A 144,179-nucleotide genomic window follows, 5' to 3' on the forward strand; every position below is an offset into this window, starting at 1 on the left:
TGATTTTTTTATGATTAGATTTTTAATTTATATTAAAAGAAAACAAAAAACTCAAAAGGTATATAGAATGCAACTGGTATTTTTGGTTAATAAAGTCTTAAGGGGAGTTTAGTCATCCTTCACTGAGGTTCTCAGCTTTCCTTTTGTGTCATTTCTAACCCAAAAGTAAATGCATTGACAACAGATAACATTTTATACTGACCTCATTAACATATGTGCAAAGCTATACTCAATTCTAAAATGAGTGTGAGATTGAAGGAGGTGGCAGTTATAACTGCATGACTTACAGTCTTAAAATTTTTACACAAACTTTTTTTGGAGCCACAGTGTGAACATTTTAAACAAAGAAACTAAAAAAAAAAAAATAAAACAAGTAATTGATAACAATCAATTTTCAGTTATCATTTCAAAAGTTAAAGTTTAAGCTTGGGGAAAGAAAAAAAAAAAAAAAACTAGTTAAAGAAAAAACACTACAATGATGTTTTGAAACAGAACAAGAGTTTTTTAGTGTAAAGTGGTTTTGTATTTACCCCTTTTAAACTGGCTGGGCAGAGAGGTTGCCTAATGACTTATGAATCATGTTTACTACAGCTACTTAGGGTCAACATTATGCAGACATGTGAATCAACAGCAATCACTATTTAGTTTGTCCTTTTCTAAGTTTGTTTTTTATTCCACATTTTGTCTGTTTTAACCTCTGTCTACTATGACCTCAGTATCAAAAATGATGTATTCTCCTCTGAGGGACTCTGTGATGAAAGCTCAGGCAGTGCTCTCCAACAAGGTGCATGCATCTTCATTATGGTCCTCGACAAGGTCTGTGCACTTCTGTTCACATTGGGCATATACCCTGCATATTGGAGAATACCATACAGCCTACCTTATAAGGTTTTAACAAGCACTGATTAACTGATCTTTAATTATCTGTGAATCTGTGTCAGTTATCTGCAATATTCATCCTTTAAATAAGTTGGATATGTAACTGATTATTGATCCACCTCTGCATGGCCACTAATATTGATAGCTATACTGAATAAATTCTCATCAGACTCAACCATGTCAGTTCCCTAGTGTAGTGCAAAACACCACCAAAATATAACCTAGAACATATGCCACGCTTTCCATTGGTTTTGAGAAGATATTCCAAACTAAAAACCTATCATGACAAGTTATGTACCAAGTTGGCTATCACAAAGTTAGCTACTCAGTAAAACCATAGTTTTGCTGAAAATTTTACTTACTGGTTTTGTGAAGCTGAGTCTTACCCGGCTTCAGCTGTTTTAAACGATTGTTTAAATGAGTAAATGTAAGGTATTATTATGCGCTGGTACTATCATGTTGGACTAAGAAACACACAGTGATTGCGCTCCTGCTGATGAGTAATTACGTGGCTATCAGGCTGTGAGCATGCGCACTGTCTTCAGCACCACGGCGAGCGTGGACATTGAGCTTCACACTTCAGTTCGCGCGCGTGTATGTGTGTGTGTGAAGATTCAACCGGTGGCTTTTGTTTTCTGACTCCACTGGCGTCGCGACTGGGCTTCACATCACGCAAGAATTCGTGTCGAGTGAATTCTGAAAGGGAATAATACCACTAATACTACTAATAAAAAGACAGAAACATTTCCACGTTAAAAGAGCTCGGTTTGTCCGCGAGAGTGGGATGCCGTCAGTGAGATGATGTTTCTCTGCGAGGGGATTGCGCTTTAGAAGCTCCACAATTCAGAAGGATGCTGGTGGGAAATGCCTGTCGACAGAGAGGACGAGATTTGTCAAAAAGCGCTAGAACTCGTATCGGATCTTTGTTCTACGGGGGAGGTTCAGAACGAAAACTGTTTGGATTTCATTTATTATTTCCGAGACCTTGCCAGGCCGAGGTATTCGGACTCAGGTAGGCGACACTTCTGTTCTAAACGGCTGCATGCGTTTTTTTTCTCCTCAGCATCACGAACACGGTTAACACTAAAGTACCATTTTAATTTCATATCCTATGTTTATTTTTACGTAGTAGGTTCTTTTTCATTTGATTCAGCATTGACTTGTTGCTTAACAATTTATTCCATTTTCAACCTCCAGGTGTGATTAGGCTGGAGGAATGTCGACCACATTCACTGATATCTTACTGTGTTGGTGTGAGTGTCGTTATGTTTGTCGGTTGCGGTTGAGTTTGGTGTAGACAATTACTTTTGCAGCATGGCTTATTTCATTTTACTTTAATTTTATACGAATTCAGTGGTTTAGCAATTATTTATTTATTTTTTTTACCAGAATGCTATATGTCATAATTTCTCTGGTAAAAGGCTGTTCCTTATGACATGAAATGATCACTGGGGTGCCAAGAGGTTCTAGGCTTGATCAATAAACTATCACAAATGAGTCCTTAATCGAGACACTTGCCTCAGCTTTCTCCAGGATCCTCCAGGGTTGTCCCTTTCATAGCATTAGCTAAATAACTAAATAATAATAATATTAGTAATGAGGTGGTGACATGATGAACCCCTCACAGCTTCACCCCAATCCTCCTGTATTAAACCTATTCTCTTAATGCCATGCCCCCGGGGATAGCCTGACACACCACACATTTACGTTTCATCATCATCCTCTTTTTTTTCTTTTTTTTTTTTTAATTATTATTATTCTTTAGATACTGTTATATAGCTGAAGCCACTCTGTCCAGTGAAAATTGAAAATTGTTGCATTTGATTTAAATATGGCATTTGTTACTTCACATTTATACTGTGTAGATGAACAGATTGAGACAACGCACAACCTATTCCAACAGCACAGGCCAACTTTAAAAAGTGGAGTACTGGAATCAGACTGCTTGGATTCTTAAGCTACAGCACCTGCTGAGCAAGAGGCAGGAGTATTTTGTGCTACACTCACGTGTGCCAAAGGGATCTGGTAACCAGTATTAAATTTACCACAATAGCTTTTACAATGATTCATCTTGATGTTTGATGCAGACATAGTTCCTAGATTTATTATATTTATAACACAAAGCTTCAAAAGTTTATTGGCTTATTTATTTGCCAGATATGCGTAGATATGTACTATATTATAACACTCCGTATTAGGGCAAAGCTTTTGTTATAGGTCATGAAATTTTGGAAATACATTTTAAATAAATGACTACACATAAAATTTGCTCAGATCTACCCCTCACAGCTTCACCCCAATCCTCCTGTATTAAACCCATTCTCTTAATGCCATGCCCCCTGGGATAGCCTGACACACCACACATTTACGTTTCATCATCATCATCATCTTTTTTTTTATTTTTTTTTTATTATTATTTTTCTTTAGATACTGTTATATAGCTGAAGCCACTCTGTCCAGTGAAAATTGTTGCATTTGATTTAAATATGGCATTTGTTACTTCAACACTGGTTACCAGATCCCCTTGGCACACGTGAGTGTAGCACAAAAGCTGAAAGCCAAAATTTAACCCTAATCCACTCCCCCAACACACATGCATACCAGCTCAAGATTCTTAGAAGCTATATCCGCATCTCACTCACACTCTCTGACGCACTGAGCTCCTGTGACTGCATTGGCATGGTTGGTTTTGTCAGTTCATTGAGAGCCAATAGCCTGCACCATAACCCATGTCCCACAGTAGTGGTGCAATAAAAGAGTACAGCTGAGGCATGTAATTTCATTTTGGGTGATTGGCATCATGCAAAAAAGTGAGTTTAGCACACAAAAGTGTGTCAATGTCACTGAACTACTTTGTGTTTTTGAATTTTCTTTTTTTTTTTTTTTTCTCTCTCTCTCTCTGAAGGAAACTTGTGAAAGAGGTTTATTGAACAATCCAGGTGGGAATGCAAAATCATTTGTCACAAAAAGAACCAATGTAGACACACTGGAAAACCATTCCTCTACCTACATTTTTTTCAAAACTCTATATATACCTATATACAGTATACATAAATACAGGCAGTGTCGTCTATATAAAATACCTACATACATTCAATTTACTGCTCTTTCCAGCTTAAATCAACACTATGGACAGTAAAACACCAACAACTTTTATTATTTTTTTCCCATAAATCATGATTACAGGGCAGATTATTGATTAATAAAGACTCATTGCATTGTTCCTTGCACAAACTATGTTATGACCTCAAAAAACAACAACAAAAAAAACAAACAAACAAAAAAATATAGTGATTGATTTGTAAACTATGGAAGAGGATTAGGGCCAAGCAATAATAAAAAAATAAAACCATCTTGAGATTAAAGTTTAAAAATGTTTAAAAATGTTGAGAATAAATTCATTAAATTACGAGAAAAAAACTTGTTACATTTCAAGAAAATAGTCGAGATAAAATGTTGAAAATAAACTCGTTAAATTTTGAGAAAAAAGTCGAGATAAAATGTTGAGAATAAAGTCATTAAATTACGAGAAAAAAGTTGTTAGATTATGAGAACAAACCCGTCAAATTACGAGAAAAAAAGTCGTTCAATTTTGAGAAAAAAGGGAATTTTTACGACTTTTTTTCTCATAATTTAATGAGTTTATTCACAACATTTTATCTTGACTTTTTTCTCGAAATTTAACGACATTTTTCTCATAATTTAACAAATTTGTTCTCGTAATTTAACGACTTTTTTCTCGTAATTTAATGACTTTATTCTCAACATTTTATCTCGACTTTTTTCTAAATTTAACAAGTTTTTTCTCGTAATTTAACAAGTTTATTCTCAACATTTTATCTAGAATTTTTTCTTGAAATTTAACAAGTTTTTTTCTCGAAATTTAACAACTTTAATCTCGAGATGGTTTTATTTTTTTATTATTGCTTGGCCCTAATCCTCTTCCATAGTAAACTTTGTTTTGACATTTGAATCACATAATTAGTTCCATATGTATGACTTGTCTGGTGTGGTAAACTAGTAAACTAAACTCACCTGGTACAGTGAGGTACTCAACACTTTTGTACATGGGTACAAAAACTTGTAGCAGCAAACTAAAATGGCATGATTGCTTCAACACATACATTGCAATCTCACAATGTACATGCTGAAGTCTTTTCTTAACAGGTTTAGGGTAGGGTTTAGTGTAGGTGGCATGTTATTTTCAACATAGTACAGCATTAACCATTAACCATTAACCATTTTCAAACTGCCACGATACAAACAACAACCAGCATAATAAAACACAATTCTTGTTTATCTGCTTAGTATAAAACTGAATGAATAAAGCTTTTAGGTTTGCCCCAGGCATGTTTTTCATTGAGCCTGATTTGAAAAGTAGAAGAAGAAGAAGAAAAAAAAGCAATAGTGTAATGCACTTAGTTAGTTATATACAGTATGCAATTAGTGATGTTTACTACATTAAAACCTTACTCTAAGTATAAAAGAGAATAAACCGCTTAGCCGGTTTATTATCAGATACATTGACACAATAACAATCAATGCCATATGTGTGTGCTGTAAGTAATCAGACAAATTGTATTCAGGTTTTTTTTTTTTTTTTTTAGATCAGAATAGTGCAGAGATGAAAGTTGGAGTGAGAGAGGAGGAGTGGGATTACGAACCTGGCCAGACAACAGCTTTTATATACTCAATGTTATTTGACCTAAGACTGTTTTACAGAGTTTCCTCATATTTTCAGCAGAAATCAAGCATTAATGAAGACTATGCTTCTCCAATAGCTTAGATATTATTAAATAAGCAAATAAACACATTTGACCAGTCTTACAGCAAGAGTGGTTTTGCTCCATGGGAAATCAGGAAATTCAGACCAAGTGGCTGTGTAAACTATAATTAAATAATCAGCAGCCTGAAGCCAGAGTGAAAAGAAAGAGGCAAAACAATCATTATCTAGCATCTTACTGTGCCGGAATGATCGCCTTTCTGTGAATGCTATAGTAACATTGTTATTTCTTTTGGAGGACAGATAATCTTTTTTTGAGAATAGACTTGATTACACAAGGGGCAATATTGAACACCGAGTGCAATGCTTCTGTGATTTTGCAATGATTCAGAATATTTAGAGCTCATTTTTTAGCCTTCTTAGGAAAGTCTGTTATGGCATAACCAACATTTGATATTGTTCTATGTGGTTTTTGGTTCAGAGAAAGGGCTGCAGCATGAAAAAACACAGGCTGGAGTTCCATTGCTTTATTAGCCTCTTATTGGAAATCCTATTTCATCGTCTCAGTCCCACTTTGCAGAAAGATGTGGAATGGGGTCAGAGGGTCCAGCATAACCACTCAGAGCTTTGGCATGTAACAAGATACCAAGGGTGAATGACTGCCTAGTACTTTTAGATGTTGTTATTACACCTTTTAGGGGTCTAGGAACATGCAATATTCCTGTTTGTGAAAGTGAATACAAAGAAAACCTGCATTCTTCCATATTTATGATGTTGCATGTGTTACATAACTGCAAGCAGTTTTAAAATGTATAGAAATATTTGCTACATTATTACTATTTAAAACATCACTTCAAAATGATTTTTTTTTTAGCAAATTTGATAAGGAAAAAAAAAAAAAAAAAATCTTGTTATTTACACACTGGTTAGCCAAACTAGTCAAATACTAAACTAGTACAGTTTAAAATTATCAGTATTTTCTGTGTTTCTCGAGAAAAAAAAAAAAAAAAGAACATGAACATGGACATGAATGCATTTGTGCAAGCAGCTGCAGCGCAGTGGGAATCTCAGCTACAAAGCACTTTGAAGCTCTTTGTATGTTGGAATGTTTCTATGGGTTACTAGATATGAGCCATTGTGGAGCTTTCACTTTGAAGTGTAACTGACACACTCAGTAGACTGAAATGAGTTGGGCTGCTTTAGAGGACTCTGCTCAACAGGGACAGCTCAAATCAAATAGAGTTTGGCAGCTGCTGTCTCTGCTGAATGCTGGGGATATGTAAAAGGAGAGGAAGAGGGGAAAAAAACTCTTCCCATTAAAAAGTCCAGGTATAGTTCTATCTAGTTTATATAAAAATGCCAAGGTTTCATAATGCAGCATTTTAATTGAGCTGAAATCATTGATGAATATTTACTGGTTCTTTTTTTATCATTATTTTTTTTTTTGTTGTTATTCCACAGGATCTCTGTGGAATATTATGATGTAATGATGGAATGAAACACAACATACAACTATTACATTATTAATATTAAATGTTTGTTACATGTTTATAAAATTTGCACTATTTGTATGCCATATTAAAATAATTGTCCATCATTAATAGGTAACTATGCAGGAAGTAATGCAGGAAAAATGAGTACTACAACATTTACACTTCAGCTACTACTATTAACTAATCGGTAAGTAATAGCGAATTTAGGACTGAGACAGTTCTGTATTAGGTAATAATACTATTTGAGAAAATTATTCAATGAGACCATATTCATTAACCACAAGTATATTAATAACTATGACCAATTATAAAGAATTACCAGTTGATTACTATTCATAACATTAACATGTCTGCGTCATTATTACTCTGAACATGGTCATTGCTCACATCACAGATACGTTAATGTTGTAATTAATAATTAATTGGTCATTTTTTTATAATTCTTGTTTTCATGTTAATTAATAGTAATAGACAAAGGGTTACTGAAGTACTACTCATTTGTCCCGCATTACTCCCTAGTTATCTATTAATGACTGACTGTTATTCTAAAGTGTGAACTGTTTTTACAAGTTTCCTTCATTTAATATGTAATTTGGTGATTTAAATAGCACAGATGACAAGACCAATGCTACTGGATTGCTAACACACGTTACTAATACAAAATTATTTCATGTTATTTTGGTAAACTATTTTATTCAAGATTATTTTTTGGGCACAACATTTATCACATTGCACATATAGTATATAATACTATGACACTAAGACAAAAATTACTGGTAATTAATGTTCTCTTCTTTCAATATTTTCAACATTGCTTTTTAAAGGTGCCCTAGAATCAAAAATTGAATTTATATTGGCATAGTTAAATAACAAGAGTTCAGTACATGGAAAAGACATACATTGAGTTTCAAACCCCATTGATTCCCCCTTCTTATATAAATCTCATTTGTTTAAAATACTTCCGGAAAACACGCGGATAACACCGACTGTTATGTAACTGTCGGGATCATTAATATGTATGACCCCAATATTTGCATATATGCCAGCCCATGTTTGAGCATTAGACAAGGAAAGGCAGTATTAACGTCTGGATCTGTGCACAGACAAGGTAAGCCAGCAAGAACAACAGCGAAAAATGGCAGATGGAGCAACAATAACTGAAATGATCCATGGTAGCATGATATTTTTAGTGATATTTTTAAATTGACTTTCTAAATGTTTCATTAGCATGTTGCTAATGTACTGATAAATGTGGTTAAAGTTACCATCATTTCTTACTGTATTCACGGAGACAAGAGAGCCGTCGCTATTTTCATTTTTTAAACACTTGCAGTCTGTATAATGAATAAACACAACTTCATTCTCTATAAATCTCTCCAACAGTGTAGAATTAGCCATTAGCCACAGAGCATAGCCTCAAACTCATTCAGAATCAAATGTAAACATCAAAATAAATACTTTACTCACATAATTCAAAGCATGCATACAGCATGCATGACGAACATCTTGTAAAGATCCATTTGAGGGTTATATTAGCTGTGTGAACTTTGTAAATGCGCTGTAATATAGTCGAGAGCTCGTGTGGCAGGGAGCACGCAATTTAAAGGGGCGGCGCTGCCAAAATCAGTGTATAGTTAATGATGCCCCAAAATAGGGTCGGTAAAAAAATCGGTAACACTTTACTTGAAGGGGTGTGCATAAGACTGACATGACACCTTCATAATCATGACATGACACATGCCATGAATATGACGGTGGGTTTATGCATGTTTATGACAACTGTCATTAAGTGTCATTCGGTCAGTTATGTAATTTTTAATGCAAAGATGGCATTGTTTGAGATGTCTTTGTTACAACAACTTGACATAAACCAATGCATCATAACCTGTCAGTGTCTTTGTCATGACAACTTGACATTAGCAAAACATCATAACCTGTCATAAACATGACATAGCAGATTAATTATCAAACTTAAAAAACTACTTAGCTTTATGGGTTAACATTACATTACATTATTTTGGTAACACTTCAATATAGGGAACACATATAAAAATGATTAACTATGACTTTTCCCTCAATAAACTCTTAATTTACTGCTTATTATAGTTAATTGTTAGGTTTAGGTATTGGGTAGGATTAAGAATGTAGAATATGGTCATGCAGAATAAGGCATTAATATGTGCTTTATAAGTACTAATAAATAGACAATATTTTAGCCATATGAATGCTAATAGTAATGAGCAACTAGTTAAAAGACTCTAAAATAAAGTGTTACCATTATTTTATAACAGTGTCATCTTTTTTAAGAAATTTGAAATTGTCTATTATCTGAACTTCTGTTGGTGGAAACTTAAAAAAAAAACAAAAAAAAAAAACATGAAATGAAAAATAGTCATGACGCTGTTATAAAATTATTTGTCAAAGTATTGTCACTTAATGACAAGTTCAATTTGTACCACTTTACTTGAGCTCATGATACATATTCATGACACTATTATAATGGCCTCATGACAGCCAATGTCAAAACCAACCACATGACAGTTTAATGTAATGTTAACACATAAAGCTAAATTATGTCAAGTTGTCATGACAAAGACACTGACAGGTTATGATGCATTGGTTTATGTCAAGTTGTCATAACTCGGACATCACAAACAATGTCATCTTTGCATTAAAAATGACATAACTGAGCGAATGACACTTAATGACAGTTGTCATAAACATTCATAAAACCACCTTCCTATTCATGACATGTGTCATGTCATGATTATGAAGGAGTCATGTCAGTCTTATGCACACTCCTTCAAGTAAAGTGTTACCAAAAAATCTATGGGGTATTTTGAGCTGAAACTTAACAGACACATTCAGGAGACACCTTAGACATATTACATCTTGTGAAAAAGCATTCTTTGGCACCTTTAACTGATCTGTTTCTCTATGATTAAGACAGCCTTGGCTGTGCATTGTGAACTGTAGTAAATATAGCTTGCGGTTTTAAATTAGATTTTATTTTCTATATATACCCATGGTACAATGTCATAAAAGCATTTTAATAAAACTGTATTTTGTTCATGATTTTTAATTTCAGTAGATAATGTATTTTGCTCCACAATCATGAATCTGAAAGAAAGTAACATCCAGGTATTTTGATCACTTGTTCATCACAGATAATGGCTGTCTCAGAATACCAAGGGTTTTTAAATGATTATCTTAAATACTATTTGATGTAAGATATTAATGGTAGGAAATAACCAGGCAGCTTTTTAATGGGAATCAGACAGACTGCATGGTCTATGACCCGTTTCTTCAACAATTGGAACCTAAGATTTCCCAGGTTTCACATGCACCTGACGCTCCAACCTATTAATAAATGTGGAACAATAAGCAAGAGACCTGTTAAAGACTATTATTTTATGCCAACTCTAAAAAAGTAACATTATGTGGAGTACCTGTCTCCCCAGCAGAGCAGTATTTCAGAGAAGGAGACTCACAACAGCAATGGTATAGTTCAGGTATAGTTCTATCTAGTTCACATAAAAATGCCAAGGTTACATAATGCAACATTTTAATTGAGCCGAAATTGTTGATATTTACTGGTTCTTTTTTTATCATTATTCATTTTTTATTACACAGGGTTTACGTGGAATATTATGATGGAATGATGGAATGAAACACAACGTACAACTATTACATGTAAATGTTTGTTACATGTTTATTACCTGCTACTACAAAATAGCACTATTTGTATGTCATATTAAAATAATTGTCCATCATTAATAGGTAACTATGCAGGAAGTAATGCAGGATAAATGAGTACAACATTTACACTTCAGCTACTACTATTAACTGTCGGTAAGTAATAGCGAATTTAGGACTGAGACAGTTCTGTATTAGGTAATAATACTATTTGAGATAATTATTGAATGTGACCATATTCATTAACCACTAGTATATTAATAACTATGACCAATTATAAAGAATTACCTATTAATTAGTATTCATAGTAATTAAAGGTTTTGCCACGAACAATGAAAAATGAAGTGTCATTACCAGATGTTTAAATGAGGCAAATAAATAAATAAAAATAAAGTTTCTAAAAGGACACAAAACGTTTACTTCAAGTAACTTGAACACACAGTGTATGTCAATGCAAAGAAAGTGCATTACAGATTAGATATTTGTTTCTTTAGCAGAAAAGTCTGGAATATTTAATTGCTCCTATTACAGTGAATGAAGCTGTTAACACGGCAAGCATTTAATTTGTGTAGCTTCATTCACTAAAGTTACAGTGATCTAAAGGTTACTTTTAAAGCCTGTAAAGAATTATTTCTACATGTCCTAGAATTCTATAAAATAAGAATGAATAAACAAATTACAAGCAGTAGCACAAATAATTACAAGAGGACAAATATTCAAATTAAATAAACAGTATTTTACAATGCTTGTGCAAACTCTATTACTCTATGAATTAAATATACACAGATTCCTATTAAAGCTACGTGAGTTAGTTAAGAGTGATTCTTTCTCTTTTTTTGTTGTTTGATTAACATTATTAACTTAGGAAACAAGGTATATGAGGCTGCTGTCACTTTAAGACCTAATGCATGAATCCGTTATATTGACGCACATTCAATATTTTCTTAAATGCGTTCAATTAAAGGTGCGGTAAATAGATTTTGAACAACGGCTGTTGGACATTGTTGATATTTGAAAGAAACCCAAACAAACCCACTCCTCTCTTCATTGCTTCATTATCTAGCGGTCGTCAGTGTGCAGTGGTTTAATAGCAAAAAACTGGCCACTGTTACACATGCAATGCGAGTGGATGTCTGTTTATCACAGCTGATGCGCAACAAAATGCTTCACAAAAAATAAAGTGCAGTTGATGAACAAACGACAAGGAAGCACAAAAATGAACGTACAGTACACAAGAGTAAATACAAAGTGTTCATTGTTAGTTGCAAACAGCACAACAGCTCCAGACAATCAAAACCATATTATTCACCTGAGAAGCGGGATCAAAGCAGCCTCTGCGTCTGTTTTCAGGCCTTCCAACTTAGGTCTCTCCAGCGCTGAAAAGCTTTTCTATTATAAACATGGGTCCTTAAAGTGCTTGCCCAGTCATAAGCCCTCATTCCAGTAATATATTCTGAGCTTTTTTTTATTGTGTCCCATCTCTCGTTCTGCAATTTTTTTTTTTTTACTTATTTTCAAATCTCCATCTTGCTCATTCTCTCTCCTCGACCGTTATACGCCCCCTAAAGCTGACTGGTTAGACATTTGTTGTTGGTATCAGCCTGACTAACTTCCAAACAGTGTAGTTGAAAAAAAAAAAAATACACACCCCACCTTTAAGACTGTTTACGTGGTTGATCATCGGACATTTTGATATAATTTTGTGTGTATTTTCTCAAGAAGGCATGAAAGAGAACTCAATTCTGTACTTGCATAATGTCTGATCAGCAGCTTTCTGTATGCAAGCACAGAAACTATCACAGAGCGTTAATACTGCATTGAGTTTTCTTTTCTCAGCATCTTACGCTTGAATGGCTTAAAATCACTAGAATGTTTAAACTGACAAGACTTAAAAAGTGTGAAAAATGGTAAACTTTCTTTAGGAAACAGTATTGGCCTGATTGTTCGAATAGGTGATTATAGTTTTAGGGGGCTAAAAATGGTCTAAAATAGCCCTTGTGTCCTACAATTGTTACTGCTCATACCCTGCCATCATCCCTGCTGCAGTCTATGCATCAATTTCTGGTTTAATTTTCAGAAATCTAAAGAGCTTTTGTTTGTTCCATGCATCCAGACAGCCATGAACAACATGGTGCAATTTTTTTGAGAATCTTTTTTGATGTTACTGTCACACCAGCTGGTGTGCCCAGGTTGATCACTAGAGGGCACTCCTTTCCTGACCTTTGCCACTCAGCCATACACTTCAATCCCCATAATCCTTTGCCCAGACTCATCAAGAAATATTGCATTCAGCGGTTGGACATTACATTGAGAGAAACATGGTTGACTAACAGTCATTGTCATCGAAGTTTTGCAAGTGTTACGTTGCACATCTGTGCCCTCGCTTTTGTTCATGGCTCTTGGTTTTGTGGATTTTCTGTGGATTTACCCTTTTGTGTGAGTTTTCTGTCTGACGACCCGTTTGGATTTTTTGTATGTGTTTTTGACCCTTTGCCTGCAAATTTGACTATGATTCTGGATTCACCAATAAAGCTGCACTTGGATCTTACCCAAGTCTCAGAGCATTCCGTGACAGAAAACCTTGATCACCTCAGATCCAGCAGCATGGGAATTCGGATTCTTCCTCCAGCCACTAAAATGTAGCGGAGAGCACAATGTCTGGCATTGACTGCCCTGCATCAGCAGGGGTGTGCGGTAGGTGGATTTGCTCAGTTATTTTGGTCCATGGCTGTGGTGCTGGAATATAATGATTCTTAGTTATCTTTAATGAATGCCTGGACTACCCTCTGCTTCTGTGGGAGATGGAGGAACTTAAGACTTCATTTACCATCTCTGATATCAAAGTCAAATAGTTACTCCTGGTCAGGCGGAGCCTATTTACAACATGGCCACCACACCTGAGACTTCAGTCAAGATGGATGCTAAACCAAAGTCATCAGTCAAGATGTCCGCCAAGCCAGAGTCATCAACCGAGATGGCCGTGAAGCCAAAGAAATCAGCCTAGATGGCCACCATGTCAGAACCTCCAGCCATCACGGATGCTACGCCAGAGTCTCCAGCCGTCATGGACACCTCGCTAGAGTTCCCGGTTGTCATGAACATCGCACATGAAGTCATTAGGATGGTTCCTACGCAAGTGATACTGGCATCCATCTTGGAGGACACACAGCTGTTGTCAGTGCCAGCAGCCGGCATCTGTAGACCAGCGCCATCTAGCCCACCGGCCTCAGCGCTTTCAAGCCTGCCTTTGCTGTCCGTCCCAGAGGTCGCTCCTTTGTCCTCTGTTCTCCCTAATTCTCCCTTTCCAGAGCTTGCTTCAGCCCATGTGTCCCCTCCAGAGCCTGCTCCAGCCCATGAGTCTGCTCCTGAGCACACAGCCCAGTGATGGCTCCAGCCCCTGACCCGAATCCCGGTCCTGTGCCCATTCCACCTTGTGATCTGCCTATTTGCATTGATACAACCACGGAGGTTGCCCCTGAACTTCCTGTTTGCCTCAACGTGACCGCAGAGGTCGACCCTGAACTTCCTATCTGTTTTGATGCGAACACCGAGGTCATCTTGAAACTTCCTGTCTGCCTCTACGCAACCGCAGAGGTCATACTAAAATATACACTACCGTTCAAAAGTTTGGGGTCACTTAGAAATTTCCTTATTTTTGAAAGAAAAGCACTGTTTTTTCAATGAAGATAACATTAAACTAATCAGAAATACACTCTATACATTGTTAATGTGGTAAATGACTATTCTAGCTGCAAATGTCTGGTTTGTAATGCAATATTTACATAGGTGTATAGAGGCTCTGTATGATTTCCAGCAACCATCACTCCAATGTTCTAACAGTACATTGTGTTTGCTAACTGTGTTAGAAGGCTAATGGATGATTTGAAAACCCTTGTGCAATTATGTTAACACAGCTGAAAACAGTTTAGCTGGTTAGAGAAGCTGACTAAAACTGACCTTCCTTTGAGCTAGTTGAGTATCTGGAGCATCACATTTGTGGGTTCAATTAAACTCTCAAAATGGCCAGAAAAAGAGAACTTTCATGTGAAACCCGACAGTCTATTCTTGTCTTAGAAATGAAGGCTATTCCATGCGAGAAATTGCCAAGAAACTGAAGATTTCCTACAACGGTGTGTACTACTCCCTTCAGAGAATAGCACAAACAGGCTCTAACCAGAGAAGAAAGTGGGAAGATGCTTAGAAGTGGGAGGCCCCGCTGACCAACTGAGCAAGAAGACAAGTACATTAGAGTCTCTAGTTTGAGAAATAGACGCCTCAGAGGTCCTCAACTGGAAGCTTCATTAAATAGTACCCGCAAAACACCAGTGTCAACGTCTACAGTGAAGAGGTGACTCCGGGATGCTGGCCTTCAGGGCAGAGTGGCAAATAAAAAGCCATATCTGACACTGGCCAATAAAAGGAAAAGATTAATATGGGCAAAAGAACATAGACATTGGACAGAGGAAGATTAGAAAAAAGTGTTATGCACAGACGAATCGAAGTTTGAGGTGTTTGGATCACACAGAAGACGCATTTGTGAGACGCAGAACAACTGAAAAGATGCTGGAAGAGTGCCTGACGCCATCTGTCAAGCATGGTGCAGGAAATGTGATAGTCTGGGGTTGCTTTGGTGCTGGTAAAGTGGGATATTTGTACAAGGTGAAAGGGATTTTGAATAAAGAAGGCTATCACTCCATTTTGCAACGCCATGCCATACCCTGTGGACAGTGCTTGATTGGAGCCAATTTCATCCTACAACAGGACAATGACCCAAAGCACACCTCCAGATTATGCAAGAACTATTTAGCGAAGAAGCAGGCAGCTGGTATTCTATCTGTAATGGAGTGACCAGCGCAGTCACCAGATCTCAACCCCATTGAGCTGTTGTGGGAGCAGCTTGACCCCCTATATAATATAAAGCTGGGAAGATTAATAGGGGCCAACTGCACTGGGAGGCCTGCAGCTGAAAACAGTATATTGATAATTATTAATCAGAAATACTTGATTCTGATTGGTCAATCATGACACTGATCAGTCATCTATTTCTGGATAATGACTGTCATGTCTAGTTTTGGTTTTGTTCATGTTTCATGTTTTCACTAGTATTTTTGTGTTTTTTTTTGCCATGTGCTCCCATGTCATATTCTGATTGGCTTCATCACTCTGTCTCGACTCCACCAATAAGCTGGTGTGTGGTGGGTGTTCTGGTGCAATATTGCTGCCGTCGCATCATCCAGGTGGATGCTGCACATTGGTGGTGGTGGAGGAGATTCCTCATTCAATGTGTAAAGTACTTTGAGTACCTAGAAAAGCGCTATATAAATGTAACAAACTATTAATTATGTGATTCTTGTCCACATGTGATCCTGCCATGTGCTCCTTTGTCATGTGCCTCTTTGTTTCATGTCTTGTTTTTCAGTGGTTCATTGGGTTTATTGTGGACAGGTATTCCTTGTTTGTGATTAGTCCTTGAGTATTTAAGCCCTCATGTTTGCCATGTATCCTTGTCAAGTATTGTCCATTTACCACTGCTGATAAGCTCATGATTATTGTTTTTGCACCAAGCCATGTTTGCCATGCAAGTCTCTTTGTTATTTTGTTGGATTTATGTTGGAATTCAGTGGATTCTGTTACAATGACCAAGAGCCCTCTGCTTTACATTAGGGTCCTTATCTCCATGTCAGGTTGTGTGTGTGTGTGTGTGTGTGTGTGTGTGTGTGTGTGTGTGTGCTTTTGTTTATATTACATTGTGGGGACCAAATGTCCCCATGATGTAATATAAACATGTGTTAACCTACATCGTGTGGACCATTCAGCATGTCCCCACTTTTCAAAAGGCTTATAAATCACACAGAATGAGTTTTTGTGAAAAAGTAAAAGTTTGCACAGTTTCCTGTGAGGGTTAGGTTTAGGGGTAGGGGCAGGGTAGGGGGATAGAATGTACAGTTTGTTCAGTGTAAAATGCATTGAAGTCTATGGAAAGTCCCCACAATTCACAAAAACAAACATGTGTGTGTGTGTGTGTGTGTGTGTGTGTGTGTGTGTGTGTGTTTTTTTACCCTTGCTCTATTCTCTGACATGCATTTTGACTTATGACAATTACAATTAGTTCCCCTTGGAATTATAAGGTTCTATCTGCATTCTGAGCAGTTTTGAGATACTGAGTGTCAAAGTTTTTTGCATTCCATTCAACTTTGTAGAAACGTTTTGTTTTCTAAATTAAAAACCCCAAAATGTACAAAACCTTGTCACAAAATAAGAATATGTGAATAACTAAATTTTGACAAATGTCAGATAAAACCTTATAATTCTAAGAGGATAATATATTTTTATTGTTTCTTGCTGTGTAATCCCACTATTGTCTACTTTGAGTAAAATGACAATCTTTTTCTTAGATTGTGTCAGTGTGTCGAGGGCTAGAGAGAAATATTTGGGGCTTTTTACAACCCTGGGCTGCATTTCCCAAAAGCATCGTAAGCCTAAGTTAATCATAGAGACCATTGGTGGAAATTGTTCTATGATCAATGTAGGCTTATGATGCTTTTGGGAAATGCAGCCCTGACTGTTTTCCCTCAAAATAATAATTAAGGATGCTTGAATGTCCACTTTGTGGTCCTGTCCAACCGTGTTCAACCCTTGGCTGCACCCCTGTGGCGTTCAATTGAACCAGTTTTGTCCATCCTAATTAAACATGTCACATGCTTTGAGTGAACTTTGTGAGGGTTCCATTTTTAACTTCTGCTAATTAACTTAAGTTCCGGATTTTAATTAAAGTTCATGGATTTCATTAGAGTTAAGGTTAAGGCCAATCATCACAGTGACAATATCCAATGTTTCAAATGGCAGTGGCTTAGAATTGACGTTCAGATAGATGTCTAGGGAATACAGTGTGCTCATAGGGCTAATTTAATGTAGAAGCTATCGAAGCTTTTTTGTTTTGTTTTGAAAACCGGAGAAAAGGAAACTTTACAAATTAAAAGGCATTATATATCAAATTAAAGCAGGTGCCACCCGTTTAAAAAGATACTACTGTAGCGCCTATATTAGAGGTTTGAGAAAAAAGGTAGTTAATGGCATCTGTTGCCTCTAACTTAAGGTCCATTAAATGATTCTTTGAATTTTGAGTGGCTGCTCAAAGATCTTCAGACTAAATGGCTGTGAACGAATGGAGCCTAATTGCTGTTTTAGTGATGACATATTTCATACAATATTTGCAATTTCTATAAGCATTTGCAAAACATATGATCCTAAGATTGAGTTTTTGAGAATGCAATATTACCTATGTGTTTCAAGCCCCTTTCCCAGTAATCTTTGATCTATTAAAATCATTGTTGATTGTATCATAGACTCCCATTGAAGCCTGCTGACTCTATGCGTTGTTCAAGGAATTCACAGAGATTCATATAGATTAGAAATTTAACACTAATAGTGTGAAAATGCTGTGTGTAATTTTACTTATTAAATATGGAAATGCACCAGACGTGATATGTATTCTATATAGATTATTATTAAATGTCATTGTTGCATTTTTGATGGAATTCCACTTGCCACTTACAGACTGCAGCAAAATATGTCCATTCCAATGTGTACACAGACTTTCTTATGACAGTGACAACTACATTCTACAACCAAATTAATTCTAGAAAAATGTTTGTAGTGAGAACTAAATTTTAAATAAATCTGAACTGTGTGTACAGAGCTGAAATACTAGTTATTAAAACAGTCGACCACAACTGCTTGTGCTCTCACAAGCCTGAAATCTAAGTGTCCCATACATCATGTTCCAGAGAGCATTCGTATAAAATGAACATACATATGTGGCCTATATTTCTGTCTCACCCTCTTTTTGTATGCATTCAATTTTTTTCTTCTTAGACATATCCATTAGCCTGCTGTCATTGGTGGTGACCGCTTGTGGCTTGGCCCTGTTTGGCGTCTCTCTCTTTGTTTCATGGAAATTGTGCTGGATTCCATGGCGCGAGCGAGGCCTCTCTCCAAACACCAAGGAGGGACATCCAGACCCACCTCATCCTCCTCCTCCACCCCTTCAACCCCAGTCCATCTATACCGAGGTGGACGCCACCCTAGACCGCCGGAATAATGCCCGATGTTCAGTGGTAAAAGAGACAACAGTGCCGCCCACTCCAGTCTCTCCAGCAGTTCCAGGATCTCCTCCTGCAGTGCCAGTGCCTGAGGCAGCCCTCAAAATAAGCCACACTTCACCTGATATTCCACTGGAGGTGGAGTCTAAGCCTCAAGAAAATGGTGTCCATGGCAACACACGCATGCAGAGGCAAATAACTGATCCCTCCTCAACCTGTGTCAGGTAAGTCAACCAATTAAATTACTTTAATGGATTCTGGTAAAAACATCAGTTTCTCAACAATAGAACTGGCTGAGAGGTCAATTTGGTCTCTAATCAGAGTTTATTACTAAGTGTCTCTAGAGCACACTGACCTCATAAAGATGTAGTTTTCACTTTAAAGTTGGATAATTTTAAGGCAGGCATATAGGCTTGCAGAGTTTTATTGCACATTTTAAAATGACAGCATAAAATAACAAGAACATTCCTGAATAAGGAAAATATCAAATGTCTTGAAGCAATCATATTGCTTTTGTTATGATTTTGTAAAAAACACACTATGTTTACATGCACCCACATAATTAGTTAGTAATCAGATTGATACCTCAATCAGACTGACAGTCCTTCATGTAAACACATCAATCAATCTGATTAAACTTAATCTGAATGAAATTTAGATTTAAAGGGGTGGTGTAGATCTGAAATAATCCAATCAATGTAAATGCTTGAACATGATCTTGGATTAAAAAAAAAAAACCTTGCTCCCATGCAGTGTCATGATACATATGTTTATTAGAGGCCTTTTATAATAAGATCTCATCTCCGTTTGCATATGTTTTACATCTTACGAATGTGCATACGTTTATTTACGTCTTATGAACTGTTCAGGTGGAGGAGACTGCATATTTAATATTTGATAAAAAAGCTCTTTTGACATATTTGTCGACTGTACTTTCAGGTATGTCATCAAGGCAAAAATTACAATTATACTCAGAGTAGCTCCAGTGACATTACATATAAGTTTAGGGTTCAAACAGAAATTTCAGAATCTGAAATGGGATTGACGAAAATGAATGCATGTAAACACCCCTAATAAAGGGAATATGGCCACAAGTAAGGGTGTTCCTAGGCACAATTTGAAGCTGAGTTAATCCCTTTTACCATGGTAAAGCAACACTTATCGTAAAACACTTATCGGATCCAATTCTGGCTTCTGATCTGTCAATAGGTTATTTTGTTTCTGTCTCACTAACTTGGCATTTTTTAAAAACTTTTGGTAACACTTTACTTGAAGGGGTGTGCATAAGACTGACATGACACCTTCATAATCATGACATGACACAAGTCATGAAAATGAAGGAGGTTTTATGCATGTTCATGACAACTGTCATTAAGTGTCATTCGCTCAATTATGTCATTTTAAATGCAAAGATGACATTGTTTGAGATGTCTGTGTTATGACGACTTGACATAAACCAAGACAACATAACCTGTCATAAACATGACATAGCAGAGTAATTATCAAACTTAAACTACTTTGGTTTTTAACATTAACATTACATTACATTATTTTGGTAGCACTTCAGTATAGGAAACACATATATAAACTGTTAACTATGACTTTTCTGTCAATAAACTCCTAATTTACTGCTTCTAAATATAGTTAAAGGTGATAAATCTGAGAATCCAAAGACTGTTACTGAGTTTTTGAAATTAGCGCATACGTAAGAACAACCCCCCCCCTCCTTTCGAGGCTACGCCTCCCAAAACTCATGCAACGAGTATTGGAACACGAGTGTTTACCACCGAAATTCATTGTATCGTGTTAGTGGATTCCTTATGTCGGACTCACCGCAGGTAACTCATAATCTGCAGTTGTTACTCCTGTCTCCTGACAAAAACATCGCATGCGGCGCCTGTAGAGTGTGGAAAGTTACTGGAGCGCACAGCCGCGCTCGTCTCTCACAAGGAACGTCATGGCAGTGATTGACAAGCCAGAGGGCCAATCCGCGCATGTCTCTCACAAGGAATGTCATGGCAGTGATTGAACAGCCAGAGGGCCAATTGTTTACGCGATGATCGCGTAAACGATTGCCTGATGTTTTTAAGGCCCTACCTCGTGCACAGATGATGTATATTAATATTATTCCTTTCAGTGCATCTAATAAATAGTCTTTTATCAGTTAGTAAAGACAGTTTCAAGTAATATTGCAAAAATGTATAAAACAAAACATCCTCTTTAGCACCTTTAATTGTTAAGTTTAGGTATTGGGTAGGATTAAGAATCTAGAATAAGGTCATGCATAATAAGCCATTAATATGTATTTAATAATTATTAATAAATAGTCAATATTCTAGTAATATGCATGCTAATAGTAATAAGCAACTAGTTAAAAGACCCTACAATAAAGTGTTACCATTATTTTATAACAGTGTCATTTTTTTAAGAAGTTTGAAATGGTCTGTTATCTGACCTTCTGTTGGAGGAAACTTAAAAAAAAATAAAAAATAATGAAAAATATTCATGACGCTGTTATAAAATTATTTGTCAGAGTATTGTCACTTAATGATATTTTAATGACAAGTTCAATTTGTACCACTGTACTTGAGGTCAAGATACATATTTATGACACTATTATAATGGCCTCATGACAGCCAATGTCAACACCAACCACATGACAGTTTAATGTAATGTTAACCCATAAAGCTAAATAATGTCAAGTTGTCATGACAAAGACACTGACAGGTTATGATGTATTGGTTTATGTCAAGTTGTCATAACTCGGACATCACAAACAATGTCATCTTTGCATTAAAAATTACATAATTGAGCAAATGACACTTAATGACAGTTGTCATAAACATGCATAAAACCTCCTTCATATTCATGACATGTGTCATGTCATAATTATGAAGGTGTCATGTCAGTCTTATGCACACCCCTTCAAGTAAAGTGTTACCAAACTTTTTTGACAAACTAAGAAATAATACTTAAAAGATCTAAGTTTTTATTTAGTATGAGAAATTTCATTTATTTATTTGGCTCACCAAGTAAGCCTCATATCCAGTAATTTGTCTTTAACTCCAACTATCTGTCAACAGGCAAAGTTCAATTCGGCGTCAGATGAACCAATCTAACCCTGACTTCACAGTAACCCAGTTCCAGAGGCAAGACTCTCTGACTGGCATGAGTCTGGGCCAGCTAAAACCAGAACTCTACAAACAAAGATCCCTAGATGGAGAGGACAGCCGAAGCAGTCGTGTGGACAGCTGTGGACGCCTCCACTTTATTCTTAAATATGACTGTGACCTGGAGCAGCTCATTGTCAAGATCCACAGAGCCCAAGACCTCCCAGCCAAGGACTTTTCTGGAACCTCTGACCCATATGTAAAAATCTACCTTCTCCCAGACCGCAAAACCAAACACCAGACCAAGGTGCATCGTAAGACATTAAACCCTGTGTTTGATGAGGTCTTCCTCTTCCCTGTGGCATATGCAGACCTGCCCACAAGGAAGCTGCACTTCAGTGTCTACGATTTTGATCGTTTTTCACGCCACGATATTATTGGGCAGGTGGTGGTTGACAACTTTCTGGATCTAGTGGATTTTCCCAGGGAGACCAAACTCTGCAGGGACATCCAGTATGTGTCTTCGGTGAGTAGATTTTTATGATTCTGTTGAAAGGTATATTTTAAGAGATGAGGATACATCTGAACAAAAATAGACACTAAAACACTTGAGTCAATTGAGATATTCAGAGACTATAAACATATAAGTGATTTACATGCTATTTTCATGGCTCTTGTATCACCCTCTTTTGACAAGAGCCATGAAAATAGCATGTAAATCACTTTCAGAGGAATAATAAGGCTTACAATAATAGGACTAAATAATGGTTTTCAATTCTGAGTCCTCATAGCACTGCAACATTTAGTATGTTTTAGCTGGCACTGCAGTTCAGTCAGTTGGTATAACAATATAAGAGACAGACCACTGGTTTTACAATAAATGAGAGAAATTTTAACACCCAATATGGTGGCTCTAGTAAAGTAAGTCCAGCCTAAAAGAACCAGTCAGCAAAGCCACTGCCTGGTCTTTATGGCAGTTCTTGCTGTGTGATGACAGCATAGGCCTACTGTGTGATGATAGCTGCAGCTGCTGTTGAAAGCTCCAGAAACAGCCATAAAGTGGTTAGTGTTGTTCAATTTTGTGAAGCCAGCGCAAATGTCTGCAGCATTACAGTACACATGCACATTGGTTGGACCAACCAGAAATATACAGTTGTTGTTGTTGTTGGTATGTGTGTGTGTGTGTGTGTGTGTGTGTGTGTGTGTGTGTGTGTGTGTGTGTGTGTGTGTGTGTGTGTGTGTGTGTGTGTGTGTTTGAAGATAAGAAACAACATTTATGATAACGTTAATGTGCAATTTTATTACTGATTTGAAATATGTTATTGAAATTCAACTTTTCAAGGCAACTTTTTCCATTAAAGTCGGCATGAAACAGAAGTTACGATAGTAAATGGCTTCTCAAACAAGAAAAAAAGTTTTTTGTCCATCATCAATTGACTGGATATTTGGATTGTTGCTATTTGCTATTTGCTGTAACTGTAATTGCAAGAGGTTGTCCTATTGCTTTTGAAATGGCAAAAATGGCTTTTGAATTGGCAAATATGATTGCTTCTGTCTGCTTCTCTGACCTATTTGTGCGATCAGTGGTTTGCATTCTCTAATTAGAAAGGAAAGTCTGTACTGGGTCAGACCATCAAGATGACTCCTCCATGTAGTTGTTATTTTAAACACACTGTTACACATCACTGAGAATCTTGTAAATCGGAGCTGTGTCACATTAACCTTTCTGAGCACTCACCAGTGTAAAAATATATTCCAAAAAGTTTTTAAACCGGTTTTGATTCACATCTGATCCATTCACATGTTGCATTATATACTGTTAAGGCATTTTATAATTTAACTGTTTGATTAAAAACAGTACAGCTTGATTTAAAAATACCTAAAGCAACAGTTCACACAAAAGTAAAATTCTGTTTTCATTTACTCACTCTCTTGTTGTTCCAAACATGGACGGTTTTCTTTCTTCCAAGGAAAAAATAAGAAGAGATTCTAAAGCATGTTCACACTGGTCTTTTCTTGTGTGTTATATTCTGAAGCTGTACAATAACTTTGTGTAAGGTAAAGACACAAATTTAAATATTCACTGAAAATCTTCTCCTCCACTGTTGTTCTCAAATCTCACTTGCATTTGAGCATGTTCATAATGTAAATGTCACATGAAGACAACTATTGAAAAATTGCTCTTTTTGATCTGTTGAAATTTAGCTCAAAGCTATTTTATAAATTCAAAAGGCTATAGGACAGTGGTTCCCAATTCTGGTCTTGGCATTACATGGTACGAAAGCAGTCTCTAGAGCAGGGGGGGAGAGTTTTGCTCCAACCCTAATCAAACACACCTGAACCAGCTAATCAAGGTATTCAGGATTACATGCAGAGAGCTAAACTCTTTAGGACAGTGGCTCTCCAGGACCGAGTTTGCCCACCTCTGCTCTAGAGGCTAAAAAAAAAAAAAAAAAACTATCACTGATGCCACTTACATGTGACTCTACACTATGCACAGAGCAGAATGCATCAAATGCAGGTTTAAAACAAAGAAAAAGTATGTATATTATACAGTACACTACAGAACACGTTTTCATATTTTATATTAGAACGGTGTGACAAAAATGCACGGAAATCTGAAATAAATGTTTAAATTAAATTGTTACGGGCTATTTGCTTTAGTTTATATCCAGCTACGCACGTTCATGCATTTGTTAGCCAGCTAAGTTGTATATTTAAAACTATTGATGCAAGTACGCCAATTAATATATTCATGCAGCTGAGAGAAATGTATGAGGCCTGGGACACACTAGATGATTTTCAAATCTTAACCGATTTTAAAACTGTGGGAGATCAGTCAGGAAAGAGTTTAAAAAAAAAAAAAAAAAAAAAAAAAGTTGAAATAAAATGTTGAGAATAAACTCATTAAATTTTGAGAAGTAGTTGTGTTTAAGAAAAAACTCGAAAAAGTAAAAAAAAAAAAATCAAAAGAATAAACATTCGATCAGTGTCATGTTCTTTGCATAATGATGACATGACAGAGTTGGATCACTTAGTCAAGCTATATTTTAGCCTTTCTTTTAATAACAAAGAAATACTATCAGCTTTAGCTAATTATAACCAAATAATATATGAACTTTAAAGAGAATTTGCAAGTGGCTGGGTCTTTTTAGAAGAAAACAGTCCAATTTGCATTGAGTCTAACCAAACAGTCCAACCAAACAACCTTCTCACAAGAAAATGGGACGTGAAAAAGGCTTAACGTGCAGAATATTATGTGTTGGATTTACTTAAAATATATATGCACCATTTTTGCATCACACTTAAGTAAATCCAACTTGAAGCAAATTTATGTAAAAATAGAAAACCTTGTTAGTAATAGGTACTTAAATATATTTGTTTACTCAACATTCTTTACTTAAAAACACAAGTTGAATTTACCAAGTAATAGCAAGTTATGTTAACTTAGAAAAAAAAAAAATACAACTGTATATGCTTTATAAACACAAATGATCAACTTGCACATGCTATTCCGTATTCTTCAAAAAGCTTATGCTGTATGTCCTACGCCTTCCCTATTCCCTATGCGGTGCCAATTCCATTTTTTTCCCCGTAAGTAGAATAGGAAAGCTGTAGGACATACAGCGTAAGCTTTTTGAAGAATTCCTCGTCTGGTATCGTTTAAAGCCCTTTGAAGCTGCCCTGAATCTGTAATTTTGATCTTCAACCATTTGGAGGCCATTGAAGTCCACTGTAAGAATAATCCTGGAATGTTTTCATCAAAAACCTTAATATCTTTTCGACTGAAGAAAGAAAGATATGAACATCTTGGATGACATGGGGGTGAGTAAATTATCAGGAAACTTTTATTTGAAAGTGAACTAATCCTTTAATGTGTGCGATTTCTGTTCCCTTTCAGTCGGTCACGTTCGACGTACGTCAGTAGTGACCGACGAATTGGGATATCGCTTAGAGAGCCCTATCATCTTCGTGTAAACTAAAACAAGCCAATGGAATTGGCGTGCGATATTTGCATAATGCGCACCGCCCCCGACAGGTGTATATAAATAGGAAGCAGATGCAATCGCACTCTGTCTTTCGCTTCGGAGCCATTCACTGGTGTCCTGTTTTAGAAGACTCCTTTCTTCGTTTGTTTTATTCTAAAACATTGCCTCAGAAGAGGATTTACAGCGAGCTTTCAGTGCTGGTGAAAGGGCACGTTCAGCGAGGTCGCGAGTCTCCGAGGAGCTGAGCTATAAGCTCGAAAACTGCTGTTTTCACAGCAACACAAAGAGCGAGGGCGCCCGCCTGCGTCTTCCTCCGCCCCTGCTAAGTTGGCAAAGCAGCAGCCTACACCAGCCAAACAGCAGGGTGCCGGGCGCGGACGTGGTGCCCAGCCCGTCTCTGCCAGCCAGGTGGCAAGCGGTCGGGGAAAACTCGGCCCTGAGACGGGCGACCTGGAGCGGAAGGTTCCTGCCCTTTGGGAGAGTATTCCATCTGCTCTCCCACCCCCGGAGGAGGGCCGGGGGGGATTTTGTGGCGGCTGTCCATCTACCGCCGCTGGCTCTCCGGAGTCCAGCGGTACCCACTTTGCCACAAAAGGAGCAGTTTCCTCAAACTCCAGGTCACAACAGGGGGTGTCTGCCAGTGTGCCAGGCTCCGCCTCGCTGCTGTCAGCTCCCTCCCCATTCGCCAGCAGGTGGCAGTGTGATGGTGCAGACCGCGTCCCGTGCGCCGTCTCCCATGCACACTGCTGCCTCGCAGAGTCTGACCCCACTCCGGGCCGCCCCCAAGCTGTCCGGGTCGGGTCCCTCTCTGCCTTGCTGCCCCACCCCCGGTGCGTCTGTGGTGCCTTTGGTCCTGCTGGCTCAGTGTCTGGAAGCATGGAGCACGCTCCCCAGCCTGTCCAGTTGGCTCATTCGTACTATCAGACTCGGCTATGCGATTCAGTTCGCCCGGCGTCCCCGGTCTTCAGGGCTGTCCACTTCACTCCGGTGTCGTTGGACAGTGCTCCTGTTCTCCGGGTGGAGATTGCTGTCCTCCTGGCGAAGGGCACAATCAAGCCGGTCCCTCCAGCCGATATGAAGTCGGGGTTTTACAGCCCCTACTTCATTGTACCGTAAGAGGGCGGTGGGCTACGGCCAATCCTGGACCGTCCCCAGGATTGGTTTGCAGCAAAAGACCTGAAGGACGCATACTTTCATGTCTCGATTCTGCCTCGACACAGACCCTTCCTAGGTCGGTCTGCGTTCGAGGGTCGGGCATGTCAGTACAAAGTCCTACCCGACATGGTTGTAGCTCCCAACCGGTTGGGTCTTCAGGTCAACTGGGACAAGAGCAAACTCGCCCCCGGGTAGAGGATCTCTTGTTTCGGTCTCGAGCTAGACTCGGTCGCACGGACTGCGCGTCTCACCGAGTGCGCGTCCAGTCGGTGTTGAACTGCCTGAGCTCGCTCAAGTGCAGGACAGCGGCTCCACTGAAAGATTTTCAGAGGCTCCTGGGGCATATGGCATCTGCAGCCGCGGTAACGCCGCTCGGATTGCTTCATATGAGACCGCTTCAACACTGGCTCCGCGGCTGGGTCCCGAGATGGGCGTGGCAGTGCGGCACGCTCCGTGTCCCCGTGACACCGAGCTGCCGTCGCACCCTTATCCGGTGGTTGGACCCTTCGTTCCTGTGGGCCGGAGTACCCCTCGAACGAGTGTCCAGGCACGCTGTGGTCTCCACAGATGTCTCTGCCACGGGATGGGGGGCCACGTACAACGGGCATGCAGTGACAGGTCTTTGGACGGGGCCTCAGCTGCATTGGCATACCAATTGCCTCGAGTTGCTAGCGGTTCGTCTTGCGCTGGCCCGCTTCAAGGAGCTGTTGTCAGGCAAGCACGTTCTAGTCCGCTCACTAAGCATTGCGGCCGTTGCGTACACCTACCGTCAAGGTGGTCTACGCTTCCGTCGCATGTTGCAACTCGCCCGCCATCTCTTGTTGTGGAGTCAGAAGGATCTGAGGTCCCTTCGGGCCACTCGTGTCTCAGGTGTGCTCAACCGTGCAGCCGACGAGCTGTCACGGCAGCATCTACTTGCGGGCGAGTGGCGGCTCCACCCCCAGGCGGTCCAGCTGATTTGGCAGCGTTTCGGCGAGGCCCAGGTAGTCCTGCTTGCCTCCCCGGAAACTGCCCTCCGCCAGTGGTTTTATTCCCTGACCGGCGGCACGCTCGGCACGGATGCCCTGGCACACAGCTGGCCCCCGGGTCTGCGCAAACATGCGTTTCCCCCAGTGAGCCTTCTCGCACAACTCATGTGCAAGGTCAGGGAGGACGGGGAGCAGGTTCTGTTAGTGGCTCCGTACTGGCCCACTCGGACCTGATTCTCAGACCTCATTCTCCTCGTGACAGCACCTCCTGGCCGATTCCTCTGAGGAAGGACCCCCTGACTCAGAGACGGGGCACCCTGTGGCACCCGCGTCCCGATCTGTGGAACCTCCACGTGTGGTCCCTGGACGGGATGCGGAGGTTCTGAGTGATCTCCCGCAAGCGGTCGTAGACACCATCACTTCCGCTAGAGCTCCTTCCACTAGGAATCTCTACGCGCTGAAGTGGAACCTGTTCGTCGAATGGTGCGCCTCTCGCCGAGAGGACCCCCGATCATGTTCGGTCGGATCCGTGCTTTCCTTTCTGCAAGATGGGTTGGAGCGAAGGCTGTCTCCCTCCACCCTCAAGGTGTATGTTGCCGCCATTGCCGCACATCACCATGCAGTTGAGGGTAAGTCCCTGGGGAAACACGATCTGATCGTCAGATTCCTGAGGGGGCCAGGAGACTGAATCCTCCTCGCCCTTCCTCCGTACCCTCTTGGGATTTGACCCTGGTTCTCACAGCTCTCCGGGGTCATCCCTTCGAACCTTTGCAATCAGTCGACCTGAAACTAATGTCTCTTAAGACGGTTCTTCTGGTTGCATTGGCTTCCCTGAAGAGGGTAGGGGATCTGCATGCATTTTCGGTCGACGAAACGTGCCTAGAATTCGGGCCCGGTGCTTCTCACGTCATCCTGAGACCCCGGCCTGGATACGTGCCCAAGGTTCCTACCACTCCCTTCAGAGATCAGGTAGTGAACCTGCAAGCGCTGCCCTCGGAGGAGGCAGACCCAGCCCTAGCTTTGCTCTGTCCCGTCCGCGCTCTGCGCGTTTACGTGGACAGAACGCGAAGCTTCAGGACCTCAGATCAGCTCTTCATCTGTTACGGAGGCCAGCAGAAGGGAAAGGCTGTCTCCAAGCAGAGGATGGCCCACTGGATAGTGGATGCCATCGCCTTGGCGTACGAATCCCAGGGCGTGCCTTGCCCGCTCGGGTTGAGAGCCCACTCCACCAGAGGGGTGGCCTCTTCCTGGGCGCTGGCTCATGGCGCCTCACTGACAGATATCTGTAGGGGGCTGCGGGCTGGGCGACACCTAACACGTTCGCTAGGTTTTATAGCCTACGTGTAGAGCCGGTATCCTCGCGTGTACTCGCATCCACTAGTCGGTAGACGTGTTGTACCCACTCTAAGTGTCGGCTTGCAATGCCATTCCCGCCACTGGCCGGATACGTGCATACTTTCACTCCAGTCGTGTTCCCCGCTTGGTGAACCCTGTCGAGTTCCTCCGCCTCCCCCTTCGGCTCGGACATTGCGGAGTGTCTGATGCCAGGCCTACATCCGTCGCTGACGCTGTCTGTTGGCTGGGGCCCATATGTCGTGACCCCTCTACGTGAGCGGTCCCATATGTGTATTTTCCACGGTTTAAAACTCCCTACGGGCCGAGTCCGTGTCTTTCCCTTAGCAGAGCCAGCTCTGCTGTCACCTGTCAGATGAGTCTCCCCCTAACCAGGTGGAGCCATCCCAGGGACTCCATATGCGTACTGCCCCTCCGGGCCAGTCCATATGTGCATCCCCACGTAAACTCCTCCCCCATTGGGTAGGTAGTGGTTTCCGCAGCGTCCCTTACGGGTTCGCTTCCCCAGTGTGTCTAGTTTACTTAGTGGGTAGTGGTTAGACAGCAGTAGACTCTCTCGGTGTAAGCTCGCCCCCTTCACCGCCAGCCGGTGCTATGGGCGGCTGAGCTTGTGCTGGGCACTGGAAGGGGTTTCGTAACTGTGGCGCTTTAGTTGGGATCCCAATTCGTCGGTCACTACTGACGTACGTCGAACGTGACCGACTGAAAGGGAACGTCTCGGTTACGTATGTAACCCTCGTTCCCTGAAGGAGGGAACGGAGACGTACGTCCCGTCGCCACAGTTTCTGTACCCTCGCTGTAGTGCGGACACCAGTTGTCTCCTCAGCGAAAAACAGAGTGCGATTGCATCTGCTTCCTATTTATATACACCTGTCGGGGGCGGTGCGCATTATGCAAATATCGCACGCCAATTCCATTGGCTTGTTTTAGTTTACACGAAGATGATAGGGCTCTCTAAGCGATATCCCAATTCGTCGGTCACTACTGACGTACGTCTCCGTTCCCTCCTTCAGGGAACGAGGGTTACATACGTAACCGAGACGATTTATTAGCTGCTATAGGGAAATAACAAGAAAAATATCAAAGTGCAGTAAACTGTAAAAATAAGGTGGATAAGCATGGGCGTTTGGCGCGAATGCTCTGTAAAAGAATGCATATGCACAGGCGCATAGGTTTTCTTTACAAAGTGACATTGCCAATTACAGCGTTTTTAGTCATTTTTGCGGATCCGTGTGAATAGGGATCGTAATGTTGTCATCTGTACAAAGAAAAGACTTTCCATTTTTAGTACATTGTTGCTGTGTAAACATACTCTTAGATGTGACCGGACAAACACTGAGTGAACAAGAGGAACTTAAATATGCAATGGTGATGAAATAAATGATGAATAGCTATGATGATTGAATTAGCATCCAGGGTAATAGATGAGTGGTGAGAAATTAAGACAAAGGAGACACATGTGATGAATGAAAACAAACTAAATGTCCATAACTCTGTGAAAACTGAACATAACTGTGTTGAGGCTAGTAGGATTGTAAAATGTATCAATGTGATTTATGCTAATTTGCAAATAGGTTCTTTTGCTATTGCAAGTGTTCTTTTCTTCTCAAATGTGTGTAGGATAATACATATTACGGAAAATTTGGAGAATACAAAGAAAAGTGTATAACAGTTACTGCATTGGCATACCTGCAAATTCCAAAGTGGTGAAAAAGGTGACATGTTTACAATGTAAATATTAGGAGGGTCTGTGGGCATCCTCCCCCAGGAGAAAATTTTCAGGATTTAAACATATAAACTAAGCATTCTAGTGCACTTCCACAAGTAAATAAATGAAAAAACAACAACATTTGCTTCAAAAAAAAAAAAAAACTGACACAAATGTCACAATTGAATTCGATTTTGATTCAGAAGCTTGCAATTTGATTTCGATTTGATTACCTTCAATTCAGTAATAATTAATTTGGGGCCTGTGAGGTACAGTACATGGCAAATTTCCTCAAAGAAAAAATATCTCTCAACTAATGCTGTAAACTACAGGGAACCACAGCTGGTACATTATTATAATATTAAAGGTTAAAATTAATTGATTTGTAAGCTATTTTCATATAAATTACACATAAAAAAGTTTTTATAATAATGTCATAATCATTTTTTAATGACATAATTATGTTTCTACTCGTTTTTAATATCAGCCTAAACATTTAAATGGCAGCCGTCATAAAATGGCTTCATACATTCAGTATTGAAGCACATGTTAAGTAGATGAATGGCCTATTGTCACAGTGGATCTATATCAAGCTCTCCAAGTTCATTTTTGTAGCTGACTAACAATGTTTTTTTTTTTTTTTTTTTTGACATTGAATGGCTTTTCTGGGGTAAATGTTTTTAAATATTTGCAGAGCATGGGGTCCCCAAGACCAGGTTTAAATACCGCTGCCATATGTATAGTGTTCAATGTATTCCAGACACTCACCTGGTAATGCCTGATGAGATTATCATCATTGTCAGAGAGGTACACCATTAAACACTGAATCAACTTCTCTGTGTATTTCCACAGACAGCATTGGACTGAAAATTACATGAAACAAAAAAGTTGATTTGCATGGTTCATATACCCAAGCATTTATATCTAAACTGACTGAGAAAAAATATGCCTTTAAAGCAGACAAGTTACCCAAAATGCAGAAAATATGCCAGGATCACCTTTTATTTTGGCAAAGCCAATTTGTCATAAACAATTAATAGTCAAGTGTTAAATAATAACAAAAATTGTTGCCTCCAAAAACAGGATGCACCATATCCTTCTATTGTTGCACCACAACTGTTTGCACTGGAAAGATGGATAGAGAGAAAAATAACCATAGTAAACAACATAAAAAAAATGATTGGGCTAGCTTTTTAAATTTTTATTATGTATTATTTTTGGAGTTGAGTGAAAACGTCTCGGTTACGTATGTAACCCTCGTTCCCTGAAGGAGGGAACGGAGACGTACGTCAGTAGTGACCGACTGAAAGGGAACTTTAGGTTATTTACGTAACCCTGGTTCTCTGATAACATAAGTGAAGTATCTCACACTGGGAAACGCCTCTGGGCGTGACAGATCCTGGAAGCACCAATTACACCACGTCTGTCAGTTGACAGACCAATCACGACAGTGATGTGGGAGTCCCACCTCCCTAATATATACCACTGCGGGTGGTCCCTACTTCATTCTTAGCATATTTCTTCTCCGTGCACTGCAAGGAGGGAAGTGCGGTGAGATACTTCACTCATGTTATCAGAGAACCGGGGTTACGTAAGTAACCTAAAGTTCTCTTTCAAACATTTGCTCAGTATCTCACACTGGGATATAGACAACTCCCATATTGTAGATATGCTGTCCAAAGCAGACATGTCAACCAACTCAGTGATGTATATAACACAACACCTGTAACTATTCACAAATAGTAGAGGAATATATGTGGAAAAAAAAAAAAAAAAAAATCAAACACCTCAAATTAGTTTTTTTTATATATATACACTTAGGACAGAATGAGCCAGTGATGGGTCAGTGACGTCCAGTCTATAAAATCAGACAAATGTGTGAGGCGAAGCCCAACTCATTGCTGCACAAATGTCCTGAACTGAAATGCTCTTAAATAGTGCTCATGAGGTGGCCATACCTCTGGTAGAATGAGCCTTCAGCCCTTCTGGAGGACAGAGACCCATGCTATTATAACTTACTATAATAGCTTCCACTACCCAGTGCTGATGTGAAATAGGTTTTCCCTTATGAGAATCAGCCCAAGAAACAAATAACTGATTACTGTTCCTTAGTGCTTTCATTCTGTCAACATAGTGACGCAACGCACGGACAGGGCACAGGCGATAAAGCCTTTCATTCTCAGACGAGGAAAAAGGCTGCGGATGGAAAGCCAGTAAATCCACCTGTTTACAAACTAGAGCTGACTCGCTCAATTTAGGCACAAATGCTGGATTAGTTTTGAGAGTTACTCTCGAGTAATCCATAGTGAACTGCATACAGGAGTTACGAACCAATAAAGCGTGAAGTTCACTAACCCGCTTTGCGGTCGAAAGAGCCAATAATAAAGCAGCCTTTAGCGAAAAGGGCTTTAATTCAGTACTCCCTATAGGCTCAAAAGGGGTTGATATAGTGCATTAAGGTCCACAGACAGATCCCGTGGCAGAATCAGTGGCTTTGAAACCCTGTGCAAATGCTGCGCACCTGTCATAAACCTGCATACAAGCAGGTGTTGACCTATAGTAATTCTGTCAATCCCACATGACACACAGAAATTGAACGGTTGAAAAGGCTCTGTAAAAGCATCCACACCCATAGGTGCACCGTCTCTCGCCAGAGAGAAGAATAGAGGGCAATGAGTGTTTTCGTGCTAGGCGAAGAGATCTACGGCAGCTCGGCCGAACCTCTCCCACAACTGGCTCACTACCTGAGGGTGGAGAGTCCATTCTCCATACAGCGGATTTCCTCTGGACAGGAGATCTGTTCCCACATTCATTATTCCCGGAACATGCATTGCCCGTAGTGAATGAAAATGCTTCACGCTCCACACGATCAGTTTATGTGTTAGATTTTGAAGCTGAGGGGAGCGTGTGTCTCCCTGGCGATTTATGTATGCCACTGCTGTTGTGTTGTCTGATCTGATCAAAACGTGGGGGTTCTTTAAAAACTGCACAAAATGTTTCAATGCCAGAAACGCCGTTATTCTCAACAGTCCCAGTGGAATGATTGAAACTGTCAAGGCCATCGGACCTAGAAGACATAAACACAGTCTGAATTGAACTCTGTTTCCTTTCTGAAAAAGGGGCAAACAGCCACTAATTCACCTGATGTGCTCCTCCAACAGAAACACTTGATACAGGTCTGAGTTTAGTCTGAGACCCAGGTAAATTGTCTCTTTTGTGGGCACCAAGCAGCTTTTTTTCTTGTTTATCCTGAAGCCTAAGTTCTCCAAATGAGACACAAGCATTTCTGTCTCTCTCTCTGCCTGCTGCCACGACCGCCCACAAAGCAGCAGATCATCCAAATATGCTGACCCATCATTCTCAGCTGTGTGAGCGCTGCTTCCACACAATTTGTAAAAATTATTGGCGCGAGAGACAGATTAAACAGCACTGTCAAATTCGTAAGCTGTGCCCCGATAAGCAAACCTGAGGAATTTTCGGTGTGCCTATGTGACAATATGCATCCTTCAAATTGACTGACGTCAGCAAGTCTTTGGGACGAATCATTTTTGATAACACCTTTAAGGTCAATATTTTGAAATTGTATTTTCTGAGGTGTTTGTTGAGGTTCCGTAAATCCAGAGTGGGACAGAGACCCCCTCCATTTTGGAAATGACAAAGTATCATGAGTAAAAGCCGTGGTGGCTGTCCTCTGGCGGCACAACTCAAATTGCTCTTTTGTTCAATAAAGAGGTTATTTCTTCCTCTAAAATCTGAGCTGACACTGATGAAAAGTGGAGGATTTACAGCAAAATTGCAGTCGATAACCCTGGCTTATTGTGGAGAAAACCCAAGGCTGTACTGCACATGCACGCCAACTCTTTGCGTGAGCAGAGAGCAGACCAAGCCCGCTCTCGCTCACTAGTGACGCAGCGGTGGAGCTGGGGACTGCAGCTCTGATCTGAACAATTTTGTTTTTGTGTGTGATTTTCTTTTCAAACTTTGCTCTCCCCTCAGCCCACTACCTGAATGCACAGGGAATGTATATATTATTTTTACACCAAACATGCCTTTTGAAAACAGCTCTCTGTCCTCTGTTGAAACCCTGTGGGTTGAGGGAGGGGAAATTATGTGTGGGGCACTGGTATCTGTGGGGAACTGGTGCCAACTTCACAACTGAACTGATCATTTGACAACTTTTTTTTCTGTGAACAATTACCATGTCCAATGCCTTCTCTTGGTGGGAGGGGGAGAATGTCTTTGAGGGAGGATAACAACAGATACTCCGCGAGTGCCGTTGTTCATCCTTTTGTTTTTAATATATTGAAGGATTAGGTCACTCGTCATTTCTTCCCTCCCTGAGGGTGTGCTGGCCGGTGTCTAGTTGCAGCTGCTGCAAAGGAAGGTTTTCCCCTCAAGCCGGTTTAGATTGTGGCTCAGCTTGCTGAGGCTGAGATGGTCTAGGGCCTCTGAAGGCTGACTGACCACTCCTGTGTGGGGCTTTGAACCCGGAGCATGGTGGCTGAGATATCCTAACAGTGGGTCTGCGAGGAAGGCAAGTTTGGAATGCCTCACAGTCCTGTTTCCTCATAATGCACCGCTGTCGCATTGCAGTGACTGATGCCCTGAAAAGGGCTTTGGGCTCAACTGGAGCATCCAAGAAGTCCACTTTCTCTCTGGACGACAGCCCTGACAGTCCCATCCAGAGAGCTTGCTCTGGACCGTGCCCCTGGGGGTTCTCAGGTTGAGATCTGCAATAACACAGATCTCTTCCGACAGGGCGGAGTTTGGTGTCCCAGCATCCATCTGCCTGCCCATCTCCTCCATAAGCTCCGCTTGATAAGCAGTGAGGAGAGAGTTGACATTAAGAGCCCTCACTGCCAGTGCAGTAGAACAATAAATCTTCTGAAAAACTGAGGCTGCTAGGCATTCAGTGCATCCTGGCAGTGAAGCTGAAGCAGAGGAAAAGGCTGCTCTGGTGTTAGGGTTGAGATGATGTGCCACTGACAGCTCAACATGAGGGGGATTTTACATCCCTAACTCCTACAAGTTATTAACATCCAGCCTAGAAAATCCTTTTACAGGAACCCTGTGTGAAAAGGGTTTATCCCAGAAACATTTAATTTCTGAAACGCACGCTGGGACTGCTGGAATGAGCTGTTTAACAGGTTGGGCAAATGACGGTAGTCTCTTGCCGTCAAAGAGATCTCTCTCCGTCCCCTGGCCCATCTGCTGCAATGGCCAGTCTATGGAGAGTTTTGCTGCCTCCCTCCAGCACATTTCCAGAAGGTTGAGCTCCACCTGACCTGGGGAGGGTGATCCTTCGCTTTACGTACTGCCCGGCCGGGCGGGATTTGGCAGGAGGATTGCATCGTTGTCATCCTCCTCTCTGTCCTCCTCCAACAGATGAGCTATAGCTTTGTAGTCATCATCGTCCTCCTTCCTTACATCTGCAAAGGTTCCAAAAATGGGAGGTTATTCTTCACCACATAATGCTTCAAAAAGGCTCTAGCTTTGCTCACTGGTTGGATAGATTATTTGCATATCATGCATACATAAAATTTTATGTTAGGTTTACTTAATTTTAACCAAGTTGTAATGCTAGTTGATGTTACTTACGCGTTTTATTCATTTACTTTACACATACACATGTTCACCTTTTAATTTACATTTTTGTGTTGCACTAGAAAATGTTAATTAGAGCTTGAAATGTTATGAATATATATATATATATATATATATATAAGCTGGAGATCAAAGTTTTTCACCGCAGTTAAAATGTTGTTTTTGAAAGTCAAAATGTCAACAAATATAAAATGAAGCAGAATATTTCGTTAGATAAAAACATATTGTGAATTTTGGAAATGATTACATCTGTCTTTATTCAATACATTTTGACTTTTGGAGTTTACAATGCTTTAGCATTATCGGAAATGTTTGGACCACAAGAATCGGAAACAATTTTATGCAGCCTGTAATGAAATCTAGAAAATCTTTTTTTACGAACCGGAATTATCTCTGAATCACTCTCAGAATCAGTGTCAGACGAACTGTTAAGAGACCAAGAGACATCGCTCTCTGCTCCTCCATCAGACTCTGCATCATCAATGTTCTCAAGCAAGGATAAAACCTCAGTGACAGTCATTTTCTTTCTTGTTGCCATTTTGACGGTAAAGCCAAGTTTTAGCTTAGCAAAAGCATACAAAACTGCCAGAGATTGGTTGCTAGGCAACAGCTACGCACATCTTTAACGGCGGGAAAAAGCGCTGAGGAGATACAACGCCTGTAATATGTGCGGTCAAATTGACCGCTATGGCCATTCAAGGTAGAAATACTCAGAACTCTTTTGTGTTTTGTAATTTTAATAAAATAACAATGTTAAAATAAAATTTACATTAATTTAAGAAAAGTCATGGAACTGTAGTTATATGGGTTTTATTTCAACAAAGTTATTACATTGCAAATCTTTAAAACGGTCAAAATGACTGCCTTGGTAGTTCTAGTGTTAACGTGCTGCGCTAACGTGAGACTCTTATCGGGCGATAAAAAAAATATCGCCGTTATACTATTTATCAAAGTTGGGTTGGGAGCTGGGTCTATACTACGCAAGCTATGATGACTTTCACCTTGATAGTTTAGCGTGGATGTATACCTAGCCGAATTGACTCTTCGAAAAGACCCGCCCCCCTTAGTTACTGTTGCTTTGTCTGTCAAGCCGTGGCGCTGTCACGCCCGTCACGTCACACAGTGATAAATGCATCATGGAGCAAAGAGGACACTGACAACACGTCGACAGACAAGACAGAGCAGGTTACTTATGATATTAAACAAAGTCCCAGCTTTAAAACTGTGTAGTTTTTTTAAGAAATTCAAACAATAAAAAACGTTTTGTTAGTCTTTAATGTGTCGTGACCATGGTCGTGACAGATTGCTGTAGCGCCTCGGCTCAAAAGGGTCGTAAACCGATCATCTCTTACTATACCATTTATAGCATCAAATAAACATGAATGAACATGAGAATCAATGTTGTTTCAAACGCGGAAAGATGTCAATATACAAAATTTTTCAAGTTTAACTCAAGTTTAACTTCAAGTTTAACCGAGTTTAATCTTCTAACCTGCTTCTAACTCCTATCTCCTTTGTCGGACAAAATGGCGGATTACTTTTAGTCATGCTAATAGTAATGTTTTCCTGTAGCTCAGTAGATAGAGTCATGGGTTCGATCCCATGGATTGCACATACTCAGATACAAATGTATAGTATAATGCTGTGTAAGTCGCTTTGGATAAAAGCGTCTGCCAAATGCGTAAATTTAAATGTAGTCATTATTTGGGTATCTCACATATTCTGAACGTCTTCGGCAGAATTCAAATGAGCCATTTTAATCTAGATTAATCTAAGTACTAGATGTTGAGCCAACAAATCACTTTTTTAGAGCTTAATGCACTAAGACAGTGTTATTAAAAGACCAAACTCAGTAAACACTGTACAAATAAAGCATACTATGTGCAGATAAGCAGATGAGCGCAGAATATGAACGCAACACATTTAATTCTACACTTTAAGCATTTTCCTCCATTATAACAAAAAAAAAATTAACATGGCTTAATGCATTAACATTGATACTGAAAGGTCACATTCTGTACACACCTTATTAATAAAGCATTCTATGTGCAGATATGCATAATGATGTCGCCCTAGGCTGGAAGAATTTTTCAATTTTTGTCTTGTATTTAAAGGTGCCATCAAACGTTTTTTTTTACAAGATGTAATATAAGTCTAAGGTGTCCCCTGAATTTGTCTGTGAAGTTTCAGCTCAAAATCTTTACATCTCTGGATCTTTACAAAGTGTTCATCATGCAACACGTCTAATCGCGTAAGTATGGTATTTATTTGGATGTTTACATTTGATTCTGAATGAATTTGATAATATGCTCTGTGGCTAAAGCTAACATTACACACTGTTGAAGAGATTTATAAAGAATGAAGTTGTGTTCATGAATTGTACAGACTGCAAGTGCTTAAAAATGAAAATAGCAACGGCTCTTGTCTCCATGAATATAGTAATAAACAATGGTAACTTTAACCACATTTAACAGTACATTAGCAACATACTAACGAAACATTTAGAATTTAGATTTAATTTACAAATATCACTAAAAATATCATGTTATCATGGATCATGTCAGTTATTATCGCTCCATCTGCCATTTTTCGCTGTTGTCCTTGCTTGCTTACCTAGTCTGATGATTCAGATGTGCACATATCCAGACGTTAATACTGGCTTGAGTAATGTCTTGAATGGCTGGCATATGCAAATATTGGGGGCGTACATATTAATGATCCCGACTGTTATGTAACAGTCGGTGTTATGTTGAGATTCGCCTGTTCTTCGGAGGTCTTTTAAACAAATGAGATTTACATAAGAAGGAGGAAACAATGGAGTTTGAGACTCACTGTATGTTATTTCCATGTTCTGGACTCTTGTTATTTAACTATGGGAAAGATAAATTAAATTTTTAATTCTAGGGCATCTTTAATAAAAGTTTGTGCTTATGTAGAGAGGTCCTTTCTGTTTCCGTTTGCACATTTACTGTAACTGTAAACTGAACTGTACAGTAAAACTTTACTTACAGTAATGCTTTTTTTTTTTTTTTTTTAATACCTGAAGTGAACTTTTTGCCTGTATGGTGATTAGATTCACTGTTTTGACACAAATGCAGGTTTATTCTTGACATTTTTTTTCCCGAAACGCAATTCATTAATTTTATTTAGACTTTTTGCTTGAAATGTAACAATTTTTTTTCTCTAAACACAGTGACTTTATTCTTGAAATTTAATTATTTTATTCTCAACATTAAATTTCAACATTTTTTCCTCGAAATTTAACAAGTTTAATCTTGCATAATAATGACTTAAATCTCAAGATGGTTTTATTTTTAATCCTCTTCCATATAACTGAAAACAACTTGCATTGACAAATTAAAATATGTCAGTGCCATTGTTTTGTCTGAAGATGCACACAAGTAATGTTTTGTTCTAAGGCACACTTTTTTTTTTTTTTAAGTGATTTAAATATCTTAATTGAACTAAGACTTAATCATGGCTTAATCTAAGCCTTGTCTGTGAAACCATATTCTTCTACAGCCTAGTCCTAAGATTTCTCACTCTCTCTTTCTCTCTCTTATTTTTTTTCTCTCTCTCCTATTCAACACGAGAGAGAGAAAAAATGATGGAAAGCTAACATAGCGTGTAGCTTGTGACAGGGAAGGGACATGTTAAGTTCACTTACGACTAATGGTCGGGAAGGGACATGGTTCACTTTGTTTTGTTGTGGCCACATGGCACATAATAGTACATGGCACATGTTCCTGTTAAGAAAAACAAGAATATCAGCATGCTCAGGTGAAAGTCTGCTTCTTAGTCTGTTAACAATAAGGTTCATCCAGTGGAATACATGGCTCCATCAAGAATTTTCCCCACTTGTCTTGGCTTGACTCTCTGTTAATCATCTCCAAAGAACTGGCTCAGGCTTCTCCGAAGAGTGGGCACTGCCTTGTCTTCTCCATGATTGGTGGCAGCAGCTGCATCTGCACCACTCATATCAACGGAAATGCTCCGATATTGTTCAAAAAGTTTTTCTTTTACTGCTTCTCTCATTATTTATTTATTTATTTATTTATTTATTTTTGAGGAACCTAATGTGTTTGTGCTCAGGACGGCATTTTTCTGCAAGTTAGCAAGTTAGTGTTTATTTGTTGCTTGAGAGATGCTGCAACAGTGTTTTTGAATCAGTCACTCTCTGTGATTCTCCACTGCTCATCTAAAGGTGTCTGTAGATATAGATTAAATAACAAATAACTGAATATGAAAACTGAATTGTGATCTTATTCAGTATCGCCTGTGCAAGTCATTTAAATATATGCTAAGACAGTTGACTGCATTTCTCCATCCAATTAAAGATTTATTCGTTTTTATAAATCTGTATACAGTATTTAAATGGAAAGTACAACCTGACAGAATAATTAAAAAGAGATCGGTAATCAATATCAGATAAACTAGAAATAAGATAATAATTTGTTTGTTTAAATTATATAGACAAACCTGGATAGAAGGCTTTGCACAAGTGGATACACCATGGAGCCAGACACATAGTTTTTGACACCCAGTGCTTCAATTGCTATTTTCAGAGATTGGAGAACAGATAACATTTCCTCTATGGTCTGCCAATGATCATTGATTTAACTCCAGAGTTTTAGCATCCGCCAGCTTGTTTATTGTCCTGTCAGAGAGGACAGTGGTGATCCCCCAGTTTTGTTCATGCAAATGTGCGAGCACATCAACAGCCAAATTCCAGCACATTTTCTTATATTGCACAAACTTTTGCGAAGGCAATTCAAACTGCATGACTCAAGGCAATTGTTTGTTAATTTGAGGCAATTGTGCTTTGATGGAAATGTCCTACAAGTTTACTACATGCACCAATGAGTCTATTCATGCTTGCAGCTTTAAATCCATTATTAATGGCCAACTGAAGCATGTGTGCAAAACAAGGTATAGATTCCCAGTTCACTTCTGTGTTTGCAGCTACCACATTGCTAGTATTGTCATGCACGCATATGACCACATTGCCATCCAGGCCCCATTGTTCTACAGATGTTTTATAGCCAGGTTGGCAATGGAGTGTCACTCTTCCTATGCTTGGATTTGCACAACATAACTGTTCACCTTTCCATCAGCAATAAAATGACACGTTATAATGATATAGGACTCTGTAGTTAATTCTGTCCAACTGACAGTTGTAATTAAGTCAGTGCTTAAGGGTGCTGGCTGTGCAGATTGTGAACAGCTTCCACTACGGAAGCTCCGCTCCACCTGGCACTCTTTGAGAAGAGCATTCAGACTTGCGTTCCCCTGGGTCCAGGTCCCGCTGCTGCTGAGGTACAGCGGTCATCTAGATACTGAACGTTTCTTGCAGCGCAACCTCAGCATTGGGGTCTTCCGTTTTTTTTTCCTGATCTCCACAGTGAGATATTGAGAGTGTGGAAGAGACTGGCCTCCTATAGGTTATATAGTGCATAAACATCTCACTATTCCATTATAGTTGGTCACAATGAACACAGATATGGGGCGATGCCTAAGGTGGAGGAGACGCTAGCCGGCTATCTCTCCACTCAGACTGCATCGTCCCTAAATGCCATGAAACTGCCCACCAAGCCCACTCAGGTCTCCGGGGCTGGGAGCGGGAGCACTCCCAAAGCAACCAGTTCCTTGCACTGTGGTGTGCAAAGACAGAGCCACCTTGTGTGCTTCAGGGAGCAGCAGTCTCCGGCGAGTACATATCTCATCGTCCTCCTGGAAACGTAAGGACGTTGGGATGCTTGCCCCCTCTGAGGAGGGTCCCAGAGATTCCAGTTCGGTTGTTCCCTGCTGGTGCCTGGTTTCAGGGCACCAAAGTGGTTGATTTGAAAACACCAGAGCGCAACTGAGAGGCTGGTAGCCTTAAAAGATTTTCTGGCAGCATGGAAGCTACTGCCAAATATATCTCAGTGGGTCCTGCACACAGTCGAAAAGGGTTACACTATTCAGTTTGGGTTTTGCCTGCCCAGATTTAAGGGGGTCCTACCCACAGTGGTGGGCCCTGAGCAGGCTCTGGTTATGGAACAGGAAGTAAAGACTTTGTTGGAGAAAGGGGTCATAGAATGTGTACCTCCCCCTGACAGAGAAATAAGTTTCTACAGCCGTTATTTTATCGTTGGGTTTAGAGTTGGGTCCCATTTTGGACCTGCGTCATCTGAATCAGTCAGTCATGCAGCTCAAATTCAAAATTTTAACCTTGAGACAGATCGTAACACAAATCAGGTCCAAGGACTGGTTCATCACTCGGTCAGATCCACTGGCGCACCAAATCCTCCTGTGGTCCCAGGGGAAGCTGCTTTCACTCAGGACAGCTTATATCCCTGGTTGCCAAAACCAGGGAGCAGACATTCTGTTGAGGCAAGGGAATGGAGACTCCGCCCCAAGGTGGTGGAGCAGACATAGAGGGTGTTCGGCCAGGCTCAAGTGGATCTTCTCCCTCACGCATCCAGCTCCTCTCAGACTGGATGCTATAGTTCAGATGTGGCCGAGGCTATGTCTGTACACATTTCCCATGATCGCTCTGCTCCCGGAAGTTCTATAGAGAGTTCGCTGAGACAAAGTCCGTCCCCCCACGGTGGCCGGACAGAGTATGGTTTTTGGATCTTGTCTCCCCTCGATGGCTCTCCTCAGGAGATTCCAGTCAAGATGTGGCCGAGGCTATGTCTGTACACATTTCCCATGATCGCTCTGCTCCCGGGAGTTCTATAGAGAGTTCGCTGAGACAAAGTCTGTCCCCCCACGGTGGCCGGACAGAGTATGGTTTTCGGATCTTGTCTCCCCTCGATGGCTCTCCTCGGGAGATTACAGTCAAGAGGGACCTACTGTCTCAGGCAGGGGGCTCAATACTTCATCCCTGCCCAGAACTATAGAAACTGTGGGTTTGGCCTCTGAGGGGGCCCAGCTCATAGCTTCTGGTCTCTTAACTGAGGTTGTTGAGACCATCTTCTACTCCAGAGCTCCCTCCACATGGAAATTGTATGCCCTAAAATGGAGTTACTTCTTGGTGCAGTGCAAGAGCAATTCACCGCAGGGTTTTCCCCATCCACTTTAAAGGTTTATGTAGCGGCCTTAGCTGCTTACCACATTTCTTTGGGTGTAATGTCTTTAGGGAGAAACCCATTGGTTACACGTTTCCTCCGTGGCACTTTGAGGCTGAGGCCTGCAGTAAGCACTAGGGTGCCAGGTTGGGACTTCACTTTGGTGCTCCAAGGCCTGTCCCTGGCTTCCTTTGAGCCTATTAAAGAGGTTCCAGTCAAGTATTTGACTCTCAAGACATTGTTGCTCTTAGCTATCACTTCGCTAAAAAAGATAAGAGATCTGCAAGCTCTTTCGGTTGCCCCTTTGTGGTTGGAATTTGCAGCCGGCATGGTAAAGGCATTCCTTCACCATAGGCCAGGGTACATAAGACGTTCCCACAACGTCTTTAGCCGTGACCAGCTGTGAATATATGTGTAAAACAACGTCAGTGAAATTGACCCATATTTATAGCCTTGCATGACGTAATTGAAATGCGTCGTAAGCAAGGCTATAATTAGATGTGCCACCTGTGCATCAGCAGATATTTTGTCTGAAGAGCAGTCCTGGGACATCTCATTGCGGCAATGAAGTGCAGCTTCTTGTTCCCGCCTTTTCACGGAGCAGGGTTACAGTGAAGTAACCCGGGGCATTCCCTTTCAAAGGCTACACTCTAAGCTGCGCTTAATACAGCGCTGTGGGAACGAGAATACCCATGCCGCCACACTGTGTGTCCGGACCCCCTGGCTGTGAAGTGTGTCACCAAGCACAGCGAGTCTTAGACACTAGTTTGCGATGCTGACTCAAGGACATGAGAGCCTGGAGCAACATGAACATGAACCCCCTGCCAAAGCTCTAGAAGAGGCAACTCCCCTGGTGGAATAAGCCCTGATACCCGTTGGCGAAGTCTGACCATGCACCTCATAGGCAAGGGCAGTAGCATCTCTCACCCAATGTGACATGGTCTGTTTCGTGGTGGCCACACCCCTGTTATGGCTGCCATGACAAACAAACAGTTGCTCTGACTTGGTGCGGTGGACATAAGTCTGAAGAGCACAGACTGGACGCAGACTGTCAAGTCTCTCCTGCTCCGGCGTTGTGAACGGCAGAGGGCAGAAGGCTTTGAGAGGGACTGGATGCAAGGTCGAGAAAGGTACCTTCGACAGATAGTCAAAATGAGGATGCAAAATAGTCTTCACCATTCTTGGGGCAAAGTCTAAGCAGGATGGCACAATGGACAGAGCCTGCAGATCCCCAATTCTTTTTAGAGAAGTTATAGCCATGAGAAATAAACATTTTTAGAGTTAACAGCTTATCTGAAACTAACTCTAATGTTCAAAGAGGGTCTCAACCAGGCCCTCCAGGACTATTGCTAGGTCCCATGAAGGGATCCTGGTTCTAGAAGGAGGCCTAAGCCACCTGGCTCCTCGAACGAAGGGAGAGAGCAGGACATGCTTGCCCAAAGGCACCCTGTCAACCAGAGCGTGGCAAGCCGAAAGAGCGGCCACAACTTAATCTAGTGGAGGGAGCTCTAGCACACAAAATAGTCTCAATAACTTCAGGTGAAAGCCCTGTGTCCCTCAGTTGGTTCCCCTCAGGGGCCAAACATGAAGGTTCCACATCTCCGGCTGGGGATGAAATATTGTCCCCTAAGCCTGAGACAGAAGGTCCCTCCTCTTTGGTATCACCCAAGGCGAGCCGTCGAGGATAGATATTATCCTTGAGAACCATATTCTGTTCGGCCAACGGGGTGCTATCAATAAGAGGCAAGTCCCTTGTTGACGAACTCTGGCTAGAACTCCCAGGAGCAGAGCAACTGGAGGAAAGGCATACAGGCGCATCGAAGGCCGTGTATGCGCCATCGCATCCAGACTTAGGGGGACTGGGTGACTCAGAGAGAAGTAAAGGGGACATTGCGCTGTCTGTTGAGAGGCGAAGAGGCCTCCACTTAGCCATATCTGTTTCACTATGTCTGGGTGAAGTTTCCATTCCCCACTCGGTAGTTTCTGTCTGGACAGTAAATCGCTCCCACATTCTGGCTCCCAGGAATATACACTGCCCTCAGGGACAGGAATTTGTCCTGGGCCCAGAGGAAGATCTGTCGAGCTATCCTGTCCAGATGGTGCACACGCAGACCTCCCTGGCAGTTTATATAAGAGACTGCTGTTGTGTTGTCCATTCGTACTAGGACATGACAGCCTCTCAGCTGCTGGAGAAAGTATTTCAGGGCCAGAAATACAGCCATCAGTTCTAGGCAGTTGATGTGCCAGACAAGCTGATGGCCCTCCCATTCCCCTTGGGCTGGACGGCCACTTAAGATCGCTCCCTAGCCCATCAGGGAGGCGTCTGTCATTAGCAATCTGCGTCGACACGGCGCCCCTAGAGTGGGACCCAAAGTGAGGAACCGGGGTCTGAGCCACATAGATAGGGTACGAAGCCTTCGGCACGTAACCCTTATTTGCCTCAGGGGTTTGGCCCTTTGAGCCACAACTGAAACGGTCTCATATGCAGCAGGCCCACAGGGATTACCGAGGACGATGATGCCATAAGACCTAACATTCTCTGAAACTGTAGAACAGTACGATCTTGGCCTAGCCTGACATTTTTCAGGGTGTGTAGAATGGTCTCGACTCGAGCGGGAGACAATTGTGCCTGCATCGTGGTCGAATCCCAAATGACCCCTAAATATTTTCTTCTTGTTGAGTGTCAACCCTAGAGAAACCAGATGAGCTAAAACAACGTAATGCCATCTCTCGTAACTGCGCTAGTATTAGCCAGTCGTCTATTTAATTCAGTGCAGTGTTGCATCCATGCATTTTGTGTATGTGCAGGGTGATAGGGCTAGGCCAAATGGAAGAACCCAGTAATGGTAAGTGTTGTGGCAATATTTTGATGTGAAAATATGCGTCCTTGAGATCGATCTTGACAAACCAATCGCGCTGTTGGATTTGATCCGATTTGACACGATCATCTTTATGGTTAACATCCTGAACTTGAGAGCTTTGACTGAACGGTTCAAGCCTCGAAGATCTAAGATTGGATGCAGCCCCCCGTCCTTTTTGGGAACCGTTGAAATGCGGAGGACGACTGAAAAATAGAGAGAGTTTATGTGGAGATGTCGAGAAGGAGCGGGTTTTAGATGTAAATATGTGCCCCATCCCGAAAAAAAAAAAAAAAAAAAAAAAAAAAAAAACTTTACTTGTGAGCCATCATCATCATCACAACATTTTGTTTTATATTCTACAGAAGAAAGAAAATCATAAAGTTTTGGAATGACAAGAGGGCCAGTGAAGCATTACAGAATATTTAGGTTTTATATAGATTATTTGGGGTATTTTGATATTTTGGGATAACTATTACATTAATCCTGTAGTATTTAGATTTGGTTGAACTATATTTTTTAATCTTTATTGATTATGTTGGAAGCTGCCATGGCATACTGATCTATTTCAAACTCCAATGATCATGAGGAACCAATTAATAGAATCTTCTGTTCATTGCAAATTGTTTTATTCACCAGCATCAATTTCAGCACAAATCTATAAAACCATTACCCTCACAACACAAATCATATACCTACGTGAGTTCACATGATCACACACATTTGAAAAGCCATAACTAAATCACATGGAATGGCAGCTGTGAAATTTGAATGGAATATAACAAGCTAGATATAGCTAAGAAAATATCTTATATCTTTTTTTTATGATTTGTTCTTAAGAAGCACAAATTAACAATGATCAAATAAATATTCATATTCTGTTGCTATTGTATCAACATCAAAATCATTTAAAATATTCTGTGAATAGTCTATTAGCATTTTTTTCACTATTTCCAAAAAAAAAAAAAAAATATATATATATATATATATATATATATAAAGAAATTATATATATAATTTTTATTTTTTTATTTTTATTATTATTATTTTTTTTTAACAATTATACAATAATTTCATCTTCAGAAAGAACCCACCATTGGAGGCCAAAAACTGATTTATTCAAACCCACTCTGTTGTGCCAGATGTCTCAGCCATACCAATCTGGAGTCTAGTAAACATAGCAGTTTTTCAAGTGCATATGCAATGAAACTGACTCTGAGGGGCATTTTGAAAACCACAGCACGTGTTAGAAGAAAGCGCAGGACTTTGAATATTAATTCAAAAAGAATAAGTAGAGCTCATTTAAGACACAACTCAAGCTAATGAGACAGATCTACCATGATCTGTCATAACAATCCACAAATACAAAATTCGGAGTGCTAGAGAAAATCCCAAATGGCCTCATTCAAGTGTGCTCAGTGCTCACTAAACAGCAGAATAGAATGAATTTGTGCAATTTCTCTTTCAGTAGAAATATAAATTATGATTATTGCCTTATACAGTGTCTGCTTTTGTTGAAAAAAAAAAAGGGCAAGAACGAAAAATTCTTAGTAAACTCTGATATGTCATTATACAGTCAGCCAGTCATTATCAGAAAATAAACAGACAGTCGTTATGTATCACCCCCTGGGTTTATTTTGTAACAATGACTGACTATACATTATCTTACTTATTTGTCCATTTACAAAATATATATATTCATACATGAAATATTGATTTGATCTGAATCTATTGTATTATGTGAGAAGGGATTATAGAGTGATACAAGAGACATGCTATGGGAAATGACTTGATGGGGACAATAATATTTTTTACAGTTTATTACAATAAACAAAATACAATGGGAGTCTTAAAGTCATGTATAATAGGTTTCCATTAGTTTTCATAGGGATTCTTAAAGTGTAAAGTTACATTTGGACAGACATGACACAGCACTCACTGTCAATGCATCCAGGTTTTACAGAAATATTTTATATAAGAACAACTTTAAAGGTGTCTGAATGTTCACAAATCCTCTCTCCTTTCAAAGAAAGACTTATGGGAAATTTAGTTGAATCCTTTGCTGATGTGTTCAAAATGCAGACAAAATCCAGTAGCATGGCTCTCATTTACAAATAACTGATGGAAATACTTTGCCTGAAAGTGGCTAATTTATCCAGATGGAACTTTTAACAACAGTTGTAAAGTTAATGTTTCACACAGTGATTTTTGTGGGCATGCAGTATGTTTTATACACCACAGTCTGAACTTATTTGCATTGAATTTTGTATCAAAACGTAACAGCTTTAGTAAATCAGGTCAATTGTGTATGGAATATCTTTATAAAAGAGCAGCAGTTGTCCTTGAGCATTTCTTTGAGCATTTCTAAATGGCAGGACCACTAGCTTCTCAGATCCTGTACAAAACGCATCACAGCACTAGAATGACCTTTTATTGTCAGAACCAGCACAACCCCTGGTTATCTTCATCATGAGCCTCAGTGGAGTGTCAGATTTTTCACATTGTATGTGAAACAAACATAGAGTCTGACAGCTGCTAGTCTTATTCTTGGACACCCCCAGTTCCAAAATCAACAGTGAACAGACCTCTACAGTAAGTGCTTCTGAGGAAATATAATTGCTGGATTTGCCATCAATTTGAAACCTACTCAAAGTTTTCTCAGAGGCACTTAGTAGCAATTACGCTAGACATCTAAATGAGCAGATGAACATGAGGGGGCATATAATAATATTTATTTTTAAAGAATGACAAAATAATGGCAGAATTAAGAAATTATTATATCAGCATGAAGTTTACTATCAATGATAAAAGAATATGTGAGAACATAAAATAATATAGGCCTTTTTTATCCATCCCATCTCACAGCTTTTTAAATCCATTCACTGGTCGTGTCTTAATTTATTTATATTCATATTAAACCAGAAAAAATAAAAATAAAAATAATAATAATACATAGCATATTCTATTAACATTTAGCCTATAACCAACTTCATTCAAATACTACTATAGGCATCATCACAGTAAGTTAATATAACAATATAAGAATTCCGTGCTTTTTCTTAATTAAAAATAAATATTATTATAGTCTATCAAAGTCCCTTTAAGACAAAACATTTCACTCGGCGGCCATCTTTGAAACGCCTCTCGGACATCCTGGGCATCATGCCCTATCTCTTTGAATGGGGAAACATCAAATTCTCCAGAACTGTTCCCCAACCTTACGATTACATTTCATATTTGAAATCAACAATGAAATCTGACAACAGCTGTCTTATAAATGTTTTATCCAAACGCTCGAATCATGACAAAAAACTGTATTTTTTAGGCTGGATCAAGCTAATGCGCAGTCTCTTCTGCCATGTTTCAGAGGCGCGCATCTGACTGTTTCTATAGAAACCGGTGCTTCTAACGGCTGCTGCAGTGACGCGATGACTTTACCAGTCGGCGATTGGCTCTTATTTAGAAGGCGGGACTTATTCCGCTATATTGCATGTTACACTTTCTCCCATTCAAAACAATACGAGTGACACGTCTTGTGTTATTCTATAGTCTTTGAGTCTATCCATTTCTGATAATTCCAGGTTGCTATGGTTGCACAGGTTGTTGACACATTTAACTCGTGGCCATGAGAAATATGATGTTCCCTCAACATGAAGTTGTGGCCACGAGAAAAAAATTTACATTGTTGTGTTATTTTCTTATATAAGAAAACGAATAAATAATTTAACATTCACAGTCAAATCACTACAGCAAGTATCCTCAAATTACACAATAAAGCCAATATCTCTTTGCTTTGAAAATAACTGTCCTTCTCTATATCAGCTAGTTTTGAATTACTGTGAGACACCAATCAGCATAACATGTAACAACGCTAAACTGTCCGTAGTTGTGAATGCTTGTGTGTTTGTGTGAGTCCCAATGGGGAGGGTTGGGGAAATACCTGCAACCTACCTCTGAAAAATCATCACAAAGAAAATTCATGGACAAGCGAGAGATGGCCCAAAGAATCACCAAGAGTTAAATATGACTGAAATGGTTAATGAATGAATGAATAGTCAGGTGTAGATGAATCTTATCAATGTTGCAGTGAGTTCAGTTAAATCCTTCTTTTTTCTTCCTTTTTAAGCCATCATTGTGAAGTTCAGATGAATAGGTGTTAGAAAAGCTAATTTCACATTCTCGGCTGAGTTATTTCCAGAGCAAGTGATAACACGGCTGTTACTTTTTAATGCTGCTGACGTTAGTGTTGTTCTGATATGATGCAAAGTGCTATGAAAGAATTCATGGGATGGAACCCATTTCTTCCTCGATGGACTCCATGTAATTTATATTTACCAAGTTTTGCATGATTTTCAGTGAATACTTGAAGGCACAAAATGTAAGACTTTTGGATTAAAATATCCAAAAACCATTAGAACAATGTTATACATTTTGTTGACTTGTGTCTGACATTATTATAAATGTTTCCAACAACATTTACATCCAGAGAAATCAGCTATTTTAACCAGTGTAACATCCAATGTCATTGGGTCACCTGTCAGTGACGTCATAATCCAAGTTACTCTTGATTTCCAGTTTTAGTACCATAGAAACCATGGAAACACAGATGCTTTAATATATTTTGTGTTTTATTAGACAGGTGAGCAACTGTTTGAATACCTTTTATTGACAAAAAAGGTTATCTAAAAATCTAAGGTTATGTATATAACCCCAGTTCCCTTTCGAGGGAACGAGATGCTTCATCATTATGTATGACACTATGGGAACGCTCCCAGCGTAACTGGTGTCTGAAACGTGTGCTACAAGTAAATCAAGATTGGCTACAGTAGTAGGATGACATCCATGGCACACTATAAAAGGCACCCAAACAATACACCAACAGCTTCAGGTTGTCTGAAGACAGATGCCACAGGCTTGCCTGAAGTATGGCAGCGAAACGCAGCATCTCATTCCCTCTCAGGGAACCAGGGATATATAAATAACACTAGACATTCCCTTTCAAGTGAACGGGAACGGTAATATTCACTACACCATACAAATAATGCCAGCTCACTGTGTTGCAATATTAAATGAGTGTAAGGCTGTAGCCAAAAACTGCCGTACAGTACACCAATGACCCAACACCTAGAGAGCCCACAGTTCTATGCCGCTACCTAGTGTACTAACTTAAGGCAGAGTCTGGTTTCAAGCTGAGCATTGTTTGGCAGCCTGACCAAGGGGAGTAAAATTTAAGCATTCAGTTAAAAAAAAAAAGTGTTAGAAGAGGCATCGGGAGAGAGCACACCCTCTCAACTGTACAGTCACCCTCAAACCCCAAAAGAGGAAAATGAGGTGCTTCTTTAGCAATGGTTTAAAATGAATTCCATGCCATTTAGCAACACAAGTCATTCAACTTTTAAATAAATCTTGTTATCTGTTGCCAGGACAATGTGGATCTGGGGGATTTGATGTTTTCTCTATGCTACCTGCCCACTGCCGGACGGCTGACCATCACCATGATCAAAGCACGAAATCTGAAAGCCATGGACATTACTGGAGCTTCAGGTATGACTTCACACTCAGATTACACAGTTTGAAATGACGTAAGGAAAAATCGCCCAAAACAAACTTGTGGCGATTACATACTAGTTAGGTGTGTGCTGAGGCTCCGCCTTATTTCACATGAAAATATTTTCTGGTTCATTTAGCCTGTTGTCTCCGTGGAGATCAGACGTCCTCGAGTGAAAACATGAGTGAAAACACGAGTGAAAACACACTGGAGAGCCGCTTTATAGTAGAAAATGAAGTTGTTCTTCTGATGAAATGAGACACTGACACTGTTTTTCATGTTTAATACGATAAAGCTGCTTGATTTTAAGCAATCTATTGAATAAAGGGCTATATAGATAAATGTGACTACTAGAGCACCGAAATGCAGAGCTCGTGAAAACATATCCACATTGCACACATATCACTGCTCATGTATTTCAACCTTCGTTTTACTCCTGAATGACAAACGAAAAAGAACTTCACCTTGAGTATATCAAGGCCTTAATTCATATTTTTTTAACAAATTCAGAGAGACCACAATTAGTCTAAATCATTGCAACCATTTTAGTTTGGTTATGTCATTTCTTGGATTTGCGTTCAAAAGGGAAATGTGGATAAACGGGTCATGGTCTTAAATATAAATTATACATTTATTTGGTCATATTTTTTATATTATTTAATTAATTTCACTTTCTATTTGGAATCTTTTCCTAGATCCTTATGTGAAAGTTTCTCTGATGTGTGATGGGCGAAGACTGAAGAAAAGAAAAACCTCCACCAAGAGGAACACATTAAACCCTGTGTACAATGAGGCCATAGTGTTTGATGTCCCTCCAGAGAACATTGACCAAATCAGCCTTCTCGTAGCTGTTATGGACTATGACCGGTGAGAGTCTCACAAATGTGTGTTGAATTATTTTGATGTGTCCTTTCTTGTCCAGCATAATTGCCTGGTACAGGAGTAATTTGAAGTTAAAAATGACTGCTTTGTTGCTATTTTTCTTTCTGATTTTTAAGCAATGTATAAGTTTCAAAACAAGTTCAGCTCTATGCAAAGCATCCATGAAATTATGTCGACAGAAATTAATTTCGACTCCTCTCTCAGTGAATATCTCAAAAGATAGATCACATTCACAGAAAGCATTTATAATGAAAATGTCTCAGGTTGCACATGTAAACATGGTTCCCTAAGAATAGAGAACGAGACGCTGCGTCCTCTAGGAGTCATTATGGGGAATGCCTCCGGATTGACTGCTGTCTGAAGCATGAGTCTAAACACGACAATGAACTTGACATTGGCAGAAGGCACAATGATGCCTCCTATTCAGGTCAGAGCCCAAGGAGGCTCACAGGGAGCCTAACATTCAGAACTTCTGTTTAGGCAGCCCTGTAGAGTTGCCTCAAAAAAGAGGTGTAGGCAACACTCTAACCCAAGGGCAGTACCAAGAAAGTATCAAAAAGCGGTAAACTAAGTCTAAGTGGCCCATGAAGCTCCGCAGAGTCGAGGCCTTAATTCAACAACTTTCATAATGAGAGGAGGCCTAGCAACACTTGCACTGAGGTCAGTAGCCAAAAAGGCTCAAAGAGAGCCTAATGACCTAGCATACTACCCTACCACCTAGCCAAGCTCTAAATCGAGAGGAGACCTAACAACTCCCTACACTCAGGATATCTTGCAAGGAGGCTCACAGTGAAACTACAACTCGCAATTGCTATCCTAGCGAAGCTCTGGGGAGTGGAGGCCTCAAAGGTAACTTTCTCTAGCGAAAAGAGGCCTAGCAACACTCACAGTAGCCAAGGAGGCTCACAGAAAGCCTAAAAACTTAGCAAACCTAAGCCAAGCTCTAGAAGTGAAGGCCTCAGTATGACGACTCTTTAAATTGAGAGGAGACCTAGCAACTTCCTGCGCTTTAGGATATCTTACAAGGAGGCTCACAGAGAGACTACAACTCGTAATTGCTATCCTAGCGGAGCTCTAAGGAGCGGAGGCCTAAATAAATTCAACTCTCTTCTAGTAAGAGGAAGCCTAGCTACACTCATAGTAGCCAATGATGTTCACAGAGAGCCTAACAACTTAGCAAACATACCAAACCAAGCTCTAGGAGTAGAGGTCTGAACATGACATCTCTCTAAATAGAGAAGAGACCAGACATCACCCCACACTCAGGATATCTTGCAAGCAGGCTTACAGAGGGCCTCAAAGGTAACTCTCTCTAGCGAGAAGAGGCCTAGCAACACTCACAGTAGCCAAGGAGGCTTACAGAGAGCCTAAAAACTTAGCAAACCTAAGCCAAGCTCTAGAAGTGAAGGCCTCAGTATGACGACTCTTTAAATTGAGAGGAGACCTAGCAACTTCCTACGCTTTAGGATATCTTACAAGGAGGCTCACAGAGAGACTACAACTCGTAATTGCTATCCTAGCGGAGCTCTGAGGAGCGGAGGCCTAAATAAATTCAACTCTCTTCTAGTAAGAGGAAGCCTAGCTACACTCATAGTAGCCAATGATGTTCACAGAGAGCCTAACAACTTAGCAAACATACCAAACCAAGCTCTAGGAGTAGAGGTCTGAACATGACATCTCTCTAAATAGAGTAGAGACCAGACAGCACCCCACACTCAGGATATCTTGCAAGCAGGCTCACAGAGGGCCTACAACATGCAATTGCTATCCTAGCAGAGATCTAGAGGAGCAGAGGCCTCAAAAAGATAATTTTCTAGCAAGAGGAAACCTAACAATGCTTGCAGTGGCTATGGAGGCTCTCAGAAAGTCTAACCACTTAGCAAGGTGCCTGGCCGAGCTCCAGGAGTGGAGGTCTCAACATAACGACTCTCTAAATTGAGAGGAGATCCAACGATGCTCCATGCTCAGGACAACTCGCAAGGAGGCGCTCAGAAAGCCTACGATTCAAAATGCTGTCCTAGCGCAATAGCTAAGGAGGCTCACAGAGAGCCTAACACTTAACCACTGACTGCTACATAATAGTGCTAGCAAGTTGTACATAATAAAAAAGAAGAGCTCGGAAGAGCGAAGGCTTCTAATAAAATGACTCTCTACAGCAAGAGGAAGCCTACCAATGTTCTGATTAACCCTCTGGGGTTTGAGGTGATTTCTGGGACCTGGAGGTGTTTTACATGCCCTGACATTTGTGCTTATTTCTGTTACTTATAACATTTTCATGGCTAAAGTCTGATTACACTGTATTCAGCACAAACTCTGCTAAATTAATATGTGAGCAGCACGTATGTAAGTTTGTAGTTTTTAGAAAATTACATTTGTGTAGTTTGTGAACAAAAAAATAAAAATAACAAGTCACTGAAATAAGGCCATTAAACACATACTGAATATATGTTTACAAGACTTTAAAAAAAAAAAAAAAAAAGTATGTTGAAGCCTAAAATTGTTGCTTCAAAATGATGTGAAAATCACCCTGACCACTCATTCAGATAAGACAATATATTGATTTAAAAATTGTAAGACATGTTTTGTGTCAGAATGCTGAGTGTGAGGAGGGTATGAATGATTATGAATAATGGTGTGTTTCACACCTGGGAAGACAAAGACCCTCCCTTAATGGCCCTATCAGGTGGGACTATGAGGGAACTACAGCAAAGAATGTATGGAGATTCAAAATAAAGCCTTTTTGATTAATTGTATTTTATGAACAACATAATCCAAATATATATAATGAAGGCCAGAAAGGCACATTATTGAGCACACTGATCTAAAGACAGAGACTTAAACAGTCACACATCTTTATGCCATTCCTGAAAAAGTTCCTGTTCAGCATACCTGTCATTTCCAAGGTGTTTGCTTTTTCATTTTACCATGTTCATATAATGCAGCTTGCTGATGTTGGTACAGCGCTCTCAGAGAAAAAAAGTTTGTAGAGACTTGAGAAAGTTTTAGTCAGCAGGACTCATCAGTGACATCTGGTCCCTGTATAAAAAAAACAAAAAAAAACAACTGTGAACATGCTGATATCAGAAGCAACTAGGGCTGCATCTAATTGTGATTTTTCTGGTTAAAATTGTGATTTCACAAAAAAAATATAAAGAACACCAGGTTTTTTCATGCCTACTCGTAGGGCTGCATAAAATAATAATAATAATTTTACTTTTCAGAAAACTTATTTTTTGAGGAAAATGCAGGCGGCCTATAACTATAAATCATTATACATTTTATGTATGCTTAATTCATACTGGAAGAATTCATACTCACAGAAGTAAAATAACATGCCGTTCAAGAATATCCCTAATACAACTATCACTGTAGCTTATTAAAAAGAAGATAGAAAAGCTTGGTAACACTTTAGATTACAGCCCAGAAAGTACTGCGTAATTACAACAAATTGACAGTGTAACTTTCAATATTTATAGTGTAACTATACAGTAAGTATGTGTAAGTATAGGGGAACAATATGTGAAGTATTGGGAATAAAGGGGTAACAACCAGGAAAATAACAAATTATTTTATACTGTAAATATTTTATAACTAAGGGGTACTTATGACATATAACTAAGGGGTAAATATGACATTATGGGCCGTAAATTAAAGTGGAGCTTGTTACCCTCTTATTTCACGTAGTTACAGGGTAAATATGACATTACGGGCCGTAAATTAAAGTGGAGCTTGTTACACTCTTGTTTCATGTAGTTACAGGGTAAGTATGACATTACGGGCCGTAAATTAAAGTGGAGCTTGTTACCCTCTTATTTCATGTAGTTACAGGGTAAATATGACATTACGGGCCGTAAATTAAAGTGGAGCTTGTTACCCTCTTATTTCATGTAGTTACAGGGTAAGTAATTAATAAAAAATAAATAAAAACGCAAACTGTCATATCACTTGGAAAACTTTATTTGAAACACAACTTATTTCAAAACAGATTTAAAGTTACAACACTTCTTATTCGTTTCTCTTACTTGGCTTCCTCCTCCTCTTGTTCCTCTTTTTCTTTCTTTCCACTGATGAATCTTAAGAGGGAATCCCATTTGCTATTCTATATTTAAAAAATACAGTACACCCAGAAATGTACTCATGATTTACCCTCATGCCATCTGAGATGTATACGACCTTCTTAAGAGGAACACAAAAAGGATTTTAGGAAAAAGAAAAATCATCTGGGAACGCTTTATAATGCAAGCTCACGTGTTCCTAAAAGTCGAAGCATCATACATCACAAACAGCAATAACTACAGTAATCCATACGACCCCAATGGATGAATTGATGTCTTCTGAAGTGAAACGATACGTATTTGTAAGAAAAATACCATATATTTTAATATTTTTAAAACTTTCGACCAGCTGTCTTCTGCGCGTGCATGCGAGGGTTGAGCGTTCATGCTTGACGTAACTTGAAGCGTGACGTAGCGTAAACTCACGCAGATGTTGGATGCCGTCAGTTGTTTTTTTTTTTTTATCATTTTTTTTAGTAATGCTCACAACAAAATACACAGAATAACAGATAATGAGAACGAGAAACAAACAAGACAGAATAACAGAGACGGCAGTTCTCGCGCGAGTTTCACACGAATCTCCCGCGAGAACGCCATGAAAGCTACACGTTGCTCATTTCAATATGCTTCATCGAACGCAAAGTCGACTCTCATGCAGGCGCTGGTGACAGCTGGTCGGAAGTGAAAAGATGAATAGCCTAAACCATGAATTTCTGGGTGTACTGTATTTTCTTATAATACAGAATAGCAACGGGATTCCTTCTTAAGATTCATCAGATGAGAAACAAGAGCAGGTGGAAGCCAAGCGAGAAACAACAACAACAACCAAAAAATTTACAAAACTTGTTACTTTCTGTCAGGACTTTAGAGTTTGAAATGAAAAGTTAATTTAAAAAAAAAAAGAATAATAAGTGTTGTAGACCTGTTTTTAATAAAGTTGTTTTTCAAATAAAGGTTTCAGAGTCAGTGATATTAGATTGTTTGCATTTTATTAATTACTTACCCTGTAACTACATGAAATAAGAGGGTAACAAGCTCCACTTTAATTTACGGCCCATAATGTCATACTTACCCTGTAACTACATGAAATAAGAGGGTAACAAGCTCCACTACGGCCCGTAATGTCATATTTACCCCTTAGTTATGTCATAAGTACCCCTTAGTTATAAAATATTTACAGTATAAATAATTTGTTATTTTCCTGGTTGTTACCCCTTTATTCCCAATACTTTACATATTGTTCCCCTATACTTACACATACTTACTGTATAGTTACACTATAATTATTGAAAGTTATGCTGTAAATTCATTGTAATTACGCAGTACTTTCCGGGCTGTAATCTAAAGCGTTACCAAAAGCTTTTGACAATAAACACAAGACTGTGAGAATATATGGTTTATCTGTGTTCTTCAAGTCATCTTGGATATTTTCATAAGAATAATTATATAATTGACTCTCAAAAACGAAAGGAGGCCTAACTACGTTCTATACCCAAGGCAGCTCCAAGGAGGCTCCACTAGAGGTGGAGCTCTGTGAACAAAGGCCTCACATGACAATTCTCCAAGCAATAGGAGGCCTAAAAACATCCTAAACTCAGAAAGCTTACCAAGGGGGCTTACAAAATACCTGATGACGCTATCTGATCAGAGCTTTAGGAAGTGGATGCCTCAGTGTAATGACTCTCAAATGAGAGGAGGCCCAAAAAAATATTCACATAATAAAAAGCAAGCCTAGCTATATAACGATGCTATCAGAGCGGAGCTTTGAAATCGCAGTAATCCTGCTCCATGAAAGCAGTAACTAAAGAGGCTCACAGAGAGCTAACTACTTAGTAAATTGTCTTGCTTCAGACATCACATTCACAACCAGTCCGATGCTCAGAACAGCTTACCAAGGAGGCATCTCAAAGCCTAACAACTCAAAATCACTGTATGCATGGAGCTCTAGGGAGTGGAAGCCTCAGAAGAATGACTTCTATAACGGCAGTATTGTAAAGGTTGTAGCCAAGGAGGCTCACAGAGAGCCTGACAACCTAGCATACTGCCTAACTGAGCTTTGAGGAAGGAGACCTCAGCATAACTCTCTAAAGCAAGAGGCGGCCTAAAACATCCAATGCTCAGGACAGCATATCAAGGAGGCTTACAGAAAGCCTAACGACTTGATACTGCTATCCTGTTGTTCACAAGAGCAAGGCAATAAAATCCAGACAAAAAATGTTTTCCATAAAGTCTGTCCCACGCCGCCAAAACTCCAAATTTTATAATAATAATAATAATAATAATTACTACACTCTTCTCTCTCTAATTCCTAGGATTAGAAACATACATAATCACAATAGTGATATCTGAGCCATCAAGAGAAGCCAAAAAAAATGAAACTTCCCGTTTAACACATCCCTGCTGTGCCTACAATACCCAAGCTTAATCCCAGTAATGGCGGCCGTGGGACCCAAAGTGCAGGTGCTCAACTCTCATCCCTCAAGAGAGAGTTAATTCCAGGTGGAGCAATTACTAGGACCACATCGCAAAAAGCATGAGAGTCAAGCGCACAAGTTCAAATGTCATATTCTATCACTCTGAAAAGAATCAGAAGAGAACATAAGACACAAATGCATTGCTATGAGTGCCTTAAATTCCCTTGAAAGCTGAAAGTCAAATTGTTTTTATCACAAAAAACATTGAAAAAGTAATCCATGATTTTATCACTTAAGCTTCCTTGTCATTTGCGCTTTATTTTTCGTGAAGCATTATTTTGTTGTGCGTTGTTGTTTGTTCATTCATTCATTCATTCATTCATTCATTCATTCAATTTGTTCAAATGAAGTAAATGGTTCTCTTTATGAATGGTCCATGGAATCATTAGGCTTGAAAGTACCGCGAGAGCAATTAGAGAGCAGTATGCTTCCATATGCTTTAAATCACTCTTGCGGTACTTTGGTGTCATACACCGCTCGGTCTGTGCAGTGCTGCTTCAAGTCCAACAAGCTTGGTTCACCCGATTTGTTCAAAACGCAGATTCAGAAATAAATTCAACTGTGTGTTGCTCGGAGACGAACAGGTCTGCTTTGTCTTCATATTTTCGTTGGCAAAACTTAGCAGTACTCTGTAAAACAGACAGTACTCTGTCTAAAATAACACAATATTAACTTCTTATGTAATGAAAATAAAATCAGTATCACATTTACACTCGTGCTATATGATTTAAATATGAGACAAAATCTCACACAGGGGGATTTTCTGCCCTATATCTTGAATGTTAGGGTCATTCTAACTGCATTCTATAGGCTTCAGCATGCAGTGAATTGTTGCCCTGCATCATAGTCGTCATCTGTATGAAATGTCAGATGACCTATCTGGTGCTGGGCAAGTGCATTAAATGTGTTCATTTTAACATGTTATTTTTCACAGTAATTAATTTATTTAATTAATATGATAAATTGACAGCCCTAATAAATGCTGTATATATATTTGGAACAAATAGTTATTCACACTGTGATCTGACCATGTTTTGCTTAAGTGTTATCTGACATAATTAAGATTTTTTTTTTTTTTTTTGAGAGAGAGAGAGTTTAACTCTGAGAACTTGTCATATTTTATTACCATTTTTTTTACCCATTAATGAATGAAATTTTCAAGGTGTATGAATATATTTTGGTCTGACTCTATCTATCTATCTATCTATCTATCTATCTATCTATCTATCTATCTATCTATCTATCTATCTATCTATCATCTATCTATCTATCTATCTATTTATATATATATATATATATATATATATATATATATATATATATATATATATACAAATGATAATGTGAAAGTGATGCAGACATGTGGTCACACTAATGGTATCAAACCTGATTGTAGGAGGTGTTCTGAGTTCGGATGCACTGGAACTGCAACTCGATAATGACGTAATTAGTTCAACAAAACATGCAGGGTATGACAGTGGTGATGATTTGCCTTGGATATGAGCGAGAGTGAGCGTGCAGTGTAATCATACATAATGACTCCAATATGAATAGCAAATGAATGGCTTATAATCAGCTGTCTCCTCAAAAGAGAGTTTGCTAGGAACAGCAAGCTTCCTACATGCTACACGCATACAGTAAATACAAGTGTTGTTTACTCTGATTTGCAAAATACAACCAAATTAATAATAAAAAAATATATATATATAAATATATTTACCTGTGTTCTGTTTCATATCATGGTGCACGTTTGTGATGACGTAAATTGGATGCAAATGAACCAGTGTTCGATATAATCCAGTGAGTGTAAAACGAGACCAATGCTGCTGGGGGCCATGGAAACAATCACACTCAGATTCGGACCACAGCAAATGTGTCCAGTGTAAAAGCCCCCCTACTACAGGCAAAGTTTTTAGGAGTAACATTCCTGCAAGAAGTATTCTTACAAAGTAAACAGAGTATTTTGGTGTCTCTTTTCACAGTGTAGGTCACAATGAGGTCATCGGCGTGTGTCGAGTAGGTAATGATGCTGAGGGTTTGGGAAGAGAACACTGGAATGAAATGCTGACTTACCCACGCAAACCCATCGCACACTGGCATCCTCTCATCGAGGTAAGAACACATGTACTTACTTGTTCTGCTCAGGTCCAATTTAGTACATGATTGTGCAACAGGTCTGATACATCAGGCATGAAAATGACTGTTACAAATACAGCATTCCAATTTTAAATCTAAACTTATGAAAAAAACTGATTTTTTTTTATATTATGTTTGAATCCCTTGTGTAGTTTTACAAAGACAGCAGGAACATTTAAAAGCTCAGTGTGTACTCTGTCGATCTTCTTCTTCACTGGTTATTTGAAACCAAAATTATAGGGCAGTGGTTTTCAATTCCAGTCTATTTGCGTTTTTTTTTTTTTTTTTTTTTTGCATACAGACGACAACAGTCAAAATGATTCCCGTTAACATGGATTTGCAAAAACAACTAAAACGCTGTATTATGCATGCCAGGCCAGTAGTTGCCGATCTCAATTTGTAAAGAAACACTATGTGCCTATAGACTGAAAACATAATACGCATGCGCATAATGTCACCATTTTCACAAATAACGGTATCATTTACAAAAACATCCATTAAAAAAATGTTTTCAAAGGTTTGCATTTTCAGGCCCCCAAAAACAACGCTTTCTTCCACTCCTATTATAAACAGCTGAGGTGCCCATGAGCAAGGCACCCAACTTCCAACCATTCCCCGGATGTTGCAGCAAAAATAGCTTCCCACTGCTCTGGGTGTGTGTTCATGGTTTGTGTATGTTCAATACTGCTGTGTGTGCGCACTTGGATGGGTGAAATTCGGAGCACAAATTTCGAGTATGGGACACCATACTTGGCTAAACATCACATCACTTTTACTTTCACAACATCTCTGTTCCCTCCATCAGGGAGGATTACACCAGTAAACTGAGACATTCCCTTTCTGTTGGTCACTTTTGACGTTGTGTCAAAATACAGACACTAGAGGTCCTTGTACCAAACGTCACAACTTGAACTGCAGCATGATGCAGGCCTCTTCTGATTTTTCAAAGAAAGGTCCCTCTGGTGGGCTTCACCTGACGAGGGGGAGACTACCGGCTTCACAGTGACTGGTGACGAAGCTAGCTCTGTCCAGGGAAAGACACTGGGTTCACCAAGAGGGAAAGTGAACAGTGGAAGAATACATTGTATAGGGTCACCATTATGGAACCCCTACAAACAGAGCACTAACCAGATTATAAGGGCTCACCTGAAAAGGGGCATACCATGAGTAATTGGCCTGGCATTGAGTTCCTCAGCTGAACTCATCTACCACAAGAGCGCTAAATGATGGAGAAGGGTGGCCTAGGGTTCATCATTCAAGGGAAACTGTAACTGGATAGGCGATAATGCAAGCACTACACCCATCCAGTTTGTCAAAGATTTACCTGTTATTACCGAAGACTAGAGATAAAACTGATTCCATGCAAAGATTATAAAATGTTGCAAAAATGTTGGTTGTAGCCGCAGCTCTACATATGCCTGCTAATGAAGCACCGTTTAAAAGAGCCGATTTGGCTGCAATACCCCTAGTGGACTAAGCTCTAACTCCCAATGGGCACGGTGCACCCTGGGCCTGATAATCCAGGAGAATGGCATCCACAATCCAGTGTTGCTTGGAAATAGGGGTGCGACGGTTCAAATTACTCACGGTTTTAAGGTCACGGTTTTGGTACGGTTCAGTATGTGCTATGTTCAGAGAAAAAAAAGACTACTGTCAAATGAAATAAGAACAATTAATCAAACTACAAGCAACAGCACAAATAAATACAGTTGAGCAAAGATACAAATAAAATAAAAGCTTTTTGGGTTTTTCAGGTACCTAACAGTAGATTTCAGGTACAGAAACTGTCCAAGTCCCCGATGCTGCTTGCTCGTAGTGCCCCAGGCTGTCTTGGAGGCATCTGTTGTGACAACAACATGCCTGGACACTTGTTCTAAGGTAACTTCTGCCTGTAGAAATGTGGTCCAACCAAGGGCTTAATAAGCGGCGACAGATCGGTGTAATGGCCACAGAATATGTGCCATGTCAGCATGTCCATCTAGAGAATTGAGCCTGAAGCCAGTGCTGCAGCAGTCTAATATGCATCAACAGTCTCATATGCATCTCATATGCTGTCTTGCACTTGGACAGGTTCAAGCAGCATTGACTGAGCACAGTCTTGAGAAAGACGTGGTGCCATGGCACTCAAGTCCAACTCCACACTGAGAAATGAGATGCTCTACATGGAGAGAGCTTGCTCTTCTCCCAGTTGACCCAAAGTCCCAGTTGGGCTTGGTGCTAAAAAACAAGGTCCCTGGTTTTGCATACCAGCTCTCGATAGTGAATATGTGAATGGCCACTTCCCTTAACGGGGCAAGGTCAGCTTCTGCAACTTTTTCACAAGGAAATAGGAAAAGCCCGAAAGGGAGGACCTTGTAATGAATAGCTTGTCCTTCGAAGGCTAAGGAAGAATCGAGACATGAACATGGTCTATTGCTGCAAACCAATCCAATTGGCAAACATACATCAGAATGTGCTTGAATGGGAGCCTATGCAGGGCTTAGGCAACTCCCGCACCTAGGACTTGTCTAGGTGCTTGCCTACCACCGGGTCATAGCCTGGCAAACTGATTTGTTTAGCCGAGTCTGATTGTTCTGATGACCCACCATGACGGGTTGGGAAGGACTAATGGTCAGAGGTATCAAAGGAACCATTTTTGACATACCTGCAGTAGGGCGGCAATGAAGAGCATTGGACACCATGTCGGGAAGCTGTGCGTCCTTCCTGAGCAGTATGATGGTTGTACATTCCCATATTTTTTATACTTGCATATTATTGTCTGAACGGATGAACGTGGGACCTTCAGGCATCTGGAAATTGCACCTAAGGATGAGCCACACTTGTGGAGGTCCACAATTATTTTCCTGATGTCTTGGTTGATTTCTCTTGATTTTCCCATGATGTTGTTATATTTGGTAAGGATCACACCAACACAAGCAGTTGCATCAACTTATCATATCTTTTTACTTAATCTCTCTATTATCAAACCCCACCAAACAAACTCATACATAGTCAGGCATAACAGAATGCTTCTCGCACAATCAAACTATATGCGTCACTGATCACTAACTTCATGCATTACCAAAACAACACTTGTGAGAGAACATAACATCTATGTTCTATGTCAGGTATGTGGTGAACTCAGCCTAGATCAACTGCGGGCCATTGTCAGTAGTGATAGTGTTTGGAAGAAACAGAGAGTCCAGAAAGTCAATTATGACCTTAGAGGTCACAGAACCGGTGGCAATGAGCTCAGGCCATTTCGAGTGTAGGTCATAGACAACCACTAGGAAGCATTGGTGATGAGGAACTCCCTGTATCTGGTCCCACGGCTGCGATGGCCAAGCAAGAGGTTGTAAGGGTGGGGGGGCCCGGTGACCAGTCTTACCGCTTAAGAGACAGGCGGCACAGTCTTTCACCAGGGCCTCGATGTCTTTATCTATCCCTGGCCACCACACTCGGCCTCTGTAGCGCTGCTTCAATTTCACAATTCCCAGGTGGCCCTTGTGAGCCATTGCCAAAACACGTGCATGTAGGTTGCTGGGGATGACTGTGCAGAGGCCACGTGCCACACAGGTGTTGTTCCAGCAGGACAGTTCCTGCCTTATTCTTGATAATGCTGCCAGCCCTTCCAGTACCTCCCAAAGCCAGCCGTTCAGAATATAGACATGGAGCTGAGAAAAGAATCGGGTCCTGTTCCGACGCCTCCCTCAGTTCTTGTATTGATACGGCGGCCTGGAGGGGTGTGTGTAACATGTCCTGTTCCACACGGTCCGTGTCATGTTGGTATGTGTGGCAGGGTGGGGTGGAGCAGAGCGGGACAGTAAATCTGCCACAACATTGTCTCTGCCAGGGGTGAACTTTAGGTCAAAGTTATATTGGCGAAGACGGTCAGACCAGCGATGTAGCCTCAGTGGTATGTGGCCTGTCCCCGATGTGGAAAGCAGTGCAGTCAGGGCCTGGTGATCCGTCCTTAGGGTGAAGGCACGGCCATAGAGATACAAGAGCCACCTCTCGCAGGCCCAGATGCAGGCTAGTGCTTCATGTTCCCCCACCGAGTACCGCTGCTCCATCTGATTGAGGGCCCGTGACGCAAAGGCGACAGGCTTCTCCACGCCCCACTGAGTCTGTGACAACACTGCTCCTCGGCTGTAGCCGACGCATCGCAGGTCACCAAGGTGGGGCTGGAGATATCAAAGTGAGCCAACAATGGAGCTGTGGTGAGCAGCATCAGAGCACGCCTGTGAACACACCCATGGCTCGTCCTTACGTAGAAGACGCCGTAGTGGAGCAGTGGTAGAAGAATAATGTGGGAGGAACTTCAGATAGTAGTCTGTCATGCCCAAGAATGATGCCACCTGTGCAGCTGAGCCAGGTTCGGGAATTGCCAGTATGGCATCTACTTTGACTGAAGTGGTGTGATGCCATCCGCCGACAGCCGGAAACCCACATACTCAATGGTCGGTGCAGAGAAAACACATTTTCCAGCATTGATGGTTAGTTTGTGTTCAGCCAGGGCTGCAAAGACTCTGCTGAGGTGTTCATCGTGGCTCTCTGTGGTGGGCCCATGGATAACCACATCATCCAGGAGAGAACATAACAGATGTCAAAGAAAGAGGCTCTGTGTTTGAGGTGTGCCTTTATATGCATCCACAGATGTGCCACCAATTAGCTCAAATAGAATCAATTAACCTATCAGAAACTTCTTAAGCTCAGAATGGAATCATCTGGAGTTTTCTTTTTGTTTAAAGACACAGTTATCTTAGTGTATGCATACTTCTGACTTTGATGAAAGTGATAAATATAACACATAAAAATTCTCCCTAGCTCGATTCTGACATTTAAATGCAAAAAAATATGTTAATATTTATTGATCTAAAACAATTGTATTAAACAATAATACAAAAAAAAATTCACAAACTATTTACAGTTAATTAACCATACTTGTGATTACACTTTAATATTAATGCATCAAAATTTGACAGTCACAGAACTGTCAATTTTCACACTGTTGACCAGTAACGGGGGCCGTAAATTTAGGTAGGGCAGATTCTGAGTCTTGACACTAGTTCATGATAAACATTTTGCAAGCTTTATTCCTTAATCGCTCAACATATCTGACACACTTTTGGCAGAATTCGAATGTCCTCATGTTATTCAGCCTGAGGGTGGCGCTCTAATGATGACTGACAGACTTAAATACACAAAACAAACGAATAGAATGCCATCTTAGAATTGCCTTAATGTAGTATTTATTGCGTCCAAATGCTGTTTTAGAATATTACAAGTAATGTAGAAATTACAGTGAAGAAAATAGTCATGTCTATTCTCAGAAAAACATAACAGAACTACTGTATATAAAATCTATTCATATGAGCAGGTTTAAACTAAATACTGTCATTAATTTAATACGCTGCCTACTCCACCTAGGAGGAACAGACTAGTTACTGACCTGATGCAGACACATAACTGAAGTGGACTGATATCGTCTTGGTCTGGAACGAGATTTACGTGCGTTAACGTCACATGGAAATAAGTGTGGCAGCCAGAAATCTGCCCAAATGGTTCTCTATGAGAGGGCACTGCAGTTCTATTTTTCACCACAGATTTACATTGGAAATTTGTGGGGCACTGTAGAGCTGGGGAGGGTTGTGAGACCGGCTGCCCCGCTTATAATTTATATAGGCTTCTTGCTATTTGTCGGACTCGGGGGGGGGGCCCTAATTCCCCGGAGCCCTAAGCAGCTGCTTACCTCGCTTATTGGTGTAGTCCGGCCCTGGGTGAGAGGCCCGAACCAAACGGAGGCCAGCGACAAAGACATCAATAATAATAAAAATGTAAAAAAGAAATGTAAGCATTTTCAGGATTTATTTATTATCTATTTATGCTGAAATTGTAAATTTTTGTTTTTAATCACACAATTGCATATATTTTAATTGTTTATTTTGTGCCTGTTATTGTCAGTGGTGCATGTAGTAAATCCACAAGAATAAAGATGTGTGATTCAGAAAGAACAAAGAAACAATATGTTTAATAATCACATAGAGTGAGAACATTATCATCAAACATTAATGCGAAATAAAGAACTGAGGAAAATTTCAGGCTTAAATACACAATGGAAGATCATTAATATAACAGGGAACAGGTGAGACACTAATCAGAAACCATGACAACTAATCATTAACTAGAACAAAGGCAAAACAGAGACAAAGAAAACCATGACTAGATATTAAACAGAACAAGACAAAGAAACTTAACAGAACATGGCTGTGACGGTTTTATTTATGGCTCTCTATGATTTTTTTATTTTTTTTTTTTTTTTTACAAAATATAAATGGTGTGTGGCCTATTTAATTGTCTGCAGGATTAATATCTCTCACTTTGTGGCTGTAGCAAGTGCCCAATGCAGGAGATTCAGAGAATTAAACAGTCTTTAATAATAAATCCAGGGAGAAACTCAGGAGAACACAACCAGGTTAAACCATAGACAATACCGGACCAAGAACTAAGGGCTTTAATACACAGGGAGAGTTAATTAACCAGAACACAAACAGGTGTGGGATTAATCAGAAAATAATGACCAAGGAACGCAAAATGGGAGCAGGGACAACAAAACCAAAACACGATAACACTAAACAGATATAACCCCGGAAATATCAATGAGCCAGTGTCTGTGGAAAATAGTGACATGTGACATTATATTATGATGCATATCAAAATGTTTTTGTCTTTTTGTTAATAAGGGATTTTTTTAGATTTGTGGAATGAATAATATTTGCTTTATTTTGAAATGAAAATGTACTTACATTTTTTTAATAGAATTGTTGATTTAGCATTTTATAAACTCCATATGATTAGACTTTAAAAATAAATGTGCATTGTCTTACTCTATGTTGAGTGTACTTCAGTGGATGAATGTGGAAGTTGATGTTTTGCCCACTGTTATGCTGAAACATCTGACTGCTTCCCTGACATGCTGCTCATCCCTTGAGGCCTTGCCAACCAAAACAAAATCACTTTGAGTTGTATTCAAAATATAAGCCTTTGTTGCCCATGGCGTCACTCACAACATTATTCACAAACTCAGGTAATTGGAGAAAAAAAAAACCTACTGACCTACTGGAAAAACACATGTTGGTCTTATAAATGTTTAGAGAATAAACTGTTCAGGGGTTGAAATGTGCACACAAAGCTGTGAGCCTTTGTTTGAACAAAGAAATTAAATCGTGCAGAGAACATTAAAGTATTGTAGACTTTTATGCGACCAAGACTTTGGATTTGCCACAGGGAAACTTGGTCTCATAATAAATGTGTAAAAATTACGTAAATAAATAAATAGGCAAACAGACAATACACAGAAAAATCCTCAATGTTAAATCAACACTGCTCAGTGTTTGTTTACAGAAGATAGAAGCATTGTTGTACTTAATTAAGAAAGTAGGTTCACTCAACAAATGGTGATTGACAATTAATGACAAATCATTTATGCATGCAATTATGTGTCTACGCTGTTCTCTGTTTTTTTCTGTTCTTGTTGTCTCTTCAGTGATTTTACTTGTTAACAGCAGGTGTCAAGTGTCACTTATGGTCAATCATCACTTGTAGAGTAAACCTACTTTATTACAGTTTTTTACGATTGCTTAAGCACAATTTTAAAAATAAGGCTCATTTTGTCAAAACACTACACACAATTCCCAGATCCACACACACAAGTATCAAAACACCTCAGTTATTTTGCAAGATGAAACACTTCATTCAAAACTTTACATTAACTTAACAAAACCCAACTTTGACACAGTATGGAACACGCATGGTTCATATATTCTGATTCTGTTTTGTTTCATTTACACACTGCTGTGCTCAATCTTAAACACTTGTAACTTTTATACTTTTCTAATGATATAGTCTGGGTTCGATTTTTTTTTTTTTTTCAGAGATATTGTTAGAGTAATCCACATGAATATATTACAGTTCCCTTTCGTGGGAACTATTGACGCTGCGTGAAACCCATTGGGAACCTTCTGCGTGATATCGTCATTGAAGCACTCCTGTATCTAACCAATCGTGTAACGAGACGTCAGAGACGGGTGACGTCACGGACCAGGAAACTATAAAGCATGCCCGGATGCAGAGAACACTAGCTTCTGCTATCTTCAGCAAGTGCTCCATGTTATCCTGTGTGTCTTATTTAGTCTTATTTAGTGTTTGTCTGTCCCTTCATCATTTTGGGTTCACTCTTTGTCTGAGGACAAGAGTTTCAGCAACACTAGTGTATATTTGTGATCGCTGTTTGTGCATCCTATTTAGTGTTTGTTTGTCGTCTCTTTGTCTGAGGACAAGAGTCTCACAACACTACATACATACATATACACAATAAGACACGATAGATATATATATATATATATATATATATATATATATATATATATATATATATATATATATATAAAATGGCGGAAGGCAAGCGGTTCAGGAAGTGTGCATCTCCCTGCACTCATTTTATTCCTGACGGGGACACACACGCTATGTGTGTCGTTTGCCTGGGGGTTGAGCACGCGCCGGCAGCTCTCGAGGGAGCTGTCTGCATGCACTGTGAAAGGCTCACCCTTAGAGTGTTGAGATCTCGCCAGGCACTCTTTGATAATAAAGGGTGTGCCTCGGTCAGTGTTCCCCGCGGATCGGGTCCCGCTGCTGGGTTTCACAGATGGATCTGGTAGCGGGGGTTGAGACGGGCCCCGTCCTATCTCTCCCTTTAGCTGCCAGACCCAGTGTCTCTCCTGCCGTGGTGGAAGCACGACCAGCGGTTTCTTCCCCTCGGGGAGAGACATCGGCTCTTCATCTGAGGATGTTGATGTGATGAGCGTCGACGCAGGGGAAGAGGGACCGCCATCCTCTTCCCCCGCACATGAGGAGCTCTTAGGGGTAGTGACCAGAGCTGTAGCCAAATTAAATATCAGCTGGCCAGAAGCAGAGCGGGGAGATCTAAAACAGAAAAGAAAGCTCGATGAACGCTTTCTCCCCGAGCCTACACTACCCCAACGTCGGTGCTTACCGTTCTTTCCGGATCTACACACTGAGGTGTCTAGATCCTGGAACAGACCAGTCCAACACCGAGTGTTCAGCCCCCAGACTTCGGTCTATAGTAATATCGTGGGGCTGAAACAGCATGGTTATGCGGCGATGCCCCGGGGTGAAGAGAGTCGGCATCGTCCCTGAAAGCACCGACGCTGCCCACCAAGCCCCTTAAGACTACATCTAACTTGGTGGGCAAGGCTTATGCAGCGGCAGGTCAGGCGGCAGCGTGTCTTCATACCATGGCGCTGCTGCAGGCTTACCAAGCCGACCTGCTGGGGGAAATTGATACCAGCGGGGAGGCCACATTTGAGTGCCTCCAGCCCCCGTCTGGAGGAAGCTTGGTGTTAATACATCTGACACCCACTTCCCTCCAGCGCCCTCCGGGGACCACGCCATATCTGTCATCCAGTGTGCGTCAGGTCCCCACCGACCTTCCGAGGAAGGATGGTTGTCACTTGATTCGGCTGACTTCTGCCGGCGTGCCGTTTCAGAGCACCGAGCCAAGTGCTCAAAAAACACCAGAGACCAGTCACGAGAGACTGGTTCCCTTAGTAGATTTTCTAGAAGAATGGAAAACTCTACCGAATATATCAAATTGGGTGCTGCTCATGATAGAAATGGGTTACTGTGGTAAGGTTCTTGTGTAGAGGGAAGGAAGAGGACAGGGATCGGCTTTGGCTGCTGACAGTCTTTTTATTCTCACCAGAGAAAATATCAAACAAAACAAACAAAAGGACGGTGCAACGCACACTCAATAACTCCACATCCGAGGACGGGCTTCACTCCAGGCAACGAGCAGGGCTCACACATTGACTGTCAGCAGACTCTCTCTCTCTCTCCCGCTCCTGCTTCTCCTGGCGTTTTATCCTGTCTCCACGCCAATTACTGGAACGAGAAACAGGTGTTCGTGATTTGCATCCAACCCGTTCAATCACCGCGCTTCCCCAGACGCTCCCTCCTGTTGCAGAACCCGCTAAACCACGCCCCCCTCGCCACATACCCCCACCGCCCGACTCAAGGCCGGTGCGCCTCCCAGGTGATGCTTGTTATCACTTGCGTCACCGGCCTCGCGCCGTTCCCTCACGGCTCTCGCCCGCCCTGGTCGCCACAGTTACAAAATACAGTTCGGGTCTCACCCGCCCAGATTCAACGGGGTCCTTCCCACAGTGGTGACCCCCGAGCAGTCTCTGGTTATGGAACAGGAAGTCATGACACTTTTGCAAAACGGAGCTATAGAAAGGGTTCCTCCTCCCAGCAAGCTGTCAGGTCTTTACAGCCGCTACTTCATAGTTCCAAAGAAGGATGGAGTACTTTGTCCTATCATAGATTTATGTATGCTAAATTGGTCTGTACAAAAACTGAAATTCAAGATGCTTACACTCAAACAGATCATTCCCCAAATCAGGTCCGAGGACTGGTTTGTGACGATAGACTTGAAAGATGCATACTTTCATGTGTCCATCCATCCTTCTCACCGGAAGTTCCTCAGGTTTGCTTTCGGGGGCGAAGCTTACCAGTACAAGGTTCTTCCGTTTGGCCTATCATTATCACCCTGCACATTCACCAAGTGCGTGGATGCAGCCCTGGCTCCCTTGAGACTCCAGGGCATCCGCATACTGAATTATATCGACGATTGGTTGATTCTGGCTCACTCAGAGCAACAGGCAGTTCAACATCGAGATGTTGTTCTGTCTCACATGAAAAGGCTTGGGCTGAGGCTCAATGCCAAAAAGAGTGTGCTGATTCTGGCTCAGACCACCAATTATCTAGGTGTTATGTGGGATTCCACAATAATGCGGGCACGTCTAACTCCTGCCCGTGTGAGCTCTGTTCTGTCAGCTGTAAAAGGGGTGAGGTTAGGCCAGTCACTCACTTTGAAACAGTTCCAGAAACTGTTGGGTCTAATGGCAGCTGCATCCAACATAATTCCTTTTGGCCTCCTGCACATGAGACCCCTACAGTGGTGGCTCAGGACCAGGGGGTTTTCCCCGAGGGGAAATCCTTTCCGTATGATCAAAGTCACACGTCGATGCCTTCGTGCTCTTTCCGTGTGGAAAGACCCCTGGTTCCTGTCCCAGGGACCTGTTTTGGGGGCCTCTGGTCGTCGCACAATGCTTACGACAGACGCTTCCCTCACGGGCTGGGGAGCGATCATGAGTGGTCACTCAGCTCAAGGTCTTTGGGAGGACCATCAACTCTCTTGGCACATAAATCGGCTGGAGTTGATGGCGGTGTTTCTAGCACTAAAACACTTTCTCCCAGACCTGAGAGACCACCATGTGCTGGTCCGCACAGACAACATGTCAGTGGTCTCCTATATAAACCATCAAGGGGGTCTACGGTCTCGCCAACTAAATTACTTGGCCCCTCTGATCCTCCTGTGGTCTCAGGGGAAGCTGCGCTCACTGAAGGCAGCTTATACCCCTGGGAGTCAGAATGTGGGGGCAGACGCCATGTCGAGGCAGGGGCCGAGGCCCGGGGAGTGGAGACTCCACCTGGAAGTGGTGGATCTCATTTGGAAGAACTTTGGTCAGGCACAAGTAGACCTGTTTGCTTCGGGAGAGTCAACCCAGTGTCCTCTCTGGTACTCCCTCACGCATCCAGCACCCCTGGGTCTGGATGCCATGGTACAGACGTGGCCGAGGCTACGTCTGTATGCATTTTCCCCGTTCGCTCTGCTCCCACGAGTCCTGGAGAAAGTACGCCAGGAAGGGGTCAGCCTAATACTGGTGGCCCCGTACTGGCCAACCCGAATATGGTTCTCGGACTTGGTGTCCATGATAGACGGCTCTCCAATGGAGCTTCCCCTCAGGCCGGATCTTCTATCTCAGGTGGGCGGCGCGATAATACATCCCCGTCCAGAACTATGGAAACTGTGGGTCTGGCCTCTGAGGGGGCCAGGTTCATAGAGGCTGGTCTCTCAACTGAGGTTGTGGAGACCATACTTAGCTCCAGGGCTCCCTCCACGGGGAAGCTTTACTCCTACAAATGGAATGTATTCTCTACTTGGTGTAGACAACATGAAACAGACCCTGTTCATGCTCCTATAAGCTCTGTGCTATGCTTTCTCCAAGAAAAATTCTCGGAAGGCCTATCTTATTCAACCTTGAAGGTTTATGTTGCGGCTATATCAGCCTACCATGTTGGGGGGGATTCCTCAGTGGGTCGAGACCCCTCGTGTCATGCTTCCTCTGTGGTACACTGAGGTTGAGGCCTCCAGTGCGCACAAGGACCCCGGCTTGGGACTTATAAATGGTTCTACAAGGGTTAGCCGAGGCTCCCTTTGAACCACTGGAGGAGGTGTCTATAAAGTTTCTGACTTTAAAGACTGTATTTTTGCTTGCTATTACTTCTCTGAGAAGAATTGGAGATCTTCAGGCCCTTTCAGTGGCCCCCTCGTATCTGGAGTTCGCTCCTGGAATGGTGAGAGCATTTCTTCATGCTAGACCTGGCTATGTGCCGAAGGTCCCCACCAATGTACCGGGTCCTATTGTGCTTTAAGCCTTCCATCCTCCTCCATTTATATCCTCGGATCAGGAAAAACTGAATCCGCTCTTCCCAGTAAGGGCTTTGGATGCATACGTCCACAGAGCTGCCCTGTGGCGGAAAACAGAGCAACTGTTTGTCTTGTAGGGACAGACGTTACCAAATGGCTTTATCAGCCAGAGGCATGATTAAACAAAGCTTCATTTGGTCCAAAAGATCCATTTCCTGACAGGAAAAACCTAGCCTTAACAGAAGTAATGACGCGACTTCTTTTAACAAAGGACTCTGTCTAAAGGACTTCTTTGCTCATCAGCAATAAACTAATCAGAACCCATCACGTGGATCTGATCACATTAAATCTATCGATTCTCTCACAAAACCCTCTTGTATTATCGGACGGAACAGGAAAACACCCATCAACGGATTTAAAGACGAATCTGTCCTATCAATACCTCCCTTGTGTGAGCAATCCATCCTGACCTGGTCACTTGTGACTCCGGTCAAAGTTTAAACTATGCTTAAGGACTCAATCTTGAATCTCAAAAGGGACAATTGTCGATTACTTAAAGTATTAACTATATCCAGGATAACATTTGCTATGATGTGATTACTAATATGTTGGAGTCAATGCATTATATGTTTGGATTCCCGTATGCATTTTCTTTCTCTTGTAATCATTGTTTTAATAAGGTCAGTCTAGTAATATGTGTGTAAGAAGTGTGTCGTGTTTGAGCTCTAAATGCAGAATTTATAATTCTCTGTAATTCTGTGTGAATGAAACATTGAAATTCAGTATCAGGAAAATATTAAGAAACTTTATATTGTTGTTAATAAAACAGGAGATATCTGGAGATATGTTCTGCAGATATCATGCGATGTGATCAATAGACAATAGACAAGGCGTGTCTAATCTCCGTAGCAACGTCTCATTGGAGGATCGCATCTGAAGGATGGAGCCAGAATTGCTCCTTTAAAACTATGCTGTCCGAACAAGCTAAAGTCAGTTGAGAAATATGAAATAAGCTCAGAGTCAGAAGCTGGAAGTCAGAAGTCGGTCAGAAATACTTTGACCACGGCTGAAAAGTTGCTTGTGTCATGCTGAAAAGAAGAAGTTGAGAAGATCCTTTATCGGGGCTGATTTTCCATCTAACAGCCGCCGATTTCAACTACGAGCCACGCCGCTGATCAACAGCCGTCACATCCAGACTCCAAAACCCTCTGTAAAATACCTGACCAAAGTCTCCCAAGAAGAGAGCCGCTCAAGCCAGACGCTCAGATCAGAACAGATTCACCAGCCAGCAGCATCCTTCAAAGCTTCCGCGCAACCCACAGGGCTTTCCCGAGAAGACATCACCTGAAAGACAGCCAATCCAGAACGGGACTCCACTGTACACGAGTCACGGAACAACCCGATTACCTCAGCTGTCAGAGCAAACGCAGGTACAAGCAAACTTCTCACTCTCTTGCTGGAAACTGGTGAAACTCCTTTAAACCTAAAGAATCAAGCCAAAGCTCTGCTTTTGTGATTTTCCTCAGGTTAAGTTAGCACTGAACTTGGGACTTTTCATAACTCATCAACTCCGCGAATGTGTGTGCGTGTATGTATGTGTGTGTGTGTGTGTGTTTAGCCTTAGTTTCCTGTAATCATTAGAAGTAGTCAATAAATCTTGTTTTGATTTTCACATATACGAGTTTCTTGTGTTGTGTGTCAAATTACTGTCTTAAACTTAAAGATCAAGTTACCTCTTGCTTATAATATAATAATTACATTAATAACAATAATCATAATAAAATATTGTTACTGTTGGCCGCAGAATAATATTTTATCCAGAATTGGTAAAATACTCTAACCTCAATTTTCGCTGGACGAATAATTGATGAAGTGTTAAATATTAATTCTGAATCATTTACAGTGAATCATTTACAGTTGATTCAATTATTATTCCCTGTAACAATTAAAATGAGCTAATAAATGACCTAAGGTTACCTTACAGTCTGTCATGGTTCCCCTAATAAAGGCGGACCGGCATCCAAGCAGAGGATGAGTAAGTGGGTGGTCGAGGCCATCTCACTTGCATACAAAGCGGCCGGACAGGTTTCTCCATTTAACGTCCGTGCTCATTCCACAAGGGGTATGGCGGCATCAAGAGCTTTGATGTCTGGCGTCCCTATGAGTGCCGCTGTGATGCAGCTGGATGGTCAAGCCAGCATACATTTATCAGATACTATAACCTTGATGTGGGCTCCACTCCGGGCTCCTCCGTACTTTCGAGCTAACATGAACAAGCATTTGAAGTACGGCACAGTTGGGATTGCGTTCCCAATGCGTTTCACGCAACATCGATAGTTCCCACGAAAGGGAACGTCTCAGGTTACAGATGTAACCCTGGTTCCCTGAGTAAGGGAACGAGACGCTGCGTCTCTTGCCGTACCCCTGCATGCTTGCGAGTGCTTGCTTCAGATTTACCACAGAAGCTAGTGTTCTCTGCATCCGGGCATGCTTTATAGTTTCCTGGTCCGTGACTTTACCCGTCTCTGACGTCTCGTTACACGAGTGGTTGGATACAGGAATGCTTCAATGACGATATCACGCAGAAGGTTCCCAATGCGTTTCACGCAGCGTCTCGTTCCCTTACTCAGGGAACCAGGGTTACATCTGTAACCCGAGACGTTTTTCTCGATTGCTTAAGCACAATTAAAAAAAAAAAAAAAAAAAAAAAAAGGCTCGTTTTGTCAAAACACTACACACAATTCACAGATCCACACACACAAGTAGCAGAACATCTCAGTTCTTTTGCAAAATGAAACAGTTAATTCAAAACTTTACATTAATTTAACAAAACACAACTTTGACACCGTATGGAACACACATGGTTCATACATTCTGATTCTGTTTGATTAATTTACACACTGACGTGCTCCATCTTAAACACTTGTAATTTTTATACTTTTCTAATGATATAGTCTAGGTTTGATTTTTTTTTTCAGAGGTATTTTTAGAATAAAGTACGTAAATATATTGACAAAAAAAAAAAAAAACAAAAACAAAAAAAACAACACAAAATCAGTACTGCACATTGATGAAAATATTTATTTCTCACCACATTGTAAAACCATTCAATACATCCATGCCTTTCCAAAGGTTACATTTTGCACTGAAAATCAGAACATATTCTAAATACAATATATTACATGAACAAAAACATTTGTGGAGACAAAACAAAAGCATGATTTTAAATAAAAAAAAAAAAATAAAAAAAAAGGGAAAAAACATCTAAGTATCATCTCTTTGCCTATCTGAATCTGGCCATACACTTCATCCACATAAAAGGTGATGTCCTCTCAAACAAGACAGCGAGGGAAGAATCTTCTTGAATGGCGAATCCACCCTTGCACAGACCCTGCATCAATTAGGTCAGGCCTTCTCCATGGCTTGAATGGAGATTGTAAACCTTGCCAAAAAAAAAAAAAAAAGGTTTAAGGAAGGGACAGTATGGTGGGATGTATTGGAGTGAAAATTGTGGATGCTAATGCAACCAGTTTTGGACCAGAGCAGATAGGTGGAAAAATTGTCCCATATGACAATGTATCTCATCTGCTCTGCATCTATTTGGTCTTCTGCTGTGACGATTTTGTGTAGTCTTTCTAAAATGTGAAAATGTGGGCCGTGTTGTAAGAGCCTAAGTTGGCATGCTGATTGAGGACCCCATTCTGCGTGATTGAAACAAACATTGTGATGTTACCACCACGTTGTCCCAGGATATTCAAAATAGCTCTGTGGCCAATAATGTTTCTCCCTCTTCCTCTTACTGCAACATTGCCTTCCATTTTGTTGAAGATACATAAACTCACCTTTTTCCTTTTTATAGTACTTGCACCTAATTGTTGAATTTACAGTTAAGTGTCTGCACACCTGATGGCTGTGTTTGATCAATTGGTTTATAGGGGTGATATTTTAGACAGCAGTCTTGAAATTGCAATGAAGTGACATTATGTTAGATTTCTGTGTCTAGTGTAGAGACGTGTGTTTAGTGTTGTGCAAAACAATGTGTGTAGTTGTAACACGGTCAGTAGATGTGGGAAGAAGGAGGCGGGAACCGGCGAACATTCAACAAAACTTTAATATAAAATAAACAAAGAACAAAACGAAAGTAATGCCGGCAGACCCTCACGGACGTCTGCCGGCCACACAAACATAATAAAACATAAAATAAAGTCCAGGCCTGGTCCTCTCTCGTCCTCCACAGTCGTCGCTCCTCCTTTTATGCTCCCGGAGCTCCTCCGTGAGAGACTCAAGGCCGGTGCGCCTCCCAGGTGATGCTTGTTATCACTTGCGTCACCGGCCTCACGCCGTTCCCTCACGGCTCTCGCCCGCCCTGGTCGCCACATACCCCCATCGCCCATCGCAGGCCGGGGGGTACCTCCGAGACTGCGCTCTACTCCCCCCGGGGCCTGTCTCGGCGGCCGCATCACCTGGGGGTAAGGACAGACGAGACGAGAGAAAGGAGACGGAAGCAAGGGGAGCGACAGGACGAGAGAGGGGAGAGAGGAAAAAGAGAAAAAAAAAAAAAATCCTTGGTCCGGTTCCCCGACACACTGCCGCTCGGTCCTCAGCCTGCCAAGAGGCTCTTCTTCGCGGTGCCATGCGGTGGCACTGGACGCTCGGTGGACGGCCCGATCCTCGACCGCCTCCTGGCGGCCGGCGATGGCTCCTCCGACTGAGGGCAGCCGGCAGCGAGTCCCCCGTCCCCTGCTCCTCCCCTTCATGGCGGACGGCAGCAGGCTCCGGCCCACGGCGGACGGCGGCGACTCCTCCGCTCCTTCCAGGACGGCAGCCACCCCACCTCGTCCCAGGAGCACGGCATCCGGGTCTCCGTCCCACCTTTCACTTGGCTCCAGCACCACCGCCTCGGGCAGCCTCTCGCGGTCTTCACTCCTGCGCTGCCCGAACTCCGCATCACCGCGATCCCCCTCAGCAGCGAGGGCTCACCGACAGCATGTCCCTCCTTCCTCCCGGGTTTGGGCACCAATGTAACACGGTCAGTAGATGTGGGAAGAAGGAGGCGGGAACCGGAGAACATTCAACAAAACTTTAATATAAAATAAACAAAGAACAAAACGAAAGTAATGCCGGCAGACCCTCACGGACGTCTGCCGGCCACACAAACATAATAAAACATAAAATAAAGTCCAGGCCTGGTCATCTCTCGTCCTCCACGGTCGTCGCTCCTCCTTTTATGCTCCTGGAGCTCCTCCGTGAGAGACTCAAGGCCTCGCGCCGTTCCCTCACGGCTCTCGCCCGCCCTGGTCGCCACAGTAGTGTTTTGCAAAAAGTGTGAGGCTAAGAATGTGCTTATAGTTGTGCAAATCTGGGCTAAGGTTTTGCTCCTTGAGTGTAAGGTTTCAGTAACTGTGTTATTTTTAATTAAACTGTGTTTACTTTTACTTTGGCAACATAAACCCTGAGCAGTGTTGATTTAAAGCTCAATATTTTGCTGTGTATGAGAAAAAAAAAAAAAGAAAAAAAAAAAGAGAGAGAAAGGAAAATTATAAACAGAATTAATGTTTATTGGCCAAGAAAGTTTAGATTTTGACTCTACAAAGAAAGACAATTTTTTTTTGTAACTTTTTGTTTTGGCAGACAGCACAGGGTGCTTGTCAGTTTCTGCTGTAAAACATAAAATCGCAAAGCCTTGACAGTGAAAACTACTGCTTTTTTGACTAAAAGGATTTAGGGTTCAGAACATGCTACTAGTCTGTTCATTTTTTTTAAAAACTTGGTGATTATCGGTTTTTGCAAATGAAGCCTTCAAATAAATAAAGCTCAACTGAGACATTCACTTTGTTGAAAATAAATAACCATATTCCTAGCATTAGGATCCTTTGAAATGTAATGTTATTAGTCCTGTATCGCTTTTCTCTCCTCATCTCACTAATACGCCAGTGGGCGGGGCTAACTTTGCAACGATTAAGTAGGTGTTGATTTTTTCATGCGGCGATTCAGCTATCTATGATAGGCACATTCCAGGATCGTTCACTGGGTTTGGTGTCAATAAAAGCTTTTATTGGACTAACAAAGTTTTCAGTTCTGAAACTTACAGAATATTCTTACAGTACAAATACCTCTTATCAAAAGCTCAAGGAAAAGTTGATTTCTCAATTTGAAGTCTATCTGAATCAAAGCGGATCTGTTGTTAAGCAACATTTCTCTGGAAAATTGAGTCAAGGTCATAGTGGACCTGCAGGGAAAATTCATACTCAAAATATCAAAGATAGTCATCATTTGTTATTCTTTTCTTTTCAGAAGAGATTCAAATTCACTTGGGGAAAATAAAAGAATCATTCACTTAGAAAATAACTGACCTTAAAGAAATGTCATAATTTCTCTGAAATTCTCTGAAAACTATCTAGAGACTTTATTTAAAGCAAAATATCCACTGTATATATATAGCTATGTAATTTGTGGCTCTGCAGAGAGCAAGAACAAACCATTTTCTCTAGCAGCAGATGGTTTTGAAGGCTGAGGTGAAGAGTACTGTGAGATCCTGTTTTTGTTATTTTTTCCCTATTAAAGGCCAACTTATTTTTAACACTACCCTCCCACCTAAAAACTTCCACTTACTTGAGATCTCACATACTTCAGCACAAATAATAATAATAATTGTTATTATTATTATTATTATTATTAATAAAACCAAAATGAGATCTATTTTAAAACTGTTGATTTAATTCCCATTCTATTTCTAAATTAGTATTTTTTAAACTACTTATTTAATTAACAATTAAACACTTTGTCTTCATCCTCTATGTACTAACATATAAATGAATCATTTGATACAATGCACTTATTGTGTACATACATGTTTTTACAAAGTACTTATATTAAAAAAATAATAATATTAATAAATAAATAAATACCTGCATACAATTATAGCAGTAATTCATTTCTGTAATTACATCAAGAATTACCCTGTTGACCCTTCCTTTACACCTTAACCCATTGTTAAACCTATCTACCCACCATTAAACACCTAACCTAACTACAAAACCTGCATCTAACCTTATTGGTATCCCACCTCAATAACAGCAAAAGTGTTTTGCAATATAACAGGAACACAATAGGTACATTGTACCGAACAATTATTAAAACATTTTTGATCTAAGTACATAGTAGTTAATAGTAGAATTAATCTAAAGTGTCCCGCCCCCTACATTATAAATAGATGCTGAAGCTGCGCAGATAGAATTGGTCATTTGTTCACAAATTTACTATTTTCTATATGGTGAATGACACATAGTGCACTATGGGCATATGGAATGATTCAGACAGTGTAAATATGCTTTCCACTGGGGCGAATAAAGTCTGGTTTCACGTTAGTGTCATGCGAACCGCCTCACACAAGCACAGAGCAGATCATAAGTGCGAGTCGGCACAGACCACAAAATGTATTGGACCCATTTGAATTTTGCACAGAATGCTATATTTTAAAGCAATGTGGAGGTGATTTGGAGGAGAAACAGTTAGAGATTGGGAGGAAACTGAGGTTTTACCAAACTCAATGGCTCTGACCGAACTATTGCCGAACTACTGACCGCTGGCTATTTTTAAAAAAAAGGGGGAGGAGTCGTTTGAAATGTCCTGTCCTGTCCTGAAATTGTCTACACATTGAACAATGCTGCACATTTCAAGGCACTTTAGTGGGCCTTTAAAGATGCCTAATATAAAGTGTAACCTTAAATACTAATACATTAAATACTACCATGTTGTCAAAAATACTTATTTAAGAATGGACCCACTTTATATTAAGTGGCCTTAACCATAGACATCATATAGGTAGACGCCCTATTGGCCGCTGGGCGATGAGATTTGCGGCCGCCATCTTAGACCGGTCGTACTCCTAAGCTGCGTCCCAATTCGCCTACTTATACTACATTCTAAAAGCATTTACTGTTTTTGTAAAGAAAAAGTACATACATTTGAGTGTGTAGCAGAAGAGTAGACAAGCTTTGGGACATACTACCTCGTCATAACTGCGTCTTTAACGGACGTTCTGTCGCTTATTTACTCAAACTGTAACTGTTTAAACTACCCTGTCAATCATCTTGTCACAGTTAAAATCCTCCACATTGAATTAAATTTATTTTCCTACCGTTTCGGGGAGAAATGTAGTCGCACGTTGATCTGCCAGTCATGGTCTTTCATGCAGAGAACTCTCATCTTTGCATGATGCATTTAAAAATGAATGACCAAACGCATCGTTATAAAAGTACACAATGCTGTTGCAGATTAAATATAATGTGGATAACATTTAATAAATATCTTTTCGTCAGGTTATATTGATTATTAATTATTCAAGCCCCTTTATCTTAACCGCTCTGCTTAACCGTCGGACCTCGTAAGTGTTTTCCACATAACTTACTATTCAGATCAGAAAGAAGTTCGAAAGCACTTGTTAGAATGCGCTCAATGCACGAAACTTACTTTTAGCGTTAGGTAACGTTAAGTGCCTATTACCAACACAATCCAATCTGAATTTAATACATACATTGTTCGACCGGACATAATAACTGTTATTTGTGTTTGTGCACGTGATATCAGGAAGCAATGTATACACACATGACGGCAAAGCGCAAATCGAGTTACCCCTCCCACTTCTGCTAGTATTACTGAGATATCTTATTTTACTGCAACTATCTGTTTCTTTATCATATTTATAGTGTGTGGTTTATAAATTACCTTATATCTTACACCACATATTTTGATTTTGGACGTCTGGTCACTTTATATCTTATATCAGAATATTATATAACTGTTAAGCCTACTATGAATATTAAAATACACTGAACAATGTGTCCTGTATCATAGCTACATGAATGACCTTTGCAGCAAAAAAACCCGTGTCAAAATCAGTTAGGTATTCAGTGAGATATGATTAATTAAATGCGCTGACAGCTCATTGCACCTGTCAAACAAGTTACACTGAGTGGAGCTGGCGACCGGTCCAAGATGGCGGCTCCACGGCTCGTCCGTGCCAATAGGCAGTAGCGTTCGATAGGGCGTCTACCTATATGATGTCTATGGCCTTAACTACTATGTACTTACATTTAAATTAATCTTTTTATGATTGCACTTATTGTGTACATACATGTTTTTACATTGTACTTATATTTTAAAAACACCTGCATGTAATTACATCTGTAATTAATTTATGTAATTACATTTATAATTACACTGTTGACCCATCCCTTAACCCTTACCCCTACCCTTAAACCTATATACCACCAAACCTGTCCCTAATCTTACCCATATCCCACCTCAATAGCTGCACATGTGTTTTGCAATTCAATATGAACCCAATAAGTACACTGTACTTATTTTTTGATGTAAGTACATAGTAGTTAAGGCCACTTAATATAAAGTGGGACCAATTATTTTTGTTATTATCTCTGATTTCATGTTTTAAGTGCATGATCTGTGAACCTTGAACTTAAGCATGAACTTAATTTGACATGCAGTACTGTCAAAGCAATGCAAGCATGACTGATGAAGTTTTAAGTGAACCAAGATGACTATAGTGCTATGTTTTACTATGCTCTCTGCAGTATCACAGTACTGGAGGGGGAAGCCAGGGGGGTTCCTGTAATTCCCTGAAGGCCCCTCCATCACCATAGCCTGAGGTCCAAGTTCTCATCTTCAGACCAACAACAGAAGTGAATTCACGCACAAGATGTTCTGTTCTGAGATCCAAAGGCCGGGATCCAGAGGCCCAAGATCAGAGAGCTCCAGTAGGCTATTCCTGACATCAAAGGGAATGGTGTGCCATTTTCTTCTACCTGTGCACCTGGAAGCCCTTCCGCTGCATGGGAATACTTGATTGTTTCAGCTGCATGTTGAGTGGTCACATACTGTATGGTTATTTTGTGCTACTCATGGTAAAATGGAAAAGAAAATTTAGTGGAAAAAAGTGGAAAAGAGTATTTTTATGTTGTTCTCAAAGTTTCGATTCCAAGTAAATGTTTTCTAAATCAGTCTCGGTATGTGTTTTTAAATGGAGTGTCAGTGTGTCACTCAATGCTCTTGAGGTTAGAATGTTAATTTCCCTTTTTAATTTAAACCCTCCCACAGTGCATGAGTGTGTTTTGGTGTGGTAAAGTTAAAGATGTTCTCTGTTTCTTGTTTGAAATGCTCTGTGGATTTTGTCATCAAGCGTCATGGTGGTGAATTGTTTACAGACTTTGCAAGTAAGATGTTATTTCTCATGTTATTAAACATTTATTTCTTACAAAACCAAACTTTTTTTTAAATGCAGTGTTTCTCAATTACTTTAGTCACTGTGCAAGTATAAATTGTTCAAGTTTTCTCATCTTAAGACTTCTTCTACGCAGTTTTATGGATTTAGGCATCTCAAATTGTTCTCTTCATGCAATCCTTGGCTGACTCGAAGAAAAAGACAACCATCTAAAACAAATGTTTTAGTGAAACATCTAATGTACCTATAACTTTTTTTCTTTTTTTTTAACACCAATATCAAATCATGTTTTCTTCTTTTAAAACAACTAACTCTCTCTGTCTATGTCTCCCTCTCCCAAAAAATGTCCCCACAAGTACAAGGGTTTCGGATATTGCCATCTTTCTTGGGCATATAGGGTTCACCAGGACCACACAAGTGGAACAGGACACACACAAATAGAACTCGAACCATTTAAGCCCCACTGTACAGTATATCAGTTTATGAATATAATTTTTTTTCACAACTTGGACTGACAATGAATTTCAAACTACTGACAACATACGTATATTGAACCATAGTTGTAAAACCCACAGTAATTTTTGCTGCAATGACTCCAGAGACTATTGAGAGTAGTTAATTTTCCCATACTGAGACTGACAGAATTTTTTTGCTCTCATACAGCTCTAAACAAGCATGCTCATTATAACCAAAGCAACAGACGTGTTGAAAGTGCTGTGTTAAGTGTCACAGGGATGGTGCAACTCATGTCAGATGGCTCTGATTGATTTAAGCATTCATTGATCTGTTTGCTTTGTCGCCAGTCACACTCCATTTGTTCCTGTCAGAGTCCTGGGCACTTGCTTTCATCAGATACATCTGTTTCCTTTAGATAGAGAACAGCTTTGGAGAATCTTGTGCCACAAAAAGAGCAGGGTTAAACAAAAACCTTTGCTTCAGCACCTTATCTCTTATGCTGCATTGCATTCAGAGTTGGATGTGAAATATTCCTATTTGATATCTTTGGACTTCAACCATATAAAATAGAATTTTGCATGGTGAAGAAATAAATAAAATGCAATGTAAACATTTGTTTTGCAGGTAACAAAGAAGACCATTTGCAAACATTTGAAACTAAATGTTCTAAATGAATAAACCTTAAACTGGGTTTATTATTATAATGCAATGTCAAAACGTTTTATGTATTTTATTTGCTTAAAAGTCAATGCTTATCATTAACTGTGTTGATCATGTGGATGTCATGTTTTACACTCACATATACATCAGCAAAATCAAATTACAAACTGCGAGTTGTGACAAATTTGAATTAGAGAAATACATCATTACTGAGCATTTATATTGAAAACACTTAGCCTTAATTAATGATAAACTAATAATTATGGCTTTTATTATATTTATATTTATTATAATATTGCAGGTCCATTTTATTTTTACAAGCACATTTTTTTTTTCCCGATGAGACCCCATAAAACCATGTGTAAAAGGTTGTTAAATTTGGTACACAACAAAAGAACAAACTCCAAATTTGGAGTCTACCTCAAGCCTTCTAATATCATCAACAGGTAACGTGTAATGTCACCAATTTTCGACTGGCTTTGTATTATTACAATGTTGGTATTATGTGTAAATTAACAATTTTTACTAATTCTCAGTGTTACATGGAATGGACTGACAAAATATATATACAGTAGAAAGGTGAATTATTATTATTATTATTTTAATCATTGCTACCTGACCACAGAAAACAAACAAACAAAAAAAGGCTGATGTCTTCCCTTTGGCCAAATAGAAAAACTTCAACACCCATAATGGACTGGGCATGTATATATATATATATATATATATATATATATATATATATATATATATATATATATATATATATATATATATATATATATATATATATATATATATATATATATATATATATATAATATCTATTTATTATTTATAATTGTATTATTGTATTGTATTTGTATCATTATTGTTTTATCTTTGAATTCTTGCACCCTGGAACAGTACAAGTTGCCACCCTTATCACTAAAAGTTTGCTAAGAAGTATTTCCTACTAAAGCAAGGCAATATTTGACTCTAGTAAGTGTATCCATAGCAGACTGGTGGGAGTGGCCTTGGACAGCAACATGCCCAGTCCATTATGGGTGTTGAAGTTTTTCTATTTGGCCAAAGGGAAGACATCAGCCTTTTTTTGTTTGTTTGTTTTCTCTGGTCAGGTAGCAATGATTAAAATAATAATAATAATAATTCACCTTTCTACTGTATAGGCAGCCAACTTGAGCCAAGTTTTATTGAAAGCCCATTTGCCAGTAGTGAAGTACCCTTTTAAAGATGCACTGAAATTTCCTTTAAGCATGTTGTCTTGACATTCTAGAGTTTTGTTCCCCTGGCCTGTGCCAAGAAAATTCATGCCTTGATTTTAGTTTAACTCTAACCACTATTATGACTTTTTTGAAAAAAAAAAAAAAAACTTATTTTTTCAATGTTTTCCTCAGATCTGTCCCAATTAAAAAAACAGTAAAAACAGTAAAAAACACTTTAAGCTATTTTAACAAATCTTGATATGTCATCATCACCTAAGAAGTTTGGACACAAAAGCATACTATGAAGGCGAAAAGATCATTTTTGCCTATATTTGAGCTTGAACCTTTTAGATTCCTTGAGCCACACAGAGTTCAATGATGCTTAATCTTCCTAATTCTGTAATGTCAGCCATCTGACATTGAGAATTTTGTTGTATTTACCAACATTTTGACTTATCTGAATTAACCTTGTGGCCAGTAAATATGAGAAAATGTATACATATACATTTAGATTATTTTGTTCAAAAGGCATGACTGTCATCTTTATCAACTTTATATTTCCACCATAACATGAACTCATCCACTGTGAAGAGTCAATCAATCTATGGCCACAATCAATGGAGTTCTCTCATCATCGATTATACTGATCACTTGCATGTAGTGATTTGAGTGGCGTTTAATCAGATAGCTACTCTAAAGTGCTTCCTATACATAAATAGATTACATGACATTAAGTACTTCATGAATAATTGCATTTACACTTTAAGGCATATATGCACAGAAAGACAAATGTCAAATGCATTTCAATGGATATTGTTTACACTTCATTTCTGTACTTTTTTTTATTATTATTATTATTCAGATTCCCATGGTATGAAGGTCCAAAAAAACTGCATCTATATTGCTAACCAATATAGATGCAGTGCATTCACAGATGTGCAATGGTAAGGACAATATGTATATGTTTATACATAACTAGTCAACATTTAAAGTGAATAACATTACAAGAAAACACTCCTAAACACCTGTAGCAGCCCAGTTTTACCAATATAGCTTCCAGTATAAAAGGTAATGCGATCTGCCCTCAAATGAAATGGAGCTACACCTGTGGAGTCACCAGTGGAACTCAGCTTAAATGTCAGATTGTTATGTGCTTTCTGTTTTGTAAAGCATTTGGCAATTATTCAAGGCTTGTCATGGGATTAACAGGTTGCTTAGTACTCATGCACCAAAACCTGCAACTAGTGTCATTCCCATTACAGCTCTCTGATCATGTCTGTGACATAAAATGGTCATGGGTTAGAGATGTAAGTGCTGACTAGAGACTCATTAAAACATTATTAAATTCTTGTTAAAGGTAGATAGAGTCATTAATGTGCTGTAGAAGTGTAGTAAGAGCTCCTTTTCTTCACACCTGTGCATGTGTATCTCCACATGATTAAGAGGGTAAAATGAAATTAATTCACTGTTGAGCAACACTCGAATTCTAGCAAACACACTCATACTGTGATGCATTAATGGTTTCATGGGCCATGGATTTATAAACTATTGAATGTGAAATTATGTTCTAAAATGACTTAGCCTACAATAAAACTGATTTAAAGTCACTTCACATTATGCCAAGTTTACACTAAAGGACTTTAAACGTCTGGGTCACAGACAGTCTCACAACAACTTAAAAGTGAATATGAGGCTTTATTGATCGTAGCAGGGATAGTAAACAAGCAGGTGAGTAATATTGAATGAGCAGGATGGTAATATTGAATGGGTATACTGACAGTTCTTTGTTTTGTAGATGGTTGGAGGAGATTGTGGAGCTGAGCAGTCGAGCACACACTTCGGTGAGTATCTTGGAGTGGGATGCAGTCGTGGGATGCAGTCGTGGGCTGCGTTCAGCCCCAACAAAACGTTGCAAAACATTTTTTAAATGGAAACGGTGGTGCGTTGAACACCCCATTCTGATGACGCAAGAGATGCAACTATGGCAGCTGAGAAGGCCATTCTTTGTGTTCTTTTTTAAGAATTTTTTGAGCCTGATGAAGTCGGTATAAATACGTGTTTAATACTGCAAAATATGCTCAATGTTACAGTCACTGCCCTTGCCGTCCAGAATAAAACATCTCAAAAGAGTGAAGGGATTTGTGAAAACTGTGGTTTCTAATTATTGTGATCCAACGTTGTCTTTATGTTTATAAAAGTTTATGAAAGTATCACTCCACAATACAATAGCAAAATATATAAGTATAGAATTTTTTATGTTTATCACATTAATCAGTGTCTAGCACACCTTCCCAAGGAAAGGATATGGACCAGAAGACGCAATTACTAAATGATATTTAGACTTAAAGAAGTTCCAGATCTATACTCTATCTTATTATTTAAGTTATTTTGCCATTAATGTAAATAAACATGTGCAAACAATATACTTGCTCTTGTGAATATTGATGTTAATTACATTTACGAGATGTTTCTTTAACCCTTTCACACGTAAGTTTAAAATATTCTGTCTGACCCCCCAGCGTGAGTTTTTTAAGGCGACCGTTATTTAGAACGTATCGCTCTATGGTTTCCATGGTGACTCGTCATTGCTTGTTACGTGACACACTGCAGCACTGTATGAATGATGATCTGCTTTTAATTTTTCATTTTTTATTCAAAATATTCACAAATTTGTTAACTATAGCATGAAATATCAAATATTCCGATTGCCAAATATGTGCAAGTGGATGTGTTTTGCTGCTTAAACACCTTTATAACGATCGCGTTAGTTGAGCCATATGCGTGATGGGCGCCGCCATGTTAGTTTGCGCCGCACAGAGAATCGGATCTGTTGGATTTACAACCCGTGAATTCATCCACTTCTCCCGAAATACATGTAAGTAAGTGAGTCGGTGAACTGGGGAAGAATAGAGTAAGCTTTAAAGTTACTTTCACAATGTGTATCTGATATGAATAAAACGTGTCGTCTAATTATAATGGAAAGGGTTGTTATTTCCGCTTCTATAGACATCATTGTGTATTTTACAAACTCTAAATATATTGTTTTGTTAGTACTCATGTCTATTTAAATGTCTGAACTGAAACCTAAAATAAACATCATTTGGTTGAAAAAACTGCATATATGTAATATATGAAAAGCGCTGAGCCCGTCCGTCTCTGGTTTAGCGCCAGCCAAAGCACGCACGCACATTTGAATTTGGCAGTTGATCGCGTGATGCGCTGAACATTCTAATCACACCGGTGTGATCATACGCTCCTGGGGCCAGCCAAGACTGATCACCTGATGCCTAACCAAAAAAATCGGGTCATGAGGTGATTAAGTGTTGCCATTTGTCCTAGATGCCCAGCCATTGAATTAGAATGAGCCGCTTGGAAAAGCATTTCCCTGCGGCTCTTTGGAACTAACAATTGGGTTGTATCTTCCTTTGTCTGGGTGCCTTGGGTCACTCGATACAACCTATCTATTATGATCGCAAAATATGGATAAGAAAGCAGACGTCCAGGGTGGAGAGGCTGATCATTGATGGTACTGACCTTTTCAAACGCACGTTTTAGCGTCTCATCATGAGACTGCTCCAGGGGAAAATCATCGCGATCTAAAAGAATAAGTCTTCCGATTTCGCTCTGTTCCCCTGAATCGGAACTCACTGGTCCCTGATCAGTCTCTCCCACCTGCACTCGCACATCCTTATACAGCGATTTTTCTCCCCAAGAGGCATCCGAGCATAAACACCCCAATAATTTATTAAACGCTGGCCAATTCATTCCCAAAATTAATGGATGCTGGAGGTGCGGATTAACTTCCACCTCAACACTATGCTTTTGACCCCTGAATTGAATAATGATGGGCACTATAGGATATTTCACCACATCCCTGTGCACACACCACACCCTAACCATGTGGCCTGTATCCAATGCCCCAGACGAAATCAGGCTTTGATGAACGGAGGTTTGGTTACATCCTGAGTCCACAAAGGTACCCCCCTTGATACTCACAGGTATTTGGTACCCGCCAGCTTGACCAGGGGCAGCCTGCGGGACGTCCGGGACCCGGATCATTGTCCCGACCTCCATAACCGGACACTTATCCACAAAATGCTCCGGGTCCCCGCAACACCAACAGGCCGGCCCAGACCTGCCCGCCGCTCTTGTGGCAGAGAGCGTGTTAAATGGTTGGCGCGGAGAGAGGAGAGAAGCAGGAGCGGGATCCGGCCCAGCAGCAGGGAGTCCCGCCTGTTCAGTTCTACCCCGCCCCCGTCAACCTAATTGACCATTGGTCCCGCAGCCAACCACTCGCCTCGGCAGAGCGTTCGAACAGGTCGAGGAAGGCTTCGGGGTCGTCGAGGGGACCCATTTTATTCAGGTGGTCTCCGTGCGAACCTCTCGGTTGATCCAGCTCCGGAACCTCTCACTGTCCTCCTGCTGGGTCTGCACAATGGTTTGGAAACAACGCTCCTGGTCATTCCTCAGTTCCAGCAGGGCCTGGTGTTGTTCCTGATGTAGGACCGCGAGGAAGGCGATGTTGTCCGCAAATGGGGTGGAGGACGTTGATTGCATGGCAGCGGCCACCCGTCTTCCTTCCTGGGTTTCGGCACCAGTGTAGTATGATCATAGTTTGTAGGGAAGGAAGGGAACAGGGTCGGTGTTTAACTGCTGACTGAGCTTTATTCAACAAATCAAAAATGTCCAACAGAAAGACTGTGCAACGCACAACAACAAAAATAATTAATCCACAAAGGGCTTCTCTCCAGTCTCGGTATACACAATCCACAATGGGGTTCACTCCAGCAGTGTTGTCGTGCACCAGCGTCTCAGTCAGCAGTTCCCCTCTCTCTCACACACTCCTGCTTCTCACTGCATTTTATACTGTCTCCGCGCCAATCACTGGAATGAGAAACAGGTGTTCGTGATTTACATTTAACCCGCTCACTCACCATGCATTTCCCGACTTTCTCTCGTTGCAGACCTCGCTGAACCATGCCCCCCCTTGCCACAGTGGTGATCGAGCCTGGCTGATCTCTGACAGTTGGCAGATTGCTGTGCTGTTCAGACTACGTGACTTGCTGTGGAGTCTTTAAGTCATTGTGGTGTCACGTAGTGACACTACGTAAATGATACACATCAGGGGATTACACACTACATGAGCTGACAACAACTCTGTCACCCAATGACTTTCATTTTAAAATGGGCATTGGGAAGAAATTAGATACAATTTTGAATTAAATTTAATTAAAATTAAATGAACCCCTTCATACATAAGTTTAAAATATTCTGGCTAACCTCCCAGAGTTAAGGCCACCATTAGAATGTTTCCTTTATTGTTTCCACAACGACGCATCATGATAGTCATGTGACACACCCGGCCACACTGTATGACAGATGTATCGCTTTCTCACCATGTCATCAACTATCTGATATTCCAATTCTCATATATTTGCAAGTGAGTGTTTTGTCATTTGTTTGTGCTTTAGTTTAGTTTACATTTGTTTGCATTTAGTTGTGCTTTAGGGAGTCCTGTCAGTCGGATTTATTGTCACGGAACGGAAAGGCAAAAGGAAGATCCAAGTGCAGCAAAGGGTGTTTATTGAGGGCAATTCCATAAGGCGTAATCCAGAGTACAGGCAGGGGTCAGAATCCAAAACAACAGTCCAAACATAAAACAAGAAACAAGAAACTACAAACCAAAACTGGGAAACATGAAAACCAGGGAACAGACTCCAGGGTGACATTCAACAATGAACCACAAGAACAGACAGAAACAACTCAGATTAAATACACAGACACTAATGACAAAATAACAAACAGCTGAGTGCAATGACGAATGGTGATTAGTCCGGGGAGTATGTATGGGAAGTGTAGTTCATAAAATGGGTGAAACAGAGAGTCCGGGAAGGAGTGCCCTCTAGAGGTTGAAGGGCACTCTCACAGGTGATCGTGACATTACCCCCCCTCAAAGGAGTGGCTACCAGACGCTCCACCAGACAACAAACAAAAACACAAAAAACTCAGGAGGGAGGTGGACCGGAGGAGGATCAGGGGGAGGGATGGTGGGCCAGATCCCGGGTACCTCACTGAACACCAGGGCGGTGCTGGAGGAACTGACCAGGCGGGCGCTGGCAGGCTTGGAGTCCTGGCTGATTGCATGGGTGGTGCTGGAGGAACTGACCAGGCTGGTTCCAGTGGGTCTGGAGTCCTGGCTGATTGCCAGGGTGGCGCTGGAGGAACCGACCAGGCTGGTTCCAGCGGCTCAGACGGCCCGGGCAGTGGCGGCAAGACAGAAGGCTTGGATGACGGCGGCAGGGCTGAGGGTCTGGGCGGCGGTGGCAGGGCAGAAGGTCTGGGCGGCGGCGGCGGCAGGGCAGACCAAGGTTGCTCCGTGGCCATATCAGGGAGAGCGGGCAGCTCGTTGATGACCTCCGTGGCCGTATCAGGGAGAACGGACAGCTCGATGAAGGCAGCGGGCTCGGGCTGCTTCGGGACGGCAGCGGGCTCGGGCTGCTCCGGGACGGCAGCGGGCTCGGGCTGCTCCGGGACGGCAGCGGGCTCGGGCTGCTCCGGGACGGCAGCGGGCTCGGGCTGCTCTGGCAACGGCGGCAGGGCAAGGCGCTTCGTTGGCGCCGGCAGGGCAAGGCGCTTCGTTGGCACCGGCAGGGCAAGGCGCTTCGTTGGCACCGGCAGGGCAAGGCGCTTCGGTGGCGCCGGCAGGGCAAGGCGCTTTGGTGGCGCCGGCAGGGCAAGGCGCTTCGGTGGCGCCGGCAGGGAAAGAAGCTTCGGTGGCGCCGGCAGGGAAAGACGCTTGGAGAACCCACGATCAACCACTAGAGTGGTCTCCAGGTCTTGTAGGATGGAGGAAGCCCTTTTCCTCCTTCTCCTCCACTTATGAGGGTGAGGCGGTGGCTTACCCAAAATGGTCTCACTGGCTGGATTGGACTCACTGACTGGAGCGGGCTCTGGAGTGGACTCACTGACTGGAGCGGACTCACTGACTGAAGCGGGCTCTGGAGTGGACTCACTGACTGGAGCGGGCTCTGGAGTGGACTCACTGACTGGAGCGGGCTCTGGAGTGGACTCACTGACTGGAGCGGGCTCTGGAGTGGACTCACTGACTGGAGCGGGCTCTGGAGTGGACTCACTGACTGGAGCGGGCTCTGGAGTGGACTCACTGACTAGAGTGGATTCACTGACTGGAACGGGCTCTGGAGTGGACTCACTAACTGGAGCGGACTCACTAACTGGAGCGGGCTCTGGAGTGTATTCACTGACTTGAGCGGGCTCTGGAGTGGACTCACTAACTGGAGCGGGCTCACTGACTGGAGCAACCTCCGGGCCTTGACGTCCGAAGGAAGCCTTCTTCCTTCTCCTCCTCCTCCCCTTACCGGGGTGAAGCTGAGGCTCAGTGCCCACCTCCCCTGTGACTTCAGAGACGGATTCATGATCTGGAGCATGCACACTGCCTGGTTGACTAGGTGAGGCCCAATCTACCCGATGGCGGAGATAGGCGGCGAATCTCCAGAAATCCAAGTCCTGTAGCCCTTCCATCTCACACTGAGGTAGAGGATCATCAATGCAGCAATTAAAAATATCCTTCAGTGCTGCATCGTTGTACCTCAGCCCCACCGCCATCGTCCAAAAGACCGTGGCGAAGCATCCTACCTCTTCTCCCTCCTGGCGTAACGCCATCACTGCCCCAAGCAGAGCCACACGCTCCCTGCATGTGCCTGATAAAATAGTCCTCGTGCTGCTGGATCTTAAGTGGTGGTTCATTCTGTCACGGAACGGAAAGGCAAAAGGAAGATCCAAGTGCAGCAAAGGGTGTTTATTGAGGGCAATTCCATAAGGCGTAATCCAGAGTACAGGCAGGGGTCAGAATCCAAAACAACAGTCCAAACATAAAACAAGAAACAAGAAACTACAAACCAAAACTGGGAAACATGAAAACCAGGGAACAGACTCCAGGGTGACATTCAACAATGAACCACAAGAACAGACAGAAACAACTCAGATTAAATACACAGACACTAATGACAAAATAACAAACAGCTGAGTGCAATGACGAATGGTGATTAGTCCGGGGAGTATGTATGGGAAGTGTAGTTCATAAAATGGGTGAAACAGAGAGTCCGGGAAGGAGTGCCCTCTAGAGGCTGAAGGGCACTCTCACAGGTGATCGTGACATTTATAGGCTACAGCACATGAACTCATCCATTTGTTCCGAAATACATGTGGCTGGTGAACTGGGAGAAGAATAGAGTGAGCTTCATAGTTACTTACACAATGTATATTTGATATGAATAAATGTTGCCAAATTACCGGCTATTTGAATGGATTGTTATTGCTGCTTCCATAGACATCAGTGTATATTTCATTAGCTGAGCTTTTTAAGGCATACATCACTGTTACTTTTGCTCATACTTATGAAATTTTGTCTGGTGGACAATAAAATGGGGGGAGGGATGTCCTAGAGATATCTAGGGACTAAAATATCATAAGGGGGTTTCGCACCGAATAGTTCTAGGAACTTATTTCTAGGAACTAGCCACTAGGATAGTTCCCCGAGAACTAATTTCTTCATCTGCCTTGTTCCTAGTTGCATTCGCACCGGGAATAGGAACTGTGAAGAGGCCGACAGCAGCGTTTTTAAACGCGGCATTTACAAACGCTAAAAACCGGTGGATGGAAGACGCCGTCATCGGAGCTGTGTTTGTTGCGTGTCGTGGGTTTTGTGATAATGGAGATGGAATGTAAATGTGTAATTAGCATGAGCAAAAAGTAGGGCTAAGAAATTAAATCTCCTATGACAACTTTCAGTATTACATATCATCAGGGCAGAGAAAAGAACACAATCATGCAGACAAACGGGTAAATGCCGTTATCGTTGTTTTCCATGAAGTAAATATGTTTACACAGCTTTTTAAATATGCTGGGTGCCGGTGTTTGACATGCGTTTGACCAATCAACGTACATTTGCGTCACTGATAGTTCATATAGAGCTGGTTTAGACCCTACTCTGAAGTAGGAGCTAATTTAGTTCTCCCAAAAGGAGTTCCTAAAATCGTTCCTAGTTCCTGTGATGTGAAAACGGCAATCTGGATACTTCAGCCAATAGTTCTAGGGACTATGAAAAGGTTCCTCCATTGCGAAAGCCCTTATAAACACTTACAAGTTGGCTCTTTTCAGAATGCAATCAATTCAGTACACCTAATTCATTAACCATCTACAGTAGCAACGACCAGGAATGACCTAGCAACCCCAGGCTATAATGATTTATTCAAGGGATATTTCACTCCTCAAGTAAACTAAAATGGATGTTGGACTTTTATATTAATTTCACCACCAAGACAACTAAGATGTGATTCCAATAAAGTATGGCTCTTTAAAGCATTCCTAGACTGTTTAGGTTGGCTTCATCAATGTTCACTCCATCTCTTTTCTGAACAAGTTCTGCTCCAGTGAAATCATATAAGGTAAAATACAACTAAATATGGCACAGTTGATGATATACATCTAGTGACAAACAAATGCTATTTTATTTAATTAATTGAAAATCACAGCAACTCAATGTTAAGAGCCACAATAAGACTGAAATCCTAGTATTGCATGTGCAGCATTTTATAAAAGAAAAGAGTGCCTGTTCCAAATGATGCCCTCAAATCATGTGCCCTTCTGGAACATAGAATGAAAAATGGGAAAAATTGGTTTCAGAAGTTGAACTATTTTTATTGTATATGTAATATTTTACATCGAAAGTAATAATGACAAACCTATTTTTATCTAAGTGATAGATGGAATTGAAGTGCAATTTCTGCTAAAGGTAAAATATCTGGAAAATGGTTAGCAGTATTTGTGAAAACAGCCTTTGCCAATATGGTTGGCTATTTGCACTCAGTGTACATAGTGACAGCAAAGAAGGTCGATTTTGATTGCATGTTTATCTATGAAACACATATAGAAGCTTAAATTCTGTACCAAAAATCTATAAATTTTCTAAACATAACTTTATGAGCTTTTACATCTAGATGATGTCGACCTGCTGGTTATTGAGCCCCGCTGTTGACACAGTCGTGATGGAGGTACATTCATTATCTTGCCTTGACTCACAGCTATCATCTTTATTGTGTATGTGTGTGAGGTATTGCACGCTCAGCCTCTCTGTTGCCAGGAAACTGAAGCCTGAGCCTGCAAGACAAGGGGGGAAGGGTAGAGAACACTGGTGGAACTGGTGGAATTTTGTACCTATATTGAAGCAGATAATACAAATGTATCTCATGAAAAAGTCAAAAAACATGTTCAAGTCAAACTGTATTGTTCCCCCAAATTAGAAAACTGATTTTAATATATGTATGCCTCATTGTAATATCAGTTACACTGCCTTTATGCTCATTTTATGTAAAAAAATAAATAAATAAATAAAATAAAATAAAACATTAATGAGAATACTATGAATATAATTGAGAACAATGAGAAAAGCTGTCTAAATCTGCAACTGAGATCATCCAGCACACCAGCACACCCATGACCCTACTGTAAATAGGAAAAATTATATGGAAGGTGGATTAGTGATTTTTTTTATTTTAGGTAAGGTAAGTAGGTAAGTAGGTTTTCTGCTCGGTTTTCAGACAAAGACAAAACACTTTAAGTGAGACACATATGTAGTTTAATTCAGAATCAATTTAAAACCTCTGAAGACTCTTTGTTCAAACCATCTCTGTCTTGTTATTCCTCAATCCCATCTGAAGTTCAAGGGTGTCTGTGCTGTTGCAGCTCCAAGAATGTGCAATGGCTTGCCATTGAAGATTGCAGTCTTTCTCAATCGATTTGACACATTTCTTCAATCCCGATCATTGTTCTCAAAACAGTTAACACGGTGATCTGAACACTTTGTAATTGTCCTACGTTTTCATTAATTTCACACAAATTGTAAATCAAGCAAATCGTTTTCTCAAAACACTATGCACAACGTTCTCAAATGATTTCATAATAGTTAATACTTACAACCAAAACTTTAATAAAGCAGGGGGGAAAAAAATGATCACAGCTTTTTTTATTTGCTTTACACATTTCACAATCACAATCAATTTGTCCAAACATATATAACACAATAAACAAAACTCACATTATCAGATGCACTTGGTATGTTTTAGTTTGGTCCCCAAATGATAACTGCTTGGTTAATAATACACAAAACACAGGAAATTCAGTTTTCATATCTGTTTACACATTTATCACAAATGCATAATGTAACAGGAAAAGTATGAAAGTGAGAATATACATAGAGCAATAAAAGAATAAGAATATGCAAGAGAAGGGGAAAATAAAGAGGTATAGTATAAGTGTAAAGGTGGTGGTGTAGTGTAGGTAGAGGAAGGGGTGTAATGAGAAGGAAAGGAAGAGTGGAACAGATAGAGGGAGATCATATGAGGAGAGAGGAGGATGCAAAAAAGGAGAAGAGGAAAAGAGATGGGTGGAGGACATTGGTGTAGTGGAAAGAGCAGGGTATATGGGGGATTTTGGTTTCAGCGTTGCCGCTTGCAGTCGGGGAGGAGCTGAAAATGAGGAAGTGAAGTTGGACACTTTCTGCTTCCCGTGGTGACGCTCACACTGCGTTTGCATACTTTATCACAGCTTAAGTGAAATAAATACAATATTTGTCAAATACACAGATGTTTCAGAGACATTTTCATTCAATACTTTATGTACTGCTTACAGCGTCTGTTTGTACAAGAAACAAGTTCAACATAAGCATATACCTTTTTTAAAGAAGTGGGGTCTACGTTTTTTATCAGTTTTATTTTGATAAACATGACACAACATAACATCGCAATTACATGAAAAGAGCTTTTACTGTTATAAAAAATACAAATTTGTGAGCATTAGTGGAACTGAAGTTTTCAGAATAAACATGGAAAATGAGTTTGTGAGATGTGCCAAATTAAAAGTGCGGCCACAGCTTCCTTTTCAAGCGAAATTAGCTTTCAACTACTGAATTTCACTAAGGTTTATCAATGTTTTCACTAGTAAGAGTCTTTTCAGTAATGCGTATGAATGAATTTCACTAAGGTTTATGAGAGGCTTTTCAATAATTATGGCCTATGGGACCCCTTCATACTCCACCAATACCATACGCGATAGGACCCTTTGAACGGTTCAAAATTATTACATTTCCCTGTCATAAAAATGTATCAGAAAGAAGGATAAGAAGATATTCATGTCATGATGTTCATTTCAACAGAGAATTACTCTCCCAAAAACTTTTAGCACATTTTACTATTACAGCTCTCAAGTTTAACTAATCATGAAAAGTGTTTATTATAGCATTACATTTAGATCTATGGCGTTATATTAGGTCGTGGCATGAAAGCTTGCAATAATTAACATTGTAGCCGATCACAGAAATGGTGTTGATTGCATGAAAGCAGTCATCTCGTCATTGCAACTGAATTTCTGGACACTAATGAAGAGATTTGTTGAATAAAACAAGAGTTTTGGCACAAATCCAGAACTCAGTCACTGATAAACTGTTTGACTGACAGCTCCAGCTATTGTAAAGGGAGCGTTCTGTGATTGCTTTCTATATATAATTTAATCACCGGTTAAATAACAAATTATTTTCATCATACTAAGAGAAACAACTTGAAGTTGACCATTTAGTCACTGGTTTGATTTACTGACACATCGACAAAGAACAGATCTGACTGTACATGAAACATTACGTATTAAATCAGGCATTAGAAATAAGTTTTCGGTTCTGAAACTTACAGGATATTCATATAGTACAATGACCTCTGATATGTAGCAAATTAGCTCAAAAGTCAAATATAAGTAATAAATTATAATTCATTATAATTAATTATAAATATTTGAATCGGTTAATCGAATTAACCTGATGTAGCTGAATTAATATTAAAATCAATTAATATGTTCTTCCAGCAAACACTCAGTATTGATCATCTATCAGCTCTTCAGAAAGGATATTTTCCGTGGCCACAAAAAAATGTACTCTTTCTTAGCATGTAGCTGTGGTCGAAATCATTATCAGTGATGTTGGCTAATAAGCAGATCAGAATCAACTTGTAAGAATGTGTACACAAGTTTTATTTAACTAAATCACAAACACATAGCTAGACTAAACACACACAGACAAACAAACAAATCACGCATACATAGGAAATGAGAGACTGGAAATGATATTGAACCATGGCATAATGGGACTGGAGCTATGAAAAGAGTAATTTAACGAGCTGGAAGAACTATCAGTTTTTCACTATAAAGCACATTTGTTAACAAAAGAGTTCACAACTTAACCCTTTGACGCATACGATCACACCAGTGAGATCAGTCTTGGCTGGTCCCTGGCTGAGCCCGTTTCATAAGGAGGTTCAACCAACTCTGAGTTGAAACTTGAACTCTGAGTTGACTTACTTTCAGATGGGAAACTCTGAGTTTTCAGTTTCAGAACAGCTGAATTGAGTTAGTTCAATCAACGTTAAGCACGTGCACCACGACTATGAAAATCATCATCAATGGAGCTCCGATATTACGATTCACCATGGCAACAGCACATGACAAAAGGACATCCGCATACTTCTGAGTCAATGCAAGTTAAATTCTTATCACTGTTATAATATCAAAGGTGAAAACTGGTAGAATGGTAAGTTATTGAAATAATTTTTATTTTCATGGTATCCCACATGCAAAAAAAAAGAAGAAGAAGAAAAAAAAAATAATGCAGGATGCAATAATAAGAGTGTAAATGATTTTATCATTATTAAACACTCGTTAGGCAATTTACTTAAAAGGGAAAATAGCGAGCTCTGCAAAAGGCAGATTTGAACCCAGTCAATCACATCACAAGTTAATTCTCCGCACCCACACTATTGCCTACAACACTGCAGCCACTAGAACGTGGGTCAATTTTAACCTGGTGTGACATTGGTGGGCGGAGCTACTGTAAATTTGCACTTAGTAATACCCAGGAGGAAAAAAAAAAGTATAATTGAGTGCATTAAAATAATACTTACATACAAGCAAGTACATTTGTAGTACATTCTTTATTTTGGTGCTAAATAAAAGTGTCCAAGTTATACACTTATACACTATAAATACACTAATTCAATGTATATCTTATTTATTTATTTATTCAAGGATAGCCCCTTGAGATGACCCATCTCTTTTTTGAGGGGGTCCTAAAAAAAATCGTCTCGGTTACGTATGTAACCCTCGTTCCCTGAAGGAGGGAACGGAGACGTACGTCAATAGTGACCGACGAATTGGGATATCGCTTAGAGAGCCCTATCATCTTCGTGTAAACTAAAACAAGCCAATGGAATTGGCGTGCGATATTTGCATAATGCACACCGCCCCCGTCAGGTGTATATAAATAGGAAGCAGATGCAATCGCACTCTGTTTTTCGCTGAGGAGACAACTGGTGTCCGCGCTACAGCGAGGGTACAGAAACTGTGGCGACGGGACGTACGTCTCCGTTCCCTCCTTCAGGGAACGAGGGTTACATACGTAACCGAGACGTTCCCTTTCAGTCGGTCACGTTCGACGTACGTCAGTAGTGACCGACGAATTGGGATCCCAACTAAAGCGCCACAGTTACGAAACCCCTTCCAGTGCCCAGCGCAAGCTCAGCCGCCCATAGCACCGGCTGGCGGTGAAGGGGCGAGCTTACACCGAGAGAGTCTACTGCTGTCTAACCACTACCCACTAAGTAAACTAGACACACTGGGGAAGCGAACCCGTAAGGGACGCTGCGGAGACCACTACCTACCCAATGGGGGAGGAGTTTACGTGGGAAATACACACATGGACTGGCCCGGGGGCAGTACGCATATGGAGTCCCTGGGATGGCTCCACCTGGTAGGGGGAGACTCATCTGACAGGTGACAGCAGAGCTGGCTCTGCTAAGGGAAAGACACGAACTCGGCCCGTAGGGAGTTTTAAACCGTGGAAAATACACATATGGGACCGCTCACGTAGAGGGGTCACGGCATATGGGCCCCAGCCAACAGACAGCGTCAGCGACGGATGTAGGCCTGGCATCAGACACTCCGCAATGTCCGAGCCGAAGGGGGAGGCGGAGGAACTCGACAGGGTTCGCCAAGCGGGGAACACGACTGGAGTGAAAGTATGCACGTATCCGGCCAGTGGCGGGAATGGCATTGCAAGCCGACACTTAGAGTGGGTACAACACGTCTACCGACTAGTGGAAGCGAGTACACGTGAGGATACCGGCTCTACACGTAGGCTATAAAACCTAGCGAACGTGTTTGGTGTCGCCCAGCCCGCAGCTCTACAGATATCTGTCAGCGAGGCGCCATGAGCCAGCGCCCAGGAAGAGGCTACCCCTCTGGTGGAGTGGGCTCTCAAGGGCAGCGCTTGCAGGTTCACTACCTGATCTCTGAAGGGAGTGGTAGGAACCTTGGGCACGTATCCAGGCCGGGGTCTCAGGACAATGTGAGAATCACCGGGCCCGAATTCTAGGCACGTTTCGTCGACCGAAAATGCATGCAGATCCCCTACCCTTTTCAGGGAAGCCAATGCAACCAGAAGGACCGTCTTAAGAGACATTAGTTTCAGGTCGACTGATTGCAAAGGTTCAAAGGGATGACCCCGGAGAGCTGTGAGAACCAGGGTCAGATCCCAAGAGGGTACGGAGGAAGGGCGAGGAGGATTTAGTCTCCTCGCCCCCCTCAGGAATCTGACGATCAGATCGTGTTTCCCCAGGGACTTACCCTCAACTGCGTGGTGATGTGCGGCAATAGCGGCAACATACACCTTAAGGGTGGAGGGAGACAGCCTTCGCTCCAACCCATCTTGCAGAAAGGTAAGCACGGATCCGACCGAACATGATCGGGGGTCCTCTCGGCGAGAGGCGCACCATTCGACGAACAGGTTCCACTTCAACGCATAGAGATCAGAATCGAGACATGAAAGCACGCGTCCTTCAGGTCTATTGCTGCAAACCAATCCTGGGGACGGTCCAGGATTGGCCGTAGCCCACCGCCCTTTTTCGGTACAATGAAGTAGGGGCTGTAGAACCCCGACTTCATATCGGCTGGAGGGACCGGCTTGATTGTATCCTTCGCCAGGAGGACAGCAATCTCCACCCAGAGAACAGGTGCACTGTCCAACGACACCTGAGTGAAGTGGACAGCCCTGAAGACCGGGGGACGCCGGGCGAACTGAATCGCATAGCCGAGTCTGATAGTACGAATGAGCCAACTGGACAGGCTGGGGAGCGCTATCCACGCTTCCAGACACTGAGCCAGCGGGACCAAAGGCACCACAGACGCACCGGGGGTGGGGCAGCAAGGCAGAGAGGGACCCGACTCGGACGGCTTGGGGGCGGCCCGGAGTGGGGTCGGACTCTGCGAGGCAGCAGTGTGCATGGGAGACGGCGCACGGGACGCGGTCTGCACCATCACACTGCCACCTGCTGGCGAATGGGGAGGGAGCTGTCAGCGGCGAGGCGGAGCCTGGCACACTGGCAGACACCCCTTGTTGTGACCTGGAGTTTGAGGAAACTGCTCTTTTTGTGGCAAAGTGGGTACCGCTGGACTCCGGAGAGCCAGCGGCGGTAGATGGACAGCCGCCACAAAATCCCCCCCGGCCCTCCTCCGGGGGTGGGAGAGCAGATGGAATACTCTCCCAAAGGGCAGGAACCTTCCGCTCCAGGCACCCTGCTGTTTGGCTGGTGTAGGCTGCTGCTTTGCCAACTTAGCAGGGGCGGAGGAAGACGCAGGCGGGCGCCCTCGGCGACGAGCGGGCTGAGGCTGAGCCACGGGCAGCTGGGTGGAGGCAGCAGCGGACCGCCGTGGCATGACATGTCTGATAGCCTCAGCCTGCTTCTGTGCAGCGGAGGACTGTTGGGCACAGCTCTCCACCGCGTCGCCGAAAAGGCCGACCGGAGACACGGGGGAATCCAGGAACCGATGTTTGTCGGTGTCCCTCATGTCTACCAAGGTCAGCCAGAGGTGGCGTTGCTGGGCTACCAGAATAGACATCGCCTGGCCAACAGAACGCGCTGTCACCTTCGTTGCCCGGAGGGCAAGGTCAGTGGCAGCGCGCAGCTCCCCAAGCAGCTGTTGGTCAGGACCTTCCTGGGGCATCTGCGACAGCGCTTTTGCCTGATAGACCTGCAAAAGGGCCATCGCGTGCAGGGCAGAGGCAGCCTGCCCACAGGCACTGTAAGCTTTCTCAGTCAGACCGGCTGAGAATTCACAGGCCTGGGACGGGAGACGCGGCTCACCGCGCCAGCCAGCGGGCGTTGGACACAACTGCGTCGCAACAGACCGCTCGACTGGCGGGATCCTCGCGTACCCCCTGGCTAGCCCGCCGTCCAGGGAGGTGAAGGCGGACGAGGGACCAGGCCCTGTACGAGCCCCATGCGGAGCTTGCCAAGACCTGGTCACCTCATCGTGTACTTCCGGGAAGAAAGGCATTGGGGCGGGACGCTGGATTTGACCAGCGCGACCCCCCCCCAAGTACCAATCGTCCAACCGAGATGGGCCGGGACAGGGTGGAGGGTTCCACTCAAGCCCGACGCACAAGGCGGCCCGGGAGAGCACAGCCGTGAGCTTGGGATCCGACTCGGGCAACGCTACCGTCCCGGGCGGCAGCGCGTCCGAATCCTCCCCCGAGGACTCAGGCTCACCTTCCGATGCAGCGATCGACATCCGTTCCGCCGCCGGCACACCAAAGGTAACAGCTGGACAGTCCGTAGAGGGCCCAGCGGAAACCAACGGTGGCACGATGGGTTGCGGTGCTGATGAGGCGGCAGGGGCCCGAGGAGCGTTTCCGCTCGGCGGGGAAGCCCTGACCGTAATCCTCAGGTCACCCTTCCCATACAGCGCCGTACCGTCATTCCGGTTCCCGGGGCCGGAAAAAACGGTCGTACGCGGCATAGGAGAGGGGACCCCCGCTTCCTGAGACTTCAGGAAGGAGAGTCTCGACCTCAGCATCGCGATAGTCATGTTCCTGCAATGGGAACATGAACCATCCACAAAAGCTGCTTCAGGTTGCAGAATGCCCAAACACGAGATGCAACGATTGTCCCATCAGCAGGGACCAGGGAACGACCGCACCCATTAACGCACAGACGAAATGACATACTGTCAGGGTTCGTCTGTAAAGCTCTTTTAGAAGGGGAAGTCAACTCACTCGTGCTGAAGCACCCAGGGAGCGACGCGATGTGTCAGGTACACCACTCCCTGACACACCGAGGAACCGGCCCAAATCGCTACACACGCACACACTCTTTGTGTTGCTGTGAAAACAGCAGTTTTCGAGCTTATAGCTCAGCTCCTCGGAGACTCGCGACCTCGCTGAACGTGCCCTTTCACCAGCACTGAAAGCTCGCTGTAAATCCTCTTCTGAGGCAATGTTTTAGAATAAATCAAGCGAAGAAAGGAATCTTCTGAACAGGACACCAGTGAATGGCTCCGAAGCGAAAGACAGAGTGCGATTGCATCTGCTTCCTATTTATATACACCTGACGGGGGCGGTGCGCATTATGCAAATATCGCACGCCAATTCCATTGGCTTGTTTTAGTTTACACGAAGATGATAGGGCTCTCTAAGCGATATCCCAATTCGTCGGTCACTACTGACGTACGTCGAACGTGACCGACTGAAAGGGAACTGTACTTCAGTAGTACTTCACTGCACTTGGAAAAGTATAATAAATACCACTACTACTTAAATTGATTTTTAGTGCAATGAAATAAAAATATACAGAGGAGTTTTATTAGCGTATTTGTTAAAAGTGTGCTTTCAATGCTTTAAAATTAGTTCAGTCTTAGTAGACTTTTATATAGTAATCCTAAGTTTAAATGACATTGATTTTCTTACAAATATATTACTAATGTACTAGTTATAAGTACATTTTCCCCCAGGTGAAAAAAAGTGCAGTAGAATACACTTTTTTTTTACACTTTTGTGTACTTAATATACTAAAAGCTGTACTTTAGTACTTCTTAATATAATCTTAAGAACATCTAAGTGTACTCAACTGTGATATTTTGAAACACCATGAATTTGAACTAAAATGTGCTTTTAACATACTATCTCTGTATTTAAAAATAAATAAATAAATAAATAATATTTTGTTACCACTTGTAGTACACCTGAACCCATCTTTCATACACCTTTAAATATACTCATCAGACATAGGAAATACACTTATGAATTATATAAAAAATTAAAAGAATAATATACGATATATACAAAATGTATTCGTAAAGTTGTAGGCAATAAATTATAAATACATTTTGTATATATTCATTATATATAACCTTATATTTGAAATACATCATAAGTCTATTTTAAGTGTTTGAAAGATGGGTTCAAGTGTACTACAAGTGGTAACTAAATAAATTTTTTTAAATACAGAGATAGTATGTTAACCCTCAGGGGTCTGAGGATTTTTGGGACCCTGGAGAAGTTTTGACATGACCTGACATTTGTGCTTTTTTCAGTTGTTCATAAACATATTAATGGAAAAAGTGTCATTACACTGTATTCAGCACAAACTAGGCTACAATAATATGTGAGGAACATGTATGTACATGTTTGTGTTTTTCAAGGAATAACGTTTATGCGTGGTTATTGAAAAAACAAAAAAACTTAAGTCACTGAAATAAAGCCAAAATATATATATATATATTAAATCTTTGTTCACAAGACTTCTGGGTATTGGAGGTTGTAGACTAGAGTTTTTGCTTCAAAATGAGGTAAAAATTATGCTGCCTGCGTGTAAACAATACAAAACATATAAAACAATAGAGAGATTTAAATTTTCTAAAACAGCTTTGGTCAAGAAACACAGTATGCGTGGAGGCGTGAATCCTCATGTATAATGGATGATTCTCACCTGAGAAGACAAAAGAATCACATAATAATGACCTGAAATGACTTGCATATTAATGAGGCCTTTCAGTCAGGTAGGCTGTGAAAAAACCATCTGAGATCATGATTCAAATCTCATCATGGTGTATCAAACATACAGAAAAAACAGCAATACTGTGAAATATTATTACAATTTAAAATAATGGTATTCTATTATATTCTTTAAAATATAATGTATTTCTGTGATGCAAAGTGTCTGAACAATTATGTTACCTCTATGGCATTTCATATAGGCTTTTAGCTTAAAAGCATGCACATTTGGAGAAATATTGATGGATTCTCATGTTTATGTCAATTTTCTATACAGAGGAGTATTTATTCATTATTTATCGTCGTCACTGTGAACGCTGGATACTGTGTGTACAATTCATACTTGCAGCCGGAGGGCGCTCTGTGCACTTTGAGTCCACAAATGCCAATGCTAAAGAAGAATAGGCAATCCAGGAAATAACTGAACTAACAGAGGCCAGAGATCGCTAACTATGGCTATTCAAAACACTTTTCAAGACAATAAATACACGATTGAGACGATGAATGCATGTATTGACTGAATTAGCGTCTGAATAGCGCTCCCTCTGTGGGCGTGGCCGCATTAGCGGATAATGAGCTGAATCACAGACTTCTGACATGGCTCTCTTTTCATACAGATTACATAAACACAGAATGTTTGTTTTCAATTTGACTTACACGATTTAAAACCTGACATTAACGTTTTTTTTAGACATAAGTCTAATTTTTTTTGTGATTAGTATTCACTAAGTTACAGTTCATTTTCTGAGAACTATCAGATTAAACTTTGTTCAGAGGGAGATGAGAGATCATGCATCATGTTAGTTTTCTTTATTTTACAAAAAGCACAACATTGAGTGTACACAAATAAAAGAAGATATTCCACAGATTAAAATGGTGTATAACTCTTAATTGTATATGCAACATTAATGGAGTATTTTGAGTCTCTTTCACACTGGTAAGAAAAAAACCGCGGTGGTATCGCCGCCGATACCCTCAGACCTCAGAGTAGTCGTAGTCAGAAACGTAGTCAGGGTACACGCAGTAGATCGAGGCAGGCGGATATCATTCACAGAACAGTATACAAGGCAAGGGTCAGGACAGGCAGCAACGGGTCAAAAAACAGGAACAGGCAAGATCAATCACAGGCAGACAGGATACAAGGAAACGCTCAGAATTGTCACAAGGAATCAAGACTTCGCAAACTGGTGGTGTGAGTGTGAGTCATTTTATAGTCCAGGTAACAAGCTGCAGCTGGGTGTGGTGATTAGTGAGGAGTGATTGTGAAGTGAGTGCAGGTGATGAGCAATGGAGGATCATGGGAAATGTAGTCCAGAGTGAACATGAACAGACTGTGATCGTGACATAACGCCCCCCCTCCCGGAAGGCGCGTCCTCGCGACGTAAAGGAACAGCTAGGGAGGGGGGGTGGGTGCATTGGAGATCTAACAGCAGCCGGGAACGGGATCTCCAATGCAGCCCCAGGGACTCAGGCAGCTACGGCGGGTCAGGTGGCTCGGGCGGCCACGGCAGGTCGGGTGGCCTGGGCGGCCACGGCAGGTCGGGCGGCTCAGGCAACCACGGCAGGTCGGGCGGCTCGGGCAGCCACGGCAGGTCGGGCGGCTCGGGCAGCCGCAGCAATGAGTCCATAAATGGCCCTAGTGGGCTACAGTCCATAAATGGCCCTGACAGCAGTGGCTCCCCACCCCTAGGTATACTTCCCCCCCAAAAAAAGTTCTTTGGGATTTCAGCGGGGCCCGTCGCAGGTTCATGGGCAAGGAGTTCGGGTGGCGCCGGCAGGGCCAGGCGTGTGGGTGAAGCCGGCAGGGCAAGACGCCTGAATGGCGCTGGCAGCGCAAGGAGTTTGAGCAGCGCTGGCAGGGCTGGAAGCTTGGGTGGTGCTGGCAGGGCTGGAAGCTCGGGTGGCGCCGGCGGGACGAGGAGCTCAGGTGGCGCCGGCAGAGCGAGACACCTGGGCGGAGTGGGAGAGACCTCTGGAGTAGTCTCTGGACCCCCAGCGGCCTCTTGAAAGGCTTCTGAGCCTTGAGGAATGAAAGAAGCCTTCTTCCTCCTTCTCTTCCTCTTCCGAGGGTGAGGTGATGGTTCACCGGTTGGAGTGGGTTCTGGAGCAGACTCACTGGCTGAAGCAGGTTCTGGAGCGGACTCAATGGCTGGAACACCCCCTACATCTTTCAGCACTGCAGGGGCGGCCATCTTGCCCGTGGGCACTGGCAAAGCAGCCATCTTGTCCATCGCATCCAGGGCGCTTGAGAGCGTTGCACCCGACGAACTTGAGAGCGTAGCGTCCGACGAGTTTGAGTGCGACGCGGCCGGCGGAGGCTTAGGAATGCCAGCCGCTCGTGCTGAAATCAGCGGTGGATCAGTCACACTGGAACGCAACCCTCTCCGCTCCCGAACTGATCTAGAGACGTGACGTTGCTCTGGGCGATCAGCGAAGGCGAGACGTTGCTCTGGGCGATCAGCGAAGGCGTGACGTTGCTCTGGGCGATCAGCGAAGGCGTGACGTTGCTCTGGGCGATCGGCGGAGACGTGACGTTGCTCTGGGCGATCAGCGGAGACGTGACGTGACTCTGGGCGATCAGCGGAGACGTGACGTGACTCTGGGCGATCAGCGGAGACGTGACGTGACTCTGGGCGATCAGCGGAGACGTGACATTGCTCATGGAGATCAGCTGGGACATAGACTGGTGTTGTTGTAATGGTGACCGCCATTTTGTGAATGTTCTTTGATGCGGCGTCCATTACGTGATTTACTATGGTGTCGCATTTCCCCGCGACACCCACAGTAAAACGTGAACCAACGGTAAGCAGGGCAAAGTCCAAGAATTCCATAAACGTCCCTCGGGGACCATTGGTGATTAAATAACCCTTAAGAGGTTCATTTAGTCCATAAGCAAAAAAGTCAGTGAGGGCACAGTCCGGTAAATCAGAAAAATGGGCAATGTCCAGGAATTTCTGGATATGAACCTCCAGGGTGCAGTTACCTTGACGAAGGCTGACCAGATGTGTTGCGGGATCCATACTGGGACTAGGACGCCCAACAAAGCTGCTGGATCTGGGTGCGGCTAGGTCTTCTGTAACGAAGGCGGGACTCAGAGTAAGATCCACATGCAAAGCTTTATTAAATGTTGAGCGTGGTCATACAGGCATGGTCAAACGGGGCAAACAGGAACATCAGAGACAGGCAGGATCGTAGTCAGAGAACAGGCAGTGGTCAAAAGGCAGGCAGCTATCAATCACAGGACAGGAGAACCAGGCAGGGATCAGAAACAGGAACCGGAACAGACAGGATAAACAGGACAAACGCTTGGAAATGTTACACTGGGAAAACAAGACCTAGCAGTGAGGTGATGTGTGTAAGAGTCTTTTATTGTCCTGGTAATGAGCTGCAGCTGGGTGTGGTGATTATTGATTAGTGTTAAGTGTGTGCAGGTGAGTGGCAGAGAGGATGATGGGAGATGTAGTCCAGGAACTGACAGGAACAGACGGTGATCATGACAGCGGGTATATAATGAGCAGCAGGTGCGTTGCATCTTCAGCTTTTCGCTTTGGAGCCGAACCGTCTGTAACAAACAGTGCTGTCTACGAGCAAGTGTTTGTCTTCAACGAGTCAGCTTTTTTGGAAAATCTGCTCTTGTGTTGGTGCAGGCGGACAGCACTGCAGCGGGACCGATCTCTCTTCTTTATTTTCTCTTTTCTTTTGTTTTGCCTTTTTGAGAGAGCAAAGCCTCAGTTGTAAAAAGCTGTTCTCACGGCTGGTGAACGGTGCGCTTTTGGGCACTTAAGAGCTGTTCTCACAGCTGGTAAGAGGGCGGCTACAAGGAGAGAGTGCACACAACAGGCTGCACTATCCCCTGTCTGTGCTGCAGCAGTCATTCCCCTGCGTGCTTCAGCACCTAAAAGAGTAGTCCCTAAAAGAGCTTACACAATTAGATTTACGTCTTTTAAAAGATGACATTCTACCTGTGTGCTTCTGGTTGCGATCGTTTCCTGTCCTCAGTGACGGCCATGAACATTGATTCACATGTCTGGGCGGGTGCTGAAGCGATGCTCCTGGGTGATTCATGTTTTCATATGTGAACATGATCACGTTGACAAGCCGGTTGTGACTCTTCTTTCTCCGGGAAGCTTGAGTCCCCTCTGTTGTTGGCCAGCTGCCGCTTGTGTAAAAAAGCACAGCTGCGGGTCTGCCCGACACTTTGGGAGACCGTAGAGATCAGCGAGAGCAAAACTCTCGCTCCTCTGTGTGTCGTGTGCCGTCGAGCTGTCGGGCTGGAGCGCGGGTTGTCACGGCAACCCAGCGCTCGCTCTGCACTCTAGATGTGCGGTTCCCTTGCCTAATCTCATTGTAGCGCCCTCTCTGGTGCGCCAGAATAGGTCTACTTTGCTGATATGGCTTGGGTGACATGAGGTTGAGGGGTTCCTTCGGGGAACCAACCCCCTAGGGCCCCTCCCTCTCTATTGAAAACTTTTGAGATTTTAGTACATTTTTGTACAGTTTTATACAGTATTTTTTTTCTGATGTATTTGGTAACACTTAAATAAAGTGGTAAAGTGATCTTCACTTTAGAATACTGATCCAAATAATAAAAGTTCCTTTAGAAGGATGTAGTAACTCTTGAGTAATTACTAGTGGGTTACCATGATCTTCCTTCGGGGAACCAACCCCCTAGGGCCCCTCCCTCTCTAGCACATTGCAAGCTGTGCAGTTTATGGATTGGATTGCTGGTCCTTCTCATAGGGGAACCTAGCATTTCATTCAGAGCTCCAGCTGAGGGTCAGATGTCGATTGCAGCATCGGAGAGAGTGCTGTTATGCTCTGGAAATGAGGGTGATGCTGCCCACTGTAATGGTGTGTGCTTATGTTGACTCAGATTCAGAGTTCACAGCCATGCTTTCCAGGGTATTCCGGATGTGCATGGAAAACTTGGCAGTATGGAGGTATATTGGTGCCATAAATATGGAACGCCAAAAGTGCCAAAACCTGCATAAGTTTTTCCTCTCTCACTGCCCTCTTGGATGGGGTGGCTGTATACAGACCAATCCCACCTGCATGTGAGGCCAAGGCACTCTAATGCATGAGGGTAGTTCTGAGCTGGGGTTGAGCTGCGCTTGTTGACTGACCATGAACAAGTCACGGCACAGGCCCTCGGCCAGACGATGTTCACCTCAGTGGTCCAGAAGCACCCCCTGGCTTTACCTTGTGAGGTGTGAGAGGTTGTCAAGCTAAATGCTTTCTCAACGCTCCCATCTCACGAGGTGGCCTTTTCGGTGACACTGACGAGGACTGAGCCCAGTGGTTCTCCTCAGTTAGTAGCAGACCAGGGAGCTTCCCATAACAAACCATTGAGTTCCTCTTGGGCCGCCCCTCAGTCTGCTCGTCGCCAAGGGTGTCGTCCCCTGCAAAAAACTCCGGCCCAGCCTGCTCTACTGTGTCCGTTGCGGGGAAATGACACCTCCCATCTCTGCTGCTGTTTAAACGGTTGGTGAGAAAATCACCCCTGAGACGGGCGACCCAGAGATGGGTGGGGCTGCTCTTTCCACCCCCCCGGAGGATGGCCGAGTGGTAAATCCTTTTATTGGGTTTGTTTCTGTTCCGCCGCTGGCCCAACAGCCAGCGGTACCCAAATTTCAAAAAAAAAAAAAAAAAAAAATAGTAGTTCCTCCATCTCCAGGTCTGAAGAGGGCTTGGAGAGCAGTGGGAGGAGAAAAACCTCACCATTCTCATCCCCCTCTTCTGTCGCCAGTGGACAGTAGCAAGCAGCGGGTAAACAAAGCCTTGACTGCTCCCTCTGTCCAACCATGGATCCAGGTAAGTGTTGCCCAGCACACTGTGATTCACCTGTGTTCCACCTCGCTGCCCCACTGTGGGTACGCTGGTGGTCCCTTTGGTCCCGCTTGTACGGTCTCTGCGAGCCTGGTTAGCGCTCCCCAGTCCGTCTCGCTGGCTCATTCGGATGTGACGTCATTTCGAACAAAATCAGGCCAAAACAAAGTTTGTTTTGTGTTTGTTTTGGAAGTTTGAAATGGCTTGCCAAAGTTTGCTCTAGCTGCAAAACACCTTCGCACTACCATTGGCCCGTGACGATAGCGTAACAGGAGGTGTGCGCTGAGGCTCCGCCTTCATTCGCGTGGAACCCTTCTCTGACTCATTTCATCTGTTGAATTCGTTGAGGTAAGATCTCCGCAGGTGAAAACTTTATAGTACAAAATGAAGTTGTGCTTCTGATGAAATGAGGCACTGACACTGTTTTTCATGTTTGAAACTGTAAAGCTGCGTGCTTTTAAGAAATCTATTGAATAAAGTTATATATAAATAAACGTGACGTGACTGGATTGCTAATTTGCAGAGCAACATACCAATGTTGTTATGATCAGACGCTTTTCTTATGCTTTCTATAAAAATGCTTGCTGTTTTCTCATTTTTGTTGTGTTTATTTTTGAGAATAAAGTGCACAGGCACATATTTACATATTCATTTAAATTCCGCTCTAAGCAGTGTGGGTGGCGTCAGATGTTCGATAACAGTATATCGCTGCTCACGTATTTGGAACTTCGTTTTACCCCTAAAAGAAGAACAAAGAAGAACTTATATAGTATATCAGGGCCTTAAGGAGTCTGCTTGGGTGAAGGGTTGGAAGAGTAACTTTTATGGTAATACTTTAGAATACTGATCCTTCACTAATGAATAACTACAAAGTAACAAATGAGTAATGCATTATTACACTCCATTAACTAACAGGAAACTCTGATTAATGAATTAATAAGTAACAGTGCAGTTGAATGTCGTAGTTCACTATTACTAATCAGTAACTACTGTTTTTTTTTTTGTTTTTTTTCATACCTCCCAGAGAACTACTAAGAACAACTATATACAGGTTCATAATTAACATGAATAATGCATAATGTATAATTAATTCTAAAGTAAATGTCATGGTAACCCACTAGTAATGACGTATATGAAGTATAACCAAATCGTTCAGAAGGAATTACTAATTATTTTGATCAGTATTCTAAAGTGAATAACTCTCTAGTAACTACTGAAGTCATTGAAAACTTTTGAGATTTTAGTAATTACTAGTGGGTTACCATGATCTTCACTTCAGAATACTGATCCACATAAGTAGTAGTTAGTTTAGAATTATCTAGTAACTCTTGAGTTATTACTATCCAATACTTTACAAAAAACTCAAAAGTTTATGTTACGAAATGCACCAACAAACACTCGATCGTAACACAGGGAGTCCCGTCTCCAGCTGCTCCCACAAACACACTACAACGTCACAGGTTGAACCAGAGAGGGAATGTTTATTTTTCAAATTAACGTTAAGTTCTCTTTGGTGTAGGAAAAATAAAGATGGCTTGGAGTCAGTGGGTTTTGGTCGGCCAAAACAATAAACAAAAGGGAGTTATTCTGCCTAATTTTAGAGGGCTTCCCTAGAAAAAGATAACAAAACAAAACACACAAGTCTTCTTAACAGTAAACAGGAGAAAAAGGTAATTAAACAAAAAAGGGCCTCCCACTTCTTGCAAACAGTCCGAATGAAAAGGGGAAAAGGGCAAAAGAACTTTTGCGAACCTGCGAGGGTAAACAGAAAAACTCCAACTTCCTCACTTTGGTGACTTCAAAAGGAGCACAATTTTCCGTAAAAACAACGACACACACCTTCTCCTTTGTTCTCCCGGTTGTCTCCCGATCGTCTCGTGCACGTCTCTCCGGACACCTCAGGTGACCGCGCTTCCCAACCACGCGCGCAGCTCAGGAGGACCACTTCCTTAGACTCTCTCTCTCCTCTCTCTCTTCTCTCTCTTCGGCTAAGTTACTCTTCAGTTTAAACGCTATTTCAGTGAGCTGACACGCCGTCCTCACTCTACGCACTGTTAACAAGCTGCTGTTTGTGTCTAAAAACACTGCAGGCCTAGCTTTGGTTGACCGTGAAATACACTGCAGTCCATTAATATTTCAAGCTCGTATCTGTGAAGGACGATAATCTTTGCAGTAAGTTACAGTTTTGAATATTAATTTACGCTTGAATAAACGAATTGAATCGTGTTCAGCGAGTTTAGAGAGTCGTGGCGAGATTCCTGCGTCTCTATTTCAAAGGCCTTATTATTATCTGCCACTATTAAATCTGAATTAATTGTGTCGTCCAAATAATTCACAATAGTTGGCGCTCCTGGGTTACGTCGTTCGGCCTAGCTACCCAAACCACGTGATCCCCCTTACAAATCTAATCGGAGAGCAGTTCATCTGCTTTAACGATTGATGTGTGAGAATTTGGAGCTGGTCCACGTTCTGATCCAACGTGACCTGTAACAGCGGCGAAGAAACCCCGCAAAAGTTAGATACTCGCGTGCACTAAAGTTTGCACCATAAGGGACTGATTCCCAAAGTTGTGTACCTGTGAGTAAAATGGTACATATATATATTTATTGTAATCGTGATCGTGCAGTTAAAACAGCGTAAGGGTCAGAACCCCACAAGCGCGTTGGTTTTTATATCACGAATTAAAGAAAGGGGATGCAGTAACTCTGACCCGACGCCAGAGGGCAGTCTGCTCAGGTATGGCACCCCTCCCTACTTATTGGTTGTGTGGACTCATTGACGCCACCGCGTGGACGTTCTGAGTTAAAGCCGCTCCATACTTTGAACTGAAATTATCTCCAAATTATCTTTTGCTTCTCTATACTGCGGGGAGTTGTAAAAGTAATTTGCTTTTGGTGGTTATGCTTTCCAATCGTTGTTGGAATGTGTTTTACTGATTTAAATTTAATTTAAACACGTTTAATTTTTTAATTTAAATTAAGTTACTCTTCCAACAAGAGAATTCACTTTCTGAGAGTGCGCCCACTGCCAGATAAGTCAATTCTCTTTTCCCTTGTATTCTTTCCCTGTTTTAACAGATCTACTCTATTTTATTTTATTTTATTTTATTTATTTTATTTTTATTCTACTTTGTTTTATTTCATCTATTCCCTTTTTGTCTTTTCTCTCTCTTTCTCTCAAGTTATTTCTTTATTTTTACTTTGGAAATTCATTCCCTTTTGTTACTTAATGTTTTATTTTATTCACTCTTGGTTCTGGGTCCTGTTTGTTATTGACTGGCAATAACATTCATGCACACCCAAGCCTCCCTTATTTCATACACTTATTTTAACTTTAATTAAATAACATTTAATTGAATTTTAAAATTAAGTAGTGTCAATCAGTTGACATTTTGCTCATAAAGAAGCAATTCTCTTCAAGGAAACTTAGAAATAGGGAAGGCTTTCTCCTCTCTTTTCCCATTCTGCTATTCTGCGAAGTGCATCTGAACTATTTTGTTTTTGTCTTTACCCCCTTTTGCTCATTTCAGTCTAGTTTAACTAGGTCATTCTGACTGTCATTTTAGGCTCATTTTCTTTTGTCATACACACTTAATTATTTAAATTTGGTTTAAACAAGATTTAAACTGAGATTTAAATTTACAATTAAGTTGTGTTTGTGTGACCACTTGTGTATTTGCAGACAAGGCCCTTCACTGCCTGTTGGTGAGTTGACGGTCGCCCCAGTGAGTTCCAGTGAGTGGAGCTGCCTGGCCTGGCGGGTCGTACACCAACCGTGTGTGAATCGGGGACATTCTGACCTCGTATCACGGGCAACACGCAAGGACATCAGCGAGTTGTGTATCAGGAACAGGGAGGCAACGAGCCCAGATTGACAAAAAATGGCAATTTTGTTTAATTTCCCTGCTCAGGCTTCTGCACGACAGAACCGCCCGTTTGGAGTAACTGCCCGTAAAGGGGACAGACTCTGAGTTCAGGGAAAACTCAATTTCGACCGGTCACGCTGGCCGTTGGCGCAAGTACCTTACCGAAGTGCGCAATTGTGCTGATGTTCCCTGTTTGAGAGGTTGCACTGTGTTACAAAGGGGACAGGTGGCCACGGTTGCCTGCCACTGAGTTCTTGTCTGAGCACCCACAATTCACCCAGGCCTAATTTAGTGACATACAGTCACTTCACCTAATTGACAGCCACAGAACATTACATATTCTTTGATTATTCAGGTGCGGGCCAACCCTTATACTCTTGAGCCATACCATCCCTCTAGGTTTTATGACACAACAGTGCACTCGCCTGGCCCCGTCATAAACCCAGCTGTGATAGGAAGTTTAAGTTCACTTCTCCCCTCTAGCCCTTCTGTTTTATTTTATTGTTTTATTCTCTCTATTTCTTTACCGGTCTATTTCATTTAACTGCATCCATCCTGTTCTGTTCTGTTTTGCTTTTCTACTGTGTTTGTTTCTTTCAGTTCATGTAAAAGCAGAGCCTGTGAGAGCCATCACGGAAAACTGAGTAATAGATAGACGACTGAGCAGCGAGAGTCATCAAATGACTCTTAGGGCTACCGCCTGTCAAATTCTTTGTTTAAATCCGGCACTCACCCACACAAATTGACCCGCATGGTCCCTTTGGCTATTGACACTTAAGTGTCTAGCCTACATTCCACTAACTGTCTGCACCAGTTAACTGGAACCAAACCAAAGAATTAGATAATCATGCATTATTATAAGTCGTTAGTTCTGCGCGTGCTTGCATTGGTTCTGTTTGTGCTGTCTTTCTCTTGCCAACAGCAAGCTAACGTGTTCAGAGCAGCCAGCCCCAGCACCCACGGGGACCGACTCAAGACCTGGTTGGGCTCCCTGACCAGCACGTTCCTGCCCAACGCCGCTGTGGATCCCCAGCACCCAAGCAACGAGCAGCTGGACGACAACCTGAAACGACTGATGGCCCACGATCCGACACCGAGCTACAAAGAATGGGCGAAAGTAATCCTTGCAATCGCCTACAACCTCAAGCTCCAGGCGGAGGATGCTCGGAGGAATCAGGCCCAGATTCATCGTCACCACGATCGGCGACTCGTCGAGACCCAGGACCAGCGTTGGACAGCGGATGAATCCAATCCAATCCAATCCTGGAGGTGGAGCATAGAGAACTGACTGAAAAACTCCAACACAGCGAAGCTCCCCTAGCCAAAGCAGAGACTAAGCCGAAAGACAGACACACTAAATCCCTGACCTGTGAAGATCATCTTAAACAGGCCCAGAAAGGAGTTATGGCTCCGAAACAACAAAGAGACTATGTGAATGAACTTGACACTGGTTACAGGGAGCTGAAAAGTGGCATGGGAGGGGAAACACACATCACAGAGTTTCCCCTAACCAGTCAAGAAGCCCTAATTCCAAATGGTAAAAGTCCACTGCCCAAAACGTCCAGCGGCCAAGAAACTTTGCCAGCAGCTGTCACATCCAACTGCCAGCACCTGAGACAGGCTCTGATCAAAAAGCTTCCTGACCCTGCATCAGATCAAGGGCTCCCTGCTGCCATGGACCTAAAATGGGGCAGACTAAAAAACCCATACACTTGCTACAGCCGAATACAAAGAGGGTACTACGGAGCACGTAACCAGCCAGCAATGGAGGAAGATTTCATCTTCAAAACTCTGTTTCTCCGAGAGCTGCACCCGGCGGTGAGTGATCATCTGGCAGCCTTGGCCTGCTCACGCAGTATGTCTACTCAGCAGCTGCAAAACTTGGTCGATGAAGCTCACTCCAAGCAGAACACTGCTCCTGAAAAGACTGTAGAAAATCAAACCAGTTACACAGTCTCTGATCACTGCCCAGAAACCTGTCCTTACCTTGTTGAAAGACTGAGAAATGAAGCTGAAAGCCAAAATCAGACTCTCAAATCACAAAGATGTGAGCTGAATGTGCAGTCGCACAGTCCAAATGAGGTCCACCTTGAACACACAGCTCCCATGCACCACCCCATTGGTCGAGTGAGCCTGGTACCTCCTGTGTGTGTAGCGCAAATGGACACGTTTCCCTGTTTCGTCCACAAACACCTGCTAGACTGCTTTGAGCCCTTATTGAACGCCAGACCGCTGAAAGTCTGGGCTCAAGTGTGTGAACTTCTGCCTTCCCAGTCACCCAGGCCACCTGAGCCAGACGGTCAGGTCACAGAGGTTGCGGGAAATCTCCCAGCTAACCGCGGGGACCCCGTCTCAGAGCACAGTTCAAGTTCGCTACCCGGCGCACTTCAACTCACCATAGACTGTAACTCCCTCTGTTCCAAGTTCACGACAGACTCGCAGCTGAATGATGTAACAACAACATACATTATTCTCACACTGTGGGCAGACAACTCAGCCTTCAGCCACACGCTGTTAAGTGCTCTCATTGAAGGAACACCAGACCTCCCATTTGTCAACATGCAAACACGCTTCCCATTGGACTTTCGTCTGTCAACCATGATGACTGTCAAGGACATCTGCGTTGTGAACTTCAAATGGAACAACCGGCATTTAACCCATCACTTCCTGGTCCTTCCAGACCTCCTGATGCACTCTAATGCTCATACGGACAGTGCAAATGAGTTGTTGTGGGCCCCGATGACTGTACAGCTTCCTGTTGTTCCTGTCAACACTGCCAACTTCCTGTCAGGCCAGACTATCCAACAGGTCTGCATCCTGATCAACATACAGGAACCTGTAGTACCACCTTACACCAAAGGGGATGCTGTTTGGATCAACATACAGGAAACGGTAGTACCACCTTACACCAAAGGGGTGCTGTTTGGCTCAACAGGCAATGTGGTCAAACCCTAAGCCACACGCTGGGCTCCTTCACACTTTCACCTGAAGGCGTGGAACTTGGACTTGCTCTAAAAGCCACACTCCTAACTGAAGTGTCACCCTATGCAGTTCACAGTTGGCTCAACAAATGCATGGTAACAGACAGCAGCATTCCCAAAGCCTACCATCTAGAATGGATAATGGACCACGGCCTTTATGACTTTGAACTCAGGTTAACAGTCATGAACTTAATACCAGCTGCCATGGTCCCAGAAGGAAGCTTAAGCAACACAAGTTTCACAGCATCCTTCAAGAGCATCTCCATCACTCCCATCAAACCGGTACCCACAGAACAGGTGCAGAGAATGGAGCTGATGGAGGACAAACACCTTGCAGTACCCACAGTCTCTAACCAGCCTGCCTGTGAAACTCAAAAAGGCGCTACAACTCTGACAGCCAACCTGACAGTTAACACCACAACAGAGGAGCCATTCCCCAGGTTGGAGTCTAAAGGCCAACAGATTCAGAAAGATGCAAATGTCCCAAAGAATGATGCAGACTGTCAAAAACTTCAACAGTTCCTGAACGAATCCAGAGTGTCATTTGCCAAAGACTCTTTAGACTGTGGCCTCACTAACTTTCATACAATGGGTGTTTCCACACACCCAAACACTCCTCCCACCTGCATCAAACAGTACAATGGTCCTATTGCCTCACATGAACCAGTGCGGGAAACTATTCGTTTCATGGAAGAAAAAGGTGTTAGCTGCCCATGCAACAACACCTATTCAGTCTCCATCTGGTCCATTCTCAAACCAGACAGCAAGTGGCGACTCACCATCGACTTCAGGAAGTCAAACCAGCAAGTGCCACTGCCACAACGTGCCAGAAAGCACAAGTCTGCACGGAGCGGAGATTCAGCTGCCTGTCAAAACTGCTATAACAACACACCAGCGTTGACACTTAAGGTAAAGGCACCCCAACAACAGCAACCGACCTGTCACAGGTACCTCAAAGAGAATGCGTGCCAAGGAATGCCCACGGCCTACGTTGATGGACGTTTCTACATCCATAAGGGCATCCCACAGGCAAATGCAGGGGTACGATGGTTAAGAAACCAACCCTGCCAACCACAGAACAGCAGGTGGGGTCCCCAGTCATGTCAGTATGGTGAAGCAGCAGCTACCCTCAAAACCCTTCACGTCTCCTCAGCTCCTAACATCAGGGAACTCATGTGCACAGACTCACACTTTGCCAGACCTTGTTTCACATGCCATCTTCTGGGCTGGAAACAAACTGGTTTCAAGACTGAAAGCAACAAGCAGGTGAAACATCAACACCTGTTCCAGACACGTGATCACCTCACCCAAGCACACGACACGATCGCTTACGGGAAAAAGGTGAAAAGACGCTTAAAGCAACCAGGGCGTGACAAAGGCGTGAACGACCAAACTATTTCCCTTGCCAAAACTGGCACACTGCATAATAAGCTATGGTCACACCCACCCCATTCACCCACCCTCACTGTGGCAACAACAACCCGCAGCCAGCGGACTGTTCCTGCAACATTTCCCGCCTTACTGCAAATGCTACTGACAACCAAACTTTCCAACATTTCCATTCGAAATGTTTTGTACTACCACTCAGACCCCTCCAACCTCCCGTTCCTGGCATCTGGTCCCACGGCGGCCCCTAGCCACAAACGACTGCATGAGACCGACCACATGCTGCGTGTGGGAATAAACTTTCTAAAGTATGTCCCTGATGTCCTCACAGCGCCAAAGCTTGTACTGCCACAGGGCCAAAACGGGGGTGAACTGATATACACCCACGACACACCATGTGCCAAACACCATGGTACCAGAACCACGGACAAGACATTAAAACGAGTGGCGCACTGGCCCAGCATGCAGCAAGATGTGGCAGAGCACGCCAGAGGATGTCAAGTTTGCCGTCACGTCCAGACTGCAAACGCAAAGCATCGAGCCCCACTGCAAAACCGAGGAGTCACGTTTCCACGGTCAGTCGACCAGAAAGACTGGACTGTAAAACCTCATCTGATGCTCATGGCCATCACAGACACCATACAGGAGTCAACTCAGGTGTTCCCCACGGAACTACTGATGGCACGGCAGGTGCCACTGCCGATGCACCTGTACCAACCAGGAGACTTGAGTCTCATCACAGCCTGCTCCACTCATCAGCATCGCAACAAGCTCCGCCTACAACTGAGAAAACAACTCGCAACACAGAGCCAAACCCTGCAAACCACCTGCAAATCCCGGAAAGGTATTGTGGTGGTTCTATATACTCACAGTTTCCTGCTGATCCAAACGGCGAACTCAGTGAAGCAACTGTTTACAGTCTTCCAAAATGATTTTGCCAGAAATCAGCTGGTCATAGCTCTGATGACAGACCTGCTGCGAGAAGTTAGCTTCTCTATGGACGGAGTGGCTATGAATAGGATTCCTCAGTTTTCTACACAAACTGTGCTGGACTTCGCCACTGGCAGACCCACCAAGACTGTTCCAGCCCACCTCGCCGACTCCCTGGGTGCTGCCATCCTACTGCATGTCGACCCCGAGCAGAATGAGGTGGCCGTCCTTCTCAATCCACCCAGCGGTGAACAAGATAACATCTCCAGACCCAAAGACATGGTCAAGGTCAGGTGGCGGCAACGTAACACCCATGCCAAGAAACACACCTCAGTTGCGGTAGCCTACCACAACAGCAACCCACGGCTGTGCCCGGCTCCCCACTTTCGCAGGTGTAGTTTTACCAAAGACTTTCAGTACTGCTGCCCAAACCAGCTCTTCCTCAGAAACCACACTGAAGGAATGGGCCGGTTGCAGCCCATGACCAGCGACACATGCTGCCTGGCCAAGCCTCGCACCCCAGTCAGCGGAACACAAGCCGAGATTGTGGGTGATCGACTGCTCATCCACACCCCCACTCATGCTGCCAACCTAATCTACAATCAGCACAACACTGCCACTCGTGTCAGCCTGTCCAATCCAAGTAAGAGGATCCAGGTACCCCTGGGTTCCATCCTTCATCGCAGCCATCTGGCAGTGCACTGTCTCTCAAGCAAAGAGGACCAGTCAGATCTGGAAATCCCATCCTCCTCCAGGAATCACCATCACACCTTAGATCCAGGACTGGAACTGAGGATTGACAAAGGGGGGTCCCAGCTAAGTGATAGTACTCCCATCGATGCAGCCCTCCAAGCACTCTCACGACTGCCTGTCCTGACCAGCTCACCTAAAGCCCAAGCTTGGACTCCTGCCAACACAACCTGGTGCCTCTCCATGGCAATCAAGTACTCACTCGCCCTGGGCCTGGCCTTCATCCTATCCCAAGGGATCAAAGGGATACAAGAGTCCATGGACAAGTGCTTATCTGCCCTCCCTCAAGGACCAGTAGGAACCACCTGCTGCGTGACCATCCGGATCCATGTGCCATCGAACTTGGTTACCGTCCAACGAAGTCCGCACAGGAACTTCGTTGGCCGAAAGGGGGAATCTGTAGCATATGCACACATATCAGGATAATCAATAAACTTTGGAATGTTCAGAACGCTTTTAGCATGCTGGACTGGGTTGTAAAACCATCCCGGCTCCGAACAGTCTGCCATAAGATGAGCCCACTTGACACTTTTGTGGACCTGCGAGGGTAAACAGAAAAAAACACATACAGAAACACACAATCATACATTTTTGACTGTATATGTAAAATACAACTATGCTGAAATATATCCATCATGTATTTTAGGGCCTATGCATGTTTCCTAGTGTTTAAATGAGTGTATTTGTGCTAGTGTGCATTTTAATGATAGAATTTTGTCTGTAAACCATAACTTCTTTTATATGCATTTCTGATGTACCGAGTTTGATCTCTCCGTAAAGCTCCGGACCTGAGCTATACACTCAGAGATGTCACATAACTGACAGATGCATTTTTCTATGTGTTTAATGATACTGTGAAGAATGGACTCCATCTCGAAATCCGATCTGATTAGTCATTAAGTATGCAAATTCATCTTCGCATCTATTGGCCGCTACAATTCAGGAGGTGTGTTAGCTTGGGTTTCCATAAAAACAACGACACACACCTGCTCCTTTGTTCTCCCGGTTGTCTCCCGATCGTCTCGTGCACGTCTCTCCGGACGCCTCAGGTGACCGCGCTTCCCAACCACGCGCGCAGCTCAGGAGGACCACTTCCTTAGACTCTCTCTCTCTTCTCTCTCTTCGGCTAAGTTACTCTTCAGTTTAAACCTTGTTTTGAAAACCCCGCCGGAGAAACCCTCTCGGAAAGGACCAACCCAGCCAGGCGCATTGAAACTGCTACACACGGACTTGAACCAATAAGCAAGTATTAGAATTTACCTGAAATTTGTTTAAACTGATTTCTGTGCTGGCTCTCTTAAAAAGGTTTGACTGTGTAATTTGCCATTCTTTGATCATCTTTCTTTTCCTGTCTTTTCTTCATTTTCACTCTTGTGTATATATATGTATACCTTCTGTATATATTTTAGAGGTATAATCTCTGTAGTCATAGCTGCATATATTAAACATTTAATTCATGCTCGATTGTTCTGTTTGTTCTTTCAACTGAAGACCAAATCACTTTAACGTTTTTCGATCGCTTTATGCTTTGATGCTATAATAGCAAGTTATTTTCATGGCCAGAGAATAACTCCGTTTATAATATTCTGTGAGGGACTTAGTTTGCTGGACAAACGAACAGTTTCTCTAAATAATTATTAAACCAGAACTGATCATATATGTAATTGATTATAATTTGTTGTAATTAATTAATCATATATGATAATTCGCCCTTGGGTCAATATGTGCATAATAATTCATAAAACCTTATGAATTATTATATTCATATTCCACCCATAAATTGATTAATAACCGCTACATCGTTACAACAGGTTGCTTAAATAAGCGTCAGAACATCCGTTAAAGTCCAAAAGCTTGTCTACTCTTATGCTACTGTCATGATCACCAGTGAGAGTGCCCTATCAGCCACTAGAGGGCACTCCATCCCGGACTCTCATTTCCACCTGTTCCACATGGACTACAATTCCCACACACCTACCGGACTCATTATCCAATGTCATTACACCCAGCTGTATTGTATCATGTCATTAGTGCCTGTCTATTTATACTGAGTTGTTTCTGTCCTTGGTTGTGGTTCGTTGTTTTAATGTCATGCGTCTTCTGATTCCCCAGTCTGTTTTGGGGTTTTTTTTTGTGTTATTTTGTACCTGTTTGTTTGGACTGATTTCATGGACTTTGACCCTTGCCTGCTCTGTGAATTACGTTTTTGGATTACCCCTTTAATAAATCTCTGCTGCACTTGGATCTACTTTTTGTCTTTGTGTGTACCGTGACAGCTACACACTCAAAAGTATGTATTTTTTCTTTACAAAAACAGTAAATGCTTTTAGGACGTAGTATAAGTAGGCGAATTGGGACACATCTTAGGTGTACCCCTCCTGCTAAAACCAACCTAAGCTGGTCATAGCTGGTTTTAGAGGGGTTTTGACTTTTGACCAGCTTAAACCAGCTGAACACCTGCTAACCCATGCTTGGTGACCAGCTTGACCAGCTAAGCCAGGCTGGGAGACAACCTAAAACCAGCTACTTCCAGCTTAAACCAGCTAAGACCAGTCAACCAGCTTAGGCTGGTTTTAGCTGGATTTTTCAGCAGGGACGACCGGTCTAAGATGGCGGCCGCAAATCTCAGCGCCCAGCGGCCAATAGGGTGTCTACCTGTATGATGTCTATGACTGCACCTGCTTTCACACAAATGAGCAAGGAGTGACAGGGGAGAGTGAGCGAGAGAGAGAGAGAGAGAGAGAGAGCACTGCACACATACACTTTTCTCCACACAATATATGGTACACAATGAGTAAAACTCAGTGATGTTCAGACACGTAACGGTTTACAATGACTCCAGTAGTTACAGGAGATCATGTTTCTCACTGAGAATACACTTTAATATGAAGAGTTTTTTTTTTTTTTTTTTCTTTTTTTCTTTTTTTTTTTTTTGAGTTTCGGCCAAAATCAGTATTGTATCTGGTCGGTATTTTGCACAAAATGCGATATATGTCGTGTTATTCTGTCATGTTTTCTCCCCTTCTTTCCAAAACGCGACAAAACTCTCCTTTCTCTGCAAAATGCGATATATCTGCTCAACCAATCACAGCGCACCTTTCCACGCATTGTAAACAGTAATGGCGGCACTCTGAATACCCCCAGCATCCTTGTTTTCCTTATCTGCTTTGTACTTTGTGATCAACAAAAACAGAAAAATGAATAATTTTGACGGCATTGATGAACCTGTGGTGGTTTCTGCGGTGGGGAAGAAACGTAAGTCATCGAAATGTAATAATTTACGTGAGGGGATTAAGAAGATGAGGCACTCGAGTTGGGAGGAGGAAAAATGTGTGACGTGACGTAGGCTACGTCATCTAGCACATCTGTCTTGGCAGCTAGCCAGTTACTACAGGCGGCAAATTGAAACAGTGAAGAAGATTGTACGTCGTCAACATTGTTTGTTTTCAGTGTTAACATGGGTGGCGAGACGGAAGACGAAGATGACAGTGTGTCAACAAAGACTGACAGGCCAGTAAAAAAGAAAATGAAAAGTTCGACCTACTTTAATAATGACTGGATGAAAAATGACAATTACTCCACATGGTTAAAGCAAACACCAGGCGATCCACTATATGCTACTTGCTCTGTATGCTCAGTTAAAATTCTGGTTAAACATGAAGGCAAAACTGCTTTGGATGACCATGCTAAAATGAAGAAACATCAGAGTCACGTTCAAGTAACCAAACAAACAAAGGCAATTTCATCATTCATGATTAAAAAAAAACTCAGAGGACAAAATTACTGTCGCCGAATTAACAGCTACCTATCACGGTGTGGGACATGGCCATAGCTACCTGTCAACTGACTGTAGGAACAAGGTCAGTGCGAAAATATTCAGTGACTCTGATATTGCAACTAAAATGTCTTGTGGCAGAACTAAAAGTGAGGCCTTAGTGGAAAATGTGTTGGCACCATTTAGTCATCAAAGATTAGCAGCAGAGTTGCAGAAAGCGCACTATTTTGCAGTATGTTCTGATGCATCCAATTATGGGCACACAAAATTGTTTCCCTATACAGTCCAGTATTTCTGTGCATCCGAGGGTGTGAAGTATGGATTGTTAGACTTTTACGACGACTCCAACGAATCTAGTGAAGCCATTTTCAAACAAATAGTGTCTATTACTGAAAGCAATGGACTTTCAGTCAGCCAGATCAGTGCCTATGGTGCAGATAACGCATCAGTTAATTATGGTCGGCACAACTCAGTTTTTCGGAAACTCAGAGAAGCTAACCCACAAATTGTGAAGGGCAATTGCAAGTGTCACATCATAAACAACACTGTCAAAGGAGCTAATCGTGTCTTTAGTGCTGGAGGGTGTGACGTGGAGGCCTTTGACAAATTCTATGGCAAATTCTATGGCAGCAAACCAAAACAAATACTGGGGAACCTTTTACCCCAGCAACAGGAACAGTTCAGGAGCCTGGTGGACAGATTTTTTGAGAAGGCAGTGCTGTATCTTGAGGATAAATTTAACTTCAATGACCAGGTTCTTGCACACATTGGCTGTCTCAGCCTTCATGAAGGACAGTCACTCCAGTGGTCAGAGTTGGAAGTTTTAGTGGAAAAACTGGCCCTGGATGTTGAAGAAGACAAGCTGTATGTTGATGTAGTCATTCTGAATGAGGTCTTACACACCATTCCAACAGACCTTACCCCAGACAGAAAGTGGTCCTATTTTTTTAGCAAGGCAACTGAATCCACCAAGCTGTTGAAAGTAGTTGCTTTTGTTTTTTCCATACCAGTCAGTAATGCCTATGCAGAAAGAGTGTTCAGTCATATGGAGGATGTTTGGTCTGATAAAAGAAAAAGACTGTCAGTTGCAATGGTGAAGTCTGAGCTTCAGGTCAATTTTGGAATTAAATTTGTCATGCACTGAATTCAAGACATTCATTGAAGAACAGAAACCACTGATAGCTGCAGCAAAGGGAAACACCAAGTATAGATGGAAGACTAGGTAAGCTAAGGCCTATTTATGTATGATTTTGTTATTCCAATGTCTGATTGAGACATACTAAATAAAAGTGGCTATAGATGTGGCAAAGGTATGGTAAATGCAAATCTAATCCGGTCATCCCTCTACTTATTTTCTTTAGCAAAGAGGAAGCAAAAGCAAGCACAAGCACAAGTATCTAAGCAATCAGGAAAGCTATAAGTTAAGTAAGATAAGTGAGAATACTTAATAAAATATTCACGAGTCACGACTATGCACAATCTTATAGCACAAAGGCCAATTTTGTCTTATGGGTCTAATGTCTAATGGACATTTTCACTTGTGAGCAAAGCGGTCTGTCAGGTCATCGATATGTCCAGGTTTTTTATCAGACATAGGTGGCAACCCTACCCCATAACCAATCATGAACAGTTTTTATTACCAATGTAGGCCTATTCGGCAAATGTGTTTAGTTTTAGCCCTGCGGTGGCTCAACAATTAATTTCTAACATTAACAAGATGACTCGTTGAATTCATTTTGGAAGCTATGACTGAATGTATTTTTAGTCAAATGCCTGTATATAAGATTAGTATTGACACAGTTCAGAGGCTGGCATATAAATCAACTTAATTTGTGTAATTTCAATATGAAACATAACTTTTATATTGATCTATTAATTGCATTTTAGAAAAAAAAAATGTGTCATCATGGATTTATTGCATTTTTGGGGGGAAAAAAAATCAGTTTTCATAATAAACCTTTGAAAATCAAAATCTAGATTTGAATTTTTAATGTTTTTATGAAAGTCTGAAACACATTTTTACTCAAATTAATCAAAATGGATTTATTGCATTTTGGAACCAAACTCTTCATATATATATATATATCAGTGGCGTGCAGTGGTGTTCTGAAATGAGGAGGCACATTTTTTATATATAAATCAATGTAAATTAATGTGTATTACTCTTAAAGTTGACACATCTTCCTTGTTAAATGAACATTACAGTACATCAAAAAAGAAAAAAAAGAAACCAAATACAATTCTATTTTGTAATTTGACATTAACAATGTAATGTTCTATCAAAACCAAGTCAATCTAATTAAGTTAGTGTTTCAAGCATTTCTACATTCATTCCAAAATAATAACTAAAGGCAATAATAATTTAGAGCTGCAGTCAACAACTTTTTCTGGTTAAAAATGATACAAAATCAACTACATAACCAGTCAGTGTTCAAAACTATCTAATTATCTTGTCTCGATTCACAACGGTAAGCTTGTAATAATGTTTTATAATAAGAGCGACATGACGGATTTTCGCGGGAAATTTGAGCATGCAGCAGTTCCTCTGTGCGTCATTACATCACGTCCGTAAACAAAGGAAGGAGTCCCATCGAGAGGCTAGTCAGTGATATCATGTGAGGATGCTGCCGGTAGCGGCACATTTATAGCCTTTTCTCACAGCAGCTGATATAATTAAACTTATCATTTTGATGGCGGATTGTAATCCAGAAAGATCCAATGACAATCATCAGTGACAGCTGGAGATTCAGCCGTAGCCGAAAAGCAAAAGACTTGGACTGTGGAGTGACTACAGAAATTTAAATCTACAGGTAACGCTTATACACACTAAATACACAGTCACGCAATGCTGATGTTGTTAACAATAACAATTTGAGAACAATATAACAGTAATAATAATTTGCACGGTTTGGCGTGATCCGAGCTAAGTGATCGTTAGATTTAATCATCATTGGCAGCGCGATTTATTGTAGGCCTAATGCTTTTTTCCTCAGTTGGTCAAAACAAAAGTGGCAAACATGTAACTTACTTGTTCAGATGATATTTTCCAGTGAAAATTCTTATATTGGTCATACTTTCAAGACGTAGAAACTGAGATTCTGAAGTTCAGTATCCACACCGGTGCGGTGACTGACAGCAAGCATTAGATTCATCCGCACTGACAAGCTGTGCCGAGGCACAACGCACGTACAGATAACTGTTCCGCAAATGACTGCAATTGCATGTTTCAAACAGAGATGGCCACAAAGAGGAAAAATTGTGGACAGCAGCTTTAAACAATATATTTTATTTGTGTATTGCAGTTTTTCTTTTTTTAATTGTCAACCTAGGATATTTTGGATCATCAGTCATGCTCCATAAACACCGTCTGTCACAAACACAAATTGTATTTTTAATTTCACCAAGCTGATTGCACTAAAAACCCTGCAGTCATCATGTTTTCAGTCCATTTCAAGTTTGATTTTGACATGACATAATAAAGCAGTGATATCTAACTATCGGTTTACTTACTTTTCAATTAGTCTTCCGATTGACGCCATCATTTGTTCAGTCAGACTGACACGCGGAACGCACACGTCAACAAGAGGTGGAATTTATCACACAAATCATAACTAATTACATCCAATCTTAGAGCGATGGAGACATTGCCTCCTCTCACGTGACTTTCCCCCATTCATTCTCAATTACCCCCCACAAAACCAACCGCACACCGGGGGTCTGATGATTTTCTATGGTTTCCTATGAGAGGAAAGGGAGGCATGACTCCATAGACTGTAAAGCATGACCCCTGCTGTAACTTTACCTGCGGGTGTCGATGTTGGGCAGTGTTCCTTAAGATACGCGTGACTTGCACTCTTTTTAATATCATAATTTGTAATATTTGTGTTGTTTTATATGTAATATAGATTAAATTTTCATCCTATTTCTTTTTTTTTTTTTTTTTTTTTTTTTGAGGAGTCACTGCCTCCCTTGCCTACACGGAGGAAACGCCCCTGATATATATACAGCTATGGAAAAAATTAAGAGACCACTCCAAGTTCAGAAATCAATGTTAAGTCTCTTAATTTTTTCCATAGCTGTATATATATATATATATATATATATATATATATATATATATATATATATATATATATATATATATATATATATATATATATATATATTAGGGATGGGTAAATGAAGCCTCATGAAGCACTGAGGCTTTCCCCTGACTGTTCCGGGAAAAGATTCAAAGCTTCAAGAGTGTCGAGAACAGCGCCATCTGGTGCTTTTTTAAAACATATATCAGCCAGAAGCTTTTGGAAGAAGCTCTGTCAGATGATGTAACCACCACACGCTCCACAGTTTCAATGTTATGTGTACATAACATTGTGTAAAAGCCTTACACGTGTGTGTTTCATTTGTCCATTAAATAAATTAATTTCCCCTTTAAAGTGTGACAATAAAATATAATATGACCTTACATGATTTAATATGATGTAATGTACTATTTATCTCTACACCCATTCACTAGTGAAAAAGGACATTGTGTGATAGGATCATCTGTTTTTAAATGTGCTTATGACACTTTGATAGTGCTTGTGTAACTGTAGAAAAGACAGAAAGGGGATAAAATTGACTGAGCCAGACTGAGCCAAAGAGGACTCGTTAAGTAAGATCTGGGGTTCGAACCTTCTGACACGCAAAGCAAAACGCGCACGTGATTGGATAGAAAGTGAGGCTTCATTTGTCATCGATCACATGACCAATACACACCCCGATACGGGGCTTCGCTAGAAATTGTGTCGCATTCGCAATACGCACATCGAAGCCTCAGTGTCATACGTAAAATCACTAATATATATATATATATATATATATACCAGTGGTGTGCAGTGTTCTGAAATGAGGAGGCACATTTTTTATTTATTTATGAATGAATGTAAATTCATGCATTATTCTTAACGTTGACACATCTTCCATGTTAAATGAACATTACTTTACATTACATCAAAAAATCAAAAAATAAACCAAATACATTTCTATTTTGTAATTTTACATTAACAATGTATTGTAATAAATGTTGTTTTAAGCATTTCAACATTCATTCCAAAATAATATCTAAAGGCAATAATAATTTAAACAATATATTTTATTTGTGTATTTATTTATTTTTTATTTTTTTAATAGTAAACTTAGGCTATTTTGGATCATCAGTCATGCTCCGTAAACACCGTCTGTCACAGACACGAAGATGTAATTTTAATTTCACCAAGCTGATTGCACTAAAAACCCATCAGTCATCATGCTTTCAGTCCATTTCAAGTTTGATTTTGACGTGACATAAAGCAGTGATATCTAACTGGGTGATCTGTTTACTTACTTTTCAATTAGTGTTCCCATTGATGCCAACATTTGTTCATTCAAAATGACGTGCAGAACGTGTACGTCCACAAGAGGTGGGATTTATCGCACAAACCAATCATATCCATCTACATCATAACCAATTACAATTAGTGCAATGGAGACATGACCTCATCTCACGTGACTTTCCCCCATTCATTCTAAATTACCCCCACAAAACCCACCGCATGCCGGGGGTCTAATGGTTTTCTATGAGAGCAAAGGGAGGCTTGACTCCTGCTGTAACTTTACCTGCAGGTGTCGCTGTTGGGCAGTGTTCTTTAAGAAATACGAGTGACTTGCGCTCTTTTTAATGTCATAATTTGTAATATTTGTGTTGTTTTATATGTAATATGGATTATTTTCTCATCCTATTTTTCCTTGCAGGAAACGCCCCTGATATATATAAATATGTGGTGCTGTTCATTGATTTTCTGTGCTCTGTTGGGACTGCTTTAGTGCACTGACACAAACAGGGAGAAGGTCAGTGACATCAGGCTGACAGAGTACCATGAAGTAACAGAGAAAGAATATTCAAGGGACCAATTTCAGGCTCAGATGAAAAGACGGAAAAATGTTCCCTTTTAAATAATGTATCTTTGTCATGATGCTTCTTGGTGTTGTAAACTGTCTAGACAAGTTAATGGAAATGACTGTTCTAAAACATATTACATATTAAAAATTATATTTGTTTTAGAGTAAAATATATATCATATATCATACTAACTAAAAAATGTATTTAGTTACCACTTGTAGGACACTTTCTTTCATACAGAACTACATACATGGTAACACTTTATTTTAGGGTCTTTTAACTAGTTGCTTATTAGCATGCATATTACTAGAATATTGGCTGTTTATTAGTACTTATTAAGCACATATTAATGACTTATTCTGCAAGACCTTATTCTACATTCTTAATCCTACCCAATACCTAAACTTAACAACCTTACTAACTATTAATAAGCAGTAAATTAGGAGTTTATTGAGGGAAAAGTCATAGTGAATATGTGATCCCTATACTAAAGTGTTATCAAATCAATTTTTTAATACAGAGATGGTATGTTAAAAGCACATTTTAGTTAATTTTCATGGTGTCTCAAAATAGCACAGTTGAGTACAATTAAATATTCTTAAGATTATCTTAAGAAGTACTAAAGAAGAATGTTTAGTATATTAAGTACAAAATAAATGCATGGAAATAGAGCATTTCACAGTTTTTCTCAATTGGTTTGGCTCATTTCTTGAAACAGAAATTACATTCTCTAAGATCATTTGGCAAAACAGTCTTACAGTTCAGCACAACACTATAGCTCACTTGCAAAAGCTCATATCTCTCCCAAAACTGTTCACTCATGCTTCAAAACTAAATTCCTTTCCCATATAAAGAGTCAGTGCCACGGAAATGGCAAAGATCCTTCTAAATTGCTTTGGCTCATTTCTTGAAACAGACCGGACATTCTCAACACTCTTGGTGCTTTTGCCAAAATAAAGTGGATGGTTCGGCACAACACCATGGTTTACCTGCAAAAGCTCATACCTCTCCCAAAACAGTTCACTCATGTGTCAAAACTAAATTTCCTTCTCATTTAAACAGTCCGTGCCCCCAAAATGCTTCGTCCCTTTGGCATCGTGTAAGCACTGTAAGTCAAAATGTTTAGGTGTTTTGTCACTATGGCAGAGGACCATTGAAATATCCCTCATGTCCACCTTTCTGTCTTAGCCCAGTCCTTCTTTGACAATGGTTACTGTACTGTTTTTTGACTAGCTAACAGAATACAATTTTGTATAAAACTGAAAAAAAGAAATAGGATTTTAGGGTAAGAGTAGCCTCCAAGATTTGACATCACACATTGCACTCATTCTGCCAAGGATAATTGTAACCATTATCATTCACACACATAAAGTAACTTCCATACATCAGAGTAAAAAGAAAATGTATACAGCACCCTCCCTCTCCTGGCCACATTCCTCACCCTCCTGGCCATCCACACGCTGCTGTCTGTCTGGCCACAGATTCTCATCCACATCACAGCATATATTCTCCCTTGCGATGCAACGAGGGAAGAAACAGCGTGCATGTCGCAACCATCCCCTACAATGATCTCCTGTAATATCCTCACATGCAGCGTCCATTGCATGGAGCAGGGACCTCTGATCTTGAGCCCGATGCTCATACACTCTCCACCTCCAAGCGGAGAAAAACTCCTCAATAGGATTGAGGAAAGGAGAGTAAGGTGGTAGGAACACCATGACTATCCTTGGATGAGTAGTGAACCAGGCCCTGATGAGCGGGCCACGGTGGAAATTCACATTGTCCCATACAATGACATATTGTGGTAGGTGAGGCCCTACGAAACCTCTCTCATTTTCAGGAATCAAAATGAAGGTGGTCCAAGAAGATGAGGAGCTTCTGTGTATTGTATGGGCCAAGACTGGGGATGTGAGTGGCCACACCATTCTCAGATATGGCAGCACACATAGTTATATTGCCCCCTCGCTGGCCTGGGACATCCACCGTGGCCCGGTGGCCAATAATATTATGGCCACGTCTTCAGCCCTTGGCCAGGTTGAAGCCAGCTTTATCCACAAACACGAAGATGTAAGGGGTCTCGTTTCCTTCTAGTACTAGTTTGACCTGACTGTCAATTGCTGTAATAAATTTATCAAATATTCCAAGGATTCATATATGGTATTCATGGTATTATGTTCTTGACTAATTTTGACAATTGAACAGACTATTGTGCATGTGATGACTTATACAATGAAATGACGCTGACACGTTTTGGAGCGAACAGCCATTAGACTGAGAATCAACAATCAGTTTAGATCAACAAGATCTATTCACTTGTAAATTGTGCTAAATGTAGGCTACCTGTACTTAATCATTTGCAAAGATGTACTAAGACATTGAGACATGTACTTAGACATTTGCAATTTGATGAAATGAATGAGAAAATCAATTCTGTTGTGAACAATTGCCAAGTGGTTTGGAGGTTTGTCCATGTTGTTTTGAGAATGTAATTTCTGTTTCAAGAAATTAGCAAAACCAATGGAGAAAAACTGTAAATACATTATGGAAGTGTACTTTTTTTCAGATGCTATGATGTAAAGAAGTAAATGCCATTGCTTATTCTCTAAACTGCTACATAATTTGCTATGTAATGTTACTACATAAGGACAACAGAGATTGATTCATCAAACAATAAAATCACAGCTTTGTGGTAGATGTAGTCCTTATATACAAATTTAAGACTCAAAGAATGTTACTTTTCTTATTTTACGTCCAAGTCAACAACACTGTTTGCAAAAACCTATTAGAAATTCCAGAGGGAAGGTTAATTCTTTACCAGGTAGGTCTAAAGACCAATGTGTTCTCATTATGTTCTCAAAGCTCAGCATCTGTCTCCCTCTAGAGGAAACCCACTATTTTCCCACATAATGCCTTATTATATTACACAATATATGTACTGGTTTCATTTTTTTTCATAGCATCAACAGTTTTCTTTGGTTGTGTGCTTTGTTTTTTACATCTTCAGGAAGCTCAGCTGGACAACAGGACTGTAGTACTGTCAATGCTGTCAATTCGCATATATACAATCCCTATGTTCTCCTAGAGTTAATGAGGGCCTAGTGAATTCTGCTTCTGAGAAGAAATACTTGCTGACACTGAATCTAATCATCCTGAAGCATGTGGGGGAAACAAACATTCCTTTGGTGCTAGGCCACAGAGCAGATCCCAGCCTTTATCCCAGGTATGACATACACATATTCCTAAACTTGGGGGCAAAGAGTAGCTCCCATTGACATGGCCTCAATGTCAACAACTCCACCTAAACACATGTGCATCAATGGACACAAAAGTCGCTTTTCTAGGTTTCTTTTTTAGTTTCACTGTAGCTCTATTTGAGTGACATAAACAAAAATTAATAATAAAATTAAAATAAATATCTCAGTCGTTACTTGTATCTCATATCATCAGTAAACCGTTGCTTTACCAAGGCAACGACTGTCGTTTTTGTATTTCATTCAAGTGCAGCTGGTTACACATTATTATGCAATGAGAACCATTTGGCCCAATGGTGGGAAAGCAGCTAAAGTCATTATATTGTAGACATGGGCGATATGGACTTAAAAATTGATCACAATATTTTCTGGTATTTATTGCAATAACAATATCAACGACACAAACTTAGTACCATTCACCACTGTTTTGGCTACAAGTGATGGCTGTATGCATTCTTGAGAGCCTCAGAAATATAAAGTAAAACTTATCCATCATCAAATAGGCTCCACAGGGCTCCAGACTGTGACTAAATGGTCGCATTTTGAGACCAAGTTTCCTGCTGGTGCAACCACCACAACGTGGCCCAACATAGAAATGGCAAAAGTAAGGAAAGCAGAGTGAAACTGTGCTACTCATTTGTGCTTTACAGACCATTTATCAGTTTGGACCAATGTCAGTGCAGCAGCATCGCGAGCTGATCTTGATCATGCAGTACTGTTATTACACAGTGCTGGGAGATCCAGTGAAGAAAGCATTTGAATGTGCCATAGAATTAATTAAGTGGCAGCGAGATCTAGTGAGAAACATTCAAATTCGGTGCAGATTTTTCAATTATTAACTGTAGACATCAGGTCAAATACTGCTGATGTGGAAACCAGGAGAAACATTGTGCCATGAATGAAGAAGTTATAGAGGACTCTCAGTCCACAAATTAACACCGTTCGCCATGGATTTAATATAGTAGCATTAACTGTAACCATGGAATTTTGGCAGGAATAGTAAAATTCTTTCAAGTACTTACATCTTTTTCCAGCACTTCAAAACTATTATCATATTATATTTAATAGGCCTATTATCATATTTAAATGTTATTTTTAATGTGATGACCAAAATATTATTTGTTCATCCATCAAAGATTACCCACATTTATTAAACTAAAAGCTTCAAGATGTAGGAAAGCTCACACTTATTTAAAAAATTAAAAAGACATGAAATTACCATTGTAACCAGTGGTACCATTGTGGCTGCCAGTCCCAGTTTCCAGTCCCTATATTTTCAATTGATTTGCTTTTGAATTATTGTTTAGACATTATGAATGATAATGCTGCCCTTAAATGTTAATCTGGAGCCTTGCTAACTTAAAATAAAACTGCACATTGAAATTTCTGTAAGTCTATTTATTTTCATTTGTCAGTAATGATGAATAAATGTGCTACAGGTTCTTTTAAGGTGCGCCCCTAAATTTCCGGCTTGTGCTATAAAATAAATTAAAAACAAAATAAAGAAAGAAAAAAATGAAACAGTTGCAGATATACTTTTCTTCTATAAAAGTGCAGATAATGTTTAAAAAGTATACATTTACTGATGAACATCACACAATAATAATTAATTACACAATAATAATTAAAATCAATTACATTTTTTTTTTTTAGTTGCAAGATTTAAAGATAAATTTGTGCCGGAAGTGCAAGTGGTGGATAATTCATTGCAGCAGGAAGTTGAAAATGTGGCGTGTACAGTCTTGCCAATCACAATCAAGCAGCCTGATTGCAAGAATTCTAAGTCAGACATAAGTAACATTCTGGCAGGGATTTTAACAAAGAAAAAGAGGAGAATCACACACAGCTGAGGCAAAAAAAAAAAAAAAAAAAAATTAAGGCAAAAGAACTACATTCATTCCATTACAGATGTCGACATGTCTATCAATAGCCCAATAGCTGTCTGAGGTGCTTTCATCTTGATGTGATTGAGTCTTAAAATAAAGTGCACTGCTTCTAGGTTTTTGTGACTTAAAAATCACCGTTCTTTGTTTTCCATCTGTTTACATATTTAGGAGTGTAGTTACTTCTACTTCAATCACAACCAACAATATACTGTCTCCTTATTAGTCTCAAATTATACCATGACAAATGCTAGGAATGAACCTGTATCTATCACGGGACAGGACCAAGGTGCAGATGGATGTTGGGAAAATGTAATTTAATATTGTAGAGACAAATACAACAAGAAGTCAGAAGACTGGACAAAAACATTGAAAACAAAATGGAGTGCAAAAGGGTGTCATTAGTGGGGGGTTGGGGGTTATCCTGAAATTATTAGGGGCCAAGCACCGAAGGTGCTTAGGCACCTATTGTTATTGTTGGCGTTCCGTACGCTTATTAGGGGCCAAGCACCGAAGGTGCTTAGGCACCTATTGTTATTGTTGGCGTTCCGTACGCTTATTATTATTCTTCTTCTTCTTCCGCTCTTGAAGTCTATGGCAGCCCATAGAACTGCTTGCGGGAAAGTTGTGAAATTTGGCACACAGTTAGAGGACAGAATGACCTTTGTCCATAGCAAATTTGGAGTCTCTAACTCAATCCCTCTAGCGCCACCAGCTGTCCAAAGTTGCACTTATGTTTATGCTAATAACTTTTGAACCATAAGGGCTAGAAACAAAATTCTTTTTTCCTATGATTCCTTGGGTCAAGACGAATCGATTGCATCATATGACGTCATTTTCCGTCATGAAAATTTTTCCGCCATTTTGAATTTTCTGAAAAACCTACTTTTTCGAACTCCTCCTAGGCCGTTAGTCCGATTTTCATGAAAATTGAACCAGATCATCTTCAGACCATGCTGAAAAAAGTTATGGAATTCAAGTCGATTGCTCAAACCGTTTTCGAAAAACACACGAACGAATTGTACGTAGCGCTTGCGAAAATAGAAGTAAGGCTGTATCTCTGCAACACTTTATCATATTCAGACCAAACTTGGTACATGTCTTCACAAGCATGACCTTAGGCACCATGCAGTGTTTCGGCTCAGCGCCACCTACTGGTGCGGAGATATGAAAAATGGATATTTTTGCTTATAACTTCTGATGGGTTTGTCCAAAAATCATAAATTTGGTCTTGTTGGATTCGGGGTATCATGCCGAGTCAAATGATATCCAATTTTCCCATATCGGACATTTTGGCCGTCGGCTATTTTGAATTTCGTGCTAAAATGCTGTATTTTACGAACGCATTAGCGTATCGTTACGAAACTCGGTATGGGTCCCCAGCACAATACCCTGAAGGAGCCTGAGAAGTTTCAGCACTGCGCCACCTTGTGGTCAAAAGTTATAACAAAATTTACAGAAATGCTAATAACTTTTGACTATATTGACCGATTGTAAGGGAACTTGTCTCAGTAGATTCCTTGGTTCATGCTGAGAACATAGATATCAAATTTGCCATAGTCAACTGAACTTCCTGTCTGCCATATTGTTTTTCTTTAAAAACCTACTTTTTCGAACTCCTCCTAGACCTCTGCTCCGATTTTCACCAAAATTGAACCGTCTCATCTTCAGACCATGCCGACAAAAAGTTATGGATTTCAAGTCGATAAGTCAAACTGTTTTCGTATACCGGAGCAAAGAATTTGAGATATGCTGCAAAAATTACTCTTGAAGCTGTATCTCTACAATGCTTTAACATATTCAGACCAAACTTGGTACGTGTCATCACAAGCATGACCTGAGGCAAGATACAGTGTTTCGGCGCAGTGCCACCTACTGGAGTGGAGATATGAAAAATGGTTATTTTTGCTTATAACTTCTGATGGGTTTGACCAAAATTCACAAATTTGGTATGGGTCATCAGGACAATGCCCTGAAGGAGCCTGAGAAGTTTCGGACCAGCGCCACCTTGTGGTCAAAAGTTATAACAAAATTGACAAAAATGCTAATAACTTTTTTTCTAATTGCTCACTGCTGCTGTTGGTCTGATGCTCCCAGCCATGTTGGCTGGCTTCTTGTGCTGTTTTTGTGCTTGGCCCCGTAATTGCTGCTTGCAGCTATATTTATTATTCTTCTTCTTCTTCCGCTCTTGAAGTCTATGGCAGCCCATAGAACCGCTTGCGGGAAAGTTGTGAAATTTGGCACACAGTTAGAGGACAGAATGACCTTTGTCCATAGCAAATTTGGAGTCTCTAACTCAATCCCTCTAGCGCCACCAGCTGTCCAAAGTTGCACTTATGTTTATGCTAATAACTTTTGAACCATAAGGGCTAGAAACAAAATTCTTTTTTCCTATGATTCCTTGGGTCAAGACGAATCGATTGCATCATATGACGTCATTTTCCGTCATGAAAATTTTTCCGCCATTTTGAATTTTCTGAAAAACCTACTTTTTCGAACTCCTCCTAGGCCGTTAGTCCGATTTTTCATGAAAATTAAACCAGATCATCTTCAGACCATGGTGACAAAAAGTTATGGAATTCAAGTCGATTGCTCAAACCGTTTTCGAAAAACACACGAACGAATTGTACGTAGCGCTTGCGAAAATAGAAGTAAGGCTGTATCTCTGCAACACTTTATCATATTCAGACCAAACTTGATACATGTCTTCACAAGCATGACCTGAGGCACCATGCAGTGTTTCGGCTCAGCGCCACCTACTGGTGCGGAGATATGAAAAATGGATATTTTTGCTTATAACTTCTGATGGGTTTGTCCAAAAATCATAAATTTGGTCTTGTTGGATTCGGGGTATCATGCCGAGTCAAATGATATCCAATTTTCCCATATCGGACATTTTGGCCGTCGGCTATTTTGAATTTCGTGCTAAAATGCTGTATTTTACGAACGCATTAGCGTATCGTTACGAAACTCGGTATGGGTCCCCAGCACAATACCCTGAAGGAGCCTGAGAAGTTTCAGCACTGCGCCACCTTGTGGTCAAAAGTTATAACAAAATTTACAGAAATGCTAATAACTTTTGAGTATATTAACCGATTGTAATGAAACTGTTTTCAGTAGATTCCTTGGGTCATGCTGAGAACATAGATATCAAACTTTCCATAGTCAGCTGAACTTCCTGTCCGCCGTATTGTTTTTCTTTAAAAACCTACTTTTCGAACTCCTCCTAGACCGTTGCTCCGATTTTCACCAAAATCGAACCGTATCATCTTCAGACCATGCTGACAAAAAGTTATGGATTTCAAGTCGATAAGTCAAACCGTTTTCGCATACCAGAGCAACGAATTTGAGGCATGATGCAAAAATGACTCTTGAAGCTGTATCTCTGCTATGCTTTATCATATTCAGACCAAACTTGGTATGTGTCATCACAAGCATGACCTGAGGCATCATACAATGTTTCAGCACAGCGCCACCTACTGGAGTGGAGATATGAAAAATGGCTGTTTTTGCTTATAACTTCTGATGGGTTTGACCAAAATTCATAAATTTGGTATGGTTCATCAGGACAATGCCCTGAAGGAGCCTGAGAAGTTTCGGACCAGCACCACCTTGTGGTCAAAAGTTATAACAAAATTTACAAAAATGCTAATAACTTTTGTCTATATTAACCAATTGTAATGAAACTGGTCTCAGTAGATTCCTTGGGTCATGCTGAGAACAAAGATATCAAATTTGCCATAGTCAGCTGAAATTCCTGTCCGCCATATTGTTTTACTTTAAAAACCTACTTTTTCGAACTCCTCCTAGACCGTTGCTCCGATTTTCACCAAAATTGAACCGTATCATCTTCAGACCATGCCGACAAAAAGTTATGGATTTCAAGTTGATAAGTCAAACCGTTTTCGTATACCAGAGCAAAACATTTGAGATATGATGCAAAAATGACTCTTGAAGCTGTATCTCTGCAATGCTTTATCATATTCAGACCAAACTTGGTACGTGTCATCACAAGCATGACCTGAGGCATCATACAGTGTTTCGGCGCAGCGCCACCTACTGGAGTGGAGATATGAATAATGGCTATTTTTGCTTATAACTTCTGATGGGTTTGACCAAAATTCATAAATTTGGTATGGGTCATCAGGACAATGCCCTGAAGGAGCCTGAGAAGTTTCGGACCAGCGCCACCTTGTGGTCAAAAGTTATAACAAAATTGACAAAAATGCTAATAACTTTTTTTTCTAATTGCTCACTGCTGCTGTTGGTCTGATGCTCCCAGCCATGTTGGCTGGCTTCTTCTGCCGTTTTTGTGCTTGGCCCCGTAATTGCTGCTTGCAGCTATATTTATTATTATTATTATTATTATACTATTGTATCTGCATAACTGCGTCTGCGCAATTTCTCTGTTCGCTCATCTGACAAGCTTTGGCACATGTCTGTGTAGGCGCCTCCCACGAGCACAGCATGGATGCATTTGCTCCAGACTCTGGAGGGTGGTGATCTTTGAGTCACATATACACTGCATAAAAAAATAAAAAATAAATAAAAGGAACACTTTTTAATCAGAGAATAGCATCAAGTCAGTTAAACTCCTGGGATATTGATCTGGTCAGTTAAGTAGCAGAGGGGGTTGTTAATCAATTTCAGCTGCTTTGGTGTTAATGAAATTAACATCAGGTGCACCAGATGGGCAACAATGAGATGACTCCCAAAACAGGAATGGTTTTACAGGTGGAGACCACTGACATTATTTTCCTTACTTATCTTTTTCGTTTTTCACTAGTTTTGCATTTGGCTAGGGTCAGTGTCACTACTGGTAGCATGAGGTGATACCTGGACCATACAGAGGTTACACAGGCAGTCCAACTCCTCCAGGATGGTACACAGGGCCTGAAACACCCGCCAACCCGCCAAATGCGGGTAGATTTCAGATGTGGCGGGTAAGACAGCCACTCCCACTCGCCAATTTGGCGGGTTGAATATAATTTCAGTTTACAGCCAAAGGATCGTCGAAGATCGTCGTAGCACGTCGTAGCACAACATTACAATCCAAATCACACAATTCGTTATTTACATGCAGTTAGTGAAGGAGGGATAGGCGGAATTGCGCTAAATGACACACAACAGAAGCGCTCTCTCTCTCTGTCGCGAGCATGATCAGTTCTCCTCGCGCCTGAGTAGCCAAATACACATGCACACAGATGTCTAAATGTCCATCGTGTGGAGTATCTCGCGTGAATACAGTCAGTTATGGCTTAAGTGGACGTAAACAGGTGAGTAATAACTGAATATGCGTCAGTTATGTCCATGCATTCAGCTGCCCAATTAAATAGGTCATTAATGTTAATCAAACAACAAAAGATGTTAAATAAATGTAGGCTAGGCCTATATGTGTATCTATAAACCTAGTGTATCTGAAAAAAAAGATTATTTTTAATTTACTATTGTTTTTGTAATTAGCTTTTTTTGTTCTTTTATATAGCCTACACAAATAACTATATTTATAATAAATAAAATAAAATTTTATAAAATAAATAAAAATAAATAAAATTTCTCATATTAGCCCATGTTCATATTGTCCACCTCTTGCTCACCTGTACATACCAGCTGATATACAATGTAGTCTTGATTTAGGTGGTCAATCTGCATTTAAAAGTTTGAAAGGGTTTTAAATCTTCTAAATCAAGTAAAATGACTTGAAATAAAGTAATTTAAGCATAACAAAGTCAACTTTAATCATATAAAATGTAATTTACCAACATCAAAATTGTGGCCAGTGAAATTGCTGAGTGGCTAGTAACTTTGGAAAACCACTAGCCACAGTGGCTGGTGAGCAAAAAAGTTAATTTCAAGCCCTGATGGTACATCAATACGTACCATTGCCAGAAGGTTTGCTATGTCTCCCAGCACAGTCTCAAGAGCATGGATGAGATTCCTAGAGACAGGGAGTTACTCTAGGAGAGCTGGGCAGGGCCATAGAAGGTCCTTAACCCATCAACAGGACTGGTATCTGCTCCTTTGTGCAAGGAGAAATGGGATGAGCACTGCCAGAGCCCTACAAAATGACCTCCAGCAGGCTACTGGTGTGAATGTCTCTGACCAAACAATCAGAAACTTCATGAGGGTGGCCTGAGGGCCCAACATCCTCTAGTGGGCCCTGTGCTCACTGCCCAGCACCGTGGAGCTTGATTTGCATTTGCCATTGAACAGCAGAATTGGCAAGTCCTTCACTGGTGCCCTGTGCTTTTCAGATGAGAGTAGGTTCACCCTGAGCACATGTGACAGACGTGAAAGGGTCTGGAGAAGCCGTGGAGAATGTTATGCTGCCTGTAACTTTGTTCAGCATGACCGGTTTGGTGGTGCTCTGGGGAGGCATGTCCATGGAGTGACACACAGACCTCTACAGGCTAGATAATGGCAGCCTGACTGCCATTATGTTTCAGCATGAAATCCTTAGACCCATTGTCAGACCCTACGCTGGTGCGGTGTGTCCTGTGTTCCTCCTGGGGCACGACAATGCCTGGCCTCATTTGGCGAGAGTATGCAGGCAGTTCCTGGAGGACGAATGAATTGATACCATTGAATGGCCCCCATGCTTGCCTGACCTAAATCCAATAGAACACCTCTGGGACATTATGTTTCAGTCCATCCAACACTGCCAGGTTGCACCTCAGACTGTCCAGGAGCTCGGTGATGCCAGATCTGGGAGGAAATACCCCAGGATACTATCTCATTAAGAGCATGTCCCGACATTGTCAGGCATGCATAGAA

The 144,179-nt window shown here is 41.5% G+C and overlaps 1 protein-coding gene across 1 annotated transcript; it reads left to right on the forward strand.

Moving 5' to 3' along the window:
* Positions 1-1,743: 1,743 nt before the first annotated feature.
* Positions 1,744-83,997, forward strand: syt9a (synaptotagmin IXa). Its single transcript, XM_067389023.1, has 7 exons — positions 1,744-1,891; positions 18,667-19,117; positions 21,977-22,529; positions 52,114-52,234; positions 52,934-53,105; positions 61,632-61,761; positions 83,929-83,997. The coding sequence occupies exons 1-7, from the start codon at positions 1,744-1,746 to the stop codon at positions 83,995-83,997; spliced, it is 1,644 nt and encodes a 547-aa protein (XP_067245124.1).
* Positions 83,998-144,179: the final 60,182 nt, after the last annotated feature.

Source organism: Chanodichthys erythropterus, chromosome 7 (genome assembly GCF_024489055.1).
Source record: "Chanodichthys erythropterus isolate Z2021 chromosome 7, ASM2448905v1, whole genome shotgun sequence".
Lineage (NCBI taxonomy): Eukaryota > Metazoa > Chordata > Actinopteri > Cypriniformes > Xenocyprididae > Chanodichthys > Chanodichthys erythropterus.

Bases quoted from the DNA above. Each gene is read 5' to 3' on its own strand.
- syt9a (XM_067389023.1), top strand. From the start codon at position 1,744: ATGCCTGTCGACAGAGAGGACGAGATTTGTCAAAAAGCGCTAGAACTC. The intron at 22,530-52,113 runs GTGAGTAGATTT...ATCTGTTGCCAG, and splicing joins ACATCCAGTATGTGTCTTCG to GACAATGTGGATCTGGGGGA. The intron at 61,762-83,928 runs GTAAGAACACAT...TGCTCTCTGCAG, and splicing joins ACTGGCATCCTCTCATCGAG to TATCACAGTACTGGAGGGGG.